The 144,179-nt window shown below is 42.9% G+C and overlaps 1 protein-coding gene and 2 pseudogenes across 1 annotated transcript; 1 reads left to right on the top strand and 2 right to left on the bottom strand.

The window, feature by feature from the left end:
* Positions 1-50,544: 50,544 nt before the first annotated feature.
* LOC124719623 lies at positions 50,545-111,126 on the bottom strand. Its single transcript, XM_047244840.1, has 7 exons — positions 111,035-111,126; positions 106,418-106,590; positions 93,233-93,360; positions 85,030-85,205; positions 66,027-66,235; positions 51,724-52,010; positions 50,545-50,781 (listed from the first exon to the last, which is right to left on the bottom strand). Exons 1-7 carry the CDS (start codon positions 111,070-111,072, stop codon positions 50,545-50,547), a joined length of 1,248 nt encoding a protein of 415 aa, XP_047100796.1. The 5' UTR covers positions 111,073-111,126.
* Positions 55,033-55,150, bottom strand: LOC124720566 (annotated as a pseudogene).
* Positions 111,127-117,444: 6,318 nt separating the features above from the next.
* On the top strand, positions 117,445-117,561 carry LOC124720669 (annotated as a pseudogene).
* Positions 117,562-144,179: the final 26,618 nt, after the last annotated feature.

Raw genomic sequence — 144,179 nt, 5'->3', positions numbered from 1 at the left:
AAATAGTGGGTGAAATATATTGAAAACATTATAATGAGCGGATTACATCACATTTCACGCAAAACCAAATATTTGAATAATTTTCAAACAATCTGTCAGTGAACAAGGTGCTAACAAAGTAATATCATCACACGAAGGAAGCAAGGAAAATTAAATGACTAACAACAGAAGTGAATAAATTACATACCAAACATCACACTTTTGTAAGACACGAATAACTGCACATAATCTAACCACATCATCATCAAAGCAGGTCTTTGTTGACGATTCACACCAATCTGGCACTGATACATGGAGAGCTGAAGTGGCTGCTTCTGTGCCATAGGACTGTTTTACAGCTTTAGACGGGTTGTCGAATCTTTGTGGCGGTTTCTCCTTCATCGTCAGTTGGCTGCTTATTGGGGATGTCAAACAGTGTGGGTACTGCATTCCACACGAGTTTATTATTGTCTGTGTTCATGAACTGGTTTTGTTGGAAATGTAGCGAACTAAACCTAATATTATTATACAGGCAAAATGGGTCTTTTTTCATAAGTTCTTCTCGTCTGCTATTAACTATACATTTTCTGCTCCTAAAACGAAACATTAATCATTAATACACATGTAGTTTGCAAGCGAGTCCTGACGATTCAGTTTAGTAACATGATGGTATAGATCTCTCAAAATCTTAGGAAACCTAAAAAAAGACTGCTGTGGTGTCTTCTTCCTGTTGTTGCTGCAATTTATTGTGCTACAGACTGTCTCGTTTGAAAAAACCATTAAATCACTGATTGCAAAAACAGCATTAGTCTATGCACGTTGATTTTGAGAAAAACGGAAAAATAAGTTTGTGGGCCTGAGTATTCTATTTTCTTTGACAGCTCTATTTTACTTTGCCCGGCACAGTTTCTGGTGATGTCCAGACACTATTTTCAATGATGTAATGATTAGATTATATAATGATTTAAATACGCAAGTTCGTGGACATGTGCTGTTTCTGAAATCAATTGGTTGCCAGAAATGTAAGCCTGTGTTATTCAGCAGTTTATTCGTAAATTTATTATGTTCAATACAAAAATTGTTATTATTAGGCTACATAACAGTTTCCGAAGATCAGCTATATTATTTCTTATTACCAAAATTCTTATTTTATGTGTACATAACAGATTCTGAACAAGTACTTTTAACTACAAATTACTATCAGGTAAATAGCAAGCTTAGTGAAACATTGCTTGTATCCATGTCTATTATTCACTGTCAGGCCCTCTGCTGTCTACTGAAGGCCAGTTGTAGAGAGCTCTGTAACAGGATAGGTGCTCTTCAGGGATATACGACTCTAATTTCTTGAGGTCAGCTATTTTCTTCTCACTTAGTGGTACACATTTTTCGTATGTTGCGGCCATCCGTAGAGTTACTATTGTTTTTAAATGAAGAAGTAAACGAAAAGTGTGCGTCAGCAGGCTTCCAATGTATGGTTCTGCAATGATGTTTCCACTGCACTCACTGGTGTATTCAAATTCCATGAATTCTGAAACGGTGAAGGATTGTTTCTCATTCCTTTTGAGCACTTTGCTGTCCATTGTTTCCGAAGACAAGGCATTGCGTTTGTAAAATTTAGGCCACCATTGTTTGAAAGCCAGTACAAACTCTGTTGAAACAACTTAAACCTGGTATTTGTTAAAGGTACTTGCACGAACAATAAGTTCTACAAACTGCATGATGCTATAAATCCTATCGAAAGCTCGAATTTTCCTCTTAATGACTGCAAAGTCCCAGTCACAGGGTAAGAATGAATGGCCTCTGACCGGGAAATAATGATAAATTCTGAGTCAACGCTGCGATGCTGCACCTGCTATGAGGAACCTGAGCGTAGTATTATTCTAATTCTGCCCTGGGCAGCCATCTGAAAATATATGCGGATATTTTATGTTTGGTGGCAACTCGTTTCGTATGTAATCCAGCAGAAACGTGCAGACTTCATCGGGACCCTTCTTTGCTACACCTTCGTGATAAATGTAGAATGTTGCATATCCTGTCTTCAGGTTCTGGATATTGAATACATTGAGTTGCTAAAGGTAGCAAACTTCCTGAACTGGAATGGTAGGAAGGGACAGATTTTGCATAAAATCTATGGCAATACCTGCAACATCCTCGTCTTTTTGACACAATACATGTACTTCATGAATACGAGCAGAAAACTTTGCAGCCCTGCGTTTATGAACCATCATTTCTGCAGCGGCAACCCACTCAGTCTTTTCATTCGGTGTTTTGTTTCTTAATATATTTTGAAGCGCTTCACACGTACCACATGTGTCAACTTGTGGTCGACCAAATGTAAGTGAAAAACATTCTTTGAATATTTTTAAATAAAATTGATACTTAATATTACTTGCTTGGGAATGTCGTAATCTCAACAGCTCATGCGTGATTTTGACATTAAGTTGACTATTTAAATAACGCTGTTCTCTTGTGCCATAGTGAGTAATTTTTAGCAGATAGGAATTGATGTGATCAATTATCAAACTTATTTCTGCACCACCGATTTGATTTTCCAATGCGTTTTTACACATCTGGTCACTAGGCGACTTTCCACAAGCAAGCAGATTGCTTATCCTCCTTACCCTTTGGTTTGTGGCACCATGGATACTTAATGAAGCTTTTCTGCATACCTCTGATCGTCCAGTGCTGGAATTAATAAAATACTGAATATTGTTGCATCTTGGTTTGCAGTTGCCTCCTTCTGGTACTCTTCTTCGTCTTCTGAAAATTTTACCTACAGTAATCAGGCCCAGGAGATAAGAATCTAGTGCGTCCTTTGATGTCATGTTGTAGAGAAGTGAAAATACTTCATTCCTTTCCTCTTCAGGAATTCTTCCAAAGCAGTTTCTACGACATCTACAAAATTACACAGATATTTCAGTCACGTAATAAATCATTAATTTACTATTTTACTGACGTATAACCTCCCGTATTAGAACATTACTTACTTACAGTCCACACCAATGCTTTTCTTTGAAACTAACTTTCTGCTGTAGGTTTTGTACTCTAAAGCTTTAATTCGCGACATTTTTATGATTACACGCTGATACTCATTATTCTTTACACATTTTTTCCTCTTTCTACTTTCACCACCATCATGTACATCCATATCTTCCCTGTTCAACATTGCTGTGCTTCACAAAGAAAAACCGTGCGAACACTGAGATGATATTACACAAGAGGCTAGCCCACGTTGGTTGCAGAAATAGCACTAGTCCTGGACAAGTGTTCTTTCTCCTCTCACTCATAAGATCAGGATCTTGTTTGTCCTATTAAGAATGATGGATAAATGTTTGTGCATTCTTTCGAAAGAGGTAGTGCCATAACATGGAAATCAGCTCTTAACTCAATTTAACCAAAAAGTGGACAAGTGTAGTTTCTGCAATCAGCGATTCCATTGTAGAAATCAAAATAAACAACCACTATTCGCTTTCACGATCGCGCGGAACTCACAGTTTAAGTTACTGGCCGCTTGGCGCGCTGCTGGCGCGGTACCCAACAAAATCGAGGGGAAGTGTCACGACTGTTATGTAAGACTGTGGTGAATCTTCCTGCATGCTTGCAGCATCATACGTGACATAATTATGATGTGTACATGCCGTATCGAAGACGACAGAGGTTATGTATCAACTTTTGTGATTGTTCGGGATGCAGTAGCCGTTTTTGCAGACGAATTAAAGGAGCAACACATTATATCCTCAATCGGTATATTCACTGCGATTTTGGATGCTATTGACGTGTTGATTTTCTTTCAAAATGTGCACCTACAAACTTTTGGATAAAATGGAGCTCAGAATAAGATTTGTAAATGGTAAATTTAGGAATGCATGTATCAACATTACACTGGCACACTTAATGATATGAAGCCAGTGCAGTGAAAGAAGCCCCATGCTCGGATCTACTGACGATCATTTTTTTAAATTAAATTAAATTTAATTTTTTTATGCCAAAAATTGCCACCAAGTAGCAACGTAGAACAGAGTCCACGTTAAACTCAATGCAAGTGGGGAATTGCCTTCAAAGATGACACAGTTGTTAAAATTAAAGACAGAATTCTCCATATTGCCGACCAGTTACATATATCATATGAGTGAAACGCAAAGTTTTGTTAACATTACTCATCACAGTCCTAAAAACTTAGGAGATGATCAGTGACAATGCGTTTAAGAAAAGCACTCTACTGTGACACACGAAACATAGATGCAGAAGGACATAACATGTTATAGATTATTTTTGCAGCTAGTTTAATATCTTCATCCCATTTTCCTAGAAAACAGAATTGTTCAATCCAGTATTCATAATCATTTGGTAACTATAATGAAAGTACTCCTGCACATTTTAAAACGAATTGAGTGTCATATGAGTAATGTCAACAAAACTAGGAATTATACTGATATAAGGAACCATTTGCAAGTATTGTCAGGCACTTCAAACTGGTATTTGAGAAAAAACCTTTTTGTACTGCTATTTTCAGCTATTTTTTGACAATACAGTAGCAAATGAGTATTCACTATTTCTATTCCCTTCAAGAATACTGCAACGATTGTCAACCAATGATTAATATCATTACAGAACAGCATTAGTGTGTCAGAAGTTGTTCTAGTAACATTAGTTTATTACTAAGAATTATTAAATTTGACCTCCAAACACACTTAGTTTATAGACAGAGCTCAATAATGCGACTGGGCGGTAGCTCTTTGGCTCGTTACTCTGCCTCCCTGGCTCTTGAAGAGCATCGATTTTTGATCATTTCATTTGCTGAGGGACTTGCCGTGTGTTATAATATGTGTAAAGAATTCTGCTAACCATCTTTTCGCATATTTTCCGCAGTTCAGAAGAAACTCCGGATGGACTCCATCAAATCCAGGTGCTTTTCCCGATTTTACGTCTTTGAGAGCACTCGTTATGTCTTCTGCCGAGAATGGACGGGAAAATTCCGTTTGGTCATCGCAGAGAGGTTTTAATGTCGTGAGCTCATGCTTTATCTGAGTAGTGTGAGCTCTATTTCGCGGAGTTTTAGAGGTAGACACTACAAGGGAGGCAATCTTGTTTGGATGTATCAGTGTTTCTTTGTGGATCCTCTTATTGCCGTCATTTAGTTTTCTTACAAGGGAACCTCCCCATCGCACCCCCCACAGATTTAGTTATAATTTGGCACAGTGGATAGGCCTTGAAAAACTGAACACAGATCTATCGAGAAAACAAGAAGAAGTTGTGTGGAACTATGAAAAAATAAGCAAAATATACAAACTGAGTAGTCCGTGGGCAACATACGCAACATCAAGTGTTATCTGGGCACAGGAGCGCCGTGGTCCCGTGGTTAGCGCGAGATGATGTGGAGCGAGAGGTCCTTGGTTCAAGTCTACCCTCAAGCAAAGAGTTTACTTTCTTTATTTTTGCAAGTTATGATCTGTTCGTTCGTTCATTGACGTCTCTGTTCACTGTAATAAGTTAAGTGTCTGTGTTTTGCGACCGCACCGCAAACCCGTGCGATTAGTAGACGAAAGGACGTGCCTCTCCAATGGCAACCGAAAACATGTGATCCAGGAAAACACGTCTGATATACACTCCTGAAAATGGAAAAAAGAACACATTGACACCGGTGTGTCAGACCCACCATACTTGCTCCGGACACTGCGAGAGGCAATGATCACACGCACGGCACAGCGGACTCACCAGGAACCGCGGTGTTGGCCGTCGAATGGCGCTAGCTGCGCAGCATTTGTGCACCGCCGCCGTCAGTGTCAGCCAGTTTGCCGTGGCATACGGAGCTCCATCGCAGTCTTTAACACTGGTAGCATGGCGCGACAGCGTGGGCGTGAACCGTATGTGCAGTTGACGGACTTTGAGCGAGGGTGTATAGTGGGCATGCGGGAGGCCGGGTGGACGTACCGCCGAATTGCTCAACACGTGGGGCGTGAGGTCTCCACAGTACATCGATGTTGACGCCAGTGGTCGGCGGAAGGTGCACGTGCCCGTCGACCAGGGAACGGACCGCAGCGACGCACGGATGCACGCCAAGACTGTAGGATCCTACGCAGTGCCGTAGGGGACCGCACCGCCACTTCCCAGCAAATTAGGGACACTGTTGCTCCTGGGGTATCGGCGAGGACCATTCTCAACCGTCTCCATGAAGCTGGGCTACGGTCCCGCACACCGTTAGGCCGTCTTCCGCTCACGCCCCAACATCGTGCAGCCCGCCTCCAGTGGTGTCGCGACAGGCGTGAATGGAGGGACGAATGGAGACGTGTCGTCTTCAGCGATGAGAGTCGCTTCTGCCTTGGTGCCGATGATGGTCGTATGCGTGTTTGGCGCCGTGCAGGTGAGCGCCACAATCAGGACTGCATACGACCGAGGCACACAGGGCCAACACCCGGCATCATGGTGTGGGGAGCGATCTCCTACACTGGCCGTACACCACTGGTGATCGTCGAGGGGACACTGAATAGTGCACGGTACATCCAAATCGTCATCGAACCCATCGTTCTACCATTCCTAGACCGGCAAGGGAACTTGCTGTTCCAACAGGACAATGCACGTCCGCATGTATCCCGTGCCACCCAACGTGCTCTAGAAGGTGTACGTCAACTACCCTGGCCAGCAAGATCTCCGGATCTGTCCCCCATTGAGTATGTTTGGGACTGGATGAAGCGTCGTCTCACGCGGTCTGCACGTCCAGCACGAACGCTGGTCCAACTGAGGCGCCAGGTGGAAATGGCATGGCAAGCCGTTCCACAGGACTACATCCAGCATCTCTACGATCGTCTCCATGGGAGAATAGCAGCCTGCATTGCTGCGAAAGGTGGATATACACTGTACTAGTGCCGACATTGTGCATGCTCTGTTGCCTGTGTCTATGTGCCTGTGGTTCTGTCAGTGTGAACATGTGATGTATCTGACCCCAGGAATGTGTCAATAAAGTTTCCCCTTCCTGGGACAATGAATTCACGGTGTTCGTATTTCAATTTCCAGGAGTGTATTCTATACGACACTGGTGATGGCATGTGCGTCACATGACAGGAATATGTTGTCGACCCACCTAACTTGCACACTTGGCGAATGGGTAAAAAGATTCTTCTACTTTGTCCGATTTAGGTTTTCTTGTGGATGTGATAATCCTCCCAAAAAAGTGATGAAAACATAAGTGTGCGTCACATAAACTGCAACAAATGAATGCAACAGTTTCACAGTCGCACAGTTTTCTCTGTGCTCTGTCAAAACATATGTTTTTAACGTTTTCAAATTTTTCCATGTGTAGACCGTCAAATCCTGTATACGTCCAAGCAAATCTGAACATGTCCTGGAATTTTGAAGAGCGAAATTGATTATGTGTGAGTGCCTGAACTCTGATAATTGTCTGAAAATAAAAATTTAAATTTTTTACTGGAGAGAAGACTTGAACCAAGGACCTCTTGCTCCGCAGCTGCTCACGCTAACCACGGGACCACGGCGTTCCTGTGTTTATATTACCCTTGATGTTGCTTATGTTGCCCACGGACTACTCAGTTTGTATATTTTGCTTATTTTTTCATAGTTCCGTACAACTTCTTTCTGTTTTCTGGATTGATCTGTGTTCAGTTTTTCAAGGCCTATCCACTGTGCTAAATTATAACTAAATCTGAGGGGGGCGCGATGGGGAGGTTCCCTTGTTAGAAGGGACCGTGCTTTTCTGCTAGACGTTTTGAAGTTTAGTTCTTGAACGGTTTCTATCCACCGTCCTCGTCGAGCCGCGTCAAGCTTGTGCAGTAGGTCGTCAAGAATTTCCTGGTCGTTGTTGTTGAGGAATGCCTGGTATTGATTTTCACATTCTTTGTTCCATCCGGGTGTATGTTGTTTACGATACCCTCTAGGTATTGCCTTTCTTGCGGAGCTTATGACCGCTGCAATAAACCTCTTATAGTTCTTTAGTTTAGCAGGTATCGATCCCAGGCACTTATCCACGTTGTTAGAAAAAATTTCCCAGTTTGCTTTCTGGAAATTCCACCACAGGCGAGGAAAGGAAGTAACTAGGGGAATAGTTATTCCTTATATCGTCGTCTCCATGCTGCCAAATAGAAGGACTCTCTATACTTTGCTTCAGATACGAGCTACATATTGTTTTCATCCGCCCAGTTTGCAAGTGCTTCACCATTGTCATTGTTCTCATTGTATTTCCATTGGGTGTGATGATTGTTGTAGTCGACTACATAGACAGGTGGATGTTGCAGTAGTGGCAGGACTTGTGGCGGACATGAGACTGCAGGTCTGTATGTATTACTTTTGGTGTACTCTCCGATTTGAATAACCACTTCATATATGTTTTTGTTGGTAGATGTTGAATGCAACTGAACATTTTCGATATTGGATCTCACATGCGTAAATTATATTTCTTAATCTGTCTAAAGCCTTAAGGTTGTGACTAGAGCAACACAAAATAATATACTCTTCCATGGGAAAAAGTTACCAACAACCAAAGGATGAAACTGAAATGAGGTTGTGATACAAAACATCTCTAACATACAGTAAACATTTGTGAATTATCGTTTCAGCAAGCTCTTTCGACAATATAATGAAAATAAAAGGGAAACTTAAGAATAGGTAACAAGATAATGGAAGGCAAACTAACTTGAAACCCAAGTTCAAGACACATAGAAGGTTCCTTAACGTCATATGAAACATGTACCACGATCAATAAATTTTGTCCTGGTGAACTGAACTATTTCAAAGTTCAGGGTTTGTGTCTGCCTAACTGAGGCATCAAGTAGTACTATTAAACACAGCTTCAGTTTTGTGGGCATTTTTAGTGATCTCCTGAAACACCTCATTTCCAATAAAATTGTAATACCTTACATACACATAACTGTAATAAAATGACAATACGTTATATACCCACAACCCAATCACCACACTGCAGGATTATAGTATAGAAACAAAAATGATGAAAAAAAATAAATTGATTTTTATAGGGCATTTACATATGGTTACACATTACAACAAACTTACAAATTCTATATGAAAATTAAATATATACTACTTAAACTGTGCCATGTGTATTGAAGATTAAGACAAAATGAGTAATTCACATTTAATTGTAATAATTTGACATACTATATTATTAAAAAAATTGAAATTGAAGACCAGAATGTAAAAACACCCTGAGTCCACATTTGGTCAATTTTCACTTTTAATATGAAACTGAATCTGCATGCATAGAACTACACCCCTTCTGAGCAGAACATTCCAAGTCCAGCTTTTTCCCCTTAAAAGGGCACAATACATTTTCAAATGAATGAAATGACATACCATGTCCATGGACTTGGGCAGTTTTTCCATTCAGTAAAATCTTAGAAGTCCATTCAGTTTTCAGTACCTCATGGCAGCTGCAACAATCAACAAAAAATATTTTTTCTCAGCAATAGATTACCTTACTACATACTAAATTTTTGATATTTTATATATTTTACTATGCACTCAGTTTCCATGAAGTCTGTGTAGCGAATGCATGATTTGTGAAAGTTGATATTTTCTTCATTCTAATATAGAGGTGGTTTCAAGTAATGACGGATTCAGAAGTTTGTGGTAAAAAAAGTAAAATGTCTGAAAAGTGGAAAAAAAGTGGTGAAACAAAAACGTGATGTGGGAGAAGAATATACCACATGCACAGAAGAAATACATCTGGCCCACAAACAGGCCCTAACTGCAAGTGCAAAAGAAAACGTGTGATTTGTTCACTGAAGAAGAAAAGTCAGTTATTTTACATAAGTTTAATGGTTCAGCTGTGAAAAATACCTGAAATGTTCATCTCTGTGGGCTGATGTCTCCTATGGTTGTTTATCTTCGAAGACCATGCACAGACAAAAATTTTCCCAGAAAACCTTTTCAATGAAATGTAAGTTAAGTAAAGTGCTACCGATTTTTTAAAAATATTTAGTTCCATTATCAAACATGGTTCTCTGCTTCTGAACTCTTATGTAAAATACTCATAATAATTTCTCGATCCCCCTCTTTTTGCCTCTCTGTGTTGCCTCTCTCCCCTGCGTCTCTCTGGTATTCTTAGTCAGATTTTTTTCTGTAAAATTAATCATTATTAGGCAAATAATACTATATAATGTTGTAGGTAACCTTGCAACAACTAGTCATTTTGTATGCCGCATGGCATTTTGCAGTCTTGATGGCACTGGAGAAGGGAGAGTGAAATGCCTGGAAACAATAACTGCAATTGGGGAATCTCCTAGTTATAAAAGGGGAGTACATACAACTAGACACCACAGAAAGCCTTCAGAAACCACAAGTAAGGTAACATGCCTTATTAATTTTCATGATTTCATCATATAGTTAGTGCAGCTCTGCATGTAGCAATTTTTTTCGTTTATGGAATGTAAGGGGTTGATGAACACATATGATATTTTCCTTATAAAGTGAGCCACTATGGGAGGAATAAAAATAAGAAACAATATTTCTTATCGGATCTGAGTGTTATGAAAATGTACACTATCTGGAGAAACATGAGCCAGAAAATTACTTAAAAATCAAAAGTGGTGCTTCACTCAAAAAAGTAAATGCAGAAGTGAAGTGCTGGTGATTTCATAAATACTATGCAGACAATTGTGATTATGGGTTTGCCTGTCATGCTAGAGATGTATGTAATTCACATGCCAAGAAGAGAACGAGGTGAAATTTTGTACAAATGATGGATGAAAGAGGCAGATGACTCTAGAATTAGTAATGCACAAACAAAAAACTTCTATCTTCTAGACAAAAAGAAAAAGTTCACAAATTTTGCCAGGGAAAAGGATAATGTTTATATTCTCTGTTTTGACTTCCAACAGAATCTGAGATGCCCTTTACTCCCCGCAAATAAAATGAATTCAACTTTTGTATTCACAGTAGAAAAACAACAAATCTGCCAGCAAGTTTCATATCAGCACACACTCCGCTGCAGAGTGAAAATCTCATTCTGGAAACATCCCCCAGGCTGTGGCTAAGCTATCTCTCCACAATATCCTTTCTTCCAGGAGTGCTAGTTCTGCATGGTTCGCAGAAGAGCCTCTGTGAAGTTTGGAAGGTAGAAGACGAGGTACTGGGAGAATTGAAGCTGTGAGGACGGGTCATGATTCATGCTTGGGTAGCTCAGATGGTAGAGCACTTGCCTGCGAAAGGCAAAGGTCTCGAGTTCTAGTCTCGGTCCGGTACACAGTTTTAATCTGTCAGGAAGTTTCGAAAAGTACAATGTTGATGTGGGACGAAATACAGGGTCACAAGGGTGTTAATGAAGTTATTTTATGCCTAAACAGCTATATTGCAAGTAGATTATCACCTCACGTTGGCACACTTTACATGTTTTCCAAGGTTGCATTGCCTAGAACAAAAGTATGGCAATGGCTCATTACATAACAACTTTAATTGCTTCTGGAAGATTCAGGTACATCAGTCGTTAGTTTCCCATGAAAGGCCATAGCTTTCTTCTGGGTGACACCAACTTTGCAAAAATAGAAAAAATTACGAGAAAGAAACATAAGATAGAAACTCCTATAGATTGGGAATTTATTGTCAAGAATGAGACAAATTTCAGTGTGGCATGGATGACAAGTGATGATTTCCAGGAATACAAACGACTTCCTTTCGTGGTTGCTGGGACACATATGTCCCACTAATTTTGGGTCTTATTTAAAACACTGGGAAGCGAGTTGCATATTTCTGCTCAGTCCTGCCATCTGTTGGCACCTCTTCTGAACTCGGAAAAAATCGAGGCACTGAAATTCTCAGTCTATAGAAGGCTGTGACTGTTGCAGTGCGTTGTCGCACGAGTTTCCGCACCATAACTTCAATTTCTTGTGTCTCGAGAGAGTTTTTGGCGTATTCTGACTAATAAAAATCTCCGAGTAAGTATTTTTGCTATTTTCAATTTCTTAGATATTTACAAATGACTACACTTTCGAAAACGTATTTTACTTCTAAAATATGTTTTTAGCGCAGTTACAATTAGTGGGACACATGTGTCCCAGTAACCATTGTGTGACCCTAGAGTTCCTTTATGTTAGGATGTTGTAGGAGCTATATTTCAGAGAAACAGCTTTTTTCTGTAACATTTTGTGCTAGTAAAAGTACGGTATGTGGTTTAGAAGTAAGACATATTAATGGTACTTTATGCAGAAGCTGCGAGACAGCGACATCCTGGATTTTTTATTTTCACTGCCAGATAATCCAGAAGAATTGGACATTGAAGCTGATGATGATGATGATGTAGAGGAGGTTTTTTTCATCTCATGATCATTTGTCTACTTGAAGCACACCATTAGAAACACAGACACACAATTATATGGAACAGATTGTCAACAACGATGTGCAACTAGATTCGTTGATAGATGAAAACATGTGTTGCGTTTGAAAGTGGAGTGAATTTTGAGCAATATGATGAAACTGGTGAATTTACAGATTCTCACTAGGATGATGATGTAACTCACTTTGAAGAACTAAATTTACCCTCAGTGTTCGACCCAAAACCAACAGTAAACTTTGCTTTAGCAGACAATGAACTTGTGTATTTTGAAAAATTATTTGACAATTCGATGATGCAACAGATCTGCTTTCAAACAAATTTGTACGCCAAATAGAAGAATAGTGCACAGTGGAGGGAGCTCACAGTTCAGGAACTAAAAGCTTTTCTGGGTATGATCATAGTAATGGGTATTCATCAGTTACCTGAAGCAGCCTGTTACTGGAACTCAGACCCATATCTAAATGTAAATGCAGTATCGAATGTTATGACACTTGCTCGTTATAAGAAAATAATAGAGAACCTTCACTGAAATGATAATTTGTTTCAGCCAGCAACAAACGATCCTGGTTATGACAAGTTGTACAAAATCAGACCACTTATCGCAGCCCTAAACAAAAACTGTTTGAAAGTATATCACCCTTCTACTTCTCTTGCAGTTGATGAGTCAATTGTTGCATTCAAAGGGAGAACAAGCCTGAAACAGTACATGCCCATGAAACCTGTAAAAAGAGATTACAAAATCTGGTGCCTTGCTGATGCAAACACCGGTTTTATTTCAAATTTTGATGTCTACACAGGTAAATCTGCTGCCATTAGAGGGGAATTCAAAGATTGCCAAATGTGTGAAAGAGTAGTGTCGGAACTCTGTGTACCATTTTTTAATTCCAATAGAATTGTGTTTTCTGATAATTTCTTTTCAGCATTTAGACTAATGAAGGAACTGAGAAAAAGGGGGTTTGTAGCTGTGGTACCATCAGAGGAAACAGAAAAGGCCTACCTCCATTTTTCGCGAGTAAATTACCAAGTCTGAACCATGAAGAGTTTACATTTGCCGTCAAATCTGATGTTGCTGCTGTTAAGTGGCAGTCTGTCTGCTTTCCACTGCACATAATCCTAAAGATGTTTTATTCACCAAAAGAAAATTGAAAGATGGATCCACAATCAGCATTTCATGTCCTGAAGTAGTACATGTTTATAATAGTACTATGGGTGGAGTAGATTGTTTTGACCAGCTACGAGAAAGGTATATAGTTGGCAGGCAATCAGTAAAATGGTGGCACCAACTATTTTATTTTTTTGTTGACTTAGCCATCGTCAACTCTTATGTACTATTTCGACTGTCAAGACGAAATGCAAAACAGCTGTCATTTCGAATGAGACTAGCAAGGCAGTTGATAAATGGATTTTCATCAAGAATGAAGAACGGCCCATCACCTGCTTTCTGTTCTAGCAAAAGAGGTGTCACTGCAGTGCCACAGGAAGTAAGGCTTATGAATGTCAGGTCTCATATTCCCAAGGAGCAAAAGACCAGGAGGCGGTGTAGGTTTTGCAGCACAAAAGACAGTGAAAAACGAACAAAATATGTTTGTTCATCCTGTAATGTGCCACTTTGTATTTCACATTGCTTTCCAAAATTTCACGCAATGTAAATAATATTCAACACGTAGCAAAATGTATTTTTTGTTGGAAATAATAAAGTATGCCACATGTTTATATATTGGCAAAAATGAGTTACATTTAATTTCCAATACATTAATGTTAAATACTGGTGCAAATAAGCCTTGTTCATAAATTTTACACTAATTTGTAATAACTTCATTGTGAGGAAAATCGGTTCCAGAAATGATCAGTGGGACGTATGCGTCCCACGTTTTTTTGAGAAAAAGGTCCAAGTTAAAAATTATTCAAAGGCATATTTGTAATTCTGACCCAAATAAGACTCTGTAACAGCTGAGGTACCTTAATAAATTTTAAAAAATGAGTAAAGACCACGAAAAGGTTAAGCCAGTATTGCAGAGTGTCAGTATGAAGCAGAGGTCAGAAATGTTCTAAGTATAAAATATTTAAATACACAAACAAATATCTAAAAAAGTTGCAGTTGCAGAAACAATGGGAGGAACAGACTACAAAATATATTCCTTGATGAAGATCCTTCCCAGTAGATCACTTTCACACTTTGTCACTGTACATATACTCATTGCCCATAAAAGCTGGAAGATCTGAAACATCCGGTAAGGAACTTATCACTAGAGGATGCAGCCTTTTATTCATCACTCACTTGATAGTCTCAACCCGAGGTAACAGCAATGGATTCAGGAGAAGAAGAGACAACACAGAGAAAGAAAAAGTGAGTTCTTTTACATTATAGAAAACAAAACTGTATGAATTACATTTTTTTACTTACAAAGATTCTGATGTTTTATTCATGTATTCAATCCCATAAACCATGTAAGGAGTGAAAAAATAATAAAAAATAATTTTTCTTTTGTCAATGTCTACTTTTTTACCATGCATTTAGAAACATCCAAATCCCGTGACTATATTTTCTCTTAAAGTATGCACTCCAAGAAGTGTCTGACATTTGCAGGGAATATAAAAGTGAGCAATTCAAAAGTGATGACTAAAAATTACGTTGATACAGGAAAACCATATCCAATTATAACATTTTTTGCCTCTTCTCAAATATTTTGTTCAATGGACTTAGGATGTTTTTCCATTCAGGTCTGCAATTGTATCAAGAGTCTGCATTGAAGAACTATACGTCTTTTCGTAAGTGTTGATCCATGATCAGCAATCCAGTGTACTGGGTTCCTGATTTCTCAATGTAAGGGCAGAAAACGATACTCCAACTGTAGTTGCATTGATATGGCTCAAACTGGAGAGAAATCTAAGCTTTACCAGCTGATAGGCTCAATACTGCATCTATAGCAACAATGCACAATAATCAGCTGAAGAAGTATTTACAGTATGTACAGAAAAATTGAAAGCACATCATGGTTTCATAGAAATTCAGGACACTTCCATTTCTAAAGCAGTCCCTTTTAGAATCTCAAAAGTTGCTGAAAATATCATCAGTTTGCTTCTCCAGAAAATCAGCATGGACATACACACACATTTTAATGAAAAATTGTAAGGGAAATATAAATTGTGGTCCATTACAGAACGACACCACTTAGTCATGAAGTCAGCTCTAGATAGGTTTGTAGATCGCTTTTTCTCTGGGACGTACAAACCGAGTCAAATAAACACAAAATTTTACCCCACAGATAAAGAAATTTATCGTCACATGTATTGGGCCCCATATGTTACAAAGAAAACATTATTTGATGAGAGTAGACTTAGGATGATGTGTGGCATAAATAATCAATCATATGACACATTACAGATATTGTACAGATAACAATGGAGAAGTCAAACCATTACTTTTCTGCTGTCAAAGCAGTGGACAAGGAGATCTTTCAAAGAGGCATGGGGATAGCTGTTTGCAAGATGCAACATACAAACAACAACATATGATGAGCCAGAATGAGATTTTCATTCTGCAGCAGAGTGTGTGCTGATGTGAAACTTCCTAGCAGTTTAAAACTGTGTGCCAGACCGAGACTCTAACTCGAGACCTTTGCCTCTGGCGGGCAAGTCCTCTACCATCTGAGCTACCTAAGCACGACTTACGACCCGCTCTCACAGCTTATTTCCACCAGTACCTCGTCTCCTACATTCCAAACTTTACAGAAGCTCTTCTGCAAACCTTCCAGAACTAGCACTCCTGAAAGAAACGATATTGCGGAGACATGGCTTAGCCACAGCCTAGGGGATGTTTCCAGAATGAGATTTTCACTCTGCAGCGGAGTGTGCGCTGATATGAAACTTCCTGACAGATTAAAACTGTGTGCCCGACCGAGACTCGATCTTGGGACCTTTGCCTTTCACAGGCACATGCTCTACCAAGTGAGCTACCCAAGCACGACTCACGCTCCGTGCTCACAGTTCTACTTCTGCCAGTACCTCGTCTCCTACCGTAGTTCAGATGGTAGAGCACTTGCCCGCAAAAGGCAAAGGTCCCGAGTTCGAGTCTCGGTCCACCACACAGTTTAATCTGCCAGGAAGTTTCAACAAAATATGATATTCCCTTATTTTTTATAGATGTGGCTAATGTGGGCTATTTTGTTATTGGTTTCTTTTTCATTCAGGTAGCAAATGCAAGATCCATTCATGAAGCACTAGAAATTTCCTAGGGCTAGAATAACGAGTGGAATACCACCTGGTGGGTAACTGATTTTTCAGAGTCTGAGATAAAAGTAATTGAACAATCATTCCCTCATTCAAAAGCTTATTAATGTCAGTTCCATCGGAAACAGGCATGGGGAAGGTGGCTAAAAAAAGGGGGATAATCTGTTTGTACCACAAGATATGAAAACATTTGAGTGCATATGGCAATGCACTTCAGAATCACCAACTAAGAGAGAATTTAGAATTCGTATAGAAGAGTTACAAACACATAAAGTTTCCAGGAGAAACAAAAAGGAATGTCAGTTCTTTGAACAGCGGTGGCTATTGGTATGTAAAAGATGGGTGAAAGGCTTTGAGGACAAATGCAGTTTTGACTCATTAACTCTACAAATGGTGTTGACGCCATGAACAACGCGCCGAAACAATTTTTTTTCTTCATGCGCAGTACAGACAGAACATTAACAGGGGTTACTAAGGTATTAATAAAGTATCTTCTTCCAAGGCTTTATAAAGTGTACTGTCTCCAAATTCTTCCATTAACTTTTATAACAAAGATATTCCACTATTTTTGCACAAAAGAGCAAAGGTGTTTGTGACATATCAAGCAACGATTTGAAACAACAAAAACTGAGTTAACTGCAACACCAGTTGCTGACGGTTGGCTTTGTGGGGAGAGTGCAGAGATTAAAGACTGTAATTATGTTGTAGACCTCGATACACCAAATTGCACATGTGAAGGTTTCCAAAGGCATGAATACCCATGCAAGCATATCTTTGCAAACTTTTTTTACGTAGAATTTGATTTTGATAAATTGCCAGACAGTTATAGGAATCGACATACGGGGTTGTCTCTAGTAAATTAACATAAATTGACACTGCAATAAATTATACAAAGCAGAGTAAAGGGAGCTGTAGAGGGAAAAAGAATTTAGCTCGCTGAAGCATCATACATTTATTTGCTGCAATTCGCAACAAGGGAGTTACGAAAACAGTTTTCCAATATCAAGTACAAAAGCAGCAACAATGGAACATGACAAAAATATATGTATGCTTAGAAATGATTCCAAGAATTGCAGTCAGCAAACCCTGAAGTTGATGGTCCCTCCTTAATTGAACCATCAACATCTAAACAACAGAGAGAAGAAAAATGCCAAAAACCATGCAGGGTCTGGCATGAAGGGCTCATAACATTGCATTTGGAGGGTCAAATTGGTGCAAACGGCTCTGAGCACTACGGGACTTAACTTCTGAGGTCATCAGTCCCCTAGGACTTAGAACTACTTAAACCTAACTAACCTAAGGACATCACACACATCCATGCCCGAGGCAGGATTCGAACCTGCGACCCTAGCGGTCGCGCGGTTCCAGACTGGAGGGTCAGAAATGACAGAGATCTATCTGCAAGACAAATGAAAGCGGTGTTTATGCTTGCCTCTGTATTTAAATTTTGTTGCACTTTTGAATTTTACAGTAGCAGAAGACAAAAAATTTTCTGTAGTTCATCAATAAAGCAATTGTTGAGAACCTGATTTGTATTTCCTTCACCCATGTATGACTGCATACTTATTGTAATGAGAAGTTCTTGGATTTCTGATAAACTGCAGGGAACAGGCAAAATAGTGTGAACAGCTCCTGTACCTACTTGAAAGTGGTTCATTATTAATGGCTTGGACCCCCATTGCCTGTAATACAGCAACAGTTCTTCTTGAAATACTGACATATAATGATTGTTTAGTCTCCATGGAATGTTATGCTACTATTTGAAAATAACCTCTTCTGACCCCTGAGTGATGAGGGAGGCAGAAATCTACTCCAGAGTCTATGCTCCTGTAATACCCACAAGGGTTCGATAATGTTCAAGTCCATGGACTGTGCTGGCCAAGGAAGATGCTGCAGTTCAGTTGCATGCTCGTCGTACCAAGATTTTACTGCCCTGGCTGTGTGAATAGGGGCATTATCGTCCTGAAATATGGCATCATTGTTGGGGAGCAACATTTGATTCATGGTGTGCACCAGATCACCTAAAATGTTCACATAATTGTTGCCTGTAACACGGCCTTTGATAGTAATGATGAGACCAGCAGAATACTGTGATATGGTTGCCCATACTATCACACGTCCACCTCCATGCTTAACTGTTGGACTGAAGTAATCAGGATTGTAGGATTCTTTTCGCGTTCTCCCGACGTAAACCCGACCTGATGTTGGAAATAATGAAAATGTTGACTCGTCGAACCATATGACGTGTTTCCACTGATCAGCCATCCAGGATTTATGTTCTGACACTATGTTTTACGCTCCTTTTTGTTGGTTGTTGTCACTAATGGTTTCGGTATAGCAGCTCGCCCATGAATAATTGCTTTATGGAGTTCTCAGCGGACAGTGTCGATAGATACAGGGCCTCGAACATGACTATCAAGCTGTGCACTCACTTTAGCCACCATAGTTCTCTGTTGTTTTGACATAATTGGTATTAACAAATTACAATCTCTGTCAGTCACTTCTGGTTTGGGACCACAATTACATTTACATGATGATGTATTTCCATGTTTTGTGTAGGCTGTCGTGACTGTTGAAACAGTTTCTGTTGAAACATTCAATAAGTTGGCTGTCTTTGTTACTGATACTTCAGGTAATCAGCCCCCCCACAATCTGCCCTGTTTGGAACTCTGTTAGGTTTTTCATTGCACATCAACTTCAGCCCCTGAAGCAAATACGAAGTGTACATTACTCGCAAACACTTAATATTTAGAAGTTTAATTGGTTCACCAGTATAGTTTCCTCTACATGCCACAGAAAATTATGTTTTATGTATAGCTGATTTAAGATTTAACACAAGTTTTCTCAACAGTCCACAGTAATGCTGATTTAAGATTCACAAACACAGTGGTTAAAATTTAATTACAGTGTTGGCAGTTTCTGCACGACGTGTAGTAACGGCACAACGAATGCCGGGAAGCAAAGATGGCCAATCAAGATTCAACTAGCATTAGTCAGTGAGAACATTTTCGTTTTATAAATGAAATTTGTACATATTTTAATTTTTGTCATAATGACATTCGAGTCATGCATGTATGAAAATTTTGTCAATATTCAGTATTTTATGAATGTGAAATCACAAAAACTGGATTTTGTGATACAATTCTCTGGTTTCGAAGAATGTGTCCTGATTTTACAGAAAGTGTTTGGGCAGAAACCTGATAGTACAGCTCTAATTGCTGCTAATAAAAATAGCAACAGTATAGCAAAAGGAGCACCAATACGCAGATTTCTTGACAAAGTGAAATATACGAAGAACATTCTCATTGCCTGCCTGAATGTAGCTCCCAAAAGGCCGTCCTCACTTCCCATCACTCAGTGTGCCATTACAAACGTCTACACATCATACAGACATGGAAGTAAAGTTTAAAAACAGAGCCTACCATAAAGACTTCATAGCATTCCATTTGAATAAATCAAAATGACAAACAGCTAGTTTTCATTTTTCATTGACAAAGCTATGTAAAACATAAATAAGCACTTTGTCATTTCTGACTCTTGAAATAGAATGCTATGTAGTCTTTAGGCCAGATCCCATATGGTTCATGACAACTTCCTTCACTCTGTCGATTAGATGTTGATAGTGCAGCTACTGGGAGACCATCAACTTGAGGGTTTGCTGACTGCAATTTTTGGACATAGTTTATGAAAAATCCAAATATTTTTTGTAATAATTCGCTGTTGTTACAGTTTAACATAATATTGGAAATAGGTCTGGACAACTCCCTTGTTCTGAATTGCAGCAAAAGAATGTCTGACGTCTCAATGTGCTCTACTGGTCACTCTGTGGCTCCTTCAACTGGCCCATCTATGGCTCCCTCTACTCTACTGACAGTGTGCGAAATGACTGCAGAGTTAATTCTGCTGGAGCCAACCCCATGTGTCCCATCAAGACACATTAATGGCTGATTCCCTCAATTCTACTGACTGTATGTAAAATTACTGCAGAGTTGATTCTGCTAGATTCAGCCCCATGTGTCTCATCAAGACGCATGAATGGCTGGCTCCTATAACTTCCTGGCAATTTATCTAAACCTCACTCTGTTTAAAAAATAAGATTGCACAGATATGCTTACATGAGTATTTAAGTCTGAAAATTTCACATTTGCAATTTGGCATATCAATTTGGAAGTATTACAGTATTTCGTCTCTGCACTCTCCACACAAAACCAACCATCAGATATCATATTTACTGATGTTGCTGTTAAATCAACTTTTGTTGTTTCAAATCACTGCATGATGTAACACAAACACCTTTGCTTTTTTGTACAAAAATATTGGAATACATTTGTTATAATATTTGATGGAAGGTTCTGCAGACGGTACATTTTATAAAGACTTGGTAGAAGATAATTTATTGATACCATAGTAACCCCTGTTAATGTCCTTTCTGTATTCTATATGAGGAAAAAAATGTTTCAACATCTAGTTCATGGCTTCAACAGCATTTGTAGTGTTGATGGTGTCAAAACTGCACTTGTCCTCCAAGGCTTTCACCCATATTTTTCATACCAGTAGGTACTGCTGTTTGAAGAACCGACATGCCTTTTTGTTTCTCCTAGAAAACTCATATGTTTGTAACTCTTCTATACGAATTCTAAATTCTCTATCAGTTGGTGATTCTTAAGTGTGTTGCCACATATCCTCAAATATTTTGTGGTGCAAATAGATTATCCCCTTTTTTAGCCACCTTCCCTGTGCCTGTTTCAGATGAAACTGGCGCATATAAACTTTCGACTGAGGGAATGCTTGTTCAATTGCTTTTACCTCAGACTCCGAAAAATCAGTTACCCAGCAGGTTGTATTCCAATCCTTGTTCTAGCCCTAGGAAATTTCTAGTGCTTCTTGAATTGATGTTCCATTTTCTACCTGAATGAAAAAGAAACCTGCAACAAAATATCCCACAATAGCCTTTACAGCTATAAAAAATTAGGGAATATGTCGTTGTTTGTATGTTGCATCTTGTAAACAACTATCCCCATGCGTCTTTGAAATATCTCTTTGGCTACTGCTTTAATAGCAGAAAAGTAATGGTTTCACTTCTCTATTGCCATCTGTACAATGTCTGTAATGTATCATATGATTCATTGATACCTTATCCCACTCATCAACCACAGTGTTCAGTCTACTGTCATCAACCAATATTGTCTTTGTATGATATAGGGCTCGATACATGTGAGAATAAATTGCTTTATCCATGGGGTGAAATTTTGTGTTCATTGAATTCGGTTTGTACGTCCCTGTGAAAAGTCATCTAAATACCTATCTAGACCAAACTTAACAGCGTTCTGTAATGTTGTTCCATTCTACACTAACTCCTGGATTTCCGTTATCAACAAAGATCAAACAATGGAAAATCCAGGATGGAATGTAAAAATCTTATGAGTGTGGCAGCTGCCACCAGAGATCGAAGTCACGTGTGTGTGAATTGCGTTTGTGTGTGTGTGTGTGTGTGTGTGTGTGTGTGATCTATTTTTGACACAGGTCTTGTTGGCTCAAAGCTTCCTTTGTGACATTCTTTTTGTTATGCCTATCTGTGACTCAGCATCTCCACTATATAGTCTTAGGAACTTTCTTTACAAACAAAGGATGTATGATCCCATTTGCTTCTAATCTCTCAGTGGTATGTGCGTGCCGGTTTGCTGCAGAAGCTATTAAATAAAATCATAGGAAACTGTGTGGCTGCTGTGACTCCAAATCTTGCCCGAGCCTTGCATGAACCTGTTAGACAAAAGAAATGTCTAAATTATTTTTATTTATGGATTCTTCCATTACTTCATTGATGGAGCAATTCCATATTTAAGGTTGAGTTTGTTCTACTGATTTTCGTTTATTTCGAACTAGTTTCTGGTCTATTAGGCCATCTCCAGGAAACAACTGACTACTCTCTAGGTCTACAGTCTGGAAGGGACACTGCTTCTTAGATAACTAAGCATTATAAGCGAAGATACACTTGCACAGAGTGTTGCATATCACACTTGTCTCTCAATGTTGAATTACACTTCACACTATTGTCAATGTTAAGTACAATAAAATAGTTAAACTTCCCAATATTACAGGTTAAATGATTTTTTGTACTGAGGTACTGTTAAAGTGTGTACTCTTCATTTATGTTGTGGACTGAATACATATAATTAAAAAAAATACTGTAAACTTAACTAAAGGCAATGTACAGTGTTATACACAACAATTAGAATTTATAATCTTACATTATTATACACACATAAAAAAAAGTTTTCTATCACCCCATTTTCAAGAACTCCTGAAGATTGACGTTGATGTGGATATTGTATCACAGACACAGTTCCTTTGACTGTTCAGAGATGTCACTAAACCCACCCAAAGGCGTAAACAACCATACATGAGCAGCGCCTATTAGATGGGGGGGGGGGGGGGGGACTGACAGCCGATCATTTCCAGTCATTCCACCAACAAGGAGGTACACAGTTCTGTTATCTGTAGTTCAACCACGGTCAATACCGCGATTCGATCGTGTCCGCATTCTTACTTTGTACAAGGAAGGGCGCTGAAGAAGGGAAGTGTTCAGGTGTCTTGGAGTGTACCAAAGCGATGTTGTGCGGACATGAAGGAGATACAGAGGAGACAGGAACTGCCGATGACATGCCTCACTCAGGCCGCCCAAGGGTTACTACTGCAGTGGATGACTGCTACCTTCGGATTATGGCTCGGAGGGACCCTGAAAGCAACCACAGGATGCTGTGTTACGACTCAAACTGTGTGCAATAGGCTGAGTGTTGCGCAACTTCAATCCTGACGTCCATGGTGAGGTCCACTTTTGCAACCACGACACCATGCAGCTTGGTACAGATGGGCTCAACAACATGCCGAATGGACTGCTCAGTGTTGGCATCATGTTCTCTTCACCAATGAGTGTCGGATATACCTTCAACCAATCGTCAGAGACATGTTTGGAGGCAACCCGGTCAGGCTGAAAACCTTAGACACACTGTCCAGCGAGTGCAGCAAGGTGGAGGTTCCCTGGGGTGGCATTTCGTGGGGTCGACATACGCCACTGGTGGTCATGGAGGGCACTGTGACACCTGTATGTTATCTGAATGTCATCCTCCGACTGATAGTGCTACCATATTGGCAGCATATCGTGGAGGCATTCGTTTTCATGGACGACAATTTGTGCCCCCATTGTACACCTATTGTGAATGACTTCCTTCATACCAACGACATCATTCGAATATAGTGGTCAGGATGTACTCCAGACACGAACCCTATCGACATTCCTGGGATAGAAAGAGATTTTCACTCTGCAGCGGAGTGTGCGCTGATATGAGACTTCCTGGCAGATTAAAACTGTGTACCGGGCCGACACTGGAACTCGGGACCTTTGCCTTTCACGGGCAAGTGCTCTACCAACTGAGCTACCCAAGAACGATTCACGACCCGCCCTCACAGCCTTAATTCCGCCAGTACCTCGTCTCCTATCTTCCAAACTTGACAGAAGCTCTTCTGCGAACCTTGCACACTCCACTGTAGAGTGAAAATCTCACTCTGGAAACATTCCCCAGACTGTGGCTAAACCATGTCTCCGCAATATCCTTTCTTCCAGGAGTGCTAGTTCTGCAAGGGATCTATGTCGAATTACCGTTCAGCAGTGTGACAATCTGGACCAACAGTGCCTTGATGAACTTGTGGATAGTATGCCACAACGAATATAGGCATGCATCATTGCATGAGGACTTGGTACTGGGTATGAGAGGTACTAGTGTGTGGAGTAATCTGGACCACCACCACTAAAGGTCTCGCTGTATGGTGGTACAGAATGCAGTGTGTGGGTTTCATGAGCAATAAAAAGGGCAGAAATGACGTTTATGTTGAGCTCTATTCCAATTTTCTGTACAGGTTCTGGAACTCTCAGAACCGAGGTGATGCAACGCCTTTTTTGATGGGCGTAGAAAGTACAATGATGTTTAGGTCCATTAACACCACACAGCAGCTTTCAGTACTCTCTTCTTTCAAATAATTACAATTGTTTCTTATCTTTTCTTACTTCATGCTTCTATCAGAAAGAATAAGAATACTGTTTACTACTTCAAAATTTTTTAATTTATTAAAAATTTTTTTATTGTCATATGTAAGCTGATGTTCATTGAGGCAAACAACTTTTATATGTTTAAATTCAGAGAGAATAATTTGTGATTCATGAACTTTATGACTCTTATTTGAAAAGTGCATTGGGTAGAGACAATCGTTCTTGTTTATGTTTTTAAAGCATGCGGTTTCTTACGTAGCATTTTGGTCCTGCTACTTTTGCTACCAAATGCTTTTTATTATGCCCATCCTTCCTTATAAGTTGCCTCCATTCTTTAGAATTTTACAGGTATCAGTAAACATATCAATAAGAATTTTGCATCCTAACCCATAATTATATAGGTTAAGAAGCTGTAACAACAAAATAAATCTCTAACAAGTATTTTGATACCTATGTTCATAAATGGAATATCAACTACGTAATACAGTGGGTGGAGGGGGCTGGGGGTAGGGGGTGGGGAGGCACTATGCAAGTTTTACGAGTTTGGGAAAGAACTGGGAAAAATTCATCCTCCATGTTGGAAGTCACCATTGCAGACTTAGTGCTTTTTTTTCATTTTAAAATAAGACACATGGCATGGTACTCAGTCAACAAAAAGATAATACCTGCTGAAGTTGCCCATCAGCTGTTTCAGATCGTTTATTTGATTTTCAGTATTTTTCATATATTTGGGTTCATCACAGTGTATAGGTTTTATACAATAATCAGTCACAGGTAGAAAATAAATTGTATTAAATATTTTGCTTTATATGTCTGGCACCACTAGCTCAAGGGTAGTACCGACTATTCCTCTTGTGGCCCCGTTGCCAATATCTATGAGGAAGAGTTGGTTTCTGTGTGTTGTGTCCTCAGAAGCTCTTTGCTTGCTGATATATATACGGGTTTGCCGGCCCGAGAGAGGAGTCACGAGATTTGGGAATTGGTGAAAGTGTTGCGACAAGACGTGGTCAGGAGGACAGAGAAGCCGAAGCCACGAGCTGCGCAAGGAGGGCCCGTGCAGAGCGAAGACACCGGAGTACTTCACTGGGGTCAGTGTCGACTACAAGCAGCAGGCCACCATTCCATCGGTTGGTTGGCAACATTCGTGTCAGACAACCGCTCGTGGCCTGGCTGCCCTCTTCTACCTGGCTGTCATCAGCACCACTCAGTAACCACTGCGACGCACTGTGGATCCATGCAACGCCTTGCTGATAAAGGGAAGTAGTATTCTGTAATCCTCGTGGTGATTTGTGGCATTGTTTACCTTACCTCCTTATTAGTTCCTCATTTGTGCGCAACCCTCAGGGTTTTACTTGGTCGGCTCTTTGATCGTAAATATAGGCCATAGTGCTGTACTAGACACCTGTTGTCGTTTGAAAATTTGTTCTGATTCTTGTTTATACCCGATCATTAATGTTTTAATGAATCAGCTCCTGGTCGGAAATACAGTCGGAACAATTCTACCAAGGCACAGGTTGCTGTTGACCAAACAGGGGTCTTGTAATTAGGTTTAGATGCTAACCGGTTCAATTCCTTGACTATAATTGCATTTGAGATAATCTGAACTACCTGTTGTACTAAGCTGTGTGTTCCTGTCTCTGAAAGACCCGTTCATTATTGGTGCACTTTTAACTGGGTCTTGTAGTTCTGCCGAGTGAGTTCTCTTGTTATAAGTGCTCATACTTAATTTTTTAAAACATTCCTTGAGAGCGGCCTTCATAACTGGCAAGCAGTTAACTTTCGACATATTAACAGTCAGAATGAGATTGTCAAAAGGGATAGGTTGGAATCCAGTCGCACCTTGGTTGCTGATTGAAATGATAAGGTTGCTAGCTTTGAAGCAAGCCTTACCATTGTCATAATTGTTTCCTGATTTGTTTAACCTTTAAGCATAGGTGCGCATCTTAACCCCTAACCTTTCGACATACAGTTTCCAAATTTAAAAAACTTTTTTATGTCATGTGTTTGAGTAATTAAAACACTATTGTCATCAATGTTATATGTTTTCCTGTGTTGCAGAAGGGCATTTAATAAGAGAAACTGTCGGCCGCAGTAGCAGACACCACTTTTCCACCTGATAATGGGTGGGCTGCAGGTCCGGTGCCTCGTAATTATTGTCACGTTATTCTTGTTTTGATTTCTGTTGTAAAGGGTTATTCATTTCAGAAATTTGTTAACTTGTAAAGAAAACAAATTTATGGTTATATGTTGTTAAATAAACGAGTTGTGTGAAAAGGAAGTTATATTGGTGGGTCCTCCCACCCACGTTTTCCTTAATACCAGTAAATACCACATCTCAAATAGTATGACCTGTTCATCATACCTGCAAATATGTTGCATAATATATGTTTCCCACTGCTGCTATTGCAATAAAAGACAAATATACATTGTACATAGTTTTGTTTATTAACGCTTTTTATGTACAGAAAATAAAAAATATGTTGTTGACATATTTCTTATTGTTCATTCTGCCTTACATTCCTACAGTATTGTTTAAATGGCTTTTTTTGTACCCTATAAATTATGATTGTATTGTGTTCAAACCAACACGATGAACGATATATTTAGGTTCTCCATCTGTAAACCAAGTTTTACAGATTTAATATTTATAGGAGTTATAGTAGCAGACTTCAGTACTGCAAGCATACATACATTTATGCTTTGTTCTAAATTGTCTTGTATGGTACATTTCATGTATATAACTTACAGCATCGTTAAATAACGCTTTCACATACACAACCGCTCATTAATTTCAATATAAGCAATGAATGACATCTAGTTCTCTGAAGATAAGGTCTAATACCGTGGGTACGGTCGAGGAAGTAAAGAAATAGTACAACATTTGTACACATGTCATGAGTTTTATTTGTGGTCAGTGAGATACAATAGTATCCAACAAACAATGTTGTGTACATAAACATTATGTGCCTACCTGATATGTTTGTTTACCTATCTGGCGACGGACGCCACATTTGGTGCACCTGTGTTGTCCGCTGTAGTTATGTGATGCCCGCAGCGAACGGCAAGCGTCGCTACGATACGTAATATGTGGTTCCTGCAGGTCAGTTCCTTCATGACATTGAAGTGTGCGCATCGCTAGTGTGGCTCCACGAGTGGAGATATCCATAGAAAAACTTGCTGCAGTTGTAGCACTTAGCCAAGCAGGTTTATCTATTCGCCAAATTACGAAACAGTGTAGTGTGTCTACAGAGGGAGTGCACTACGCCCTTCATCGCCCGAAAACAACAGATTTTTTTTTTGCCAATAAGGACATACCACGACCAGAACGACCTCGTAAAACAACTAAACGTGACGATAGATATCTCACAATTACTAGTAAGATAGATTCAAAACAGCGTCCCAAATTCATGCAGAATTGGTAGAAATGAACTTGGCAACAATATCTGTTGCAACAGTAGAAAGGAGACTGACTGAAGCCGGCTTGAAAAGAAGTGTCACAGAAAGAAAACCCTTTCTAAGGCCCATAAATAAACAGAAGAAACTTGAATGGGATAGAAAACATCGTGATTGGACATCGGACGAGTGGACGAAGATGTTATTTATCGATGAATCAAAGTTCGAGATTTTTGGAACCAGAAGGAGAATATTTGTTCGCCGATAGATAGGGGAAAGGGTAGCCCAGCCGTGTGATCTACCTACAGTTAAACACAGTGGAGCTTCTACTACGGTTTGGATATGATTTACCGAAGCTAGAGTTGGCGACATTGTGAAAATAGATGGACGTATGGATCAGAAGCGGCACCGTTGCATACTTCGGTATAATGCGATACGAAGTGGATTGTGCTCAATAGGGTCAAATGGCTCTGAGCACTATGGGACTTAACTTCTGAGGTCATGAGTCCCCTAGAACTTAGAACTAGTTAAACCTAACTAACCTAAAGACATCACACACATCCATGCCCGAGGCAGTATTCGAACCTGGTTCCAGACTGTAGTGCCTCAAACCGCTCGGCCACCTCGGCCTGCTGCTTGATAGGGGAAGGGTTCATTCACAACAGGGTAATGACCCAAAAACATCGATCTGCATACTGTATGAACTACAATGTATCGAAGGAAAAACAGAAAGTACTGAATGATATGGTATCGCTGTTCCACAGCCCCGATTGTAATCCCATTGAAATGGCCTATAATGAAGTGGACAGACGCATAAGGGAAGTTAATATATCCAGCAAGGAATGTCTCTGGAATATTGTTAAGGATGTGTGGAATCATATAGATTCACGATATCTATAAAAACTGTTTGACCGCATGCCTGGAGTTTGTGAGGCAGTCATTAAATCGAAGGGAGGATACTTTGATGAAAATAAAATATAATGATTGCGATCGTATTATATATATGGAAGTTAATTATATTATATTTTATGAGAAATAACGTTTGATTTGTGTCGTAAATTTGAAATAGCAGGATGTATTGAAATTAATAAGCAATAGTGTATGGTTGCCACTGACTTTCTCTGTCACAATCAGTTTTGCACTTTATAGCCAATACAACTTCATAACACTTCAGAGTTTTAAATAACCACATTGTGAAGAGCCCTGTGGTGATGGTGATGAGAACTTTAATGTAGCAGTTTTATACAGGTCGATGATGGCTGCCTTACTGCTGCAGATCTTCACATCAGAAGGAAGTTGAGACGGGTCATAGTGTGTTGTCATTCAACCTCCCAGTGAGATTCATCAGCCTACATTGCCCTGCCTACTCCATCTCTGTAAATTGTGTTCTAGCATTATGGCAAACATTCTCAGTTTCTACTATAACCTCACATTCACAAAGATATACTAAGCTTACAGTTGCATGTTTGGAACCACATCCTGCTGACATGTGTGCACTGGTAAAGAGTAGCATTCTGAAATGAACTGACAATATGACATGGCTGTATAGTGTATATATCTCTCTGCAGTATAGATGCCCTTGGAATCCTAAGACTTAATGCAGTAACGTAAAAATTATACAGTAAAATTGCAGGGCAATTGCACACATTTTGAGCAGTGAAGACATTACGAAAATGACACTGTACAGCGATTCTCATCAGTAAGTAAGTGGTGTGCGTACTGTAAGACCTACGGTACACACACCATCAGATTATTTGACTTGTCCCTCTAACGAAGTAGGCCAGTGTCAGCAATATGTCTCGTGGTCTTATCGTGGCGTGTTCATCTTCTGCTGTTAGGTCAGACGATAGAAATGCCACTTGCACGCTTAGAGTACCAGATTGACGGTGACCAACTTTAAACAGAACTTGATTAATTTTCACACACATTTATTAAAATAATAAAAATCATAGATATAACGTAACTTGATTCTGGATGCTGTTTACAATTGACAATCTGAAGTTCCTTTGGTCTTGGTATGTTAATCTTATTCTCACATATCTCCGATACTTGACAAAGTGTCTATACATTTCTCTTCATGGCTATGTACAGGAATATGATAATCTTATTAGGCGCAGATTGAAACTTGACTACAGACTAAGGCAGACTGACTAATCAGAGGTCTGTACACTCGTTATAATACCTCGAGCGTTCAGGTATCACTGTGCGAGTGTGATCCGCGAGGAGAAAAGGTTCTACGTAGCAGCAATCTCACTGGCTGCGTTACATATCAATACGCGGATCGGCAGAAGCAGAATTTGGTCCGTCTCTAAGGCAGCGCCATCTCGTAGTGCGGAGACGGACGAGCGCTGCGCCTGTTGTTGTGTTTAGCGGGGCGCGTTCTAGTGGGAAAGTTGTGTACGCGCTGACTATGCGGAAGTATGTACATAACAAAGTACTAGTTCAATATCCACGGCCCAGTGCACCTCTGGATCCAGGGACCAAGACTAGGGGAGCAGCATAATTGAAAAAGTCATGCGTAATTATCTGTTGAAATTATGACATACACCTCAGGATCCAGGAGACAGGCCCAGAATAATTACATTCTTGATGATTAAACATGGAGATATTCGAATCCGCACGTTTGAGGATAAAGAGATCTCTGGATTAGCAGAACTGGATCATCATGTGACGTCATGACAGGGTGCGGGGCATGCAACCGCCTCAGCGGGTGTTGCAACATGTGACCCTGGTGTTGTTACGATAATATTGAGGCTAGAGCAAATTGAATACTTAGAAAGTGACACTGAATTGTCTGTAAAAGAACACTGAGCCCCCTACTTTAGATAAGCACGTCTGCATTGTCCAGTGTTAATCTAGTTCATGATCCTCTACTGACATCTGGGGGGATTGAATCCTTCTCTCTGCATGAAAGGGTCTTTGACTAGATGTTTGTTGACTAATGATGACAACGTTTAATGAATTTCCCATGAATGATTGACATTGAAAGAGGACACCACAAGGTTTTTTGCTGTGCACCATGAGGTTTTCCTTGATTTCAAGCGTTGGTATTCTGACTATGCAATATCTCTATGAATCGGTAGCTGAGAATTCTTCTGGATCTTCCTCCAGACATTTAGGAGAGCTGATCTTCTCACAGCTGGAGGTGGGATGATGCTGAGAATAGGAAGCCTTAGAGTGTTTTTACTCTGAATACATCTCGTAATGTCTGATTGAGTGACACTATTGATCCTGGTAGAGCAATAATATTCAGTAACAGAGCATCTATGATAGGGTTAAAGCTATGGCTCTTAAAACAGGGGCATTAGCTCCCCATAAGGTACCAACAAATTTTTGAAGACTGTTGTATCTCGTTGTATGACTTTAGCTGCCACAACTTGTAAGTTAACAGTTCTATACAGCACCAGGTATTACGGTATAATGCAATACAGCAAGACTTGGCCTCTGAATCTGACGTCTGGTATGTAATCTGACTGTCTTGTACATAGATATAATGTAGATACAATTGTTTTCTGAGGATTTAGATGGAGCCACAATTTCTTGAAGTATACATTCAAGACTTCCCTATGTGTGGATAAAGAGGTTTCAGCATCAGAAACGTTGTGGCTCTGGGCCACCAAGTAAATGTCATCAGCATAAATCAATATGCTTGAAGACATTCCGGTAAGCCATGCGTGTTCAGACCAAAAAGGTATTACCCCAGCGCAGATGCTTGAAGTAAACCATCATTCCGTTTAAGTACCCTACGTCTGTCTTTGTCAGACTAGATATGAAATTATCTATTGCTTAACATGTTATAAAAAGTCCTTAAATTTACGATATAAGATAACAATCGTGAATTCCTAAAGAGGTCCTTCTCACCAAGCAGAAGCGTGTGTACGTACCTCGGTACCTATTTCCGATCTGTTGGTTTCGTTTTTGGAGAATAATGGAGAATAAAAGAAGAAAACCGAATTTCTCGAAGTATGAGATAGATGTACTTCTTGAACTGGTGGGTGCAAATGCATCCGTTCTTGAAAATAAGAAAACCGACGGCTGCAGCTTAAAAGAAAAACAGGCAATGTGGTCCCATGTGGAGGCGCAATTTATTTCCACTCCTGGTAAGTTTACTCATAAATGAATAACTTTTCTAGGTTCATCGCAAGCATAGGATATGGCACACACTGGCTTTTAGTTTGAAATTTGAAACTGTTATTGGCGTACCACTGAAATACGTGATAGGACTATGTACATTTACGGTTGGTATTGTTTTGTTAGTTTTAAATTTAAAAATCCAATGCCGTGCTACTGTTAACTAAATATTATGTGACTAATGGAAGCTTTTATGTTGAAAATTTTGAACATGCGTTTCTCACTTAGCCCTATTCTTCATTTATGCCTATACCACTTTCTTTTTAATGAACTGAAATGTAAGCAAAAGCCATATACCGATCTTAGATTTTTATTGCAGTTATAAGTTAAGAGCCTCAGAATGCCAAATGAACTTATGAATGAAAATAATATAATAATTAATTTATGGTACTACAAACTACAACATCTATTTAATTTCAGGTGTGAAAAAAAGATCCTGTGACAGGCTGAAAAGCTGTTATGAAAACATGAAAAGAAGACTTCGAAAAGACCTTGCAGAAGAAAAGGTGTAAGTGTATAAAACGGGTGGGGGGGGGGAAGCCTATCCAAAAAAACAAGATCCATGATCGGGCTAAACTATTAGAAATTGTTGGTTCCTCAACGAAACTATTAACAAATGCATACGATTCCGATGCACAGTTTAGCATGATTGTGGATGTTTTCAATATGGAGTGCAGTGCAGTGCAGTGCAGTGAGAACATGTCACCTGCTTCAGTTGTCGAGTTAGCAGAGTGCACACAACCTAGCACTTCCCACACACATGTCGTAATACAAAGTAAAGAGACACCAGATAATGTTCTGGTGGATGTCACCCAGCTGCAGTCTGTTTCACGGTCTCCTGATCAACTCAATGAAAACATTTGCACTCCGAAAAATACATGGCATCATCGCAGGATGCCTGCAAAACCAAGGCCATCAGGTTCGGGAACAGTAATCGAAAATGTGTGCAAGAAGAGAGTGGAACTACTGGAGGCCCAATTACACATGATGAAGGCAGAGCACCAAAAGGAGCTGAGGATTAAAAATTTAAAGATTCTGGCCCTGAAAGAAAAACTAAAATACTGGAAGAAGAAAAATGCCAGTGACACGTGACTTTTTTTTCCTGTGACAGTGAATTTTTGTAATTTTTTGTGTTGTGTTGTATTCTATTTAATGTATTAAAGTTGTCTCACAGTTCAAATAGTTTCTCTGCGTTTGTCCTGTTAGTGATACTGCTGCTATCCTAGTTGGTGTCTGTCTAATATCTGCTTACAGCTTATTTGGTCTGGACTAAGTTTCATCCAATTACTTAAAATTAGGATTACTTCATATATAAAAACAGATTAGCAACACTACACTTTACACAAGTAAGCTACATCTCAGTTGCAGGTCTGCAGCCATAACGTCAGGTGCCAATTTCTACTTAAATGACTTAACAATGAGGTAGACTGTTAATGAAACAAAATAATAGTAATAAAGCATCCTTGTTACTCTATCTTTGGAATGAACATGTGTGCTGTAACAGTTATATACATAAGGCCCAATGTTATCATGTTTTGCATTATTTATACCAGAAATATCCTATCATATTAAATTATGAGGGTAAGTGCTCCTAATCATAATTTTGTGTGTGCCATTTTCCGTGCAATACTCTGCACCTGGTAATTTTTATAATGGGAACCTATATCTTTTATGACAATACAATTTGAAGTGAGACATTTTGAGAAATACATTGCTGTGGTGGGTTCTCTTTTCTGCAAAAGCAAGCATAGCATATGTTGCTTTCCTAGCCACACCACTTGGTAATGTGTATGGTGGAAACCTGTAACATTTATCATAACAGTATTTGCAGAGAGGCGTTATTGAATAATACATTGCTAATATGGACAGTAGTGAGATTAACATTGTGTGGCTTTTCTAGCAATATTCTCCACCTGTTAATGTTTATAATGTCAGCCCATAACTTTTATCACAACAAAATTTGTAACAAGATATTTTCAGAAATGCATTCGTGTGATGGGTCACTGTTTTCTGCTAAAGTAATCATAGCATGTGTGGCTTTCTTAGCAATACTCTGCACCTACTAATGGTTATGATGGCAACCCATAACTTCTGCCACAACTGTATTTGTAGTGAGGCATATTTCTGTTGCACTATGCAATGACAAGAAATTCCCTTCTGTACAGGTGAGCATTAAATATGTGAAAAAACTGCATCAATATCAGTGACAGAGTGAGGGAGGGAGTTTTCCTCAGCAATAACATAAAGTCTGACACTTCGTACAGTCAACCCACGGCATTACGGTTCTGTTTTCACATCTTCCGAAGTAGCACACTCCTTAACTAATTATTGCTCTTGCACTGATCCCCAAAGTATTAGACATTGCTGACAAAATTCCATTGCCTTTTGTAGCAATGAGAACTTGTTTTTTGTGGCAATTTCTAAACACAAATTTGTCTTCAATTTCATGTATTTTTTTAATACCATACAGTTGTGCATATTATTGTGTAAAGTGCTGCTACACGCATGACTGACTAGAATTAACAACGTAATTCAATTCTTTGCACAACCTTATAGCCACACAGAATTATGTTTGAAGAAAATCATATTGTAAAGAAAGAGTAGTGATTAATATGGAAGCAATTTAACAAATAAACAATCCCAAGCTGACATTTTATGTTATTACACAAATGATTATTTATTTTGCGCCTATGTGTTTACTGCATATTCACAAGTTTAAGCTAATCTAGGTGACTAGACTGCATTAACACTGAGCAGAAGTGCAGTAAAATAATCTTTAAACTGAAAGGTTCTAACAATGAAGACTGTGCTCCTTTAATATTGGAAAACTGTTGGACATTCACATATTTGTTGTTACAGTAGAAAATTTAAGAGATGTTTAGGATCTATAGTGAACATAATACAGAAATATCCTTTATATTTTATTCTACTCGCTTTTACTCTCACACTCTGTAAATGTAATGGAGTCTATTGTTCTCAAATTTAAGTACATACCCAGAAACTGAACATGTATATAAATAATGTGATGCAAGAAATATGTCTTTAATAATGAATTATCAACAGTTCCACACTAAAAAAATATCTCAGAAAAGCAGCAGCTGCGTAATTGTCTGTAGGCAGCACATCCAGTCCCTGGCAAGCCAAAACCTCAAATTTCGCATCACACACCCAGTTCAGTGAGTACTTTCATGTTCGCTAGACAGCAGAAACAAAATAGATTACATGCTGAAATCATCTGAAAAATTGAAAATACGGCGAAATCCCATAACTATAATCATAATTTTTCATTACGAACAATGTCTGAATTTATGTTAGATTATCGAAAATGTTCACTAATTATAGCATGGCGAACTGCTCTTCCAGGTAATGTATCATCACGATACATCTGCTGTCCAGATAGCACTGGTTCGTTGTCTTCAATGTTGGGGCCTCTCTCATCACGTAACTGACTTGAAAGTCGAGAAATTTCAGTATCTTCTGGTGGTTCTTCACCGCTTGTACTCCTCGGAATATTATGCAAGACAGCCGTATCCACAATTATTGACATTGCTTCCTGTGGATTACATCTTATTCCTACAGATAATATGGGAAATCTTGTCTTCCACATACCATATTTTCTCTCAACAGTGTTTCTAGTTTTAATATGAGACCTGTTATATCGATGCTCTGCTTCATTTTGCGGATTTAAAAGTGGAGTTAACAAGTAGGATATACATGCATAACCACTATCTCCCACTAAGTGACCTTGTGGTATTTCTCCATTTTCAAATTGAGCTCTGCGAGCGCAGTTGAGAAATATGGTACTGTCGTGCACAGAGCCCGGCCATCGAGCGACAATATCTCTTATTAACAAATTGTGATCACTAATGGTTTGGCAGTTAAAGGAAAAATATGATTTCCTATTGCGGAAAAGTTCAGCATTATGTCCTCCAGGGGACTGAATTCTTATATGGGTACAATCCAAGGTACCAAGAATGCCGGGAAATCGGTCCAATTGACTAAAACCATACATCACAGAGCACACTTCTTCTCTTGTAGGAAATTTTATAAAGCGAGGAGACAGTGATTCTATGATGTCTGATACATCATTGATGATTCGTCGTACTGTTGTACGATGTACATTACTGTTGTCCCCAATATGAATGTTGAACGCACCTGTTGCATATGCCCTTAAAGTAATCAAAAGTCTGTTTATCGGAGAAACAGGGTTATTCCGATCAGTAGGAAATTCTAACCTATCATTAATTTGATTTAATAACCACCACACTGTTTCTTTTGACAGACGAAATCTCTCTTCAAACTTCCTGTCACCATAATCTTCAAAAGGGTTTCCCCTTTCCACAATCACTCCAACACGATTTTGGTCACGATTTAAATGCTCAAGGTATAACAAATCTTCCTCAATGCCATCCATAACATCAAAACGCGCCGGAATCTTAATAGCGTATGCTTCTAAAACCGCGGTTATGTCGAGAAAACCGGGAAAGAGCCCCAGTTAAATATAACCGCGGTCGATTCCCTCGTTTAACTTAGATCGATGTTGGTGCACCGGAATACTGCGCTCAACAGGTTTATATATCGACTTAACCGCGGTTAACTGGTAATCGAGATTGGTGCACTCGGCCATAAGTGGTCAATACAGTAAGCAGATTCCGAAGGATGTAGGGTGCAGTAGTTACTTGGAGAGGAAGAGGCTTTCACAGGATAGAGTGGAATGGAGAGCTGTGTTTAAAAGCAGTCTTCAGAGTGAAGGCCAAACAACATCTTTCTGTTATATGTGGTGTGAACTGAAGAACATCCAGCAGAAGCCTGTTTAGGGAACTAGGGATACTAACTACTGCTTCCCAATATATTTATTCCTTAATGAAATTTGTCATTAAAAATATATCACTTTTTCAAACCAACAGCTCAATTCATGGAATCAGAACTAGAAATAAGAATAATCTTCACAAGGATTTAAAGCCACTTACTCTTGCACAAAAAGGTGTGCATTATTCAGGAACACACATTTCCAGTCTACTGACTGGTTTGATGCGGCCCGCCACGAATTCCTTTCCTGTGCTAACCTCTTCATCTCAGAGTAGCACTTGCAACCTACGTCCTCGATTATTTGCTTCACGTATTCCAATCTCTGTCTTCCTCTACAGTTTTTGCCCTCTACAGCTCCCTCTAGTACCATGGAAGTCATTCCCTCATGTCTTAGCAGATGTCCTATCATTATGTCCCTTCTCCTTATCAGTGTTTCCCACATATTCCTTTCCTCTCCGATTCTGCGTAGAACCTCCTCATTCCTTACCTTATCAGTCCACCTAATTGTCAACATTCGTCTATAGCACCACATTTCAAATGCTTCGATTCTCTTCTGTTCCGGTTTTCCCACAGTCCATGTTTCGCTACCATACAATGCTGTACTCCAGACTTACATCCTCAGAAATTTCTTCCTCAAATTAAGGCCGGTATTTGATATTAGTAGACTTCTCTTGGCCAGAAATGCCTTTTTTGCCATAGTGAGACTGCTTTTCATGTCCTCCTTGCTCCGTCCGTCATTGGTTGTTTTACTGCCTAGGTAGCAGAATACCTTAACTTCATTGACTTCGTGACCATCAATCCTGATGTTAAGTTTCTCGCTGTTCTCATTTCTACTACTTCTCATTACCTTCGTCTTTCTCCGATTTACTCTCAAACCATACTGTGTACTCATTAGACTGTTAATTCCGTTCAGCAGATCATTTAATTCTTCTTCACTTTCACTCAGGATAGCAATGTCATCAGCGAATCGTATCATTGATATCCTTTCACCTTGCATTTTAATTCCACTCCTGAACCTTTCTTTTATTTCCACCATTGCTTCCTCGATCTACAGATTGAAGAGTAGGGGCGAAAGGCTTCAGCCTTGTCTTACACCCTTCTTAATATTCTCAATTTTCTTTTCCATTCTTCTGTATATTATTCTTGTAAGCAGCTTCGATGCATGAGCTGTTAAGCTGATTGTGCGATAATTCTCGCACTTGTCAGCTCTTGCCGTCTTCGGAATTGTGTGGATGATGCTTTTCCGAAAGTCAGATGGTATATCGCCAGACTCATATATTCTACACACCAACGTGAGTAGTCGTTTTGTTGCCACTTCCCCCAATGATTTTAGAAATTCTGATGGAATGTTATCAATCCCTTCTGCCTTATTTGACCGTAAGTCCTCCAAAGCTCTTTTAAATTCCGATTCTAATACTGGATCCCCTATCTCTTCTAAATCGACTCCTGTTTCTTCTTCTATCACATCAGACAAATCTTCACCCTCATAGAGGCTTTCAATGTATTGTTTCCACCTATCTGCTCTCTCCTCTGCATTTAACAGTGGAATTCCCGTTGCACTCTTAATGTTACCACCGTTGCTTTTAATGTCACCAAAGGTTGTTTTGACTTTCCTGTATGCTGAGTCTGTCCTTCCGACAATCATATCTTTTTCGATGTCTTCACATTTTTCCTGCAGCCACTTCGTCTTAGCTTCCCTGCACTTCCTATTTATTTCATTCCTCAACGACTTGTATTTCTGTATTCCTGATTTTCCCGGAACATGTTTGTACTTCCTCCTTTCATCAATCAACTGAAGTATTTCTTCTGTTACCCATGGTTTCTTCGCAGCTACCTTCTTTGTACCTATGTTTTCCTTCCCAACTTCTGTGATGGCCCTTTTCAGAGATGTCCATTCCTCTTCAACTGTATTGCCTACTGCGCTATTCCTTGTTGCTGTATCTATAGGATTTATTGGTGGCCAACTCCTTCTACTCAATTGATGAATTTCTCAGTAGAACCAACTGATATATATAACTTCTGCACAATTTCAGTGCTTGCAGTGATGTGTCCATTGTAAATAAGTGTGTGTGTTTGTTTGTGTGTGTGTGTGTGTGTGTGTGTGTGTGTTTGTGTGTGTGTGTGTAAGTACAATCTAACTTCTGCACCATTTCAGTGAAGTAATGTGTTCATTGTAAATAAGTATTATAGTAGTTCTATTACATGTTTATTACCTTATAAATAAAAAACCTTTTTTTATTTTAAATTCATTGCATTAGTGTTTGTAAAATGATTCTTTCATATAGTGTTCATTAAAAAAATGACGATCATCCCACTCGGGACCTATGGGAGGTACATTAACTTATTTGTTTCAGTTGTACGTAAATATTTGCCATGTATTGTTGTTTTTCTTACATGTTCCACATCCTGGAGGACCTCCTCACTACAGGTCAATTGGAATAAAAGTGAATCTAATCTAATATAATATAATCTGTGTTACAACATCTTACTTTCCAGTGTATTTCTTCATTGTTTATAACTGACTGGCAGAATATGTCTGATGTAACTTCAAAGATAATGTGTTGGGGAATACATAGATATTTAAAGTATGGGTAGTTGATGGTCCCTGGTTGGTGCTGAAGGATAGATTTCATGGACCCAATGTAGCGTCTTTCCCTTTTTATGTATTGAGTGTGTCGTTAGAGAGGCATTAGGAAAGTCATATGCTAGGTTTCAGTTACTCATAGGATCCTCTTGTTGTTAGATATGATCTTCTTAGTTTGATTGCCAGCCACTGTGACCGATTGGTTTTAGGCGCTTCAGTCTGGAACCGCACGACCGCTACGGTCGCAGGTTCGAATCCTGCTTCGGGCATGGATGTGTGTGATGCCGTTAGGTTAGTTGGGCTTAAGTAGTTCTAAGTTCTAGGGGACTGATGACCTCAGATGTTAAGTCCCATAGTGCTCAGAGCCATTTGAACCATTTTCTTAGTTTGATTGCTTGACATTAGCGATGTCTGCATTGCCATGTTCAAGTTCTGTGTGAATGAATATTTGATGTGTGAACAATGGCGCTGGTTGATTATTGTGTGTTTCACTAGTCGTAATAGCATGTGTGTATTCTGTGCTATTTTTGTCTGTTTTGTTTTTCACCCAGTTTAATAGCTCGTCTAAGTGAGTGAAAAGAGTTTTAAATGTGCTTGTAGGGTGATCTGGGATGGAGAGTACAATATTTAGCTTCTTTGGTCCCCATGCTTGCAGATTAGTAAGGTGTCGGTGCTAGAACAGTGTTTACTGACTTTTTGCGGGGTTGGTTCTTGAACTCGACTTGGTTAGCGAAGATTGCTGCTTGTTTGGGAAGGGACCGACATGCTCATTAATTCTGCCGCATGTTGGGCGGTGACACCAGTACGCAGTGTCATCTGTGTGCGGGGCTGTTCTTTCATTCCTCGGCCGAGGTTTGGCGACGTCAGCTGCGTTGCTTGTGTGCAGTAGTGGAGACGTGGCTGTTCCAGGTGGCGTCTCTGAGGCTGGCGTAGAACTTGTCGAACGTCGATCACCGAGTAGGCCTCGTACTTACCTGTTCCCCACAACGTTTCACGTGGCAAGTTGAAATGTAACGTTTCAAAGAGTAGCGCAGAGTGCCAGAATTTTAACGGAACGCGCGTTCGCTGTCCACTGGGAAGCGTGCTGCCGTTGCATCTGCCGTGTTGCGTTGAGCCTGTGTCACTTTCCTGCTCAGTCCTAGAACCGGCTTACCTGTGCTATGGTTGCCGCTGAATCCGACTTGTTCTTGTGCGATTATGTTGCTTTATTCCTTGAATTCTTTTTAGTTTCTCTCGAAAGGCGCGAGTTACACAGGCAGTTGGCAGCAGATCTGTCTGAGTGACACGTGTGCTGTGGAACAACGAAGTACATGCAACAACTGCTGAAGAAATATCGGCTGCGAGAATGGTTGTCATCACAATTATCAGAGGAAATGCCTCAATACATGTATTGGGGTCAATGGAAGCGTCTGATTCCACCCGTCTGCTTTGACCCGTGTCGTCATTACGGCATGGGTTTTATGAGTTGGTTGTGTTTGTAGATATCGTCTCGTTGTGTTTCATGGTGCCGTCTGGTGTTGTGTGTGTGTGTGTGTGTGTGTGTGTGTGTGTGTGTGTGTGTGTGTGTGTGCTGAGTGTAATGTGTTGTATTGGGTTCCCTTGCGCCTTAGTTTTGGGTATGTGAAGTCGTTGGCAGTGTTAAACGTAAGGTTTCGAAGTTTTTCCAATGAGTTATCAATTTTTTTTGTAAATGTGTTTGGCGTTTTCATGAGGTGTTATTGGTTTGTTGTTGTTGGTGTTCAAAAATGGTTCAAAATGGCTCTGAGCACTATGGGACTTAACTGCTAAGGTAATCAGTCCCCTAGAACTTACAACTACTTAAACCTAACTAACCTAAGGACATCACACACATCCATGCCCGAGGCAGGATTCGAACCTGCGACCGTAGCAGTCGCGCGGCTCCACACTGTAGCGCCTAGAACTGCTCGGCCACTCTGGCTGGCCTGTTGTTGGGTTGGTGATAAGTGATCTTTTTTTATTTTTTTTTTTTATTTGCCCATTCTTCTCGAGTTGTGATGTTTTGTGTATTATTGAACGTTTTTTAACTTGTACAGAGATGTTTGATTTGTGGATTTTTGAGGTTGTGGTTTTTGTTTTATTTTTCGTAGTTGTAGGCGTTGGTGTTTTGGTATCATCACCTGTGGTTGACCTATGTAGGTCAAGGGAAGTGTCCGATTCCTGCAGATTTCTTTTTTTGTTGGTGTAGAGGAATATTGTAATTCTTTTTTGTTCGTCATTTTGTGTTTTGGTATCGTAGTGTGTTTTTTTTTACTATTATGTTTAGCTTGTCCTCACTCTAAAAACCGAGCGAGGTGGCGCAGTGGTTAGCACACTGGACTCGCATTCGGGAGGACGACGGTTCAATCCCGTCTCCGGCCATCCTGATTTAGTTTTCCGTGATTTGCCTAAATCGTTTCAGGCAAATGCCGGGATGGTTCCTTTGAAAGGGCACGGCCGATTTCCTTCCCAATCCTTCCCTAACCCGAGCTTGCGCTCCGTCTCTAATGACCTCGTTGTCGACGGGACGTTAAACACTAACCACCACCACCACTCTAAAACCGCGAGCCGCTGCGTCCGAGCGGTTGTAGGCGCTTCAGTCCGGAACCACACGACCGCTACGGTCGCAGGTTCGAATCCTGCCTCGGGCATGGATGTGTGTGATGTCCTTAGGTTAGTTAGCTTTAAGTAGTTCTAAGTCTAGGGGACTGATGACCTCACAATTTAAGTCCCATAGTGCTCAGAGCCATTTTAACCATTGTTGCTTCATTCCTTGAATTTAGTTTTAGTTTGTGTCCAAAGGTTTCCCTATCACTGAGAGCAGGTAACCTATGAGTGGGGATTGTTTTTTGGTCTATCAGCTTCGGAAATCACCTTCATTTTAGCTTGCTTCTATTTTACAGAGACTGTTTTCAGTTTCACGGCTGGGATGAAGCAACGTTCTAATGTGTTTGAGGCAGGTGTCTTCTGAAAGAAGTAATTTATGTTGTTATCTTCCGGTGTCTCTAATCTCTCGGCTGCTCTTCTTACATTTCAGGTTTCTTAATCTTATGAAGAAGTAGATGTTAAGCGGTTCGTGAGTTCTGTTGAATTTGCGGTAATATGGTTGATAGAGACTCTTTTTTTCTAGCATTTTGCTGAAGTTTCTTGAGGTCGTGAGTAATGGACGACGTTCTCATCTTCTATTAAGGCAGGCTGTTTGCAAATGATATACTATGGCTCATTTGAATTTTTTTTCCGAAAACAACTGGCATTGTGGGGCTTAATTATTGCTGTTCCCTCGCCCATCACTTGGCGGGTTTCACATTAGGTCATTGAGACTGTTCAGGCCAATTTTAGCACGTCCGTTTGGTTAGTGCTGTACTGTTTCCAGAATTTTCTTTCTGTTTAATTTTGTTTATTATGTACACAAGGAGCGTTTCTCTGTCTTCTGTTATTTTCTTCTTAGCTCCGTTTTGAGCTACAGCAGGTTGTATTGCTTGCACTGTTTGTTGGCTGCAGTAGGTTATAACAAATGGATTCAGTAGCTGATACGGTAGGTTTTGCGCTTAAACGTCTCAGTCTGATTTTTTCGGCGATCCTAATCCGTGAATCTATGTTGGTTTTAATTTTTTTCTGCTTTTTGTGGTTAATAACTGTAGTTCATATAGTACCGCAGGTACTCTTTAGTTATGCTGTCGCCAAATTCAGTCTCGCTTCAGTATCTGTGATCTAACATAAAAGTGTCATAGTGATTGGTTAAAATTGGTGAGTCATTTCTAAGTCTCAAAATGGCGGCAACAAGTTCACCACTTTTCTTGTTCGATTTTTTTCAGAAAATATATAGACCTAGCTCTGAGTCTTCTGAGACTTTAGCTGGGCCGAGTGAGGGTATGAAAAATAATGAGATTAGCTAGGAGGTCCTCAGCAGGAGGTACATGTATCGTTGTGTTTCTTATACCGTGCTCTAATTTTTAACAAGATTGTGTAGTGAATGTTTAGATTTTACTACTGGTTGAATCGTGCTGCAGCTAGGTGTTTTATATGAAAGATTGCCACGCACGTATATCAGCTTCTACACTCATGCTCATAAATTAAGGATAATGCTGATACATGGTGAAACAACGCTCAGGTGGGCGGTTTGCGGGTTTAAATCACCTCGGGGTCTGACCGTGCGGTGCATTTGACCTGCGGTCGTCGCACGGTGGCGCTGGCAGCAGTCCACATACGCAGAGGTGTGTTGGTGCTGTCAGAGTACGGTGCAGCGAGTAAGTGTGCAGACATTCTCAGGCGTGCTAATGATGACTGCATGTTGAAAATGGCTCAAACAACACATATTGATGACGTTATGGGTAGAATACTAGGGCGACTGGAGGCTGGTCAAACACAGCAGGTCGTACCACGGGCCCTCCGTGTGCCACAAAGTGTGATTATGGCAACGATTCCAGCAGACAGGAAACGTGTCCGGGCGCTACAGTACGGGACGTCCACAGTGTACAACACCACAAGAAGACCGATATCTCACCATCAGTGCCCGCAGACGGCCACGGAGTACTGCAGGTAGCCTCGCTCGGGACCTTACCGCAGCCACTGGAACAGTTGTCTCCAGACACACAGTCTACAGACGACAGAACGGACACGGTTTATTCGCCCGGAAGCCTGCAAGGTGCATTCCACTGACCCCTGGTCACAGGAGAGCCTGTAGAGCCTGGTGTCAAGAACACAGTACATGGTCATTGGAACAGTGGTCCCAGGCTATGTTCACAGACGGGTCCAGGTATAGTCTGAACAGTCATTCTCGCCGGGTTTTCGTCTGGCTTGAACCAGGAAGCAGATACCAACCCCTTAATGTCCTTGAAAGGGACCTGTATGAGGATCGCGGTTTGATGGTATGGGGTGGGACTATGATTGGTGGACGTACACCCCTGCGTGTATTTGACAGAGGATATGTAACAGGTCAGGTGTATTGGGACATCATTTTGCACCAGTATCTCCGCCTTTTCAGTGGTACAGTGGGCCCCATCTTCCTCCTGATGGATGATAACGCACAGCCCCACAGAGCTGCCATCATGCAGGAGTACCTTGAAACAGAAGATATCAGGTGAATGGAGTGACCTGCCTGTTCTCCAGACCCAAACCCCATCGAGCACGTCTGGGATGCTCTCGGTCGACGTATCGCTGCAAGTCTTCAAACCCCCAGGAAACTTCGGGAGCTCCGACAGGCACTGGTGCAAGAATGGGACACTATACCCCAGCAGCTGCCCGACCACCTGATCCAGAGTATGCCAACCCGTTGTGCGGCCTGTGTACGTGTGCACGGTGATCATACCCCATATAGACGTCGAGGTACATGCGCAGGAAACAGTGGCGTTTTGTAGTACATTTGTTTCGGGACGGTTTTCTCAATTTATCACCAGTACCCGGACTTACAGATCTGTGTCGTGTGTGTTCCCTATGTGCCTATGCTATTAGCGCTAGTTTTGTGTAGTGCCAAGCTGTGTGGCACCACTTTCTGCAATTATCCTTAATTTATGAGCATGAGTGTACTATGGCCTGGTTTGGGTTGGTCAAATCGGTGACGGATGTGGTTGTGTAGATTGATTTCTCTGCCTGGGCATCAGGTGTTTGCTATGACAATAATACTACTTTTTCTGTTACTACGTCTTCAAGAAATTTCTTCCTCGGGCAGAAACCCAATGCGTTGATGAAGCAGACAGCGGCAAAATCTTTCTCAGGCTTGTTCGTGGTGTCTCATGCTAGGTTAAGTTTAAGCCTTTTTGTCGATCGGCTTGGCGATATACATGTGGATCCGTGTTCGCCAAAGAGCGTCGTAGAAATTTTTTAGAAACTGTTGTTGTTTCCCTCCTTACAAATATAATGTTGAGACGGGCAGTAGTGAAGGCTCAGAGAGTGTTTTCCGTTTGATTGATTTCGTTCTGGGTCAAAGACCGCGATAGTTTCATCAGTGCACTTAATGTTTTCAGTTTTGTTGGCTGAGATAGCCTTTTTTGGTCTTTCTTTGCGACTCTCATCACTATTAAAGCTATCAGTGTTGCAGCTGCTGCATCTTGGTGCTTCTTTTTTCGGGTCTCGCAATTAAAAATTCGGTGTGGTCGGCTCCGTTTTCCACATTTCGGTCTATTACAGCAGTTTTTGATGGCATGTTGGAAAGTGTTGCAACTTGAATGTTGCTGTTATTGATGAGGTAGTGTTTTAGATTGGTTCAAATGGCGCTGAGAACTATGGGACTTAAGATCTGAGGTCATCAGTCCCCTAGAACGTAGAACTACTTAAACCTAACTAACCTAAGGACATCACACACAGCCATGCCCGAGGTATGGTCGCGCGGTTGCAGACTGAATGCTTTGGATAGTTCATCCTTATGAGGTACGCAGTGCAGTCTGAAATGGCGAGCAAGTTCCTTCTCTGTTGGTTGTTTGCGACTATAGATGACCGGAAGTTTTTAATAGGTCCTGGAATGATGTGTGAAATGATGAGCACGGAATTTTGATTTAATTTCCCGGTACTTCCAGGTCCTCTTCAGTTTTTTCGATTGTCATATCATGGTCAAAATTGGTTATCCCAAAGGTGAGCTTGAGTGCATGCGGTTTCTCTTTTGCTTACTGTCTGGCGTGCGGTGTGATTGCGGTTACTGTTGCTTCAGATCGGTAACTAACTCAAACTGTTTTCTTGGGTTTCGAAATCTGGTGGGCGTGCTGTGATGTTGGCAAAGTTTTTCGGAATTTTTGGTGAACGACTTGGTGGCCCAGGCAACTGTTTTAGTGCGAGTTACAGCGATTTGGCGGTTTCTTTGCCAGTTTCTGCCTTTATACAGGGTGTTACAGAAAGGTATGGCCAAACTTTCAGGAAACATTCCTCACACACAAAGAAAGAAAATATGTTATGTGGACATGTGTCCGGAAACCCTTACTTTCCATGTTAGAGCTCATTTTATTACTTCTCTTCAGATCACATTAATCATGGAATGGAAACACACAGCAACAGAATGTACCAGCGTGACCTCAAACACTTTGTTACAGGAAATGTTCAAAACGTGCTCTGTTAGTGAGGATACGTGCATCCACCCTCCGTCGCACGGAATCCCTGATGCGCTGATGCAGCCCTGGAGAATGGCGTATTGTATCACAGCCGTCCACAATACGAGCACGAAGAGTCTCTACATTTGGTACCGGGGTTGCGTAGACGAGAGCTTTCAAATGCCCCCATAAATGAAAGTCAACAGGGTTGAGGTCAGGAGAGCGTGGAGGCCACGGAATTGGCCCGCCTCTACCAATCCATTGGTCACCGAATCTGTTGTTGAGAAGCGTACGAACACTTGGACTGAAATGTGCAGGAGCTCCATCGTGCACGAACCACATGTTGTTTCGTACTTGCAAAGGCACATGTTCTAGCAGCGCAGGTAGAGAACCCCGTATGAAATCATGGCGGTGAATCGAGGAAGTACAGTACATACTGACTAAACTAAGATGAGCTCTAACATAGATATCAAGCGTTTCCTGACACATGTCCACATAACATCTTTCCTTTATTTGTGTGTGAGGAATGTTTGCTGAAAGTTTGGCCGTACCTTTTTGTAACACCCTGTATATGAAGATGGTATCTGTTCTTTTGGAGCATGTCCGAAAAAACAGATACCATGGTTGATCTTGCAGCTCTCGAAGAATGAAGTTAGAATGAAATCCATACCTTTAGCTGCTTACAGGTGTTGATAAATATCAATGGGGAGAGTTGAAAATGTGTGGCCCTACTGGGACTCAAACGTATGCTCGTGGGAGTGGAAGCTGTCATCAAAGCTAAGGGTGGGCCAACACCATACTGAATTCCAGCATTACCGATGGAGGTCGCCACGAAGTTGTAAGTCATTTGCAACCAGGTGTCTGGATACTTTTGATTACATAGTGTAGGTAGCATTAGGATATTAATTACTGCCGGCCGATGTGGCCGTGTGGTTCTAGGCGCTACAGTCTGGAACCGCGCGACCGCCACGGTCGCAGTTTCGAATCCTGCCTCGGGCATGGATGTGTGTGATGTCCCTAGGTTGGTTAGGTTTAAGTAGTTCTAAGTTCTAGGGGACTGATGACCACAGATGTTAAGTCCCTTAGTGCTCAGAGCCATTTGAACCATTTATTAATTACTGAGTCTTGGCTGATGAGGTTCAGTCCTGTCTCACGGGTCAAGTCTCGTCTGGCGACCCTCTTATCGGACTGACTTTATGTGTGTATCTGTGCGGGACACATATCTGGTTCCGCCAGTAAGTGTCTCTAGGGCGCCACCTGACGGATCTGGAACACCGGAGCCAGGAATGGTGCGGAGTTTGGCCTGAAAGTGGGTGTGAGCTGGCGTGACGCTGAAGGAAAGGAGGGGGGGGGGGGGGCTGTGGCAGCGGGGCCAGGCCTGGCCCACACCTGCTGTGAGCGCCCCCCTGTGGTCAAGGCAAGGCAGCGTGCAGGCGGGCTGCACCCGGCACCTGCCTCGTGACGAACCACGGTGGGCAGTCACGCTGCAGTCTCTGGTTTCGCCACTTCCAGTACGGCAACTCTTGCTTCACGAAAATCGCTGTCAGCATTGTGGATGCCTGCTAAATGAGTGATGATCCCTTTCCGAAAATCAGTCCACGTAGTATTATTTACCGCAGGAGTTTCAGTTGGGCTGGATATTAAATTGACACAGACACTCGTTTACTTTTCTCACTCAGGTTTTATTTGAACACGAATCACAATAAATTTGGCTTACTGTCTCATTCTAGTTAAGCTACTATGGCACATGTCTTCCAGGACTCACACTACTGGCACATGTTTATTCTTCCACAGTTCTGTTTCAATAAATGCCTCTTTAAGTAATGTTCTTCCTTGTTTAAGAGTAGCGCAGGGAACACTAATTTTTAACACCTGCTGCAGTACCCTGACGAACCTGTAGCTCAAGAAATCACCATCTTGTCTCACAAACGCAATAACTCTAATCTGGTATAACACTGTCCTTCCACACTCTGCCTTCACTTCAAGCCACATTTCACACAGACAGTTATTTATTACTTTTTTTTACTCTGCCTGTTTGAGCTACTTTATGGAATCGATCCACTAATAAGCTCAACACACCCATTTACACGTTCGTCCACACACTACTTCAGCCATTGCCCTGCTCTTTAGACTTTGTAAAGATTTGAATGTCTCTGCCATGGTACTTAAATTACAAATCATATAGAAGTACAACTTTCACACACATACATAAAACTTCCTTATTTCAGACAACATATGTTAATTAACGCTATATACTGGGTGATCAAAAAGTTAGTATAAATTTGAAAACTTAATAAACCACAGAACAATGTAAGGTAAAAATTGACACACATGCTTGGAATGACATGGGGTTTTATTTGAACAAAAAAAAAGTTCACAAAATGTCCGACACATGGTGCTGGACAGCAAAAAGTCAGTGACTGCACATCACAATCATGTATAAGAGGAGCTGTAATGAGAGAGAGAATCAGATGTGCCAGCAGTCGCAGCATGTTGACATTACCTGAAGAGGCACTTTTAATGAAGCTGTATTATCAGAATAGGGAATGTGCTAGTTCAGCGTTACGATCCTATCGCCATAGGAAGGGGATTCGAAAGGGTAAAGGTCCGTTGACAAATGCAGCTGTGGCGAGTATGATTTCGAAGTTCGAAGCCACGGGTTGTTTAGACGATAGACCCCGTATGGCCGACCGAGCACAAGACGTAATGCTGCTGAGACAGTTCAGGAAGAACTGGAGACTGTAGCGGCTTCGTCTATGCACGGGGAAGTCAGCGCTCGTGCAGCCGCACGTCGCACCGGCATTCCGTACACTACTGTTTGGTTGGCACTGAGGCGTACCCTCCGGTGCTATCCGTACAAAATCCATCGGCATCGTGAACTGTTACCTGGCGATTTAGTGAAGCGGAGGGCATTTGCGGTGTGGGCGTTTCAAAAGATGGCGGAAAATGACGATTGGTTGAGTCACGTGTTGTGGACCGACGAAGCTCATTTCACGCTCCGAGAGTCTGTCAACGACCACAACTGCAGAATTTGGGCTACCTAAAATCCTAGAACTGTCGTGGTCACTCCATTGCACGACGAGAAAGTCACAGTATGGATTGGATTCACCACATCTACCGTTATCGGGCCTTTTTTCTTCGAGGAAATGCCTGATTCTGGTTTTGTAACTGCTACCGTGACGTGTGAGAGGTACGCCGATATGTTACAGAATCGCATCATCCCCAGCCTGGCTGATAAACACCTGCTGGGGACGTACGATGTTTATGCAGCATGGCGCTCCACCCCATATTGCTAGACGCGTGAAAGATCTCTTGCGCGCGTCGTTTGGTGATGATCGTGTGCTCAGCCGCCACTTTCGTCACGCTTGTCCTCCCAGGTCTCCAGACCTCAGTCCGTGAGATTATTGGCTTTGGGGTTACCTGAAGCCTCAAGTGTATCGTGATCGACCGACATCTCTAGGGATGCTGAAAGACAACATCCGACGCCAATGCCTCACCGTAACTCCGGATGTGCTTTACAGTGCTGTTCACAACATTATTCCTCGACTACAGCTATTGTTGAGTTAAGATGGTGCACATATTGAGCATTTCCTGTAAAGACCGTCATCTTTGCTTTGTCTTACTTTGTTATGCTAATTATTGCTATTCTGATCAGATGAAGCGCCATCTGTCGGACATTTTTTGAAATTTTGTATTTTTTTGGTTCTAATATAACTTCATGTCATTCCAAGCATGCGTGTCAATTTGTACCTCTCTATCTACATTGTTCCGTGATTTATTCAGTTTTCATATTTATACTGACTTTTTGATCAACTGGTATGTATGTGTGTGTGTGTGTGTGTGTGTGTGTGTGTGTGTGTGTGTGTGTGTGTGTGTTAGGGTACACAATGCGTTTTAGTAAGTGCCCTCAGAGCATTAGAATATGTAGACAGAGGCTACCATTTACAAGCAAGCCCACAGTTATAAATGAAGTAGACAGTAGGAAAGAGAAATACTGGCTGTACAATATCACATTTAATGTCGTCATATCAGGTAGATTCCATTTTCACTGCTGGCCTTAGTGCTACAGCGAGGATTCTGTAACCACGGGCTGTTCATTGTTCCTCCTGGCCAGGTTCCTCTCAGCTGCGGAGCACAGCTCCTGCCCTGCAGGGACGCTGGTCGGGCTCCACCACGCGAGTATCCTGTCCTTCAGCACGGGGAGCGTCGTTCCGTTGCAGATGAAGCAGACGAACAGCACCGGTCCCTGCACCATCGTACCCAGGTGTACGTAGTACACAAACTGCGCCACCCCCTGAGCCTGGTGGAACCCGATCCTAATTATAATGCCTAGTCCGCTTAAGATAACGGCCTTAACTGACATAAAAAGACATTGCTTCTTTGAGGCAAATTTATTGTTACCAACAATTTTGAGTCGCCGCATGAAATACCGAGTACGTAGGTACATGTATCCGACCAGTCCGAGGCAAACCAAGTTGAAAGTGACTGACATTGAAATCCCCACGAGGACTACTATACGACTGTGGATCAGGTAGTATCTACTGGTCTTTTCCAAAGCAACAGCTGCCACACATACTGTACTCCACGGTATTAACGCCAACAGCACTTGACGGCAGAATAACTGGCTTAGTTCGGCAGGTAGTATGTCGTTAGGAAGCCTGAGATGACGAACACAGGCGTACATCTCGTAGCAGAATATGTTCAGCCAGATACAGCTGAGAAGTGTGAGGGCGCCGTCTATCAGCACTGCTGTAGGTAAGTCAGGGACGCCTGCCATACGGTACACGACCTCAGAACACAGGACCTGGATTATGCCAGTGATCTGAAACGACAAGAATATCTTTCCAGGCAGGTTACGTAACTGGGGAAGGTACATGTACACTCCGGCAGTCGAAAAGCGGAAAATGATGTTTATCACTATAAGTGAGATTTCTAAATACTTTAAACTGTCAATTTTAAAATCCTTGTATCTCAAGGTGGCGTTGTTCAAAGTGGCTTTGTAGGCCAGTGATTGTTCTGTTAGCATAGAATACGTCAATGGGACGTCTCTAAATAGATAAAAAAGGACGCGACAACTATTGGAAGGCTTAAAGAAGAAAAAGTCGTGACACTTCAGCAACAGAACAGCTCTGGAAACAGAGCAGATGGCATCTGTAGCGTTCGACTGCAGACACGATTGATCGTCAGGACTATCGAAATAGCAGCGAGCATCGTGCACTGATTGCATGATACTAAACGGGACGTCCTGACAAATGCCAAACGAGTTGACAGCCATCCAGGCCAGCAGACAGAGGTTGACGTTTACCCTCTGCGTGTAGGCCAGGTAGCTGGTGACGGGTATGTGGGGCGACCGCTGCACCATGTCGTCCCACAGCTGCGCACGGCACTGCAAGCGCTGGCTAACGGCTTCCACTGGCAGGTCATCCAGTGGACACGTGGGGTTGTCCAGGGCGTTCATCAACAGCTGCACGCAGTCAGTGTCCACGGAGAGGGTAGTGTTGCTTCTGTCTTCCAACTGCCACTCCTCGTCTGCAAAAAAATGACAACAAGTAGGTGGTGTCCATACACTGCAGGCAGCTCAACCCAAACTCCCCTCTGGGTGATAAGATTCAGCTTCGTTTACCTTGTAAGTGATGTGCACTTAAGTGGCGTTTGTGAAATGAGTGGAGCCCTGAGCTATATCCTGATGGATAAAACATCCTCACGCAAATGGAAATGCTATCTGACATTAAAATCAAAGTAAAATATTGGGTCGCCACCAACTCTAGCCACACGGCAAACGAGAACTTCGACTGAATTAGAAAATTAATTAATTTAGTCATAACAAAAACTCATAAAAGAACATTTGTTGTAAAGTCATGCATAAAGAATGGGATGTTTAGATTAGATTAATTATTCATTCCATAGACCCACAAAAGAGGGGATCCTCCTGGGTGTGGAACATGTCAGATAAACACATTACAAAGATGAAATTAGAAAAACTTGAGTTTCATTAATTTTAATAATCCTCAGTCAATAAATAGTAAAATTATATACATGAATTAGAATTAAACTTCTAATATTTACAGGTTTAGTACTTACTTCTGCTTCCATTAAATCCATCATTCACACAGTAGCTAGTTACTTGGCTATTACAACCAAGTATTGTCAAAAATTAAAGTAAATTATTCGTTTCAATGATCCTCAGTTAAGAACAGTCAAATTACGTACAAGATTTAAAATTAAACTTCCACTATTTACAGACTAAAGACTATTATCTGCTTTTCATACATCCATCATTCACACAATAGATAGCTACTTGGCTATTACAATCAAGTGTTGTCAAAAATTAAAGTAAACTATTCATTTGAATGATCCTCAGTTAAGAACAGTCAAATTATGTACAAGATTTAAAATTAAACTTCCACTTTTTACAGACTTAAGACTCATATCTGCTTTTCATCATCATCATTCACACAGTAGGTAGTTACAACCAAGTATTGTCAAAAATTAAAGTATAACAAATTTTCATGAAAATGGTCTACTACACTTGTTGAGAGATTCAAGGATGGAATAGAAGGATTTGGCCACCAAATATTCTTTGAAATTATGTTTAAATTGTGCCTTGTCTGAAACCAAACTCTTAATGGTTGCTGGTATCTTACTGAAAATATGCGTTGCTGAATACTGGACTCCTTTCTGGGCAAGAGTGAGTGATTTTAAATCTTTATGTATATTGTTCTTATTCCTAGTAGTGATACTGTGTACTTTGCAGTTAGTTGGAAAAAGGGACATATTATTTACAACAAATTTCATTAGGGAATAAATATAGTGAGAAGCTGTGGTTAGTATGCCCATTTCTTTGAATAGGTTTCGACATGATGTTCTCGGATTTACACTACACATTACTGTTACTATTCGCTTCTGAACTCTAAAAATTATTTCTCGGTTTGAGTAATTAATAATATGATACAGGGATTGGTCAGATGAATCAGATATTAAAATAAAGTAAAAAGTGTGTGAACACTGTGAATAAGAGCAGCTTGCAGCAACATTCCTGAGAGCAAGATCTATTCTAAAGAATTTCTCTTAAATAAAAAGGGAGCACTAATTATGGGACCTCTTTGCATTGAAACTCTATGGATGGGCTAACAAGGAAACTACAGGTAAATGGCTTAGGTAAAGGAGACATGGCTTCGGTACACAGGATAAGACTTGAAACAAAATTATTTATTTCTTAAGTTATTTATATAAGACATCTACATAACTGCTGTTGCCTGGTAACTACAAAAGATTGCTTGTGATACGCTATACGATTCACAACAGAATCTCTTAATTTAGAATCGCGGTCGTAATTAGAGGGAGACGGGAAAGGTTTAATACTCGCATTCAGACCCAGATTCACTCAAAGAACAGCAAGGACGGCCCCAACACCAACATGCAACGAAGCTAGGAGGTTTGTTCCGCTGTATTGAGAAATGATTAAATAAAAGAGTAAATCTGAATATCACGGTTGCATTTAAAGTTGAACCTCAGTTTGGAGAAACAGCCTCAACAAAGGCTACACATAGATGCTTACGCACTTAACACGAAATCACAAACCACAAATACAACTGAATAATCCAGACAGGGTATACTGGGTGATCAAAAAGTCAGTATAAATTTGAAAACTTAATAAACCACGGAATAACCTAGATAGAGAGGTAAAAATTGACACACATCGTTGGAATGACATGGGGTTTTATTAGAACAAAAAAAAAAAAAAAACAAAGTATTGCTAGACGCGTGAAAGATCTCTTGTGCGCGCGTCGTTTGTTGATGATCGTGTGCTCAGCCGCCACTTTCGTCAGTCTTGGTCTCCGAGGTCCCCAGACCTCAGTCCGTGTGATTATTGGCTTTGGGGTTACCTGAAGTCGCAAGTGTATCGTGATCGACCGACATCTCTAGGTATGCTGAAAGACGACACCCGACGCCAATGCCTCACCATAACTCAGGACACGCTTTACAGTGCTGTTCACAACATTATTCCTCGACTACAGCTATTGTTGAGGAAATATGGTGGACATATTGAGCATTTCCTGTAAAGAACATCATCTTTGCTTTGTCTTACTTTGTTATGCTAATTATTGCTATTCTGATCAGATGAAGCGCTATCTCTCGGACATTTTTTGAACTTTTGTATTTTTTTGGTTCTAATAAAACCCCATGTCGTTACAAGCATGTGTTAATTTGTACCCCTCTATCTACATTATTCCGTGATTTATTCAGTTTTCAAATTTATACTGACTTTTTGATCACCCGGTATTTAATATTCCAAAATATGAGCAATACGTAAACTCTAGGTGAGAGACAGGGGTCACAGGAGAGTTAGCACTCCGTCTGAAGACCAAAAGTGGCCCACCGGGACCACCCGACCGCCGTGTCATCCTCAGGTGAGGATGTGGTTAGGAGGGGCGCGTGGTCAGCACACCGCTCTCCTAGTCGTTATGATGGTTTTCTTCGACCGCAGCCGCTACTATTCGGTCGAGTAGCTCCTGAATTGGCATCACGAGGCTGAGTGCACCCCTAAAAATGGCAACAGCGCATGGCGGCCCGGATGGTCACCCATCCTAGTGCCGACCACGCCCGACAGCGCTTAACTTCGGTGATCTGACGGGAACCGGTGTATCCACTGCGGTAAGGCCGTTCCCGGACGAGAGAGTTAGGCTCACAGTTAACTCGTGTGGCCACGTGCTTCATGGAGAGAGAATTTATACGTATGATGGCCAAATTTTAGCAACATTAAACCACGCGAACGCGAGCAATTAACACTTTACGGAGGACACATTTGAATAGACGAAGGGTAATGGCAGAGGCCCTACAAACTCTAATAGTAACCCACGTGGACGGTTTCCGACGGACATATAGTAATGAAACAAGGAAAATTCACAAAGACGCAAAAATTATCAAGACTCGGGAAAGATTAGAATGTATGCGCACGCTGTCGCGGGCACACAAAACATTCACAATGAACGGAGGCGCAATTCCTACGTGAGATCGCTTCAACATATGCAACACCTTTGTGTTACGTTCTTCTTACGAACCAAAGTCTGCATTAGGAATCAAACTGAAAGTCTGTAAAAATCTTGCATTCCTTGCTGCGACCCAGCAAAACAATAAGACAAAGCGCGAGGCCAAAAGCTAAAAGCTCCCCTCTCGCTATGAGACAACACGCCACGCGGTTAGTTCGACTCACGCTTCTTCGAAGAGACCTCGGCTGCAGGCCCTCGGAGATCTCGAACCAACTGCCCATCTCACACCAAAACTTCTCCCACACGACTCCGTGACCAGGAAAGCCCAGAGATGAGGCTCCGCCACCAACCTAACACCGGTAACTTTCACACAAAGCGAACAAGCCTCATTGCCTACCTGTAAACTACAAGGGTTGGTCATTCTGTAAGACTACCGCTGATTCTCTGCAGCAAACTAAACCACCGTACAGCAAAATGAAACACACCCACATTCATTCACTCACGCATGCCAGAGAGTTTTGGAAGAGGAGAACAAGGGATAAACATTGTGTGGAATCATACTCGTGAGTTGGGTTACATACAAAAAAAATATGGAAGACCTGTGGCTAGACTGAATCGTAGCTCAGTCTTCCCTGGTTCGAAATTTAGCAACGAAAACACCCGAATTGTAATGTACACTACTGGCCATTAAAATTGCTACACCACAAAGATGACGTGCTACAGACGCGAAATTTAACCGACAGGAAGAAAGAAGAGGCTGTGATATGCAAATGATTAGCTTTTCGGAGCATTCACACAAGGTTGCGCCGGTGGCGACACCTACAACGTGCTGACATGAGGAAAGTTTCCAACCGATTTCTCCTCATACACAAACAGCAGTTGACCAGCGTTGCCTGGTGAAACGTTGTTGTGATGCCTCATGTAAGGAGAAACGCGTACCACCACGTTTCCCACTTTGATAAAGGTCGTACTGTAGCCTATCGCGATTGCGGTTTATCGTATCGCGACATTGCTGCTCGTGTTGGTCGAGATCCAATGACTGTTAGCAGAATATGGGATCGGTGGGTTCAGGAGGGTAATACGGAACGCCGTGCTGGATCCCAACGGCCTCGTATCACTAGCAGTCGAGATGTCAGGCATCTTATCCGCACGGCTGTAACGGATCGTGCAGCCACGTCTCGATCCCTGAGTCAACAGATGGGGACGTTTGCAAGACGACAACCATCTGCACGAATAGTTCGACGACGTTTTCAGCAGCACGGACTATCAGCTCGGAGACCGTGGCTGCGGTTACCCTTGACGCTGCATCACAGACAGGAGCGCCTGCGATGTTGACGAAGAACCTGGGTGCACGAATGGCAAAATCTCGTTTTTTCGGATGAATCCAGGTTCTGTTTACAGCATCATGATGGTCGCATCCGTGTTGGACGACATCGGGTGTACCGGCGGGATGGTATGGGGTGCCACTGGTTACACGTCTCGGTCACCTCTTGTTCGCATTGACGGCACTTTGAACAGTGGACGTTATATTTCAGATGTGTCACGACCCGTCTTTCTACCCTTCATTCGATCCCTGTCAAACCCTACATTTCAGCGGGATAATACACGACTGCATGTTGCAGCTCCTGTACCGGCCTTTCTGGATACAGAAAATGTTCGACTGCTGCCCTGGCCAGCACATTCTCCAGATCTCTCACCAATTGAAAACGTCTGGTCAATGGTGGCCGAGCAACTGGCTCGCCACAATACGCCTGTCACTACTCTTGATGAACTGTGGTGTCGTTTTGAAGCTGCATGGGCAGCTGTACCTGTACACGCCATCCAAGCTGTGTTTCACTCAATGTCCAGGCGTATCAAGGCCGTTATTACGGCCAGAGGTGGTTGTTCTGGGTACTGATTTCTCAGGATCTATGCACTCAAATTTCGTGAAAATGTAATCACATATCAGTTCTAGTATAGTATATTTGTCCAATAAATATCCGTTTATCATCTGCATTTCTTCTTGGTGTTGCAGTTTTAATGGCCAGTAGTGTGGGGTGAAAGTAGTGATTTCTCAGGATCTATGCACTCAAATTGCGTGAAAATGTAATCACATATCAGTTCTAGTATAGTATATTTGTCCAATAAATATCCGTTTATCATCTGCATTTCTTCTTGGTGTTGCAGTTTTAATGGCCAGTAGTGTGGGGTGAAAGTGCACTGGAAAGCAAATAAAATGATAATGAAAGGGGACTATAGGACCGTTTCAACCTTCATTATCCAGGTTCAGTTACCCAGAACTATGTAAACAGATGTCATTTTTACTATGCTAGTCTATTCCATCTACAAGGTGTCGAAGAGATCCGTGTATCGTTATTGACTTAATAAAAATGAGGAAATATATAGGTTTTATTGTTGATGGTGAGGAGGCCCCACACTCCTAGGAGCGCAGGGGACGATGCGGGAGACCAACAACGCCGTACTAGGCGAGGTCCTAGCGGATGTGGTTTGCCATTGCCTTCCTCCGTCCGTAATGGGGATGATTGATGATGATGAAGACGACACAACAACACCCAGTCCTCTCGAGGCAGGGAAAATCCCTGACCCCGGCGGGAATCGAACCCGGGACCCCGTGCGCGGGATGCGAGATCGCTACCACAAGACCACGAGCTGCAGACAGGTTTTATTGTTATTCCTTCTTTGAAGCTGGCAAAAAAGAATGTTATCAGTATTGTATTTTTGTTTCAGCACTGCAGTCTTTGAGTTCCGACCCCATGGAGCAACAGTTATATTGTAAATGAGAGATTAGTGGCGGATTTGTGGGTGCATGAACTTCCACAGATAGGAAAAACTATAAAAGTTCTGATGAGACCATTTGCCACAGTTCACGTCATAAAGTAGCCCTGCCTGATTGAGATAAATGTCCTGTTTTTTCAGGCTGTCTGAAAGACAAGCAACGTATTGGAAGCAATAAAGCGTAAGAGGAAAGGTGTGTTACCGTCTCTTAATCAGATGAGCAGTCTCTAAAGAAATCCATTCGCAAAAGAGCAGTTGGACTTCCAAGCATCTTGGTCAACAATGCACGACCACAGTGAAAAAGAAAATTGAATACGAAAGGATTTAGGCCGATGTTTGTTGCAGAATTATCTGACAATGAATGGAGCAACGATTTGTGACCTACCGTACTTCTTTGTGACAACTTCTGTCGTGCCTCACTCAAGAGCCTTGTTTACTGACAAATGTGCCATATATAGCAGTTTTCACGGGATAAATATTGTTTTCTTGCCTAAGGGAAATGCCCATTGTCAGCAAGAGTTGTAAAGGAATCCACGTCACGTTACATGAGCCAGGGTGTGATCACAATACCAGTTTTGAGCACATTCTTTTGAAGGTTACATGACTGGGAACCTTCATTTGACTGTACAACAGAGGTGACCAGTACGTCAGCTCGCTGGCAAGGCAGCCACGGATCGTGTGTGGTTATAGCAGGACAGAGCTAGAGTCACGTTTTGTTGTTCAGGGGTGTGGGTTCCTTAATGAACAATTTGGCCTCGGATTGTGTGCGGTTCTGCAACATTAGAAGCAACATTAAACTGGTGACTACGAAATCCCAACATTACCACCTCAACAACCCTTGGAAATGGCCATGACAAATTTCGGATCTCATCACGCCAGTAACTCAATACGAAGATTAATTAAGTTCCATCTGGCTCAACGGTTAAAGATCAATATAAAATTGACGGCCGGCCGAAGTGGCCGCTACGGTCGCAGGTTCGAATCCTGCCTCGGGCATGGATGTGTGTGATGTCCTTAGGTTAGTTAGGTTTAACTAGTTCTAAGTTCTAGGGGACTAATGACCTTAGAAGTTGAGTCGCATAGTGCTCAGAGCCATTTGAACCATTTGAAAATTGACGCAAGAGTACAGGAAGCCTTTCTAAGCAGAATTACAAGGCCGATAAGCAAAAATGCTAGGGGGACATGGAGACACATAGACCTCTGTGTATCCGCAGGACACTTACTTTTCATATCTAAGTAGCCCAACAAAGTACCCCAACATAGAACATACTTTTTTGACGTAACTCTATGGGGACATCCGGGCACGATGTACAATGAAAGAGGATGCAGGCTGAATTCTCGTCTTTCTGATACTTCACTTTTGTCCCCTAACCTAGTGACCCCCATGACGCAGATTTAAGACAAGTGACGGAGCAGATTTGTCACCAGTTTATTTCGTTAGTGCGAGAATGTCGAGGAAAATCATAACAAACTACAATAGCTGAAGATTTAGGAAATACCTTTACCACGATGAACGGTTTACTTTTAATATTCTGTTAGAATAAATTCAAAAACACCCACAGAAATGTGAAAGTACTACATCACCTCACACGCACCTTTTGTGACGATAGTAAAGCAGCAGTAAATGCAATTGGGGCACATGTGGCTCAGTTGCTCAGTGGATGAATGTGGGATTAGAACTCCAGAGATGTAGGGTTCACGGATTGCTCCCGAAATTCCTTCTGTCACTTACCACGTCTTTTACCTCTGACACTGATTTACCGAACTCGACAATGTTGGAACTGCAGAATGGTTCAGAGGCCCAATAATTAGCTGTGCCCCACAATAAGTAACTGGCTAATTTAGTTCAAAGGTAGGAAGATGGCCAGTGACCACAACCTGCAGTAGGACCATGGCTGGCGAAGCACTGCAGTGACCAAACCAAGCTTCAGCTTGAGGACAGCTTTAGCTTTTGCCTTCTGAGAAGTCCTGATAGTCGTTTTTCTCGAGCACGACTCACTTCCACAGCATAAATCAAAGAAGAATGATACTGAAACGCTATACATCGTCCAATGTACATAATTCATTGGCGTGTTGAGCGCAAGTGTAGACACAGTACGACGAATAAGTTCCAAAAGATTCCTACACACAGATTCTGTGAAAGGCCGAATACACGACTTTGTCGTAGACACTTCATTTTCTTTGTTATTCATTTCACTCCCACCACATGATGGGGTGGTGGGCAAGCTGCAGACACGTTGCTGCTCTTCAGCCTATCGAGGTTAAAAATGCCTGTATAGTTTTTTATTGTTTGAATGAATAATATGATAGGTTTCAAAAAAACAAAAGGCATATCGTCTCTAAACAAACACACAGATGTTGAAGTTGATGATGGTGCTATGGTGAAGATAAAGCTAGTGCTTCTGGCAAGTCGTTGGGAGTCAGGTCCCAATAAATGCTATGAGGGTAATACAGTATGATGCAGGTTCAGGCCAGAAAGGGTGTATGCATTACGAGGTGTTGGAGTGGGCTGGGAAGTAAGATTGATAAGTTGATGTGGGAAGAGGGAGGTGTGAGGGAGGGATTATGGTGGTCAGGAGGCTGGAAGCGGGAACCTCTATATATTGAAGGGATATAGACGCTAGGATTGTAGCTGGCTGGATGAGTAAGTGTCAACATACTATTCTGGAACAGGAAGAAACATCCAGCTGAAGTTTCGCTGGAATAGGATACGCAAGGAGCGGAGATGGCGGGTGGGTATAAGATGTTAGTAGAGGCGCAGAAGGTATGCATGGGATTGGGGAGAAAAATCTGCTTTTGATCCCCAAGTTTGTGGAACGTATACACTTTGTGACAAAGTTAGAGGAACTTCAGAAGAGGAGGCAATCTAATTAGTTGGCAGAGGTTGCGTGTGGGAGGGGGAAGACGATACAGAGTGCATCGTGTTTTAAGACTGTAAGGAATGGTAAAATTTTGAGAGTGCAGAGATCCAGGCTATATTGGTGGAAGCAAGACATTAGCAGGATTTTGGAAAGACGAAGGAAGAAACAAGATTAGGGGCTAACGTCCTGTTGATGACAGTGCCGTTAGAGACTGAGCATAAGCTAGAATTGGGAAATATGGGGAAGCAAGACAGCTGCATCTATCCAAAGGAACCATCGTATCATTCACCTTAAGCTGTTTAGGGACATCACAGAGAAACGAAATTTTGATCGAAAATCGAGTTTGGAACCACCAGCTTACCACAGGGGGTTTTCCAAGTACAGAGGATGGTTGAATGATGGAATACCCACATATGTCCAGTTTGCTGCTTTCTTAATTTGAGTCTGTTGTACGCTGGGAGTGTGTGGTTAGTCCAAGATACGAGAAAGAAATTGAGAGCCCTCTGCCCATGTAAGCAATCCTCTTCATGGACGACAATTCGCGCCCCCATCGTGGACGTCTTGCGAATGACTTCCTTCAGGATAACATCGCTCGACTATAGTGGCCAGCATGTTCTCCAGACATGAACCCTATCTAACAACCCTGGGATAGATTTAAAAGGGGTATTTATGGAGGACGTGACCCACCAAGCAATCGGAGGGAATCGCCGTTGAGGAGTGGGATAATCTGGAGCAACAGTACCTTGATGAACTTGTGGATGCTACTGGGTATTAGAGGTACCGGTGTGTACAGCAATCTGGACCACCACCCCTGAAGGTCTCGGTGTATGGTGCTACAATATGCAATGTGTAGTGTTCATGAGCAATAAAAAGGGCGGACACGATGTTTATAATTATCTCTATTCCAGTTTTCTGTACAGGTCCGGAACTCTCGGAACCGAGGTGATGCAAAACTTTTTTTGATTGTATATTCCCCCTTATAGGAAAAACAGAGAGTAAAGTGACAGTCGGGGCCAGATTCCTTAAATACCGGAGAACAACGTTCCTGAATCTGATTTTTGATACGACCATCGCGTGATAACATGATTTTTTTCCGAGTAGTGGAAGCCATTAGAATCCACTGAAAATGTGAAAGGCATCTAATTTTCAATGAGGTGCCCTGATGCAGAAAATGTCATTCCTTGCGCCACTTGCCACCCAGGCAGGACGAAAAACCTCTGAGGAATGAAGGCATTATCAGCTTTCTGTGTACCAGCAGGTACATGGTGGCCGCTGCCATTGGCAGCAGTTGAAATTAGTCCTAATTTTTGACGTCATAGGGTTTGTGGGGTCGGTCACTCGGATGTGGTAAAAGGTTTCCGAATTTGGCTCAGGGACTTGCCGCCTACTCTCGTTACGATTCTGCTGGACAGTGATGCGTAAAGCAGCCGGCAGTAAAGAGCCACGGTTTTAAAGCGGCGACGGCAACCTGCTGGATGCCGCAATCCAACATTGCCACGTGCTCAGAAGAGATTCCCCCCCCCCCCCCCCCCCCTTCTTTTGTTATCTCGACCGAACTGCCACGATCTCTCCGATCTCTATGGATTATCACGACAGCTTTGCCCTGAAGATGTCTTCAATGTCGGCCTTGAAGTTAGCTGCCAGATAAACTGCCAGTTGTCCAAACCTCTGTGAGGTCTCGTCGGTACTCACTCTATATCTTGTCGCTACTCGCTAACATTCCAGGGAATTGAAACATTAACTTCAGCTCACACGTTTATCCTCTGCGTCCATTACAGTTTCAGTCGTAATCATACACACGCTGCAGAGAGCTGCACAGTCTAGCAACAAATGGGGTAAGTGTGCCTCATTTCCCAACACGTCTTCTTGTTTAGTAACTTGCTAACAATGAGTATTTCCGTTTATGCGCCATTATTATGCTCATGAGTGTGAGCTGTAAATTACTGGCGACAGCCGTAATTTTTTAAAGGCCGGTCTTTGCAGTGTTAGAGTTCCTGGTTCTAATATAAGCATATTCTTATGATAACTTACTTCTTTATCTGTTGTAACACTTGCCGATCACGTTTCTTAATTAATCACTTTACTACCAATCCGATTGTCTGAAGCGGTCAAGAGCGACACCGGCAGGCATCATTAATTTTCCCGTGGAGAGAGCACAAACTCGCTGTCCCTCCCCCCCTCCCCCCTCCCCCACCCCCATCATTTCATTTAAATGGAGTTGCTCCATACCGAGCAAGAACCTATCAGGCAGTTACAAAGAGCGAAATGAACTTATTTCAAATCTGGTGCACGACAGGCAGATGGAACGATCGAGTAAGAGATAAAGTCTAGCAACAAGAATAAAACAATAAATTAAAACAAAAATAGTCATTCGAACAAATAGAGTTATTTATCAGACAGGTGCCATTGCTGAAAGTACAGAGTTTCCTCAGTCCTACTACAGTCCATAGTAAAAACTATTTGTAAGAATAATGTTAACAGTTTATCCTGTTCAGTTAACTGTTCAGTTACAAATCGAAGTACACTATGTGACCAAAAGTATCCGGACACCTGGCTGAAAATGACTTAAAAGTTCGGGAAGCCCAACATCGGTAATACTGGAATTCAGTATGTTGTTGGCCCACCCTTAGCCTAGATGACAGCTTCCACTCTTGCAGGCATACGCTCAATCAGGTGCTGGAAGCTTTATTGGGGAATGATAGCCCATTCTTCTTGGACTGCTGTACTAAGGAGCCGTATCAATGTCGGTCGGTGAGGGCTGGCACGAAGTCGGCGTTCCAAAACATCCCAAAGATTCAGGTCAGGACTCAGTGCAGGCCAGTCCATTACAGGGATGTTATTGTTGTGTAACCACTCTGCCACAGGCACAGGTGCTCGATAACGTTGAAAGATGTGATCGCCATCTCTTAATTGCTCGTCAACAGCGCGAAGCAAAATGATGCTTAAAACAACAATGTAGGCCTGTGCTGTGATAGTGCCACGCAAAACAACAAGGGGTGCAAGCCCCCTCCATGAAAAACACGACCACACCATAACACCACCGCCTACGAATTTTACTGTTGGCACTACACACGCTGGCAGATGACGTTCACCGGGCATTCGCCATGCCCACACCCTGCCATCTGATCGCCACATTGTGTACCGTGATTCGTCACTCCACACAACGTTTTTCCACTGCTCACTCGTCCAATGTTTACGCTCCTTACACCAAGCGAGGCGTCGTTTGGCATTTACCAGCGTGATGTGTGGCTTATGAGTAGCCGCTCGAACATGAAATCCAAGTTTTCTCACCTCCCGCCTTACTCTCATAGTACTTGCAGTGGATCCTAATGCAGTCTGGAATTCCTGTGTGACGGTCTGGATAGATGTCTGCCTATTACACATTACGACCCTCTACAAATGTCGGAAGTCTCTGTCAGCCAACAGACGAGGTCGGCCTGTATGCTTTTGCGCTGTACGCGTCCCTTCACGTTTCCACTATCACATCGGAAACAGTGGACCTAGGGATGTTTAGGGAGTGTGGAACTCTCGCGTACAGACGTATGACACAAGTGACACCCAATCACCTGACCACGTTCGAAGTCCGTGAGTTCTGCGGAGCGCCCCATTCTGCTCTCTCACGATGTCTAATGACTACTGAGGTCGCTGATATGGAGTAGCTGGCAGTAGGTGGCAGCACAGTGCACCTAATGTGAGAAACGTTTGTTTTGGGGCTGTCCGGGTACTTTTTATCGCAAGTGTATTATTCGTCAAATAAAATTAGTAAATATGAACAATTTCATACTAGAGAGAAATTTAGAACACTACACCAGTTACAGTATTAATAAAAAAATTAGTTTGTCAGTAGAGGTTATTTTACATAAACCAACAGCTGTTTTCAAAGCAAGCCTTATACTGGCTCTGAAAAAAGCTACATGTTAGAGTGTAGAGAAGATAAAAAGGAACACTTTTTTATGTGACTCAAATGTTGCACCTCCACTGATGGTGTTCAATCTGCTGTGGGATGAATACTCTTTTAGAGATGTTGCGGGCCTCCTACGGGAGGGAGACGAGTCGTTCGGTGTACCAGGCACTGGCAGACACTCCAGGTGAGCTAGTTGCCTGCTAGGCTGAGGCTGCAAGCACTATTTGTGAAACACCCACTTGTTTCGAGTGTGTTATACTATCATTAGCACCCAGCTCGCACTTGTTGTTGTTGTATCCGAATCCCGCACCAGCTACCGCCAGGTCTGGGTTGTTACTATGTTAGCTTCAGACGGTGGCTGTCACCACGCTGTACCCCTTGGGACGGAATTAGTGCATCCCAGCTGTCGACGTCTAGTGTAAACCGTGAAATAGTGCGAATGTGTTTCAGATTTCTGTGAGTCTTGTAACTGAGGTGGGAAGTGGGAACGAGCCCAGTATTCATCTAGTGGGATGTGGAAAACCGCCTAAAAGCACATCCAGGCTGGCGAGCACACCGGCTCTCGTCGTTAATCGATCCGGGGCCGGCGCGCCTACCCGAGTCCAGGAAGCAAGCAGCGCATTAGCGCTCTCAGCTAACCTGGCGGGTTTGCACTTGAGTAACATCTCTAAAACATCACACAGTCTCTGAACATCAGTAGCGTCGCAACCTTCACGGACCACGAGCGTGCAGAGGGTGCACCTGTGACATCTGTGTCGGATAAAAAATTTGCTCCTTTTATTCTTCTCTAAGCATTCCATAATTTATATGAAGTAGTTACCTTGTAACAGGCCCAGATGGACAGTTGCCAAGCAGTCGAAAAACTGACTCTGGAAAGAGCATCTTGCGAGACATACAAAATCACGTAGGATCTAAAACTAGATATTCAGGAGGACATTTGAAGCTCATTCCTCGCATAATTGGGCAGTCGGCAGTGGATAAGTGTGAAGTGGAGCGGTCCCAGTATTAAACTTACCCACAGGCTTGAAACTAAATTCGTAGGACCTATCCATGAACACGGCTGCAGTGTACCAGTAGACACGGTAGGAGGCGTACAGTGTGGCAGCGAGGCTGAACATCTGCGACGCCTCCGGCTGCCGCTGCTCGCACAGCGCACTGAAGTCGTCGTGGAAGGAGACGTTCCACGGCTGATGGTGCAGTAGTTGTTCACTCAACAGCGGCCGCCTGTAACACACAAGCTGCGAGGTTAATAGTTAGAAACCAAGCGTGTACACTGTATGCAAGAATGTAAAAGTATCCACACTGGACGTCCACGCAACAATGGATTAGAAACGTTCCGGTACACCAAAACAGTGTGTGAGACTGGGACTGAATCCTTGAACTTGTTTAAAATGTTTAAATGTGTATGAAATCCTATGGGACTCAACTGCTAACGTCATCAGTCCCTAAGTTTACACACTACTTAACCTAAATTATCCTAAGGACAAACACACACACCCATTTCCCGAGGGAGGACTCGAACCTCCGTTGGGACCAGCCGCACGGTCCATGACTGCAGCGCTTATATTGTTTGAAGGAAGCACAGAAACACAGCAAACAATCGCAGACGCATTGGTTTTTCAGCATTTTAGCACATCGAGATATCAACTTCAGATTTCAGAGCATTTAAGTCAGATACAGATTTTTAACTATTTCTTGCAGGTCATTCACTCCGTTCTGCCCTGCTATATCTTTTGAGCTGGTTTTAGACACATTAAACAGCAGAAGTGCAGCAATAGCCGTAGAATATGTCTTTTCCTTCAAGAAGAAAATGGCTCTGAGCACTATGGGACTTAACATCTGTGGTCATTAGTCCCCTAGAACTTAGAACTACTTAAACCTAACTAACCTAAGGGCATCACACACATCCATGCCCGAGGCAGGATTCGAACCTGCGACCGTAGCGGTCGCGCGGTTCCGGACTGAGCGCCTAGAACCCCTAGACCACCGCGGCCGGCCTTAAAGAAGAATTGCGCATGCATTGCAAGAGAGTGAACATGTGATATTTGTGTTAAGGATGTGAATGACTTGTTAAAATTTCTTATAGATGAAGGTAAGTTGTCCACATTTGTGTTGACTAAACTGTACGCGTAATAAAACTGAGAGGTGGAATACAATACACACTGTTCCATTAAGTTTCGGGTGTGCAGCCGCAAGAATTCTCCTTCTTCTAATATTTCGGCTGTATAACGTTCAGCCATCTTCAGAGTGAGCCTCAAGACTGCCGCTCCAGTGCTCGCTTCGTCCCTTTATACTCGTGTACCGCGCGACTGCGCATGCGGCCACAGATGCAAATGCGCCAGAGATGTTGGTCGGCGGCAGAGACGTGCACAATGCGCGAGTTACATCTGTGACTCCGCAGTCGATCTGTGTTGGCATGTCGATATATCCTTGTGAGCTGCACTGTGACGACGTCTTTGTGAGTTTATTACAGCAAGTGCCTGATTCCATGATTTGTCAAGGTCGAAAGAGGGCACAAAGAAAGCAGAAGAAGACGAAGAAACCTTTAAATCGATGGCCTTCGTGCCATATGTGGGTAGCCCCTGATCAAAAATAGGACGGATCCTCAGCAGACACCAAGTAAAAGTGATTTTTCGTCCTCCACCCAAGACAGCAGCACTCGTGGGCTCAGTCAAAGATGATTTGCTGCTCCGAAAGTCTGGAGTTTACAAAATTCCATGTGAATGTGGCCTTTCTGACATTGGAAAAACAACTCGTACTGTCCATGAAAGATGTACAGAACACTGCAGGTACACGCGACTTTTACAACCTAACAAGTCGGCAGTTGCAGAGCGCTGTATTGACACTGGTCAGCCGGCCAGAGTGGCCGAGCGGTTCTAGGCGCTACAGTCTGGAACCGCGCGACCGCTACGGTCGCAGGTTCGAATCCTGCCTCGGTCATGGATGTGTGTGATGTCCTTAGGTTAGTTAGGATAAAGTAGTTCTAAGTTCTAGGGGACTGATGACCACAGCTGTTAAGTTCCATAGTGCTCAGAGCCATTTGAACCATTTGACACTGGTCACAGTATGTTGTATGACAACGTCAAAATTTTGGCAACTACATCATCTTTATGGGACTCGATAGTGAAGGAGGCAATTGAGATTTGCTTGGCGACCAATTTAACCAACAAAGATAGTGATTTCAAACTTGACAAATCATGGAATCCGGATCTTGGCGTAATAAACTCACAAAGACGTCGTCACAGTGCAGCTCACAATGATATATCGACATGCCAACACAGATCGACTGCGGAGTCACAGATGTAAATCGCGCATTGTGCACGTCTCTGCCACCGACCAACATCTCTGTCTCATTTGCATCTGTGGTCGCATGCTTATTGGCGCGTTACACGAGTATAAAGGGATGAAGCGAGCACCTCCTGAACACAGCGGATATGCCCCAACCCCCTCCTCCAGTACACCTCTTGCAATATGCCGATAACACCGCATTCCTCGCCCTCGGTCCTACCCTCCAACGGTCCCAACGCCTTCTCCAGAATCACCTTGACCTTTTTGCCGCACGGTGTAACCGGTGGTTCCTGAAAATCAATCCTTCCCAGACCCAGGCAATCGTCGTAGGTCGTACCACTCGCTCCTTCCAGCTCCTGGATTTCTCCCTTACTGTCTGCGCCCGTCCTGTCCGCCTCACCCCCCACCCTCACCTACCTCGGCTTCACCATTGACCGTCACCTCACCTGGATCCCTCATGTCCGCTCCATCCAATCCAAAGCCCACAACCACCTCCGACTCCTCAAACTCCTCTCTGGCCGGACGTGGGGGTTGCACCCCTCTACCGTCCTCTATACCTACAAATCCTTAATCCGTCCCATCCTCTGTTATGCCAGTCCCACCTGGATATCTGCCCCCCCCCCCCAAATTTTATAAGTCCCTCCAGATCCTCGAGCGTCATTCACTCCACCTCGCCCTCCGTATATGCCTCCCGTCCCCCACACAGATCCTCTACGACCTCATTCCTTTACCCCATGTGCTCCTATTACTCAAACATATCTGCATACTCTACACCTCCCGCCACCTCAATCCCCCTCACCGCCTGGTTGCTCCTCTCCTCTCCTATCCCCGCCCCCTGCCACGTCTTCACTGTTGTGTTCCCCCTACCCTCCATCTCTACACCCTTCATCTCCTTTCCCAGGGTGGCTTCCATCAACTCCCCCTCCTGGATAATGCCCTCTCTCCCTCCATCTATCCCTCCTATCAACTCTGATCCCCACCCCCCTCTTTTCCTCTGTCCTTTCCCTGGGCTCCCTCTTCCCCCCCTTCCATCCTGTTTTCTCCCCAACTAACCTCTCCCTACCTCCCTTCTCCCCCCCCCCCCCCCGAGTCCTTCCGTATTCCTCTCCTCTGCCTTCCCCACTCCCTGTTGCATCTGCCCAGCACCCCCCACCCCTCTTATGGGTCCTGTTCCTCCATCGGCTCCTTTACTGCCTCCTCCCCTTCGCTTTTCCTCTCCGTCCCCCCTTTTTTATCTTCCCCTCATCTGTCTAGTTTCCCTCCATGTGCTCTCGGCTGTGGTATGTCATATTTTAGTGCAGTGTTCCAGTGCATGTTCAGTGTTGTTTCATCTTTTCCTGTGTTGCGAACAGAAACCATGCTGTCGCTGGGTGTGAATTTTATGTCCTTTGCGAACAGAAACCAGACTGTCGCCGTGTTTCTTTTAATTGTCTGTCTATTATTTTACCTGTCTGCTTCGTATGTATTTTTATTAACATCAGCCTCCCTTTGTTCTGTTTTAAGTTCCACGATTTTTTTCGCCATGTTACCCTTTAAGTCTTCACTTTTACCGCCTGTTTTTTAGTATTTATTATCTTCACCTTTTTAAAACAAAGTCTGTAGGCTGAAGAGCGGCATACTAAGCTGCTGCCAGCCCGACCCCCTTCGGGGGGGAATCGAAGTTCAATAAAGGAAAAAAAAAAAAAAAAAAACTGGAGCGGCAGTCTTGCGGTTCACTCTGAAGATGTCTGAACGTTATACAGCCGAAATATTAGAAGAAGAAGAAGGAGGAGAATTTTTGCGGTTGCACACCCGAAACTTAATGGAACAATCATTGCGCCACCAAATCTGAAGATTCACAACAATACGCACTGATTAACTTCTCACCGTTGTGGTTCACAGTCATGCACAATTTTTCGAAACTTTCATTTCACCATGTGCAGACGTTCGCACTTGTTTCATGTTACTGTATTTCTACAATGAAAACGCTTATTTTAGATGGTGACTTGTACACATATGGATCTTAAAGTCTGACATGAACTGAAGCTAAATCCTCCTCAATACCACTTAAAAATTGCCCAAAGGCCGAAACTGCAATTGCAAAACAAATAATTTTTACAGTCAATGGCGAATATGACGTCCTTAAAAAAATGCGCATCGAGCTAGCCAGTTGGGGGTGAGTGTGATCAGTTGGTCAGCCGGGTCAGTGTGGGGCAGTCAGTGTCTGTCTGTCGTCCGGAGTGCCAGTATGTGTTAGGCCGCCAGTGTGCTCGAGTTTGCTCAGGCAACGGCCATTGGCGGTTGGATCGGTCGGTTGGTCGGTCGCGCACTGAGACACGAGATGACTTGTCCGCCTCGAGCGTCGGCGCATGTGAGGTCGCCACGTGAGTCCAGTGGGCCGCGCCGTATAGCGAAGGGTAGTGGCTTCGCGGCCGACACGAGAGCAACAGGAGTCAACCCACGACTTCGGTCTGGCCGGTGCGAGCTGCGACGCCGTGAGACGGGAGATGGGCAGTCGTGTGAAGTTAGCACCCCTTTTTCGAGAAATATACATTTTTTTCAGAGTTCTTGATAGATATGGCATAGTTCTAGAGTTCTTTGTACAAAATTTCAATAGTTCTGCAGAATTTAGCGAAGAAAACAACAATATTCGAAAAAATTTTCGTATCGAAAACGTTCTTTGGCAATTTCCGCAAAATGTAAATAAGTACAAGAGTTCAGAACACAGTTCTGAATAGAGCTCCAAGAGTTCTTTCGAAAATCCTAGTAACATTTTTTTGTGCAGCTAATAGTTTACGAGATAATTGCATTTTAATGAGAAAATATTTTCACTTACTGTGAAGTTGGCACCCTTTTTTTCAGAAATATATATTTTTTTCAGAGTTCTTGATAGATATGGCATAGTTCTAGAGTTCTTTGTACAAAATTTCAATAGTTCTGCAGAATTTAGCGAAGAAAACAACAAAATTCGAAAAAAATTTCGTATCGAAAACATTTTTTGTCAATTTTCGTAAAAATTAAACTTGTATAACAGTTCTGAGGACAGTTCTGAACAGAACCCCAAGAGCTCTATCGAAAATCCCAACAACATTTTTCTATGGCGATAATGGTTTGAGATAAATTGATTTAATATGGGACACACTTTCTGTACGGAAAATATAAATATATTCGTACAACAGTTCTGATGACAGTTCTGGACACCACGTGAAGAGTTCTATCGAAAATCCTAGTGAAATTTTTTTGTGCAGGTAATAGTTTAAGAGGTAATTGCAACTTAATTAAGAATTCCATAAGAGCTCCTACTGTGAAGCTGGCACCCTTTTTTTCAGAAATGTATACTTTTTTCAGATTTCTTGATAGATATGCCATAGTTCTAGAGTTCTTTGTACAAAATTTCAATAGTTCTGCAGAATTTAGCGACGAAAACAATATTCGAAAAAATTTTCGTATCGAAAACATTCTTCGTCAATTTTCGCAAATTGTAAATAAGTACAACAGTTCTGAGCACAGTTCTGAACAGAACTCCAAGAGTTCTATCGAAAACCCAAGTAACATTTTTTTGTGCAGCTAATAGTTTACGAGATAATTGCAATTTAAGGAGAAAATCTTTTCACTTACTGTGAAGTTGGCACCCTTTTTTTCAGAAATGTATATTATTTTCAGAGTTCTTGATAGATATGGCATAGTTCTAGAGTTCTTTGTACAAAATTTCAATAGTTCTGCAGAATTTAACGAAGAAAACAACAATACTCGAAAAAAATTTCGTATAGCAAACATTCGTTATTAATTTTCGCAAAAAGTAAATTCGGACAACAGTTCTGAGGGCAGTTCTGAACAGAACCCCAATAGTTCTATAGAATATCCTAATTACAATTTTTTGTGCAGCTAACATGTTACGATATAATTGCAATTTAATTAGGGAACCTCTTCACTTACTATGAAGTTGGAATCCTTTTCTTCAGAAATATATATATATTTTCAGAGTTCTTGATAGAAATGTCATAGTTCTAGAGTTATTTGTACAAAATTTGAATAGTCCTGCATAATTTAGCGAAAAAAACAACAATACTCGAAAAATTTTTCGTATCGAATACATTCCTTGTCAATTTTCGCAAAAAGTAAATTCGTACAACAGTTCTGAACAGAACACCCAGAGCTCTATCGAAAATCCTAATAACATCTTTTTGTGGCGATGATAGTTTCTACGGTAACTGTTTTGATGTTAGACCCACTTTCTCCACAGAAAAAGTAAATTCGTTCAACAGTTTTGATGAACAGTTCTGGTTAACACGTCAAGACTTCTATCTATAATCATAATAACATTTTTGTGGTTGTAATAGTTTGTATGGTAATTGATTAATTGTGGGGCACTCTTACTCAAAAAAAAAAAATTATGTCTGTTCGTATGCTCTCATGCCAGCTCTGGATAGCATTGTAAGAGTTCTATCGAAAAAACTAGTAACATATTCTGTGCAGGTAATTGTTTACGTAGTAACTGCCATTATTAAGGAATGCTTATGAGCATTTCCCGTGAAGTTTGAACCCCTTTTACGATAAATATAAATTTTTTTCACAGTTCTTGATATATATGCAATAGTTCTAGATTTCCCTGCTCAAAACACGAATAGTTCTACAGAATTTCGGGAAGAAAACAATAACACGGCAAAATTTTGGTATGGTAAAAAATTATTTGTCAGTTTGGAAAAAATAAATTTGTATAACAGTTCTGTTGGCAGTTCTGGATAGCACCGGAAGAGTTGCAATGAAAATGATAAGAACATTTTTGTGGCGATAATAGTTTATACAATAATTGTTTTAATCTGATACTCACTTTATCTAATATAGCAAAATTCGTAGAATAGTTCTGATGACAGTTCTGAATATCACCTACAGAGTTCTACCAAAAACTATAATAACATTATTTGTGACGATGACATTATATGAGATAATTAATGTGGGACTCACTTTTGTCAGGTAAAAGTAATAAATTCGTACAAAAGATCTGACGGCATTTCTTAATACGACCCTAAGAGTTCTACCGACAACTGTAATAACATTTTTTGTGGGGATAACAGTTAATGAGATAATAGCATTTTCGAGAGACCCACTTGGTCTACATTATAATAAATTGGCACAACCCTTTTGCTGCCAGTTCTGGATAGCACCGAAAGAGTTCTTTTAAAAACCCTCATAACATTTTTATGGTGCCAGTAGATTATGAAATAGATTGTGTGTTCTCTCTGCAGTGGGTGTGCGCCGATGTGAAACTTACTGGCAGATAAAAACTGTGTGCCGGACCGGGTCTCTAACCCCAGGCTGTGACCAAAGAATATCGTCACAATATCCTTTCGTCCAGGAGTGCTTCTTCTGCAATTTTCGTAGGACAACTTCTACGAAATTGGGAACGCAGGAGATGAAGTACTGCTGGAAGTACAGCTATGAGTGCGATCGTAAATTCTCACTTTTATTTTGGAAAACCGAAAATCGAAACCCAGATGTATATTCTACTAAATACAAAAAGTCTAAATGTTCAGCACTATACAAATGCCAGTACGCCTTCTTAAGACTGACTGTAGTAACTGTAGGTGGAAGCGTGGGATGTGCACGCTTAGATGATTCAAGGAGAGAAGGCTCGTCAGTGCAAAACAAACAGATGGCTGAGAGAGCAGATACATTCACACGCGCCACTAACCAGATGGTGTCACACCTGTCGAGAATCGCGCCAGAGGTACAATGAGCTGTGGTGGAGTGCTGTTGGCGTGGTTACTATGGAACTTACTTGATGGGCATCAATACACCGTTATATTAATGTACAATACTTGAGAAACAATGTCATTCACACACTCCAAGTTCTTTATCACTCAGTACTAGACTAAATTACCGGCCTGGTGATAAGCAGCCTGTGTACCTCACCGACTACACATCTTCGTGTTATAAGAAAAAAAAAGAGAAAAATACCAAGGGACACAAAATATGAATCCGGATAAACCGGAAATCCGGATTATTGAGGACCAAATAAACGAGGTTCTTATTTACAAATTTCGAACTTCTTATTAACTTTAATACTGTATCCCCTCAACATTATAACACCTCTATCAGTCATGTATTGAATTAGGATTTAAACATACTACTTAGTTCGTTTGTACGATATATTCAGTAAATATACTTACATTTCTATACATCGTAAAGACTTTTAACTCTCGCTGTAGTGTAACTCATCAAACTTCCACACTTCCTTTCTAACTAGAACAAATGTTTGCAACAATATTAACGACATCAATTTCAAATTTATTCGTTACACACAGCACATGTTTTTATGTATCCTAGTGGCTGGTGATGTTGCAATATAACTTTCATCCATGAGGGTCCTGGGCATATTTTTAGCTGTTAGTGGGTCCTGGATGTCATGAGAGTCCAAAACAATTACTGTTTTACGTGATAAAATTCATCTGGTTCTTCCTGAATCTAAAAATATACACTTCATGTGTGCCTTTCATTGTTGTATGTATGATTCAGTATCGACGCTAATGCTCTCTTGATGAGATATGAGCCGATTGCTCGTTTTTATCCACTGTGCCCTTTCGTATTTCATTTCAGCGATTAGTTTACTTGTTTATCAACGTAGTAAGTAGTACAAAGCTAATCCAGAATGTAAACTGCACTTAAATTCTGTTTGAACTGTTTAATAGTAAGTGTCCGCTGTCTGAACGTCAAATATCAGATTAATACACTGCGCCTGGTTGCGTTATTTTATAGGAATTTTATTATTTTAAGTGGGAAGTACTAGATAATGTTGAAGAAATTCGAAGCATATTGTTCGAAGAGCATAATATTATTCGAAATTTACCTGTACCAATAGGTGCAGCCAAAGCAGCATTTGTGATGCTGTAATTACCTCATAGATAACGATTTTTGTCTATTGTAGTTTTGTATTCCAATCAGAATTTAGAGAGCATCAAAGCCTCATTTCAGCGTGAGAGAGGGGTAAAATCAATAGATAATATTGAATTGAAAGCCTTCATCAGTCTCTTGTTTTTAATTGTTGTTAACAAAAGTAACAGATAAAGCCTGGAAGATCTGTGTGGAACTGATGGTGATGGCATTGAAAAATTTCACCTCGCAAACGAACATAAAACGTTTCAAATTTATTCTGGAGAGCCTTAGATTTTACAGTCGCGCTATTCGTGATGAAAGGAGACAATTAGACAAGCTAACAGCTATTTGGGAAATATTTACTGTGTTTGTACGCAACTACCACAAATCTTAAACCTCGGAGAATATGTTACAGTAGGCAAGAAGCTGGAAGTATTCTGTGGAAGGTACAGTTTTCGCCAATATGTATCAATCAAAACAAACGAGTATGGATTCTTAAGTGTGGATTCTTAAGTATTTTACCTGTAAAATTTGGAAATATACGCTGTGTTGCAACCAGAAGGATTTACCAACTGAGCAATAAACAATTTGATGTTGTTCTGTGACTGTGTAAACCTATATATCAGTCAGGTCGAAATGTGAAAGCGGACAACTGGTTTACTAGTACTGGATGATAATAGAGCTATGAAGGGAGAGTTTTTCTTCTGTTGGCATGATGAAGAAAAACAAGTGTGGAGATTTCTCTAGAGTTTGCTATCAGTAAAAGAAGGGCTGCCCACATTTCCTTTTTTGACTTCCACAAGACTGAACTCTAGTTTCCTCCGTACCTAAAAGGGGAAGTGAGTGATCCAGGCATCACGTTTGCATGAAGATAATTCGATAGATGCTGACATTGTAGATAAACGGAAGCCATCCACCGTAAATTTTAAAATAGCGTTAAGTGTGGTATTTTCACAGCGGATAAGCCGAATGCTTTGTACAACGCTGCAAGAAATGTACGCCGCTGCTCAATGGTTGTATTTTTGTAATGATCAGTACAATTGGAATCTATGCACAAGTGATTTATTGTGACAACAGGAAGAATTGTATCAAAAGGAAAGGGTTCCTGAATCAGCTTTGTTATACAATGTTGTTGTCTTCGCTAAATTCTGCATAACTATTGAAATTTTGTACCGAGAACTCTATAACTATGACTTATCTATCAAGAACTCTGAAAAAAATATATATTTCTGAAAAAAAAAGGGTGCCAGCTTCACAGTAGGAGCTCTTATGGGGTTCTTAATTAAGTTGCGATTACCTCTTAAACTATTACCTGCACTAAACAATTCTGCTAGGAATTTCGATAGAACTCTTCACTTGGTGTCCAGAACTGTCATCAGAACTGTTGTACGAATATATTTATATTTTCTGTAGAGAAAGTGTGTCCCACATTAAATTAATTTATCACAAACTATTATCGCCATAGAAAAATGTTATTAGGATTTTCGATAGAGCTCTTGGGGTTCTGTTCAGAACTGTCCTCAGAACTGTTGTACCAGTTTAATTTTTGCGAAAATTGACAAAAAATGATTTCGATAGTAAATTTTTTTCGAGTATTGTTGTTTTCTTCCCTAAATTCTGCAGAACTATTGAAATTTTGTACAAAGAACTCTAGAACTATGGCATACCTGTCAAGAATTGTGAAAGAAATACACATTTCTGAAGAAAAGGGTGCCAACTTCACAGTAAATGAAAAGATTTTCACCTTAAATTGCAATTATTTCGTAAACTATTAGCTGCACAAAAAAAATGTTAATTGGGTTTTCGATAGAACTCTTGGAGTTCTGTTCAGAACTGTGCTCGGAACTGTTGTACTTATTTACAATTTGCGAAAATAGACGAAGAATGTTTTCGATACGAAAATTTTTTCGAATATTGTTTACGTCGCTAAATTTTGCAGAACTATTGAAATTTTGTACAAAGAAATCTAGAACTAAGGCATATCTATCAAGAAATCTGAAAAAAGTATACATTTCTGAAAAAAAGGGTGCCAACTTCACAGTAAGTGAAAAGATTTTCTCATTAAAATGCAATTATCTCGTAAACTATTAGCTGCACAAAAAAATGTCACTTGGATTTTCGAAAGAACTCTTGGAGCTCTGTTCAGAACTGTGTTCTGAACTCTTGTACTTATTTACATTTTGCGGAAATTGCCAAAGATTGTTTTCGGTACGAAAATTTTTTCGAGTATTGTTGTTTTCGTCGCTAAATTCTGCAGAACTATTGAAATTTTGTACAAAGAACTCTAGAACTATGCCATATCTATCAAGAACTCTGAAAAAAATGTATATTTCTCGAAAAAGGGGTGCTAACTTCACACGACTGAGATGGGCGCGCCTTCCTGCGTCCGTGGAAGCGGCTGGCAGCGGACGGTTCGGGAGAGCGATTTGGGGGTGCTGCGCCAGGTGTTCTCGAGAAATCGCGGTTTATTAGAAGTTGAATGATTGGTCATATCTTGGTTGATTTACTTGTTAAATTCTACTTGTTTTCTTGGTCAGTCTCTCGTCCGCATTTGTTAGGCAGTTAGTATCTGTCTGTCTGTCTGTCGGTCTGCCGTACGTTAGTAGCTGCCTCTGTCATGTTTGTCGGATTCGGTGTTAACGAATTTATTGCTTGAAGTGTAACGGGCGAATTTCTGAAATATGTTTTTATCTTGCCTATCATCTTGAGAGGCGGTATATGTGTAATGTAGAGCATCTTTGTACATTTTATGTAAATGGTCATTTTAGTATATAAAGTTGCCACCCTTCCACCGTAAGCGTTTCTTTTTTTTGTTTTTTTTTAATCAAGTTGCACTTTCGGTGGCAAGTTAACTTTTTTTTTAATGTTAGTGTTTTGTACCATTTCCATCCCTCCTACGGGGTGCATAGTTTATGTGCTTGTGTGAGTTTTTAAAATTTTTAGTTTAAAGTAATCTGGTGTGTTGCACCAGTGTAGTCTTTCAGAGGTTGTTGTGACTACGGCCGTGTCAAAAGGGAGCGGCAAGGTTCTCAGCCCGAAAGCTCATACTGTCAAAATTGGTTCTTTCTGCCTCTGAATAAATTGTAACTATGATATTTAGAGGGTGATTTCTGATTATAATTTTAAATCTGTTTTTTAAAAAAAGGGCTTTTAGGAATAAAATTTCCATTTGTTGAAAGAAATTTGTTTTCATCAGTTACCCACTGGCAACCATTTCCACGCTCACATAGTGTGATTAAATGTGTTAATGTTCTTGATGAATCGCTAGTAAATAAAGTAAATTCTTAAGAAAAGGTTTTGAAAGTAAATTCACGGTTCAGTTTGCTTTACCCGTTACTTGTGTAATCTGATCATTCCATTTGAGATCATTTCGAATAGTCACACCCATCATCAGCAAACAACCGCAGATCGCTGCCCACCCTGCCCGCCAGACCATTTACGTATACAGAGAACAACAGAGGTCCTACCACACTCCCCTGGGGCAATGCTGACGCTACCCTTGTCTCTGATGAACATTGACCGACGAAGAAAACATACTATTACGTGAGAAATCCTTGAGGCACTTACATATCTGTTAACTTATTCCATATGACCGTAACTTCGTCAACAGTCCGCGATGGGGCACAGTGTGAAATGCGTTTTGAAAATCTCGAAATATGAAATCTGCCTGTTGCCCTTCATCCGTAGCATTCATTATACCGTGTGAGAAAAGGAAAAGCCGAGTTTCGCACGAGCGATGCTTTCTAAACCGTGCTGAGTCGTGCACATATGCTCCTCAGTCTCTAAATATTTGATTATTTTCGAACTGAGAATATGTTCAAGGATTCTACGTCAAACAGAAGTTACGGATATTGGTCCGTAATTTTCTGGGTCCGTTCTTTAACTTTTCTTATACACTGGAGTCACCTGCACTTTTTGCCAGTCGCCTGGGACTTTGCGCTGCGCGAGAGACTTATGTTAAATGCAAGCTGGGTGAGGGAGCAGTGCCTTAGGGTGCTCTCGGTCAAATCGAACTGGCATTCCGTCCGGACCTGGCGACTTACTTGCTTTCAAGTCTTTCAGTTGTTTCTCTATGCCAGTTATGCTTATTACTGTCTGTCTGACGGTCAAACAAAAGGTACATTCATACGATTCACCTGTATGAATGATTTGCTGAATGTGAAATTTAAAACTTCGACTTTCGTTTTGCTATCTTCAGCTGTCCCACAAGATCCGTCAACAAGAGGCTGAATGAAAGCTTTAGACCCGCTTACCGATTATACGTATGACCAGAATTTTCTCGGGTTCTCTGCCAGAAGTTTTGGTATGGTGTGAGGATGGTAGCTTTTGTATGCTTCGCCCATCGATCTTTTTGCAGAGGCACGAATATCTGCTAACCTTCGCTTGTCCTCATTTATGTGTTCCCTTTTGAAAAGGAGTGCAACGGCCTCTGCTTCCTCAGAATCCGCCGAATTTCGTTTTTAGACCATGGTGGGTCTTATCCATCCTTTATCCACTTACTAAGCACATAACTCTCCAGACCACGATTTACAATGTACTTAAACATTGCCCATAATTCCTCTACATTCATCTTCCTGGAAGTATTATCAGTTCATTGTCTAAGTGAGAAGTTAATAACTACTAATCTGCTCCATCTAGCAGATTCACTCTCGTAGCTTTTTTGACTGATTTATTAGCTTTCGTAATCGTAGTTGCTGCAGTGACATGATGGTGGCTAAGCCCCGTTTCGACAGTAACACTGCGGTTAGGTCCGGTCTGTTTCTAGCTAGAAGGTCTAAGATATTTGCATTACGCATAGGCTGCTCACCTAGCTCCTCAAGACTGTTTTCAGAAAACTTGTTCAAAAGTATTTTGCATGACTGCCTGTCTCTGACAATCTGAGCAGTTCTCTTAGGTTGTTCGCAGATGATGCTGTAATTTACCGTCTAGTAAGGTCATCCGAAGACCAGTATCAGTTGCAAAGCGATTTAGAAAAGATTGCTGTATGGTGTGGCAGGTGGCAGTTGACGCTAAATAACGAAAAGTGTGAGTGATCCACACGAGTTCCAAAAGAAATCCGTTGGAATTCGATTGCTCGATAAATAGTACAATTCTCGAGGCTGTCAATTCAACTAAGTACCTGGGTGTTAAAATTACGAACAACTTCAGTTGCGAAGACCACATAGATAATATTGTGGGGAAGGCGAGCCAAAGGTCGCGTTTCATTGGCAGGACACTTGGAAGATGCAACAAGTCCACTAAAGAGACAGCTTACACTACACTCGTTCGTCCTCTGTTAGAATATTGCTGCGCGGTGTGGGATCCTTACCAGGTGGGATTGACGGAGGACATCGAAAGGGTGCAAAAAAGGGCAGCTCGTTTTGTATTATCACGTTATAGGGGAGAGAGTGTGGCAGATATGATAGGCGAGTTGGGATGGAAGTCATTAAAGCAAAGACGTTTTCCGTCGCGGCGAGATCTATTTACGAAATTTCAGTCAACAACTTTTTCTTCCGAATGCGAAAATATTTTGTTGAGTCCAACCTACATAGGTAGGAATGATCATCAAAATAAAAAAGAGAAATCAGAGCTCGAACAGAAAGGTTTAGGTGTTCGTTTTTCCCGCGCGCTGTTCGGGAGTGGAATGGTAGAGAGATAGTATGATTGTGGTTCGATGAACCCTCTACCAAGCACTTAAATATGAATTGCGGAGTAATCGTGTAGATGTAGATGTACCCCCTGCAGTGAATCTATAGCGTCCCACTCTATACTTGGTGGGTTAATGTCGCCACCGACTAGTGTCGCGTGATCTGGATATCTATGCACAGCTGACTATAAACCTTCTTTCGATGACTCTACATCTGTCTGAGCAGAGTCGACTGGGCGGCAGAAAACGCCAACAATAAACATGGTTCCACCTAGACTTGTTATGCGCGACCAGAAAACGTCACTGTCACACTCCAATTCAACCTCAGTAGACAGAATATTTGTTGTCGACTGCAGTGAACACTGCCCCTCCTACGGCGTCTAATGTGTCTTTCCGATGAACAGTCCAAGACTCGTTAAATATCTCCGAGTTTTTTAGTTCGGATACTAGACAGCTCTCAATTCCAAGAATAATTTGAGGCTGAGAACTTCTATGGACGGCGGTAAATTCGGGAAATTTGTTACCAATACTTCGAAAATTTACTGATAAAATTTTTACTCAGAAAGCGGTCTGATTTCCCTATATGTGTACCAGCTGGCAAGTGTTCATGAGAGTACCTCAAACTACTGCCTAACGTGAAACCGCCCATGTGCACTCCACAAGTAACCTGCCACCCGAGTTACAGCTTCCTTTGTGTAGTTCATCCCTGTCTTACAATCTACTCATCCCCACTTTTCAGGTCACCACGTAACAATTCCTTGTCCAGTCCCTGGCAGACTATTCGTACTTTTATCCCATCACACTATCTGCAGGTCTCCATCTACAGTGAATCGGTAACCCACTCACAGTGCCAAAGACAGAGGTGGAGTAGCGAACCAAAAATTCCCACACAATAACCAATGTGGAGTAACAATACTGTTCCTCAAAAACATCCGCAGTTGGCTACAAATCAAGTTCAATAACCTTGCGTAATACTTTATTCTGAGTGTGTATTTTACAACCCTAACAGTGATCTGTGCTGCTAACAGTCTCTGTCCGAGCCATCCTATACCACATACACACATCAAAAAAAGTTTTGCATCACCCCAGTTCCCAGAACTCCTGAAGGTAGACGTTGACTGTGTATATTGTATCACAGACAGAGTCCCTTTGTCTGTTCAGAGATGTCACTAAACACATCCAAAGATGTAAACAACCATGCACGAGCACTGTCTATTAGACGGAGGGGGTCCGACAGCCGATCAGTTCCAGTCATTCCACCAGGAAGGAGGTACACGGCTCGTGTTGTCTGAGGTTCAACCGTACCTAGACGGTCAATACTGCGGTTCGATCTCGTCCCCTTGGTACTTTATGCCAGGAAGGGCTCTCTACAAGGGAAGTGTCCAGGCGACTCGGAGTGAAGCAAAGCGATGTTATTTGGGCATGCAGGACATACAGAGAGAAAGGAACTGTCCATGACAAACCTCGTTCACGCCGCCAAAGGGCTACTAATGCAGTGGATGACCGCTACCTACGGATTATGGCTCGGAGGAACCCTGACAGCAACGCCGCCATGTTGAATAATGCTTTTTGTGCAGCCACAGGATGTTGTGTTACGACTCAAACTGTGTGCAATAGGCTGCATGTTGCACAACTTCGCTCTCCACGGCCATGTCAAGCTCCATCTTCACAACCACCTCACCATGCAGTGCGCTAACGATGGGCCCACACTGACCATTGCCTCTCCACCCGTGTACAGTGTGTTACAAAAAGGTGCGGCCAAACTTTCAGGAAACATTCATCACACACAAAGAAAGAAAATATGTGGACATGTGTCCGGAAACGCTTACTTTCCATGTTAGAGCTCATTTTAGTTTCGTCAGTATGTACTGTACTTCCTCGATTCACCGCCAGTTGGCCCAATTGAAGGAAGGTAATGTTGACTTCGGTGCTTGCGTTGATATGCGACTCATTGCTCTACAGTACTAGCATCAAGCACATCAGTACGTAGCATCAACAGGTTAGTGTTCATCACGAACGTGGTTTTGCAGTCAGTGCAATGTTTACAAATGCGGAATTGGCAGATGCCCATTTGATGTACGGATTAGCACGGGGCAATAGCCGTGGCGCGGTACGTTTGTATCGAGACAGATTTCCAGAACGAAGGTGTCCCGACAGGAAGACGTTCGAAGCAATTGATCGGCGTGTTAGGGAGCACGGAAGATTCCAGCCCATGACTCGCGACTGGGGAAGACCTAGAACGACGAGGACACCTGCAATGGACGAGGCAATTCTTCGTACAGTCGACGATAACCCTAATGTCAGTGTCAGAGAAGTTGCTGCTGTACAAGGTAACGTTGACCACGTCACTGTATGGGGAGTGCTACGGGAGAACCAGTTGTTTCCGTACCGTGTACAGCGTGTGCAGGCACTATCAACAGCTGATTGGCCTCCACGGGTACACTTCTGCGAATGGTTCATCCAACAATGTGTCAGTCCTCATTTCAGTGCAAATGTTCTCTTTACGGATGAGGCTTCATTCCAACATGATCAAATTGTAAATTTTCACAATCAACACGTGTGGGCTGACGAGAACCCGCACGCAATTGTGCAATCACGCGATCAACACAGATTTTCTGTGAACGTTTGGGCAGGCATTGTTGGTGATGTCTTGACTGGGTCCCTTGTTCTTCCACCTACGCTCAATGGAGCACGTTATCATGATTTCACGCGGGATACTCTACCTGTGCCACTAGAACATGTGCATTTACAAGTACGACACAACATGTGGTTCATGCACGATGGAGCTCCTGCACATTTCAGTCGAAGTGTTCGTACGCTTCTCAACAACAGATTCGATGACCGATGGATTGGTAGAGGCGGACCAATTCCGTGGCCTCCACGCTCTCCTGACCTCAACCCTCTTGACTTTCATTTATGGGGGCATTTGAAAGCTCTCGTCTACGCGACCCCGGTACCAAATGTAGAGACTCTTCGTGCTCGTATTGTGGACGGCTGTGATACAATACGCCATTCTCCAGGGCTGCATCAGCGCATCAGGGATTCCATGAGACGGAGGGTGGATGCATGTATCCTCACTAACGGAGGACATTTTGAACATTTCCTGAAACAAAGTGTTTGAACTCACGCTGGTACGTTCTGTTGCTGTGTGTTTCCATTCCATGATGAATGTGTTTTGAAGAGAAGTAATAAAATGAGCTCGCGTTTCCAGACACATGTTCACATAACATATTTTCTTTCTTTGTGTGTGAGGAATGTTTCCTGAAAGTTTGGCCGTACCTTTTTGTAACACCCTGTATATTCACATCAGTTCCTATGATGAACTTAACTGGGGATGTCAACTGATCATCTTCGTTTCAGAAGACCTTGTCCACTTCCCAGGCACATCCATGTCCAGACTCCCCTACCAACTTCTTCAGGTATAACTGATGAAGTCTTTCATTCAATTGACTGAGTCTAATTGTCCATCCTAATCCATGTTTTCTACCTACATAGCTGTTCCACTATATGCCACCTAAAATAATTCAACAACACCGCCACAAGACGTACCTACTGAGAGCTTACCCATTACCACATTGGAAGCCACCTTATCACCCTCCAAACTTCCAGCGTATCTCCTACACTACTCCTTTCCATGGCCCCCTATGTCAACCCTCTCTCTCACAACCTCCAGTATTTGCGCTCTATGCTACGGACTGATTTAAACACAACAACTACAGGAAAAAATATAAGAACCTCAACTCTGCTGCCATCTTCCCTCATCGCTGCTTGGATTTTTCCGTCGTCAATTGAGATGAACATGATTTGTGGCCTCATTTCCTCACCCATTGGAGGCCAGTATCTGGGCTAGAGTCGCTACTTCACTTCAATAGCGTAATTTCTCCCGCAGGTGACATTTTTTTTGTCCCAGATAAGATGAGGAGACGCTCATCATTGTTTCTACAAATTATGAAAATTTCGGAAGTATCTGCAACAATCAATATTTCCTCAACTCAAAGTAGTAACACCATTCGTTGTGTTCGTTTTCTCCGCTCGTCTGCTGCATTATACGTGGCACATTTTAAGACTAAATACGAACCAAGGCTAAACGGAATCAAAAAACTTTGTAAATGACTCTGTAACCATCTCCTTATCTGCTGTCTATCAATCGTTGTTCTTTACTCCATTCTGAATTAAATGATCCCAGTATTTACTCTAGCAGTAATTAATGCTTCCATGGAAAAAATGTGAAATAAACTGTAATAAATCGTACCTGAGTATCAAGCGGCCCGGCTTGTCCTTGTCTTCTTCCACTTCGAAATGCCCTATCTCTTTGCTGGCGTATTGCATGTCGTGTACCAGTCCGGTTAATTTCGTGTGCAGCATGTCCTTCACACGTTGCACGTCCTCAATCCACCCGTGGAGTTGCTGATCACTCGTGCGGTTACCCTGAGACACACAGAAAACAGTTCAGATTACTTGCATAGCATTCACAGGCAGCAGCCTGACTTAATTTACAGTAACATCTACCACTATTACATAAAACTGAAATTACTGCCAGCGCATGAGTGAAGTACATTCAGTTTCGCAGGCATTAAAACATTAATGCACAGCAGATGCCTACTGGGGTTTTACTAAATACACACATTTCTCAAACTATGACACCAGAGAAGAGTTGTTGTTGTGATCTTCAGTCCAGAGACTGGTTTGATGCAACTCTCCATGCTACTCTATCCTGTGCAAGCTTCTTCATCTCCCAGTACCTACTGCAGCCTACATCCTTCTGAATCTGCTTAGTGTATTCATCTCTTGGTCTCTTTCTACGATTTTTACCCTCCACGCTGCGCTCCAATACTAAATTGGTGATCCCTTGATGCCTCAGGACATGTCCTACAAACCAGTCCCTTCTTCTTGTCAAGTTGTGCCACAAACTCCTCTTCTCCCCAATTCTATTCAATACCTCCTCATTAGTTATGTGATCTACCCATCTAATCTTCAGCATTCTTCTGTAGCACCACATTTCGAAACCTTCTATTCTCTTCTTGTCTAAACTATTTATCGTCCACGTTTTACTTCCATACATGGTTACACGCCATACAAATACTTTCAGAAACGACTTCGTGACACTTAAATCTGTACACTATGTTAACAAATTTCTCTTCTTCAGAAACGCTTTCCTTGCCATTGACAATCTACATTTTATATCCTGTCGACTTCGACCATCTTCAGTTGTTTTGCTCCCCAAATAGCAAAACTCATTTACTACTTTAAGCGTCTCATTTCCTAATCTAATTCCCACAGCGTCACCCGACTTAATTCGACGACATTCCATTATCCTCGTTTTGCTTTTCTTGATGTTCATCTTATATCCTCGTTTCAAGACACTGTCCATTCAGTTCAGCTGCTCTTCCAGTTCCTTTGTTGTCTCTGACAGAATTACAATGTCATCGGCGACCCTCGAAGTTTTTATTTCTTCTCCATGGATTTTAATATCTACTCTCAATTTTTCTTTTGTTTCCTTTACTGCTTGCTCAATATACAGATTGAATAACATCGGGGATAGGCTACAACCCTGTCTCACTCCCTTCCCAACCAATGCTTCCCTTTCATGCCCCTCGACTCTTATAACTGCCATCTGGTTTCTGTACAAATTGTAAATGGCCTTTCGCTCCCTGTAATTTACCCCTGCCACCTTCAGAATTTGAAAGAGAGTATTCCAGTCAACATTGTCAAAAGCTTTCTCTGTGTCTACAAATGCTAGAAACGTAGGTTTGTCTTTTCTTAATCTATTTTCTAAGATAAGTCGTAAGGTCAGTATTGCCTCACGTGTTCCAACATTTTTACGGAATCCAAACTGATCTTGCCCGAGGTCGGCTTCTACCAGTTTTTTCCATTCGTCTGTAAAGAATTCGCGTAAGTATTTTGTAGTCGTGGCTTATTAAAATGATAGTTCGGTAATTTTCACATGTGTCAACACCTGCTTTCTTTGGGATTGGAATTATTATATTCTTCTTGAAGCCTGAGGGTATTTCACCTGTCTCACACATCTTGCCCACTAGATGGTAGAGTTTTGCTACGCCTGGCTCTCCCAAGGCTATCAGTAGTTCTAATGGAATGTTGTCTACTCCCTACTCCCGGAGAGCTGCAGATATTTCTTGGTAGTTGACATTAAAAACGTCTGGATGCATGGGTACATACCCTCGTGACGATATGCCCGACTCAGATGTTCTGGGGCTGCCAGCAACATCGAGTTCCTATGTGTAGAGCCACATGGCGTGGCTGGGACTCGAAGGAGATTCTATTCAAACTTTTGAACGATTTTCGAAAATAGAGGGGTCTACTCCGTCAAAATATTTCTCGTTACCAATGCTGTCAGAAACATGAAGACATGTCGCGACCGTTTGCAAACGCAATGATAGACATCAGCCTCTCCATATCAGAAAAATTATCTGAATTAATTGTGCACACATGAATTGTCAGCTCGATTCAAAATTTTGTATCGTTTTCCGTTGTCTGGCTGCTCGCTTTTGCCGAAAATTTCAGTTTGTTGCTTGTCATCTAACATGATGTCGTATATATCTGAATACGTCTCGAATATTGCAGATTTGAAGGAATGTAGCACGGTTTATTGACCTTGCGAGTTTCAGAGGGGAAAAAATGAGCCTGTCCCAGTCGTTCTAGCTGACCATGACAGAGAAACCAAATCGGAGAAGATGTTTCGAAATAACTCCAGTGGATGAAAAGAGAATTCTGTGGAACGATGAGGGTTCCATGTGTCAGTCTCAAAAATATAGAATCGCTTAGCAGCCCGTGTGTCTGTCCGATTGTTAAGAACCCTTTCTGCTAGGAACTGGTATACGTATCAGGTTCAAATTCCTGTCATATATTAAAGTCGGTGGTCCCAGTGAGGTATCAAAATTTTAAGCTTACAAGTCACTGCAATCAAAAGCTGCGGCCATTTATGTCAATATATTGATACTCGAAAACTCACTCGTGAAACCCTGAAACGTGCTTTCCGTTGATCTAGAATAGTGAAACTTGGCAAGATGCAAGGTTTCACAGTAAAAGGAAAACATTCCGAAAATTATTAATCTGGGATTATGAACACGAAAAAATGCTTCTTTGTCCTGTTTTTATCAATCTGTCTATTTGCCTGTCCGAGTGTTAAGGTCCTTTTTTCTGGACCAGTTTTGGGTACGAAGTTCAAATTTATGTCACATATTGAGGTCTATGGTCCCTTGGCGTTGTACAAATTGTAAGTTTATAAGCCAATGCAATCAAAAGATACGGCCATTTATGCTACATATTTTGATACTCGAAAACTCACTCATCGAAACCTATAGGGTGCTCCCCATTGACTTAGAATCATGAGATTTGGCAACAACTAAGTTTTCGAGTACAAGTAAAGGAAAAAATCTGCAACTTGTTACGTTGTAATTATCTCAGAAAAAAATATCTTTTGCCATTTGGAGATACAATGCAGTCATCATCTGTTAAAAGCATAACATATTAACGCAGAGTACCGGGCGTGAGTCGTGCTTGGGTAGCTCAGATGGTAGAGCACGTGCCCGCGAAAGGCAAAGGTCACGAGTTCGAGTCTCGGTCCGGCACACGATTTAATCTGCCAGGAAGTTTCATACCCTAGAATACATACATAGTACATGTGTTGCGAAACAACCCGAATCACCTAAGAAAGCAAGTCTTCCGGTCCAGACGGAATACCAGTCAGGTTCCTCTCAGAGTATGATGACACAATAGCGCCTTTCTTAGAAATCATATACAGCCGCTCACTTGACGAAGGGTCTGTCCTTAAAGACTGGAAAGTAGCACAGGTCACACCAATATTCAAGAAAGGAAATATGAGTAAACCATTGAATTATAGACCCATACCACTGACCTCAATTTGCAGTGCGATTTTGGAGCATATACTGTACTCGAACATTATAAATCATGACATCTTGGGTTGTCGGGTGTTCTGCCGGATATCAGCGTCGTACTTGCACAATATTTCGGTCACGTAGCTCGAGACCTTCATCAGGTGCGACCTGAGACTGCTCCTCGAGTGGACCTGGTCCAGTATTTATGCCTATGGACTTCCCCCTCCACCAACGGCTGCAGGCGCTTCCTCTGTGGTCCGCGCCCATTCCCTGTGACCTGCTGGAGCGTTGCTGCTCCGTTTTCCGTCCGCTGCGGTTCTAGGTGTTCCCTCTGCGGTCCGCGCCCACCAAACCCGCTGCTGGGGGTTTCATCTACGGTCTGGGGTACCAGGCGTTCCCCCTGCGGTCCGCGCCCGCTCACCACGACCTGTTGGAGCGTTGCCGCTCCGTTTTTCATCTGCTGCGGCTCTGGATGTTCCCTCTGCGGTCCGCGCCCACCAGTCCCACTTCTGGGTGTTCCATCTTCGGTCTGGTGCTCCTGGCAGTCCGTCATGGGCTCGTTTACCATCTCCATGTCTCTGGTTCTTCTGTTTGTGTAGTGTTGCAGCTGGCCCCGTTGCTCCTTTAACAATTCCAGAGCCGGATCCCAGGCTCTGCTTAGCTGGTACCCTGTGTCACGATTCATAAGATCGTCAGCCATTTTAATCTCAATCGATTCTCTTATGACACTGTCCCAAAATCTGGGTGTTTGTGCTAGAATCTTGGTATCCTCATACTTCATGGCATGATCTAGCTCTAGACAGTGTTCAGCAATGGCTGACTTAGTCACCTGTCTTAATCTAGTGTGCCTCTGATGTTCTTTGCACCTGATCTCCACAGTTCTTGTCGTCTGGCCAATGTAGGACATGCCACATTGACAAGGTATATTGTAAATCCCTGGTTTTCGTAACCCCAGGTCGTCTTTGACACTCCCCAGCAGTCCCCCGATCTTGTTGGATGGACAGAAAACACACTTGATATTGTGTTTACGCAGGATCCTACTGATTCTGGCAGAAATAGAGCCAGCATAGGGCAGATATGCCACCTTCCTTGCTTCATCTTGGCCTTCTTCAGGAACCTGTGGTATAGTGGCTGGTCGGAGTGCCCTCTCAATTTGTCTCTCCGTGTATCCATTCTTGGAGAAAACTGTTTTGAGACGTTCTATCTCTGTGGGTAGATTCTCTTGGTCTGATAGGGCACGTGCTCTGTGGACCAAAGTCTTCAGAACCCCATTCTTCTGTGCAGGGTGGTGACAACTGCTGGCCTGCAGATATAAATCAGTGTGTGTAGGTTTTCGGTACACACTGTGGCCAATTGATCCATCTGCTTTCCTCTGGACTAGTACATCCAGAAATGACAGCTGGCCATTCTTCTCCAGTCCCATGGTGAACTTGATATTAGGGTGGCATGAGTTAAGATGTTCAAGAAACTCATTGAGCCTGTCCATCCCATGTGGCCAGATCACGAAGGTGTCATCCACATACCTAAAGAAGCATGTGGGTTTAAATGTGGCTGTCTCCAATGCCCTCTCCTCAAAACTCTCCATAAACATCCAGAGCCGCAGCAGATGAAAAACGGAGCGGCAACGCTCCAACAGGTCGTGGTGAGCGGGCGCGGACCGCAGGGGGAACGCCTGGTACCCCAGACCGTAGATGAAACCCCCAGCAGCGGGTTTGGTGGGCGCGGACCGCAGAGGGAACACCTAGAACCGCAGCGGACGGAAAACGGAGCAGCAACGCTCCAGCAGGTCACAGGGAATGGGCGCGGACCACAGAGGAAGCGCCTGCAGCCGTTGGTGGAGGGGGAAGTCCATAGGCATAAATACTGGACCAGGTCCACTCGAGGAGCAGTCTCAGGTCGCACCTGATGAAGGTCTCGAGCTACGTGACCGAAATATTGTGCAAGTACGACGCTGATATCCGGCAGAACACCCGACAACCCAAGATGTCATTAGATCGCCGGGAAAGCCTGAAGAGTTACATTATAAATCATCTTGAAGAAAATGACTTATTTATACATAACCAACATGGATTCAGAAAATATCGTTCTTGCGCACGAAGTAATGAGTGCTGTCGACAAGGGATCTAAAATGGTTCAAATGGCTCTGAGCACTATGGGACAACTTCTGAGGCCATCAGTCCCCTAGAACTTAGAACTACTGAAACCTAACTAACCTAAGGACATCACTCACATCCATGCCCGAGGCAGGATTCGAACATGCGACGGGAGCGGTCGCGCGGTTCCAGACTGTAGCGCCTAGAACCGCTCGGCCACCAAGGGATCTCAGATCGATTTCATACTCCTAGATTTCCTCACAACTATTAATCAAATTGCGTGCGTGTGGAGTATCATGTCAGTTGTGTGACTGTATTTGTGATTTCCTCTCAGAGAGGTCACAGATCGCAGTGATAGACGGTAAATCATCGAATAGATCAGAAGTGACATCTGGCTTTCCGCAGGGTAGTGTCATAGGCCCTCTGCTGTTCCTGATTTACACAAATGATCTGGGTGATAATCTGAGCAGCCCCCTTGGAATGTTTGCAGATGACGCTGTAATTTGCCGTCTAGTTAAATCATCAGACGATCAATTTCAATTACAAAATGATCTCGAGAGAGTTTCTGTATGGTGCGAAAAGTGGCAATTAACACTAAACAAAGAAAAGTCAAAGTCATCCACATAGGGACTAAAAGAAATCCAATAAATTTTGGGTGTACGATAAAATGCACAAATCTAAGGGCTGTCAATTCGAGTAAATACCTCGGAATTACAATTACGAGCAACTTAAATCGGAAAAACCACGTAGATAATATTGTGGGGAAGGCGAAACAAAGACTGCGCTTTGTTGGCAGAACATTTAGAAGATGCAACAAAACGACTAAAGAGACAGCCTACATTACACTTGTCCGTCCTCTGCTGGAATATTGCTGCGTGGTGTGGGATCCTTACCAGGTAGGACTGACGGAGGACATCGAAAAAGTGAAAAGAAGGGCAGCTCGTTTCGTGTTATCGCGCAATAGGGGTGAGAGTGTCACTGATATGATACGCAAGTTGGGGTGGCAGTCACCGAAACAAAGGCGGTTCTCTTTGCGGCGAGACCTATTTACGAAATTTAGATCCCAACTTACTCTTCCGAGTGCGTTAATATTTTGTTGACACCCACCTACAGAGGGAGAAATGATCATCATAATAAAATAAGAGAAATGAGAACTCTAACGGAGAGATTTAGGTGTTCCTTTTTCCCACTCGCCATTAGAGTGTGGAATGGTAGAGAAGTAATATGAAAATGGTTCGACGAACCCTCTGCGAGGCACTTACGTGTGAACTGCAGAGTAACCACGTAGGTTTAGATGTAGACTACTTACAGATTATACTGAACCAACATCAGCGAACTTTGACTTCTCTGACATAAATGCGCTCTGAATTATGACTTGTATCAGTGTGCATGAGAAAGATATAGTTATGTTCTAGCTTTTGTAGACTAATTAACTAGTGTTCTTCAATTTCTGCTCGTGGTCTTCCTATAAAATCACTTCATCTGCTTATGCTATGATTTTCGTGGCACCTGCTGTTGAGCGTTGGCAAAGTACCCTTATGATATTTTCCATGACAACATCCATATCAGTGCGTGAAACTTTATCTGTTATCTTATTAGACACTGCAATTCCCTGCCTATACCTCTCCGACCCCTACCTTCCTCCTTACACTGTTGTTGTGGTCTTCAGTCTTGACACTGGTTTGATGCAGCTCTCCATGCTACTCTATCCTGTGCAAGCTTCTTCATCTCCCAGTACCGACTGCAACCTACATCCTTCATCTCTTGGTCTCCCTCTACGATTTTTACCCTCCACACTGCCCTCCAATACCAAACTGGTGATCTCTTGATGCCTCAGAACATGTCCTACCAACCGATCCCTTCTTCTAGTCAAGTTGTGCCACAAACTCCTCTTCTCCCCAATTCTATTCAATACCTCATCATTAGTTACGTGATCTACCCACCTTATCTTCAGCATTCTTCTGTAGCACCACAATTCAAAAGCTTCTATTCTCTTCTTGTCCAAACTGGTTATCGTCCATGTTTCACTTCCATACATGGCTACACTCCATACAAATATTTTCAGAGTCCTTCCATTAGGAGTACAGATTCCGAAGAAGCAAAGATGCATGTCCTGACATAAAATGCCAGACAATAGACTCTAGACCAGTCTCCACTAAATCTGTGACTAACAGGCTTAGGCTAGTAAACCAGGATCTGATGCAAAGTTTCCTAAATCTGTTAAAAAAGTAGCGGGAAAATACAAAAAAAGGAAAATACAGACGATTTGCTTCCCTATCCTTGACCATTCCGAGGTTTGCCTCCCTGTGCCAAAGCCGCACAAGGCCCACAAAGTAGAGGTCGGTTCAGAATTCTAGCAGAGGGTTAGCTTTAGAACTGGGCAACCAGAGACAGCTCCAGTGTGAACTGGGAAACAGGCTCCGTGAAATGACCAGGCGGTGTGTGTCATTTTCTCACACCTCGTACATATAACACAGTTTATAAGAGAGCAAAAATCACCACTTACCATATGTTCGAATGCGAGGGGAACGAACAGCTGTGAGAAGTGCGTCGCGCTGAGCGACAGCAGCTGCGACAGGTCCCGCCAGTAGTTGGAGAGGCGTTCCCGGTAGAGCGCCGCCTGGGCCTGCAGCCCTGCACAGGACGGGAGAAGACGTGCTGGTGAACAAGTCGGGGGCTCAAACCTCTGTGGGAGCGCAGCTGTCACTTCCTGCCCTCACAGAGTGTGCGCAAGCAGCATTCACCTTCTGAAACTACACTCATGCTCACAAATTAAGGATAATGCTGATACGTGGTGTAACAACGCTCTGGTGGGCGGTTTGCGGGTTTAAATCACCTCGGGGTTTTGTTTGACCTGCGGTCGTCGCACGGTGGCGCTGGCAGCAGTCCACATACGCAGAGGTGTGTTGGTGCATGTCAGAGTACGGTGCAGCGAGTAAGTGTGCAGACGTTTTCAGACGTGCTAATGGTGACTGTGTGTTCAAAATGGCTCAAAGAACACATATTGATGACGTTCTGAGGGGTAGAATACTAGGGCGACTGAAGGCTGGTCAAACACAACAGGTCGTAGCACGGGCCCTCCGTATGCCACAAAGTGTGATCTCGAGATTACGGCAACGATTCCAGCAGACTGGAAACGTGTCCAGGCGCTACAGTACGGGACGTCCACAGTGTACAACACCACAAGAAGACCGATATCTCACCATCGGTGCCCCCAGACGGCCACGGAGTACTGCAAAGTAGCCTCGCTCGGGACCTTACCGCAGCCACTGGAACAGTTGTCTCCAGACACACAGTCTACAGACGACTGAACAGACACGGTTTATTCTCCCAGAGACCTGGAAGGTGCATTCCACTGACCCCTGGTCACAGGGGAGCCCGTAGAGCCTGGTGTGAAGAACACAGTACATGGTCATTGGAACAGTGGTCCCAGGTTATATTCACAAACGAGTCCAGGAATAGTCTGAACAGTGACTCTCGCCTGGTTTTCATCTGGCGTGAACCAGGAACCAGATACCAACCCCTTGAAAGGGACCTGTATGCAGGTCGTGGTTTGATGGTGTGGGGTGGGATTATGATTGGTGCACGTACACCCCTGCATGTCTTTGACAGAGGAACTGTAACAGGTCAGGTGTATCGGGACGTCATTTTGCACCAGTACGTCCGCCTTTTCAGGGGTGCCGTGGGTCCCACCTTCCTCCTGGTGGATGATAACGCACGGCCCCACCGAGCTGCCATCGTGGAGGAGTACCTTGAAACAGAAGATATGAGGCGAATGGAGTGACCTGCCTGTTCTCCAGACCTAAACCCCAATCGAGCACGTCTGGGATGCTCTCGGTCGACGTATCGCTGCACGTCTTCAAACCCCTACGACACTACAGGAGCTCCGACAGGCACTGGTGCAAGAATGGCAGACTTTACCACAGCAGCTACTCGACCACCTGATCCAGAGTATGCCAACCCGTTGTGCGTCCTGTGCACGTGTGCACGGTGATCATATCCCATACTGATGTCGGGGGACATGCGCAGGAAACACTTTCGGAACGGTTTCTTCAACTTAACAATACCGTGGACTTGCAGACCTGTGTCGTGTGTGTTCCCTACGTGCCTATGCTATTAGCGCCAGTTTTGTGTAGTGCCACGTTGTGTGGCGCCACATTCTGCACACATCCTTAATTTACGAGCATAAGTGTAGATGAATATACACTGTCAGTAATCGTAAGAGTTACAGTATGGATTCCATGACCAGACTTTACGAAGCTCATATTCCAGCGACAAATTTAAAGAGCACATCAGGCAGAGCGAGAGGACTACCGCCACCTAACGTAGTTTTCACTCATAAAAATTCTTCATACATTGCCTAAGGGTAGAAGTATGAACCTATTTGAAGAAATGAAAACGTACAGCTACTTAAAAAACCAGCCACACGACTTGCTCAGCAATAATACAGATTTAAGAAATAAGAGGCTTGAGATAATTTCCAGTCAGTTTCATGTGCTAATAATAGAAGGTAACATAAATGAGGATGTGTAGTTTGCCTATTTGACTTTGACTAACTGACAAGCATAGGACGTGGAGATTTGCACAGAATCGTGTCTATGCCGGTTTTATAATGTGAGTAGTCCTTATTGTATGAAGTGTTTTGCAAGAGCAACAGAAATAGCCCGTCTCCCCCTAAAAGTCCTAAGCGCCATAGAAATCTATGACTACATTTGTACTGGTATGGTACCTTACATATTAATAGTACATTTTACAATTAGGTAGTGGTACACATAGTGTTCTGTAATTTGTGGGAAGTATCCCATCAGACATTTTTATCTCAGTTTATTGTATTTCTTCTTTTTTTATTTGTCCTGTGGATCAATTCATGTATGACGGTTGTTGTGAAAGCGATTTATGCCTTTATGATGTTAATCTGCTACATTGAATACACATCTAAAATTATATATATATATATATATATATATATATATATATATATATATATATATATATATATAGATTATAACTGCCATGTTTCTATGACCATCCAAGCTACTGTAAGCCTTTGAGAGTAGATACCGTATGTGTTGTTCCACCCTATCATAATAAACCAATTCCTCATCTTATTCCCTCACATCATATGACTGTATCGTAATACAGAATGTCACATTCTGTTATCGAATGTACACATGATATTAAGATACTCTGATATAAAACGTTTACTGTGGGATGTACAATCACTGATGACAGCAAAGAAAAAACGACTTGTGAATATATTCCCCCCACCAACTGCCTCACTTGCCATGTAAACAGTGTACCTGAACAGTGATTTGATGCATGTTATGTTACCATCGGTAACAATAAATCTACCTTATGGCATTTCTATGATCCTTACGCTGATGTACTCTCAACAAACAGATACAACGATTAGGTATATACATGTCAGAAGGTTCGTAAATTTTGACATCTGCTGAGGCACAATGTAAGTGATTTTTGGTTTCAGCATTTTTTGTAATGTAACTACCGTATGGATGGCTTAATAGTGCCATTCCGTACATGCCCTCTGTCCTTTATTTTTCAGCTTTTGCTGTATAACACTTGATAATGAGCATAAAACAGAAAATACAGTCATAAAAATAAACAATTTTTACAATTAATAGCAGCTATGTTGTCTTTTAAAAAACCATACTGTGTTGATTTTAGGCCTATGCGATGTTTTTCGACCTTAGTCCTTATGCGATCTTATTTTCAGAACAGAAAAGATGCACTATCCGATCAAAAGTAACCGAACACCTGGCTGAAAATGACTTACAAGTTCGTGGCGCCCTCCATCGGTAATGCTGGAATTTAGTATGCTGTTGGCTCACCCTAGGCCTTGATGACAGCTTCCACTCTTGCAGGCATACGTCCAAACAGGTACTGGAAGGTTTCTTGGGGAATGGCAGCTCAGTCTACACGGAGCGCTGCACTGAGGAGAGGTATCCATGTCGGTCGGTGAGGACTGCCACGAAGTCGGCGTTCCAAAACATCTCATATGTGTTCCGTATCATTCACGTCAGGACCTTGTGTCTTAAGAAAAAAAGGTACACTAGCACGAACTCAACCCTAGCAACCGAACCCCCGCTCCCTCTTACAAAATGGCCATAATTATGATAATATACATTTTAGACCTCTGGAATGTACAGCTTTTAAGCTTCTGCACATGCAAGGTTGCCTGTAACTGGCTTCGCCCTGCTGCAACTGCCTAATGCACAAGTGCAAAGTACTGTACATTGGGGTGACATCCAGAGCCCTAATACCGCTTCATGTTGAAAGCGCGGGAGTGGGTGTGTGGAACTGGTCACATCTGCCCCATGTGTTTCGAAACTTTGTTCTACAAGTAGAACACATGTTATTTAACATGAGAAACAGGTAAGCAATATCAGCAGATTGTATGTCCATGTCATGCACATATATGGTCAATATTGTTTAGCAATATTCTAATACTGATATTCTGCAGCGCTTATATACACACATCAGAAAAAGGTTTGCGTCACCTCGAATCAAAGAGTTCCGGAACCTGTACAGAAAATTAGAATAGAGATCAACATAAACATCATTTTCGCCCATTTTATTGCTCATGAAAACCTCACATTGCATGTTGTACCACCATACAGCGAGACCTTCAGAAGTGGTGGTCGAGACCGCTGTACACACCTCTAATACCCACTAGCACGTCCTCTTGCATTAATACATGCCTGTGTTTCTTGCGGCATACTATCCAAAAGTTCATCAAGGCAGGCACTGATGGTCTTTCGTCCCTTCAACCCACACAAACCAAACCATCATCAAGACACTATTGGTCCTGATTGCCCCACTCCTCAATGGCGATTCGGCGTAGATCCCTCAGAGTGCTTGGTGGGTCACTTCGTCTATAAACACCCCTTTTCAATCTATCCCAGGCATGTTCGGTATGTTTCATGTCTGGACAACATGCTGGCCACTGTAGTCGAGCAATGTCGTTATGCTAAAGGAAGTCATTCACAAGATGTGCACGATGAGGCGCGAATTGTCGTCCATTAAAGCGAATGCCTCGCCAATATGCTGCCGATACAGTTGCACTATCAGTCGGAGGATGGCATTGACGTAAGTACTGGGGCTAGGCTGGCACCACCCCAAAGTACCGTTATCCAAGATGGCGGCGATGACGTCAGCTAAGATGGAGGCAATGACGTGAATCAAGATGGCGGATTTTGGTGGGAAGTTTCAATTTTGGCAGGAAAGTGCGACGCCTCCCTCGCCCATAAAAATGGCATGAAGTTCAAATTCCAACATGATAATGCGTCACACCAATCTCTACTAAGCAAAGAAAATGGCGGGAAAAAGGACTATTATTTAACCAATTTCAAGCAGGTGTGTTCTCCACTGAGTCTGGACTCCAACTAGCTTAGTCATATCGTCGCCACCAGAGGACGCCACCGTGATGTGAGATCATGACGCAAGTACCATCATTCAACATGGCTGCACCCGGTGTATCCACCACGAGCTCCAGAGCCCAACCGGCTTAGTTCATGTCGTGCCCACCAGAGGGCGCTATCTTGAAGTCACTTGATGACAAAAGTTCGTCTGCTCTTCCCACACGGACTCTGTAACCGGACACTCGCCGCATCGTCGGCCCGTGAGCGACCGCTTACATCACAGCCTCAAGCCTGCACCTTTATGCTTGTGCCAGATGTAGTCTTCCGTAAATATGCTAACTAAAGTAACACTCACATTGTGCATCTAACCTATCCATTACCTAAGTACTTAATTCCATTTCAATTTTAATCATATTCAATAAGTCAATTTACAAGTTCAATTTTCAATGATCAAATGAGAAGTTCCACATTTTCCCACTATCAGCACGTTCATGACCTAGCACCCCCCCTACCCCTAGAATGCTGCATTCCTACTGGCTACTGCATTAGTCATGTGATACGACTTCATATAGGTGAGAACAGGGGTTCACTATACTTTCAACTACTTTTCAAGGTCCAGACCGCCACCTCTTCCTAGGAACCGGCGCCGAGTTTGAATTCTGGCAGTAAAGAAAGGTCACTTGGGATTTCGCTACCAACCTAAGAAAATTGTTGCAGACAAAGCTCACCACCAATAACCTAAGCCTCCAGGGCGCAACCTCTTCTTAGGGGTTGCTAGTAAAAGGACTCATCCGGCACTAGGCTGATGGAGAGAGGAAGGAGTTTACTTTATTTATTTGGGAGCAATTTATGTAGGGATGGAGAATATGTATCACAGAACACACGCTCTGACATGGCCCCATAGCATAGAGACCTGCAAACTACTCCTACATAACTCATTTATAAAGCTCTACACACACTCTTGCTAATTGGAAACCGACAAAAATAACGCACTGCACAGGCTACAGACATGCGAACCACTCATAAATTGTAAGAGGTCCGAGCAGATGTAATTTCGATGTATTGCTCATGCGGTGCCTGCAATAGGCAAGGTATAAGAGAATCTCTGACCAGAGAGCAGTGTTGATTGCAGTAGGAACTGTGTAGCTGTAGCAGTAAAGTTGTCGCTAGTCTGGAGTCTGCTCTGGTCTGGTCTGGTGTATCGTGTTGGCTGGCCCGGTCGTGGTGCAGCGATGTCGCAGTCTGAGTATTATTGTATAAGGTACAAAGCAGCCTCGCGCGTATTTAGTAATGTTATCTCAAGTCGCATGTAAATGTTTTAAAACTCTCGTAATAATAATCTTCCTCATAAAAAGTAACTTTTAACAACCATTCATTTCAATTTAAAGAATTTACTAATTTCTCCCATCCATGATCATCCCGATTATTGCAATAGAAAAATCAGTTGCTCCCTTTCATAAATGACAGATAGGTCGGCCAGCAATGCACAGAGCTGTGCCGGAAAAATTTATTGTAAGAGCAGATATATCCGGCGACTTCATTGAGGTAAGAATTTTTTCCTTTTTTTATTCAGAATGATCTTTCAGGGCCATGACGCAGCACTGCTGTCGTCCAAAATTTACCAGGTTAAATTCACAGTGAATTATTGAAAAGTCATAAGCGAGCGACAATTTAATTGAGAGGTTAATTACATTGTTTTATTACCAGGTTACTGAATTTATTTTTTTATTGGGACGTTACACTGAATGTGAACGACATAATTATAATTTTTACTGTTGAGAGATTTAGGAATTTTTCTGTTTTGAGGTTACGCTAAATGTGAATGAATTTTGAGCTTAGATTAAATCAGAAAGAATTTTGTGTGGAGGTTAATGTGAAAAGAATTTTGTAGGGAGGTTATAAATGTAAATGAATTTTGTGGGGAGGTTACACTGTGAGAGAATTTTGTTTTGAGGTTACACCAAATTAGAATCATTATTCATATTATTTATTTTATATATTTTGTGGGGAGGTTACAAAATAATACAATACCTTTACGTCCAGATAGGCAAACAACTCGCAAATTGTCAAAATGATAGTCCATCTAAAAGACTCTGCTTGTTTAATCATCGACTGTCGAAATCGTACACCGGTCTTTATTTAAACAATTAGAGGCAGCACCGCCACCAAGTGTGTATGCATGCCGATGGTAGCTCGGGTCTGCTACGTGTTCTGAGAGCGTCTGCGAGGGGTGCGTGTACACAGACGCGCAGAAAACAGAGCAAATGCTCCCCGAATGTGGGGGTGACTGGACACAGTCCAGTACAGTGCTGTATCAAGCCTCCTGATCAGTGCATCTGGGCTGGGCGGTGGCTGCTGTGTCACATTGACAGGCAACTTTAGAACCCAGAACGAGCAGTTACGTCGTGATCGCATGGACAGATCTGACATAAATTCGATGGAATTGCGAAAAATGTGTAGGGAATAGGTATAAATTAATCGAATATACACGGAAATGCGGGGAAATTGAGGAAGTACTTGTGTTATGTTCTGGTTCGCACCGAACAGTTTGTGCATGGTATCAGGCCAACAAGAGGAATGCGAGGAAACATTGGCATCGAAACGAGAGGGAATCAGGGAGGTAATCAATTGTCTATTGAGATATCAGTGATACATGGGAGTTGACTAGTGTATTTGGTGCTTTTGAGGAGTTCAGAGATCGTTTCACCTCTAAACTTACTTGCATCTGCGTTTTAGGATAACAGAGAGTGGAGGGGTTGATCGATTGAGAAACAGCTGTAGAGGTACGATTTAAACGTTGACTGGTTCATGCTAGAGAAGGAGAAGTTGGTGCAGGTAAATTTTTTTTTTTTTTTTTTTTTTTCCGTGTTCTATCCGGATGCATGAGTCTCGTGACATAGACTGCTTTCTACTCGTATACAGCTACGTGTTCCGTATGTGGTTTAAAGCAGAGTCTATTTGCGATCGTTAACAGTAAACCTCTCGGTCATCAGAGGACTTCCACCTCATGTGTAATGAAATTTAACACATTCCTCTAAAAGAATTTTGATTTTATGCGACCCCCTGTCGCATCTAGAGTGTAAAATCGAGACTTCAGGGTCATAAATAACTTACAAGGGAACCTCCCCATCGCACCCCCCTCAGATTTAGTTATAAGTTGGCACAGTGGACACAGGCCTTGAAAAACTGAACACAGATCAATTGAGAAAACAGGAAGAAGTTGTGTAGAACTGTGAAAAAATAAGCAAAATATACAAACTGAGTAGTTCAAGGGAAGATAAGCAACAATAAGGACTATAGGAACGCCGGAGCGCCGTGGTCTCGTGGTAACGTGAGCAGCTACGGAAAAAAAGGTCCTAGGTTCAAATCTTCCATCAAGAGTAAATTTTAATTTTTTTATTTTCAGTTTATGTGACAAACTCTTATGTTTTCATCACTTTTTTGGGAGTGATTATCACATCCACAAGAAAACCTAAATCGGGCAAGGTAGAAGAATCTTTTTACCCATTCGCCAGGTGTACAAGTTAGGTGGGTCGACAACATATTCCTGTCATGTGACGCACATGCCGTCACCAGTGTCGTATAGAATATATCAGACGTGTTTTCCTGTGGAGGAATCTGTTGACCTATGACCTTACGATCAAATGTTTTCTGTTCCCATTGGAGAGGCACGTCCTCTCGTCTACTAATCGCACGGTTTTGCGGTGCGGTCGCAAAACACAGACACTAAACTTATTACAGTGAACAGAGATGTCAATGAACGAACGGACAGATAGTAACTATGCAAAAATAAAGAAAGTAAAATTTTCAGTCGAGGGAAGACTTGAATCAAGGATCTCTCGTGCAGCAGCTGCTCACGCTACCACGGGACCACGGCGCTTCTAAACACACTTTTTCCATGATGTTGCTTATGTGGCACATGGACTACTCAGTTTGTATATTTTGCTTATTTTTTCACAGTTCCACACAACTTCTTCCTGTTTTCTCGAGTGATCTGTGTTCAAGTTTATCAAGGCCTATCCACTGTGCCAACTTATAACTAAATCTGAGGGGGGTGCGATGGGGAGGTTCCCTTGTTAGTGGTAAGAGCTTGTGATGCGGTGCAAACCCTGTGTACACATTTGCTCGACTGATGTGCTGTTTACAGGGTTAGCGACGGAATGACTTGTAATTTTCACATGTCGGACGCTGCTGCTACGCGTTTATCTGTTTCCTTCTAGGATGCATCCCCCGCTAAAATTTTATATATAGGCCTGATGCAGGCATCGTATAATTTCTGAACCGTGGTGGGATTTGGAGAGTGGACACTATACGTCTCCGCAAAGCTATTTTGTGCTCGTATCATGCAACTCAAATGTTTTACGTTTCGATAACATAGTTCAGCCTAGAGAAACCGGGAAGAAGCATGTGTGTCTGATAGGTCGGAAACGTATGCGCTCTAACATTATAGCCAGTTCTTAAGTGCAGACCGTTGTAGTCTTAGGAGTGCGTGTGTTCATGTTCTCTCTCTTAGGATTACCTTCCAGGTGCGGATCCTAGACTCTAGAACAATACTTGGCTGATTTTTGTAAAAATGCATCGAGTGCCATCCGTCTGGGGCTCCGTCGCGTATAAAATAAATCTTTTGTTGAGCTTCTTACTGTCTGGTGTTATATGGCCGCACTTTGGAATCTGTTACTATACATCGATAAGGGGTGCTAAGCTCCGCTACATGGTCGCGTCTCATGCACTTGGACGGGTTAGGACTCGGAAAGCTCAATTCATTTACGAGACGTGGAGAGTAGTGGTCTTCTTATGGACGGTTGCAGCCTAATTCGCTATCTGTAATGCAGGGCTGATTGGTCAGTGGCAGTGTGAGGATGGTCTTTTACCCTAAGATGGCGAGAATGCTCTGTGACTCCCATACGCGGAGAGATAGATCGTAAATTAAACACTATGCTCGAGGTGACAGAAATATGTAGAGCGCTGTCTTGTATACTTTGATGATTTATGTGTTCAAGAATTAATTGTTAATGGGCGTACTGCTAAGTCATCTATCCATGTTCACTATGACACTCGCAACGTGGAGAGGGCAAGGTGTAGGTAGCTATGATACTGAAATTGGGGAAACATGTTGTCACATCATTGGCTGGTGCTGCACTTAGTCTAAAATTCTTTGTGCTGTTGCTTAATATTACAGTACATGGGCGGTGTCTTTTCCATCACATCCATGCATTGGTTACCACATGATAGAGTGACATCGCTTGTTTCAGTTGGGAAAGGTCATAACTGCGTCTTGTCAAAATTATGGCCAAAACCTCCGCGTGAAGAAGGTATAAACTGCGTCCTGCCAGAATTATGGACCAAATCTCCGTGTTCAGAAGGTCATAACTACATATTGTCCACATTATAGCCCAAATCTGCATGTTCAGAAGATCATAACTGCGTATTGTCAGAATTTTGCCCCAAATCTCCGTGTTCAGAAGGTCATAACTGCGTACTGTCAGCATTATGGCCGAAACCTCTGTGTTCAGAAGATCATAACTGGGTATTGTCAGGATTATGGCCCAAATCTCCGTGTTCAGGATTTCATAACTGTGTATGGTAGGAATTATGGCCCAAATCTCCGTGTTCAGAAGGACATAAGTGCATATTGTCAGAATTATGGACAAAACCTCTGTGTTCAGAAGATCATAACTGTGTATGGTAAGATTTCTAGCCCAAATCTCCGTGTTCAGAAGGGCATAAGTGGGTATTGTCAGAATTACGGCCCAAATCTCTTTGTTCAGAAGGTCATTAATCCATAGTGTCAGAATTGTGGCCCAAATCTCTGTGTTCAGGATTTCATAACTGTGTATGGTAAGAATTATGGCCCAAATCTCGGTATTCAGAAGGTCGTAACTGTGTATTGTCAGAATTATTGCCCAAATCTGCGTGTTCAGAAGGTCATAACTGCGTAATGTCAGAATTATGTCACAAATCTCTGTGTTCAGAAAGTGATAACACTATGTATTGTCGGAATTATGGCAAAAATCACTGTGTTCAGATGGTCATAACTGCATAGTGTCTGAATTATGGCCCAAATATCCGCGTTCAGAAGGTCATAACTGCATAGTGTCAGAATTATGGTTCAAATCCCCATGTTCAGATGGTCATAACTGCGTATTGTCTGAATTATGGCCCAAATATCCGTGGTCAGAAGGTCATAACTGTGTAGTGTCAGAATTATGGCCCAAATCTCCGTGTTGGGAAGGTCATAACTGTGTAGTGTCAGAATTATGGCCCAAATCCCAGTGTTGAGATGGTCATAACTGCATAGTGTCTGAATTATGGCCCAAATATCCGTGGTCAGAAGGTCATAACTGCATAGTGTCAGAGTTATGGTTCAAATCCCCATGTTCAGAAGGCCATATCTGCATAGTGTCAGAACTATGGTTCAAATCCCCATGTTCAGATGGTCATAACTGCAAAGTGTCTGAATTATGGCCCAAATATCCGTGGTCAGAAGGTCATAATTGCATAGTGTCAGAATTATGGTTCAAATCCCCATGTCCAGATGGTCATAACTGCGTATTGTCTGAATTATGGCCCAAATGTCCGTGGTCAGAAGGTCATAATTGCATAGTGTTAGAATTATGGTTCAAATCCCCATGTTCAGAAGGTCATATCTGCATAGTGACAGAATTATGGTTCAAATCCCCATGTTCAGATGGTCATAACTGCGTGTTGTCTGAATTATGGCCCAAATCTCCGTGTTGGGAAGGTCATAACTGTGTAGTGTCAGAATTATGGCCCAAATCTCCGTGTTGGGAAGGTTATAACTGTGTAGTGTCAGAATTATGGCCCAAATCCCAGTGTTGAGATGGTCATAACTGCATAGTGTCTGAATTATGGCCCAAATATCCGTGGTCAGAAGGTCATAATTGCATAGTGTCAGAATTATGGTTCAAATCCCCATGTTCAGAAGGTCATATCTGCATAGTGTCAGAATTATGGTTCAAATCCCCCATGTTCAGATGGTCATAACTGCGTATTGTCTGAATTATGGCCCAAATATCCGTGGTCAGAAGGTCATAACTGTGTAGTGTCAGAATTATGGCCCAAATCTCCGTGTTGGGAAGGTCATAACTGTGTAGTGTCAGAATTATGGCCCAAATCCCAGTGTTGAGATGGTCATAACTGCATAGTGTCTGAATTATGGCCCAAATATCCGTGGTCAGAAGGTCGTAATTGCATAGTGTCAGAATTATGGTTCAAATCCCCATGTTCAGAAGGTCATATCTGCATAGTGTCAGAGTTATGGTTCAAATCCCCATGTTCAGATGGTCATAACTGCGTATTGTCTGAATTATGGCCCAAATATCCGTGGTCAGAAGGTCATAACTGTGTAGTGTCAGAATTATGGCCCAAATCTCCGTGTTGGGAAGGTCATAACTGTGTAGTGTCAGAATTATGGCCCAAATCTCCGTGTTGGGAAGGTCATAACTGTGTAGTGTCAGAATTATGGCCCAAATCCCAGTGTTGAGATGGTCATAACTGCATAGTGTCTGAATTATGGCCCAAATATCCGTGGTCAGAAGGTCATAACTGCATAGTGTCAGAACTATGGTTCAAATCCCCATGTTCAGAAGGTCATATCTGCATAGTGTCAGAATTATGGTTCAAATCCCAATGTTCAGATGGTCATAACTGCGTATTGTCTGAATTATGGCCCAAATATCCGTGGTCAGAAGGTCATAACTGCATAGTGTCAGAATTATGGCCCAAATCTCCGTGGTCAGAAGGTCATAACTGTGTAGTGTCAGAATTATGGCCCAAATCTCCGTGTTGAAAAGGTCATAACTGTGTAGTGTCAGAATTATGGCCCAAATCCCAGTGTTGAGATGGTCATAACTGCATAGTGTCTGAATTATGGCCCAAATAACCGTGGTCAGAAGGTCATAATTGCATAGTGTCAGAATTATGGTTCAAATCCCCATGTTCAGAAGGTCATATCTGCATAGTGTTAGAATTATGGTCCAAATCTCCGCGCAAGATCGACAGCTGGGACTGTCATATTGCAAGTGTGCTTTTTTTTATATGAAACCTTGTTGGTGATCTCCCCTTGTTAGATGCAATAGTTTGTTAGTTGACAACTATTTCTTCTCTCGAGTGTCGTTATTACTTAGTTGTAATGTTTTTCTTTTTATGTACTTTAATACGGACAGGGTTTTCAATCTGGTGGAACTCCATCTTGATTTGTTCGTTAATTTAGACGAAATTTTTTGTAGAATACCTTAATGAGCACATTGCGCGTTATTTAACAATAACGTACTTCCAGATGTGATACTCACCAGTTTTGTTCAAGTCCTTCCACTCGTAAGTAGGTCCGTAGTTGATCTCACAGCTTTTTCTGCCGACCATGGCTCTGGTGATGCGCCGAACGGCGTGCCACGTCTGGGACAGGGCGTGGTGCCTCAGGTCGTCTGCCTGCAGCGTCGTCGTGTTCCATGCCATGTTGTCCAACCTTTCAAAAATAAAATTCAGTCAGCTGATGCAATAGACGATATTCTGGAACTTAACCGTATTTTGTAGAATAGAATAGTGTAAGCTTAACCCAAGTTGCCCTTTGTTTAGCTTTTACGTTTCCCATTGACAGACGTTGCCAGCCCATTAGTGACGAATCAAGGTGCCAGTCGATTATCCTGGCGTAAATTATGACGGGTACGCGAGTCTGCTAACATATTCTGGCGAACTGATCGTTGCTGATGAAATACAAGAATTCACATACAAGGTGTCCAGAAAAGGGCTCCCTGATTTCAAAATTAAATATCTCGAAAACAAAGATCGATAGAGGAATGGAGTTAACGGTATGTTTATTGTGAAAGCTGTAAGAAGTTTATACAGCAGTTTGAAACAATAGTTACAAGAGCTGCTAACAGATGGCGCTGTACGCTGTACAGCTCATATCAGCATACATAAGTGAAATAATCGTATGAAAACAATCTTTCCAAACAATCACATCACAATGTTTTCAACATGTTCACCATTGGCACTACAGAGGTGGCGAAACGAATAATGAAATTCGCTATCACATTTCGTAGTGTCTCAACCGAAATGGATTCACATGCCACAGAGATCGCCGATTCAAGCTCGTCCAGCGTGGCGGGATCCTTCGGGTAGACCGTGTCTTTCTCTGTGCCCCACAAAAAAAAGTCACAGGGAGTCAAATCCGGCGAATATGGAGGCCAATCCATGCCCGCACCAGTAAATTTGGGATATTCCAAAGCAATGACTCGATTCCCGAAGTATTACTCAAGAAAGCGAAACACTTGTTCGGTCCGATGTGGTCGGGCTCCATCTTGTATAAACCATTCAGTACCTGGTCGATCTTCTAACGCTTGCTGTGTGGCGACAAATTGTTCCAAAATTGCAACGTAACGTGCACCAGTGACCGTTTCTCGAATGAAAAAAGAGCCAATAATGCCTCTGCTGCATACTGCAGCCCACACAGTAACTTGAGGAGAATACAGGGGTTTCCCTTCACACCAATATGGCTTTTCGGAGCCCCAAAATCGCCTGTTCTGCTTATTCACGTATCCATTCAGGTGGAAGTGTGCTTCATCTGTAAAGCAGATGCAGCCAACATCAAATCCTTCACTATCAATCATTGTGAGCATCTGATTAGCAAAGGCAACCCTTTGTTGCACAGTTCGTACGGCTATGGCCTGGTGCGTTTGAATTTTGAATGGAAACACGTGTAGGCTCTTTCTCAGTATTTTCTGCGTGCTGGAACGCTTCAAACGAGTCTCAGATCCAATTCTTCGGACGGATGACATTGGATTTCGCTGAATAATTCCAGAAACTGTGGCGATATTTTCAGGCGTAACTGCGGTTTGCTTGCGGCCAACATGCCCCACTAGATCATCAGTTACGCTGCCTGTTCGTTGAAATTTTGCGAAGAGCGTACGAATGGTTTTCGCATCGGGTCCTTTTGGAACGTTAAATCGTGCTTGAAAACTTCGCCTTGTTGCCGTAGGACTCTCTTCTAACCTGTGGTAGTCTAGCACCAGAAAAACGCGTTATTCAATGGAGTATACGGTTTTAATCTCTACGTTCGGTACGCTAACCTCCTTCCACGTTTCAATAGTGGAACGGATCGCTCTGAGCTTCGGATCACTATTTATACTAGGCATTGCGTATGGCGATTACAGCGCCATCTGTTAGCAGCTTTTGTAACTATTATTTCAAACTGCTGTATAAACTTCTTACAGCTTTTACAATAAACATACCGTTTACTGCATTCCTCTATCGATCTTTGTTTTGGAGATATTTAATTTTGAAATCAGGGAGTCCTTTTCTGGACACCCTGTACAACCATCAGCCAGAACTATGACTAGACCAGCACGGGAGACCACTTTCTAAAACGTGGAGTGGGCGCTCCCCTACAACATGTCCCATTGTCTACTCCTCGGCACCATAGTCACAGGCAGCGCTTCCACCAAAACCCACTTTTTCAAGACGCAGCCGTATCACCTTTGTGCCATTTGGGTGAGGTTGGATCTTGAGCTTTCGTGACAAGGAAGACCATACTGTGCAATGATACTCAGTTGCTCTAGTCTGTAACAAGCTATTTAGGACTCAATTCTTGTTGGACACTGTCTTAAGAAACTTCCTGGCAGATTAAAACTGTGTGCCCGACCGAGACTCGAACTCGGGACATTTGCCTTTCGCGGGCAAGTGCTCTACCAACTGAGCTACCCAAGCACGGCTCACGCCCGGTCTCACAGCTTTACTTCTGCCAGTACCTCGTCTCCTACCTTCCAAATTTTACAGAAGCTCTCCTGCGAACCTTACAGAAGTAGCACTCCTGAAAGAAAGGATACTGCGGAGACATGGCTTAGCCACAGCCTGGGTGTCTATATCAGCGCACACTCCGCTGCAGAGTGAAAATCTCATTCTGGAAACTGTCTTAAGAATTAGTACCTTGTCATCTCTGATTGCGAGATTACTAGGCACAAAACTGGATAGAACAGGCAACCACTGAGTGGGTGCTGTTGTGGCAATGCTATTAATAACATGGCCCCTTTTTAGGGTTTATAATAATTATGTATTATAATTATTTGTTATAAATGGTTGTGTATAGTAATTATGTGTTATTTATGGTTGTTCAAAGCAGGGATCCGGCAGAAAAATGCGTAAAAACTTATTACGGGTTAAGTGAACATTTTAGAGACTTTGATACGTTAAGGGGGTAGGACGTCAAAGGGGCCGACTTGGAGCAGAAGAGGCATGACAGGACATTCTAGTAACCAGTGTCTATACTTTTACAAATAAACTCATAAAACTTTGTCAGCATGACCAGGAAGGATTCAGGATTCACACTAATTGCAGAGGAAGTTCGAAAACATCATCATCATCATCATAATTTAAGGCATTATTCCTTTCAGCGTTCAGTCTGGGGCATAGCCCCCCTTACAAAATTCCTCCATGATCCCCTATTCAGTGCTAACATTGATGCCTCTTCTAATGTTAAGCCTATTACTTCAAAATCTTTCTTAACCGAATCCAGGTACCTTCTCCTTGGTCTGCCCCGACTCCTCCCACCCTCTACTGCTGAACCCATGAGTCTCTTGGGTAACCTTGCTTCTCCCATGCGTGTAACATGATCCCACCATCTAAGCCTGTTCGCCCTGACTGCTACATCTATAGAGTTCATTGCCAGTTCTTCTTTGATTTCCCTTTTGTGGACACCCTCCTGCCATTGTTCCCATCTACTAGTACCTGCAGTCATCCTAGCTACTTTCATATCCGTAACCTCAACCTTGTTGATAAGGTAACCCGAATCCACCCAGCTTTCGCTCCCATACAACAAAGTTGGTCGAAAGATTGAACGGTGCACAGATAACTTAGTCTTGGTACTGACTTCCTTCTCTTATTTTATTTTGATGATCATTCCTACCTATGTAGGTTGGCCTCAACAAAATATTTTCGGAAGAGAACGTTGGTGACTGAAATTTCGTAAATAGATCTCGCCGCGAAGAAAAGCGTCTTTGCTTTAATGACTTCCATCCCAACTCGCCTATCATATCTGCCACACTCTCTCCCCTATTACGTGATAATACAAAACGAGCTGCCCTTTTTTGCACCCTTTCGATGTCCTCCGTCAATCCCACCTGGTAAGGATCCCACACCGCGCAGCAATATTCCAACAGTGGACGAACGAGTGTAGTGTAAGCTGTCTCTTTAGTGGACTTGTTGCAGCTTCTAAGTGTCCTGCCAATGAAACGCAACCTTTAGCTCGCCTTCCCCACAATATTATCTATGTGGTCTTTCCAACTGAAGTTGTTCGTAATTTTAACACCCCGGTACTTAGTTGAATTGACAGCCTTGAGAATTGTACTATTTATCGAGTAATCGAATTCCGACGGATTTCTTTTGGAACTCGTGTGGATCACCTCACACTTTTCGTTATTTAGCGTCAACTGCCACCTGCCACACCGTACAGCAATCTTTTCCAAATCGCTTTGCAACTGATACTGGTCTTCGGATGACCTTACTAGACGGTAAATTACAGCATCATCTGCGAACAACCTAAGAGAACTGCTCAGATTGTCACTCAGGTCATTTATATAGATCAGGAACAGCAGAGGTCCCAGGACGCTTCCCTGGGGAACACCTGATATCACTTCAGTTTTACTGGACGATTTGCCGTCTATTACTACGAACTGACAGGAAATCTCGAATCCAGTCGCACAACTGAGACGATACCCCGTAGGCCCGCAGCTCGATTAGAAGTCGCTTGTGAGGAACGGTGACAAAAGCTTTCCGGAAATCTAGAAATACGGAATCAACTTGGCAGACTGGCGGAAAATAGGGAAAGAAAGTGACAGCGCTGAGAACAAAATCAAGGAGAGGAGAAGGAGACTAGCTGTACGGTTAGTAGCTACGACGCCGAGTGGCGTACGTACCTCGGTACAGAGCAGGAGTCGATGCAGTCGTCGGCCATGCGGCAGATGAGCTCCCCGACGAGTTGCAAGGACTCGTTGCGCGCGAGGCGGCGGAGCTCCGCCAGCGCGTCGGCGCACGCCTCCCCCTCCTCCCCCGCACCCGCAGGCGGCGCCAGTCCGTAGCCGCTGATGGCGTCTGCCGTGCGGACCACAGCCGACCACGCCGCGGGCTGCTGCTCCAGGGCGCCGCACGACACGAACTCCGGCAGCCGATCTGCAGGACACCCCGAGGTCTGCACTGTGACCACCCACTCGGGCTTCCATTGACTGCTCCTATCCAGGTAGCTAATGAGAAGTAGAAGAAATGAGAACAGCGAGAAACTTAACATCAGGATTGATGGTCACGAAGTCAATGAAGTTCAGGAATTCTGCTACCTAGGCAGTAAAACAACCAATGACGGACGGAGCAAGGAGGACATCAGAAGCAGACTCGCTATGGCAAAAAAGGCATTTCTGGCCGAGAGAAGTCTACTAATATCAAATACCGGCCTTAATTTGAGGAAGAAATTTCTGAGGATGTACGTCTGGAGTACAGCATTGTATGGTAGTGAAACATGGACTGTGGGAAAACCGGAACAGAAGAGAATCGAAGCATTTGAGATGTGGTGCTATAGACGAATGTTGAAAATTAGGTGGACTGATAAGGTAAGGAATGAGGAGGTTCTACGCAGAATCGGAGAGGAAACGAATATGTGGAAAACACTGATAAGGAGAAGGGACAGGATGATAGGACATCTGCTAAGACATGAGGGAATGACTTGCATGGTACTAGAGGGAGCTGTAGAGGGCAAAAACTGTAGAGGAAGACAGAGATTGGAATACGTCAAGCAAATAATTGAGGACGTAGGTTGCAAGTGCTACTCTGAGATGAAGAGGTTAGCACAGGAAAGGAATTCGTGGCGGGCTGCATCAAACCAGTCAGTAGACTCACGACCAAAAAAAAAAAAATAAAAAATAAAAAATTCACATCAAGAGGCGTTCGCTGTGTTATTCACTGGTTTGGTATTTAACTAATTTGTAAATGAAAATGACAATCTCATTTTATTACATTGAGTAATTACTAAATAATTTTTCTCCCGGCTAAAGATTTGGTCAACTTGCTAAAGAACTCCAAATTAACGCGGAGTTAAAGTGTTGTCTGTAAGTTGTGTAAGTGTCACTAAATCACAGTTCGTACAATAGATTCTATATAACTATTGATTACCGGAATGAGATTTTCACTCTGCAGCAGAGTGTACGCTGATATGAAACTTCCTGGCAGGTTAAAACTGTGCGCCCGACCGAGACTCGAACTCGGGACCTTTGCCTTTCGCGGGCAAGTGCTCTACCATCTGAGCTACCGAAGCACGACGCACGGCCGCTACTCACAGCTTTACTTCTGCCAGTATCTCGTCTCCTACCTTCGGTAGCTCAGATGGTAGAGCACTTGCCCGCGAAAGGCAAAGGTCGCGAGTTCGAGTCCCGGTCGGGCACACAGTTTCAACCTGCCAGGAAGTTTCATATCAGCGCACACTCCGCTGCAGAGTGAAAATCTCATTCTGGAAACATCCCCCAGGCTGTGGCTAAGCCATGTCTCCGCAGTATCCTTTCTTTCAGGAGTGCTACTTCTGTAATGTTCGCAGGAGAGCTTCTGTAAAATTTGGAAGGTAGGAGACGAGGTACTGGCAGAAGTAAAGCTGTGAGACCGGGCGTGAGTCGTGCTTGGGTAGCTGAGACGTTAAAGCACTTGCCCACGAAAGGCAAAGGTCCCGAGTTCGAGTCTCGGTCGGTGCACGCAGTTTTAATCTGCCAGGAAGTTTCATATCAGCACACACTCCACTGCAGAGTGAAAATCTCAATCTGGAATCCTTGTCTTTGTATGATACACATCGATATGTCCAATTACATCAGAGAATGTTATATAAATAACTAATATTTATCATCGTTTTCACAATTTTTTTTTATATGTCGAATGGATAATGTTTATAACTGTTAAACGCATAATTTCCTTTCGTCGCACTGTAGCTAAAATTTATCTCGTGGATGTTACAATCAGTACTATCAGCCACTGAAGGTGAAACACTAAGAGAGCTCAAAATGGTTCAAATGGCTCTGAGCACTACGGTACTTAACATCTGAGGTCACCAGTCCCCTAGACTTAGAATTAATTATACCTAACTAACCTAAGGACATGCCTATAACATTTTCCACAACGAAACCTGGCACAAAATCCAAAGAGATCCTGGTCGTATTTGAAGTATGTTAGCGGCAAGAAACAATCAATGCCTTCTCTGTCCTATAGCAATGGAGATACTGTGGTGTCACCGCCAGACACCACACTTGCTAGGTGATAGTTTTAAATCGGCCGCGGTCCATTAGTACATGTCGGACCCGCGTGTCGCCACTGTCAGTGATCGCAGACCGAGCGCCACCACAAGGCAGGTCTCGAGATAGGACTAGCACTCGCCCCACTTGTACGGACGACTTTGCTAGCGACTACACTGACGAAGCCTCGCTCCTTTGCCGACCAGATAGTTAGAATAGCCTTCAGCTAAGTCCATGGCTACGACCTAGCAAGGCGCCATTAGCCTTACATAGCAATTGATACTTATCGTATAAAGCATGTCTCATCAAGAACGATGTATACAACAAGGATGGATTAAAGTTAAGTATTCCAAAAGCTACGTACTTTTCTTTATAGCATTCATTACGTATCCTGTTTCAGACCTCACGCCATCCTTCGTGTGTTTATAGCGTGCATTGCGGTCCCCTCAAATCACACTGTGTCGGCACTTCTGTCGACGCATCAGATACTATCGAAGACATTGCTGCGAAAGCAGTTAATAAAAACAGCCTTTCGAATAAGACGGTGTAAATATTCCAGAATTCGAATCGAGAACACCTGCCAAGTAGAAGTAAATATCCTCAGAGTTGTGAAGCAACTTGTTGTTGTTGTTGTGGTCTTCAGTCCAGAGACTGGTTTGATGCAGCTCTCCATGCTACCCTATCCTGTGCAAATTTCTTCATCTCCCAGTATCTACTGCAACCTACATCCTTCTGAATCTGCTTAATGTATTCATCTCTTGGTCTCCCTCTACGATTTTTACTCTCCACGCTGCCCTCCAATGCTAAACTTGTGATCCCTTGATGCCTCAGAACATGTCCTACCAACCGATCCCTTCTTCTAGTCAAGTTCTGCCACAAACTCCTCTACCCCCAATTCTATTCAATACCTCATCATTAGTTATGTGATCTACCCATATAATCTTCAGCATTCTTCTGTAGCACCACATTTCGAAAGCTTCTATTCTTTTCTTGTCCAAACTATTTTTCGTCCATGTTGCACTTTTATGCATGGCTACACTCCATACAAATACTTTCACAAACGACTTCCTGACACTTAAATCTATACTCGATGTTAACAAATTTCTCTTCTTCAGAAACGCTTTCTTTGCAAGTGCCAGTCTACATTTTATATCCTCTCTACTTCAACTATCAGTTATTTTGCTCCCCAAATAGTAAAACTCCTTTACTACTTTGAGTGTCTCATTTCCTAATCTAATTCCCTCAGCATCACCCGACTAAATTCGACTACATTCCATTATCCTCGTTTTGCTTTTGTTGATGTTCATCTTATATCCTCCTATCAGGGCACTGTCAATTCTGTTCAACTGCTCTTCCAAGTCTTCTGCTGTCTCTGACAGAATTACCATGTCATCGGCGAACCTCAAAGTTTTTATTTCTTCTCCATGGGTTTTAATACCTACTCCAAACTTTTCTTTTGATTCCTTTATTGCTTGCTCAAAATACAGATTCAGTAACATCGGGGAGAGGCTACAACCCTGTCTCACTCCCTTCCCAACCACTGCTTCCCTTTCATATCCCTCGACTCTTATAACTGCCATCTGGTTTCTGTACAAATTGTAAATAGCCTTTCTCTCCCTGAATTTTACCCCTGCCACCTTTAGAATTTGAAAGAGAGTATTCCAGTCAACATTGTCGAAAGCTTTCGCTGAATCTAGAAATACTTGAATCGTAGGTTTGCATTTCCTTACTCTTTCTTCTAAGATAAGTCGTAAGGTCAGTATTGCCTCACGTGTTCCAACATTTCTACGGAATCCAAACTGATCTTCCTCGAGGTCGGCTTCTACCAGTTTTTCCGTTCGCCTGTAAAGAATTCGCGTAAGTATTTTGCAGCCGTGACTTATTAAACTGATAGTTCGGTAATTTTCACATCTGTCAACACCTGCTTTCTTTGGGATTGGAATTATTATATTCTTCTTGAAGTCTGAGGGTATTTCGCCTGTCTCATACATCTTGCTCACCAGATGGTAGAGTTTTGTCAGGACTGGCTCTCCCAAGGCCGTCGGTAGTTCTAATGGAATGTTGTCTACTCCCGTGGCCTTGTTTCGACTCATGTTTTTCAGTACTCTGTGAAACTCTTCACGCATCACACACATCCATGCCCGAGGCAGGATTCGAATATGCGACCGTAGCGGTAACGCGGTTGCAGACTGAAGCGCCTAGAACCGCTCTGCCAACACGAAATATATTGTTTCGATTTCAAGCGAAACAGTGGATGGTTGGATAACTTCAAACAGTGCTACAGAATTGGAAAACGAAAGGTAATGAAATTTCAAACGAAACTTCAGCTAGACTATGCACAGCAACCTACGGAATCGGGCGAAATTTTTTTAGAGGAGATAAACAAAACTATACCTTAGTTAAGTAAGTAATTTGTTTCCAACTGCAACCAATCGGAATTTGAAGAGGAAACGTATATGAAACGGACCCTGGAAAATTAGAGGTACCAAGAGGGTTCTATCAAAATCAATTCCTTAGCGCATTCGTATACGAGGGGCGTTTGAAAAGTCCGTGTAAAGTCCGAGAGATGGCACCACCGGCGCGTATCGACGTCATGTTTAGTTAGTAGCATCTTTGGAAACAACGCACACCAAGTTTCAGCCATATTGGTCTATTTCTTTGTGTTTGGCATTCGTGTGAATCAAGGAAGTCGAGTGATTGTCAAAAAATGGACGAAGAAGAGTTTCGTGTGGTGATTAAACATTACTTTATGAAAGGCAAAACGTGCCAGGAGACTAAAGAGAAGCTTGATAAACATTACGGTGACTCTGCACCTTCGATTAGAACAGTTTATAAGTGGTTTCAGAAGTTTTGGAGTGGTCAAATGGGCACAAGTGATGCTGAACGTTCTGGACGCCCTGTGGAGGTTACGACTCCAGAAATAATTTATAAAATCCGTCATATGGTGATGGATAACACAAGCGTTAAGGTGTGTGAGACTGCTAGTGCTGTGGGCATCTCGAATGAACGGGTATATATTATTTTACATAAATATTTGGACATGAGATAGCTATCCGCAAGATGGGTTCCGCGATTGCTCACAGTTGACCAAAGATGGAATCGTGTGAAATGTTGCAAGGATGGTTTGCAGTTGTTCAGGAAGAATCCGGAGGACTTTAAGCGTCGTTTCGTCACTGTGTATGAAAGATGGATACATTACTATACTCCTGAGACCAAACAACAATAGAAACAATGGGTTACCAAGGGAGAATCTGCACCAAAAAAGGCGAAGACCAGCCCTTCGGCCTGAAAGGTTCTGGCGACTGTCTTTTGGGATTCGCGAGGGATAATCCTCATCGACTATCTGGAAAAGGGTAAAACTATTACAGGTGCATATTATTCATCGTTATTGGACCGTTTGAAAACCGAGGTGCAAGAAGAAGCCGGTGATTGGACCGCAAAAATGTCCATTTCCGTTACGACAATGCACCAGCGCACATCTCAGCACTTGTGGTCGCAAAATTAACGGAAATAGGATTCCAACTCGTTTCAAATCCCCCTTGTTCTCCAGACTTGCCTCCCTCGGACTACTATTTGTTCCCCAATTTGAAGAAATGGCTGGCGGGACTAAGATTTTATTCAAACTATGAGGTGATTGCAGCAAATAATAGCTATTTTGCAGACTTGGAAATTCCTATTATTCGGAAGGGATCAACAAATTAGAACAGCGTTGGACGAAGTGTATAAGTCTAAAAGGCGGCTATGTCGAGAAATAAAAAAGGTTTACCCCAAACACGTAAGTAGTTTTTATTTTTGCACGGACTTCTCAAACGTCCCTCGTATAATTATGCCGACTGTTTAACCGGATCGTAAATTGGCTGGAACGCTATTTACTGCTCTGAGAGAACTAAGAGGAGCTCTGTGCTTTATGATTCTTTCTTGTATGTGTAGTCTTCGCAAGGGCGTCGGGGAAATTTACGTCACAGCAAGCAAGAGTGGGAGAACGGGCGTAACAGAACTACAGCTATGATATGAACACTGCTTTTGACCAATAGCTCGTCAGAATAAGTTGCTTTTCTTTAATTCCTGGCAACGGCCTAGTCACAGTGGATACACCGGTTCCCGTCAGATCACCGAAGTTAAGCGCTGTCGGGCGTGGCCGGCACTTGGATGGGTGACCATCCGGCCGCCATGCGCTGTTGCCACTTTTCGGGGTGCACTCAGCCTCGTGATGCCAATTGAGGAGCTTCTCGACCGAATAGTAGCGGCTCCGGTCAAAGGAAAGCATCGTAACGACCGGGAGAGCGGTGTGCTGACCACACGCCCCTCCTATCTGCATCCTTAGCTGAGGATGACACGGCGGTCGGATGGTCCCAATGGGCCACTTGTGGCCTGAAGACGGAGTGCTGCTCTCTTGTTTAATTCCTAGTATATGTATAAAAATCATACTCCTAAAGAACAAACTACTGGTCCTGGAAAGTGTGTGACATTGCAGTTCATATCCCCTGGAACCACCAGATGAATTCAATCTCCCGATGTTTGTGTTTTCCGTGCGTATAAAACATATCACCGCACTATTTGCAGCAACGCCTTGAAGGACAGCCAGTTCCACAATAAGAGCCAGGACAGGCTGCTTCGCATTCGGTTGCATGCCATCACATCCCACCAGTTCTCTTCAACCTGTTACACCAATGTGATTGTATATGCATTCTTTAAGAGTGGATACCTAGCTGAACGTCTTGCGCGGTTTGTAACTCCCAAGGAGCTCGCCTCTGATCTTGATGGTGCGAACCTTTGTGATGATTCACATGCCTGTCTACCCCGATAGCTGTATGGCGAGCGTAACGGACTGCCGTCCGTTGGGGCCCGGGTTCGATTCCAGGCCGGGTCTGGGATTTTCTCCGCTCAGGGACTGAGTGTTGTGTTGCCTTCATCATCATTTCATCCCCACCCGGCGCACAGGTCGCCCAATGTGGCGTCGAATGTAGTAAGAGCTGCACCAAGGCGGCCGGACCTGCCCCGTAAGGGGCCTCCCGGCCAATGAACTCAAACGCTCATTTCCATAGAGATGCGCAATTTTTTATTCGGTTTTCATGATCCAACTACCGACGGCCTTGGGAGAGCCAGTCCTGACAAAACTCTACCATCTGGTGACCAAGATGTATGAGACAGGCGAAATGCGAAATTCCCTCAGACTTCAAGACGAATATAATAATTCCAATCGCAAAGAAATCAGATGTTGACAGATGTGAAAATTACCGAACAATCAGTTTAATAAGCCATAGCTGCAAAATACTAACGCGAATTCTTCACAGACGAATGGAAAAACTAGTAGAAGCCAACCTCGGGGAAGAACAGTGTGGATTCCGTAGAAATGTTGGAACACGTGAGGCAATACCGACCTTACGACTTATCTTAGAAGAAAGAATAAGGAAAGGCAAACCTACGATTCAAGTATTTCTAGATTCAGCGAAAGCTTTCGACAATGTTGACTGGAATACTCTCTTTCAAATTCTAAAGGTGGCAGGGGTAAAATACAGAGAGCGAAAGGCTATTTACGATTTGTACAGAAACCAGATGGCAGTTATAAGAGTCGAGGGGCATGAAAGGGAAGCAGTGGTTGGGAAGGGAGTGAGACAAAGTTGTAGCCTCTCCCCGATGTTATTCAATCTGTATATTGAGCAAGCCGTAAAGGAAACAAAAGAAAAGTTCGGAGTAGGTATTAAAATCCATGGAGAAGAAAGAAAAACTGAGGTTCGCCGATGACATTGTAATTCTGTCAGAGACAGCAAAGGAACTGGAAGAGCAGTTGAACGGAATGGACAGTGTCTCGAAACGAGGATATAAGATGAACATAAACGAAAACAAATCGAGGATAATGGAATGTAGTCGAATTAAGTCTGGTTATGCTGAGGGAATTAGATTAGGAAATGAGACACTTAAAATAGTAAAGGAGTTTTGCTATTTGGTGAGAAAAATAACTGACGATGGTCGAAGTATAGAGGATATAAAATGTAGACTGGCAATGGCAAGGAAAGCGTTTCTGAGAAAGAGAAATTTGTTAACATCGAGTATAGTTTTAAGTGCCAGGGAATCGTTTGTGAAAGTATTTGTATGGAGTGTAGCCATGTATGGAAGTGAAACATGGACGATAAATAGTTTAGGCAAGAAGAGAATTGAAGCTTTCGAAATGTGGTGCTACAGAAGAATGCTGAAGATTAGATGGGTAGATCACATAACTAATGAGGAGGTGTTGAATAGAATTTGGGAGAAGAGGAGTTTGTGGCACAACTTGACTAGAAGAAGGGATCGGTTGGTAGGGCATGTTCTGAGACATCAAGGGATCACGAATTTAGTATTGGAGGGCACCATGGAGGGTAAAAATCGTAGAGGGAGACCAAGAGATGAATACACGAAACAGATTCAGAAGGATGTAGGCTGCAGTAAGTACTGGGAGATGAAGAAGCTTGCACAGGATAGAGTAGCATGGAGAGCTGCATCAAACCAGTCTCAGGACTGTAGACCACGACAACAACAACATAGTTCAGATTTCTGGCAAAATGCAGAAAGACAGAACGGTAACGTTAGGGAAAATCGCTATGTTCTTTCCAAGATAACTGGCTGCATTCTATAGTGAGTCTGAACTTGCGTTATGTGTACATGATGAAACAGTAGAATCTAACAATCCTAGAATACTCAGAGAGCGTGTAAATTTCACTTACGCTTTAGCAGCGGATGTGAATGCTGCTGTCTTTCAGGTGTTTCCAATGATATACAAAAGAATTTACTGGATTGTACGTTACATGTGTGTCAGGAAGAAAATACACTCCTGGAAATTGAAATAAGAACACCGTGAATTCATTGTCCCAGGAAGGGGAAACTTTATTGACACATTCCTGGGGTCAGATACATCACATGATCACACTGACAGAACCACAGGCACATAGACACAGGCAACAGAGCATGCACAATGTCGGCACTAGTACAGTGTATATCCACCTTTCGCAGCAATGCAGGCTGCTATTCTCCCATGGAGACGATCGTAGAGATGCTGGATGTAGTCCTGTGGAACGGCTTGCCATGCCATTTCCACCTGGCGCCTCAGTTGGACCAGCGTTCGTGCTGGACGTGCAGACCGCGTGAGACGACGCTTCATCCAGTCCCAAACATGCTCAATGGGGGACAGATCCGGAGATCTTGCTGGCCAGGGTAGTTGACTTACACCTTCTAGAGCACGTTGGGTGGCACGGGATACATGCGGACGTGCATTGTCCTGTTGGAACAGCAAGTTCCCTTGCCGGTCTAGGAATGGTAGAACGATGGGTTCGATGACGGTTTGGATGTACCGTGCACTATTCAGTGTCCCCTCGACGATCACCAGTGGTGTACGGCCAGTGTAGGAGATCGCTCCCCACACCATGATGCCGGGTGTTGGCCCTGTGTGCCTCGGTCGTATGCAGTCCTGATTGTGGCGCTCACCTGCACGGCGCCAAACACGCATACGACCATCATTGGCACCAAGGCAGAAGCGACTCTCATCGCTGAAGACGACACGTCTCCATTCGTCCCTCCATTCACGCCTGTCGCGACACCACTGGAGGCGGGCTGCACGATGTTGGGGCGTGAGCGGAAGACGGCCTAACGGTGTGCGGGACCGTAGCCCAGCTTTATGGAGACGGTTGCGAATGGTCCTCGCCGATACCCCAGGAGCAACAGTGTCCCTAATTTGCTGGGAAGTGGCGGTGCGGTCCCCTACGGCACTGCGTAGGATCCTACGGTCTTGGCGTGCATCCGTGCGTCGCTGCGGTCCGGTCCCAGGTCGACGGGCACGTGCACCTTCCGCCGACCACTGGCGACAACATCGATGTACTGTGGAGACCTCACGCCCCACGTGTTGAGCAATTCGGCGGTACGTCCACCCGGCCTCCCGCATGCCCACTATACGCCCTCGCTCAAAGTCCGTCAACTGCACATACGGTTCACGTCCACGCTGTCGCGGCATGCTACCAGTGTTAAAGACTGCGATGGAGCTCCGTATGCCACGGCAAACTGGCTGGCACTGACGGCGGCGGTGCACAAATGCTGCGCAGCTAGCGCCATTCGACGGCCAACACCGCGGTTCCTGGTGTGTCCGCTGTGCCGTGCGTGTGATCATTGCTTGTACAGCCCTCTCGCAGTGTCCGGAGCAAGTATGGTGGGTCTGACACACCGGTGTCAATGTGTTCTTTTTTCCATTTCCAGGAGTGTAGTTAAGAAACAGCTAAGACAGATTTTGTGGGCCCGCATCTCGTGGTCGTGCGGTAGCGTTCTCGCTTCCCACGCCCGGGTTCCCGGGTTCGATTCCCGGCAGGGTCAGAGATTTTCTCTGCCTCGTGATGGCTGGGTGTTGTGTGCTGTCCTTAGGTTAGTTAGGTTTAAGTAGTTCTAAGTTCTAGGGGACTTATGACCACAGCAGTTGAGTCCCATAGTGCTCAGAGCCATTTGAACCATTTTGAACAGATTTTGTGTCCTTGATAGCATATGAAACTTCTGATGTATCTTCTAAATTTGAGTTGTGTGTACTATTTCGTTTTCTGTTATCTACTGGAGAGACGGTCGAAAGATTTTGGACATTTTCACATCAATCACGTAACAATGCTTCCTCCTTGGCTGATTCAATTAAAGATGTACTCGCCGATGGTGTCCAAGAAACGAAAGAAAACGTAAAATCTGAAATTTATGATGGCACCTGATGCGTGACCATCATACACAAATCCAAACAACTGTAAGAGAAGAGCATAATTTGGTGTATTATGCGCTTTGTTATGAACACCAACTGAATTTAGTTCTTGCCCAAGCTACATGAAACAAATAAAACTGTTTTTCGTAACTACTGTACAGGTAGCAATATGTTTCTGTCATTCACCTCGAGAAGTGGCTGTTCCATATGCAACGAAGAATCCTTCATGGATCAACCATAAGACGGAACTCTAAAAAAGGCCTCAAAATTCACGAGCATAAAGAGGCCTTTCTAGGATGTTAAACACATTGAAGATACCATCAACCAGACCACAAATGTGGATCAAACATATTGTATAAGGTTAAAACTCGAACACCCAAAACTTTCGTTTCGGTTACAGATATTTTCTAAAATAGCTAGCTGTCAAACCAAGCAACGTGCAGGTATTCATTTGGCAACTTTCTATTAGAAATGAAAACAGAAATGAACTATGTTTTTCTGTAATATCGAGAAAATTTGATTTACATGTATTCGTGAAAATACTTTTGAAATTACGGAACAGTCGTACAAAAAAAATGCATAATTTCCAGATGTGTAAGCACAGCTTATTCTCGTATCTAGACCGCGATTTTGCAAACGTCTCTATAGGCTCTTCATAGCTCTATAGACGGCTATGGTTTCGCCTACAGCCGACTGCGTTTCGCAGCTGAAAGCTGTCAGAAGCTCTGCGAGGTATCAGGAATTTCTCTAAGTGAACTCGACTCTGTATGTGTCTTAGTACTAAAGAATAAATGTATTAAAAATTCATACATGATGCGGCATTTTTCCACACGTCTCGTTGTTCATGACTCCATGTCTCCTGCTCCTTGTGTCATGCAATGACATGACTTTGTACGTACATTCAGCGGCGTACGTCGGAACTGTGTGCAGAATGTGTTGCGAACTGAGGTACTAGGGAAGAAGCAATAAATTTAAGCGTCACGCACGATGAGGCAGTTTGCCATGCATCTCATTGTTTATGACGTCATATGTCCTGAACTGTGATAGGTAAGTAGTTCTAACCCCCACAGCAATTGTATGCTGACAGTAAGGGACGTGTGTTTGGTTGAAATCGGGTCAGAAGGGGATGTGGAACATCCACTCAGACACACTCGCACATAAATACATACATCCATTTTTATACACTACTGGCCATTAAAATTGCTACACCACGAAGATGACGTGCTACAGACGCGAAATTTAACCGACAGGAAGAAGATACTGTGATATGCAAATGATTAGCTTTTCAGAGCATTCACACAAGGTTGGCGCCGGTGGCGACACCTACAACGTACTGACATGAGGAAAGTTTCTAACCGATGTCTCATACACAAACAGCAGTTGACCGGCGTTGCGTGGTGAAACGTTGTTGTGGTGCCTCGTGTGAGGAGGAGAAATGCGTACCATCACGTTTCCGACTTTCATAAAGGTCGGATTGTAGCCTATCGCGATTGCGGTTTATCGTATCGCGACATTGCTGCTCGCGTTGGTCGAGATCCAATGACTGTTAGCAGAATACGGAATCGGTGGTTTCAGGAGGGTAATACGGAACGCCGTGCTGGATCCCAACGGCCTCGTATCACTAGCAGTCGAGATGACAGGCATCTTATCCGCACGTCTGTAACGGATCCCTGAGTCAACAGATGGGGACGTTTTCAAGACAACAACCATCTGCACGAACAGTTCGACGACGTTTGCAGCAGCATGGGCTATTCAGCTCGGAGACCGTGGCTGCGGTTACCCTTGACAGAGCAGTCAGAGGTTTGAATTCTGCAACCACTTGTTGGCACCTAATTTACTTCACCAGCACGTCTTCTTTTCACTGAACAATAAGTGTCCTGCAGAAATTCCTTATGCTGTCTTTTAGGCTGTCTGCCATTGCCATGCCTTCTATTGAAAGGGAAACGATTCACAACAAGGGCGTACCCAGGATCTGAACTGGGGGGGGGGGGGGGGCAGCAGGTCATACTAGTCTCAGGAAACAAGGACTCGAGACAACATACAGCACTTCTTATTAAATAAAACAGTAAACTAGTGAAAAACTGCGAATATTTTCTAAGGGGGGGGGGGGGGGGGAGCAGCTGCCCTCCCCCTGCCCCACTCTGGGTACTCCCATGATTCACAGGTCTCCAGATTTCAACGACATAGATCCGTCACGAAAACGGAAAGGAGGATGGACTTTCTTTGTACGTCTAAAGGCGATTCAGTCCTGCGAACGTCGTCAGGCTCATTGTAAGGTAATTTTAGAGCTACAGAAATATTTTAAATAATTTAGGAAATTAAATTATTTGGAAAGGTAAGTTGTACAGTGCAGTAAAGGCAGGTAACTTCAACGTGCTTGCGCAAATACCGAAATTTTGTACTCAGTTTGTATTGTATTCTCTTTCTTATCGACGTAGTGCTGTACGTTAAATAATTACGAGCCGCTTGACATCGCTGTATTCATTCTGAATTCTTTTTATTGTAATATCAATCTCCATCTACATCTACATCTACGTGATTACTTGGCTATTCACAATAAAGTGCCTGGCAGAGGGTTCAATGAACCACCTTCAAGCTGTCTCTCTACCGTTCCACTCTCGAACTGCGCGCGGGGAAAAACGAGCACTTAAATTTTTTTGTGCGAGCCCTGGTGTCTATTATTTTATTATGGTGGCTGCCAACAGAATGTTTTCGCAATCGGAGGAAAAAACTGGTGATTGAAATTTCATGAGAAGATCCCGTCGCAACGAAAAACGCTTTTGTTTTAATGATTGCCACTTCAATTCACGTATCATGTCTGTGACACTATCTCACCTATTTCGCGATAATACAAAACCAGCTGCCCTTCTTTGTACTTTTTCGATGTACTCCATCAGTCCTATCGGATAAGGATCCCACACCGCGAAGCATTACTCTAAAAGAGGACGGACAAGTGTAGTGTAGGCAGTCTCCTTAGTAGGTCTGTTACGTTTTCTAAGTGTTCTGCGAATAAAACGCAGTCTTTGGTTAGCCTTCCCCACGACATTTTCTATGTGTTCGTTCCGATTTAAGTTGTTCGTAATTGTAATACCTAGGTATTTAGCTGAATTTACGGCTTTTACATTAGACCGATTTATCGTGTAACCGAAGTTTAACGAGTTCCATTTAGCACTCATATGTATGACCTCATACTTTCCGTTATTTATGGTAAACTGCCACTTTTCGCACCATTCAGATATCTTTTCTAAATCGTATTGCAGTTCGTTTTGATCTTCTGGTTATTAGTAGATAAACGACAGCGTCATCTGCAAACAACCTAAGACGGCTGCTCAGATTGTCTGTAAAATCGTTTATATAAATAAGGAACAGCAAAAGGCCCATAACACTAGCTTGGGGAACGCCAGAATTCACTTCTGTTTTACTCGATGACTTTCCGTCAATTACTACGAACTGTGACCTCTCTGACAGGAAATCACGAATCCAGTCACATAACTAAGACGATATTCTATAAGCACACAATTTCACTACGAGCCGCTTGTGTGGTACAGTGTCAAAAGCCTTCCGGAAATCCAGAAATACGGAATCGATCTGAAATCCCTTGTCAACAGCACTCAACACTTCATGCTAATAAAGAGCCAGTTGTGTTTCACAAGAACGATGTTTCCCAAACCCATGTTGCCTGTGTGTCAATAAACTCTTTTCTTCGAGGTCATTCGTAATGTTCCAACACAGTATATGTTCTAGAATCCTTCTGCACATCGACGTTAATGATATGGGCCTGTAACTAAGTGGATTACTCCTACACCCTTGCTTGAATGTTGGTATGACCTGTGCAACTTTCCAGTCTTTGGGTACGGATCTTTCGTCGAGCGAACGGTTGTATATGATTGTTAAATATGGAGCTATGCATCAGCATACTCTGAAAGGAACCTAATTGGTATACAACCTGGACCAGAAGACTTGCCTTTATTAAGTGTTTTAAGTTGCTTCACTACTCTGAGGATATTTTCTTCTACGTTACTCATGTTGGCAGCTGTTCTCGATTCGAATCCTGGAATATTTACTTCGTCTTCTTTTGTAAAGGCATTTCGGAAGGCTGTGTTTAGTAACTCTGCTTTGGCAGCACTGTCTTCGATAGTATCTCCATTGCTATCGTGCAGAGAAGGCACTGATTGTTTCTTGCCGCTAACATACTTCACATACGACTAGAATCTCTTTGGATTTTCTGCCAGGTTTCGAGACAAAGTTTCGTTGTGGAAACTGTTATGAGCATCTCGCATTGAAGTCCACGCTAAATTTCGAGCTTCTATAAAAGATCGCCAATCTTGGGGATTTTGCGTCTGTTTAAATTTGGCATGTTTGTTTCGTTGTTTCTGCAACAGTGTTCTGATCCGTTTTGTGTACCAACGAGGATCAGCTCAGCTCCGTCGTTTGTTAATTTTTTTGGTATAAATCTCTCAATTGCTGCCGATACTATTTCTCTGAATTCAAGCTACATCCGGTCTGTACTTATATTATCCATTTCGAAGGAGTGGAGATTGTCTCTCACGAATACGTCAAGTGATTTGAAGGGCTTATTTCAATAGTGGAAAAAGTCAATTTTTGTTCATTCTTGGATACAGAGTCCTAAAGTTAAATCAGCGCTGAAAAATGTGCAGTTGAGATACCAGAAGTTTTCATATATATATATATATATATATATACTGTAGACTGGCAATGACAAGGAAAGCGATTCTGAAGAATACAAATTTGTTAACATCGAGTATTGATTTAAGTGTCAGGAATTCGTTTCCGAAAGTATTTGTATGGCGTGTAGCCATGTATGGAAGTGAAACATGGACGATAAATAGTTTAGACAAGAAGACAATAGAAGCTTTCGAAATGTGGTGCTGCAGAAGAATGCTGAAGATTAGATGGGTAGATCACATAACTAATGAGGAGGTACTGAATAAGATTGGGGAGGAGTTTGTGGCACAACTTGACTAGAAGAAGGGATCGGTAGGTAGGACATGTTCTGAGGCATCAAGGGATCACCAATTTAGTATTGGAGGGCAGAGTGGAGGGTAAAAATCGTAGAGGGAGACCAAGAGATGAATACACTAAGCAGATTCAGAAGGATGTGGGCTGCAGTACGTACTGGGAGGTGAAGAAGCTTGCACAGGATAGAGCAGCATGGAGAGCTGCATCAAACCAGTCTCAGGACTGAAGACCGGGTGTTACAAAAAGGTACGGCCAAACTTTCAGGAAACATTCCTCACACACAAAGAAAGAAAATATGTTATGGGGACATGTGTCCGGAAACGCTTACATTCCACGTTAGAGCTCATTTTATTACTTCTCTTCAAATCACATTAATCATGGAATGGAAAGACACAGCAACAGAACGTACCAGCGTGACTTCAAACACTTTGTTACAGGAAATGTTCAAAATGTCCCCCGTTAGCGAGGATACATGCATCCACCCTCCGTCGCACGGAATCCCTGATGCAGCCCAGGAGAATGGCGTATTGTATCACAGCCGTCCACAATACGAGCACGAAGAATCTCTACATTTGGTACCGGGGTTGCGTAGACGAGAGCTTTCGAATGCCCCCATAAATGAAAGTCAAGAGGGTTGAGGTCAGGAGAGCGTGGAGGCCACGGAATTGGTCCGCCTGTACCAATCCGTCGGTCACCGAATCTGTTGTTGAGAAGCGTACGAACACTTCGACTGAAATGTGCAGGAGCTCCATCGTTCATGAACCAGATGTTGTGACGTACTTGTAAAGGCACATGTTCTAGCAGGACAGGTAGAGTATCCCGCATGAAATCATGACAACGTGCTCCATTGAGCGTAGGTGGAAGAACGTGGGGCCGAATCAAAACATCACCAACAATGCCTGCCCAAACGTGCACAGAAAATCTGTGTTGATGACGTGATTGCACAATTGCGTGCGGATTCTCGTCAGCCCACACGTGTTGATGTGAAAATTTACAATTTGATCACGTGGAATGAAGCATCTGTAAAGAGAAGATTTGCACTGAAATCGGATTGACACATTGTCGGATGAGCCATTCGCAGAAGTGTACCCGTGGAGGCCAATTAGCTGCTGATAGTGCCTGCACACGCTGTACACGGTTCGGAAACAACTGGTTCTCCCGTAGCACTCTCCATACAGCGACTGCAAAACCACGTTCGTGATGAACACTAACCTGTTGATGCTACGTACTGATGTGCTTGATGCTAGTACTGTAGAGCAATGAGTCGCACGTCAACACAAGCACCGAAGTCAACATTACCTTCCTTCAATTGGGCCAACTGGCGGTGAATCGAGGAAGTACAGTACATACTGACGAAACTAAAATGAGCTCTAACATGGAAATTAAGCGTTTCCGGACACATGTCCACATAACATCTTTTCTTTATTTGTGTGTGAGGAATGTTTGCTGAAAGTTTGGCCGTACCTTTTTGTAACACCCTGTATATATATATATATATATATATATATATATATATATATATATATATATATATATATTTTCAGCAGTTGAGATACCAGAAATAAGAAAGATTCAAGTATATATAATTGAATATTCAATCTCGCTACGACAACCCTGTGTTCACTAATCCCTGTATCCGTTATTAACTCAGGCTTATTTGTTGCTAACAGGTTGGTTGGTTGGTTTGTTGGGGGAAGGAGACCAGATATCGATGTCATCGGTCTCATCAGATTAGGGAAGGACGGGGAAGGAAGTCGGCCGTGCCCTTTGAAAGGAACCATCCCGGCATTTGCCTGGAGCGATTTAGGGAAATCACGGAAAACGTAAATCAGGATGGCCGGACGCGGGATTGAACCGTCGTCCTCCCGAATGCGAGTCCAGTGTCTAACCACTGCGCCACCTCGCTCGGTTTGCTAACAGGTCAAGTGTGTTTGCACAGCTGTAGTCCTTCATTGTTAGGGAGAAAACGTACAACCAATGATAAGAGCACGTGTAAGCCAAGCTGCCTGTGGTGTGTGAAGACTGCCCCGTACATATCGTCTCGTCAGCCCGCACTGCACTTACCAGAACGCAGACAGTAGTCCCACCACGTCTCAATTTCACCGTCGCTGAGGTCCAGGATGCCGCCAGAGCGAGCGACGGCGGTGGTGCGGGAGCAGACGCAGTCGAGCACCGAGGTGCCGTTCCCTGCGAGCAAGGCCGCCAGGGCTGCAACGACGCCCGCCGCCTGCATGGTCTGCCGTCGATGCTGCTGGGGAGCGATGAGCGGCGGCGCGCGGGCTCGGCATATAACGGCGAGCGCAGCGGAAGTCTGCCGCGGGGCGGCCAAACCACAGGAAGCGGGCCGCCTCCCGTCCGGATCAGTCTGGTTCTCACGAGTGTCACCAATCCGGTAAAGCACGAAATCTCTGACTTCACTGCGGCCAGAAAAAGGTCCTGCAAGGACGGGACCAACGACGGCTGAAGAGAATCGTTCGGCGTGACAGAACTGCAACCCTTCCGCAAATTGCCGCAGGTTTAAACGCTGGGGCATTTGGAGGTGTCGGTTTTGGTGCGAAAAGTGGCAGTTCACTCTGAATAATGAGAAGTGTGACGTCATCCACATGAGAACTAGAAGGAATCCGTTAAATTTGTGTTACTCGATGAGTCACGCAATTCAAAAGGTTGCCAGTTCAGTTACGTGCGAGTTAGGGCCAACTTCAGGTGTAACCTCAAATGGTTCAAATGGCTCTGAGCACTATGGAACTTAACATCTGAGGTCATGAGTCCCCTAGAACTTAGAACTACTTAAACCTAACCAACCTAAGGTCATCACACACATCCATGCCCGAGGCAGGATTCGAACCTGCGACCGTAACGGTCACGTGGTTCCAGACTGAAGCGCCTAGAACCGCACGGCCACACCGGCCGGCTAAGGTGTAACTGGGTAACCTCTTTTGATGCTAGTCAATTGTCAGGATGAGCATTACTGCAAAGGGCATTTGATTCTAAAGCATTATGTTAGGGTCAAAGACACTAAATAAATTACTTTTTCTCTCTTAACAACATGTGGGCGGGGGTGGGTTCTTCCTTGGCTCGGGTATGAGGTAGAATGAAACAGCATTTTTACATAAGGTAACTTTTATTGAAAGTTTTGTACAATTGTTTGCTTACTGGATGTTCTGGCTCGGAGAGCAGCAGCTGTGTCGTTTGCGAAGCCTTCTGCTGCGGCAGCGGCGGCGCCTGATTACGCGTGGCAGTGCGTATCTCGTGTCACCGTCTCGTCCAGTTGACTGAAGACGCGCCTCGTGCGGTGGTGAGAACAAAGTCGTGAAAAGGGTGGTGACACCTTGGATGTGGCGTCCCAGTGTTTCTCTTCTCTAGGAGGCCGCGTGTGTTGTGCGTCGGCCAGCGGAGCAGCGCGGCGGGGGAAGGCCAGTGTCCCGGACTCGAACAACGGACTCCCGCTTGCCAGTCTTCGGCTGTCAGATCTTCATCCCAGCTCACAGGTGACTGCTGGTGTGAGGCCGTCTCCTTCCCCTCCTCACGAGTCACCCGGTTACGTAAAACTCAGTCTTCAAATACCTTCTAACTCCTGTCTTCTGGCGCCGAGGCTGCTGCTTGCTATTCCATTACAGCGGTGGACTTGGTGCTCCTGTGTACGATGTCGTCTCTTCCTGCATGACTGTCTTCAGCACCGACTGAACTGTACTGGAACTGAACTGAACTGAAAACTACTGTCGGGCCCACTGCGTCTCGTGTGTTTATTTACTTCAGTTCACTGGAGGTGAACGACTTCACGGTCATTGCCTCTTCTGTCACGTTGAAAAGCTTCTCAAAGACTCTTCTTAACGTCGGTCATTGGCTCTTGGAATGTAGGCGAGGGCCTTTGATCACATGTGACAATTGAGAAACAAAATGGTTCAAATAGCTCTGAGCACTATGGGACTCAACTGCTGAGGTCATTAGTCCCCTAGAACTTAGAACTAGTTAAACCTAACTAACCTAAGGACATCACAAACATCCATGCCCGAGGCAGGATTCGAACCTGCGACCGTAGCGGTCTTGCGGTTCCAGAATTGAGAAACACATTAGCCGGTCATTGCCTTTTCTGTCACATTGAAAAGCTTCTCGAAGAAAATTACTTAATGTCGGTCATTGCCTCTTGGAATATAGGCGAGGGCCTTTGATCACATTTGACAACTGAGAAACACGTGAGCCGGTCGGGCGATGCCCTGAAGGCTGAATCGACAGATTCCGCATATGTGGGGAGGGCGATGGCTTCTCCTGAATGTGCTGACTTGCAAGTGCCGGCCGTTGCCACTGCTGCTCTGCCTGCCAGTGTGTAACTCTTCTAAACTAAACTAAGTTTTTCATTTATTTCCTAATTTATACTTCACTTCACATTGATTTCACTAATTTATTTACCTATCTTAATTACCACTCAACAAAGTGGATCACACCGTCTTTCAGGTCGAAAAAAATCGATTTTCTGTTTTCATCATATTTCGATAGATTAAGGTTTTATTTAAGTACCCTGAAGAGGATTTAGCTGCAAAATTTTTTTTCGTGCATTTAAAGAGCATATTCCTACCGCATGTGTTTATGTGCCACGCCCACTTTTCTGCATATATTTTAGATCTTTATATCCCCTACATTGCACGTTAGGGATTTTTTTTTACTCCCGAGTGTGTTGGCTATCCTTGGAATGCAACCGTCGGTATTCTTTTGTTTGTACACAACAGGCTTTCAAACACACAGTCAGTTTTGTTCAAGTGTGATTGCGAGTAGTTGTTATAGAAAAATTGCAGGTATACTACGGGCAGGCAATTAGGAGAAAAAAAGAAAATCTGGAAGCAATGAAGAGAAGGGTTTGGCCATATTCTTCCATAAGTCTTCTACTGATGATAAGCCATGTCATCGATTGTGTCCATCAGGAGAAAATTGGTGGTGCAAATACAATAGGGCTCAGGCAACTGGAGAATCTTATTCTCACCACCATTCTCTTCCTGCTCCTGTTATTACAGCAATTAAACCTATTTTCAGAGACTTGGCTAATCCTGACCTTCTAAGGAAATGTCTGAGCCGACCGAAGTGGCCGAGCGGTTCTCGGCACTATAGTCAGGAACCGCGCGACTGCTACGGTCGCAGGTTCGAATCCTGCTTCGTCCATGGAGGTGTGTTATGTCCTTAGGTTAGTTAGGTTTAGGTAGTTCTAAGTTCTAGGGGACTCATGACCTCAGAAGTTAAGTCCCATAGTGCTCAGAGCCATTTGAACCATTTTGAAATGTCTGCCTGGGCAGACACAGAACCCAATTGAATGTTTGAACAGCATAATTTTGAACCGCCGCCATAAAACTGTATTTGTAGGCATGCATACAGTGAAACTAAGAGTTCATGATGCTGTTATTACATTCAGTTGTGGTAATATTGGTAAGTGTTGGGTACTGAAATACTAGGAATTAATCCTGGTGAAAATACGATCACTGGGCTGCAACATTGCGATAAAATGAGGATAGCCGATGCAGACAGGTCTGCATCTAATATGGCCAAGAAAGCAAGACAAACATCCAGGAAGGAGAAAAAGAAGCTGGAAGACCTGCTAGAGGCCAAAGAAGGGCCATCATATGCAGCAGGACAGTTTTAATTAACTGTAAGTAACAAATTTCAAAAGGTTTTTCTTTAAAGTCAATTTCCTGCAAACTAAATTTTTCAGTACATATGCCCCATTATATCAGAAACTATCACAGATAAATGAATCAAATTTTCAGAGACTCTGAATAACATCAAAAGTCACCTCTGGTGCTACATTCATTAATATTCGCCCGTTAGGAAGTTCACAAAAACTATTTTCTGAAGAAAAAACAATATTTTTTGTTAATAATTTAAAAAAAAGTATTTCTTAAAAACTATAAATGGATAAAGTAGATTTTAGTACAGTTGACTCTATTAGCATCAGGTAACATACAGTAAAAATATTAAGGTCCTGCATCAAATACCTTTTTCCAGAAATGGGTCAAATACTTGCCTAAATTAACATGGGTTAGAAAGGCAGGGTGTGGTCCCCTTAAATAGGAACGACCAAATAAAAAATCTTGTAGCGAAGACGAGACTAAGACTGTTTGTTTGCAGGACACCTAGAAGATGCAACAAGTCCACTAAAGAGACTGTCACTTAGTGATGCTAGAAGCACCTACCGCCACGCACCGCCAGGTGGCATGCTGACTATTGATGGTGCAGGCTCTTTGCTTTCCATATTTTCGGAAGTGGTAGTGTGAACCAAAACAAGAAGAAAATGTCCAGTAAACATGTGCCCTAAAATGGATACCTTAAAAGTTATGAGCACTTGTTCATTAGAAGAGTTGTATTTCAAAGAAGCGAAGATGAACAAGATCTCGTAGCTCTTAAAATATGCATTTTAGACCACGTGTTTGCTGGACATTTTCTTCTTGTTTTGGTGCATACTACCACTTTTCAAAATATGGAAAGCAAAGAGCTTGCAGTAGAAGAGATTTGTTTCAAAGTATCAAAGATCAAGACGTTCTCATAGCTCTTAGGGTATGCGTTTCAGAGCCAATGCTTACTTGGCCTTTTTGCTTAGAATGATCATTCCTGTCATATCCCTGAATATTGACCATCACTTGTGAAACTCCCTGTACATGCCGTAAGGCGCAATTCGGTGCATGGCGGAGGTTGCCTTGCACCACCACTAGTCATTTCCTTCCCTGTTACGCTCGTGCGAGTTAGAAACGACTTTCTATATGCCTCCACAGACACCCTGCTTTCTCTGTCTTAGTGCTGCTTACGCCAAATGGACATTGACGCCAGTGAAATCGTACTGCAGTCAGCTTCGAATGCCGGTTCTCTAAATTTCCTCACCAGCGTTACTAGAAAATACCATCGTCTTCCCTGCAGGGGTTCCTATTTGGGCTCACAAACCAGCTCCATAACACTACCATTGTTCCAACCTAGAGGTAACAAATCTGGCTGCACGGTTCTAAACTGCTTCGACGTCTTGCTTTAATATGACCTTGTGCGGGTCCAAAACACTTGGACAGTACTCAAGATGGTTCAAATGGCTCTGAGCACTATGGAACTTAATATCTGAGGTCAGCAGTCCCCTAGAACTTAGAACTACTTAAACCTAACCAACCCAAGGACGTCACACACATCCATGGCCGAGGAGGGTTTCGAACCTGCGACCGTAGCAGCAGCGCGGTTCCAGACTGTAGCGCGTAGAGCCGCTCGGCCACAGTGGCCGGGTAGTACTCACGAATGGGTTGTACTAGTGTCCTATACTATGTCTTCTACGTATTGGGGAGCAAAATAACTAATGATGGTCGAATTAGAGAGAATATAAAATGTAGACTGGCAATGGCGAGGAAAGCGTTTCTGAAGAAGAGAAATTTGTTAACATCGAGTATAGGTTTAAGTGTCAGGAAGTCGTTTCTGAAAGTATTTGTATGGAGTGTAGCCAAGTATGGATGTGAAACATGGACGATAAATAGTTTAGAAAAGAAGAGAATAGAAGCTTTAGAAATGTGGTGCTACAGAAGAATGCTGAAGATTAGAAGGTAGATCACATAACTAATGAGGAGGTATTGAATAGAATTGGGGAGAAGAGGAGTATGTGGCGCCGGCCGAAGTGGCCGTGCGGTTAAAGGCGCTGCAGTCTGGAACCGCAAGACCGCTACGGTCGCAGGTTCGAATCCTGCCTCGGGCATGGATGTTTGTGATGTCCTTAGGTTAGTTAGGTTTAACTAGTTCTAAGTTCTAGGGGACTAATGACCTCAGCAGTCGAGTCCCATAGTGCTCAGAGCCATTTTTGGAGTTTGTGGCAAAACCTGACTAGAAGAAGGGATCGATTGGTAGGACGTGTTCTGAGGCATCAAGGGATCACCAATTCAGTATTGGAGGGCAGCGTGGAGGGTAAAAATCGTAGAGGGAGGGAGACCAAGAGATGAATACACTAAGCAGATTGAGAAGGATGTAGGCTGCAGTAGGTACTGGGAGATGAAGAAGCTTGCACAGGATAGAGTAGCATGGAGAGCTGCATCAAACCAGTCTCAGGACTGAAGACCACAACAACAACAACAACAACATATGAACCGCACATTCCTAAAATTCCCCCAATCGAAGTCGTGCATTCACCTTCTCTGTTGCACCCTTAGATGCTAATTACATTTCATACAGCTGTGCAACGTTCAAATGGTTCAAATGGCTCTGAGCTCCATGGGACTTAACTGCTGTGGTCATCAGTCCCCTAGAACTTAGAACTACTTAAACCTAACTAACCTAAGGACATCACTCACATCCATGCCCGAGGCAGGATTCGAACCTGCGACCGTAGCGGTCGCTCGGTTCCAGACTGTAGCGCGTAGAACCGCTCGGCCACTCCGGCTGGCGTGCAACGTTGCACCTAGATACTTAATCTACTTGACTCTGTCAAGCAGCATACAGGTAGTGCCGCATTGCAATATTTCTGCAATTAGATCTAACTACCATTCATCTTACCACCTAGAAATTTTGTGTAACTCATCTTGTACTCTTAACAGTCACTCAACAATTACACTTCCCTGTACATCACCAGCTCATACTGTCTGTCAGATTATACTCTGGGGCACTCCTGGCGATACGTCTGCCTCTCTCGAACACTCGCTGTCGAGTAAAATGTAACGGGTTCTGTTATTGTGAAATTTTCCAGTCTCTCACATATCGAGAAACCTATTCTGTATGCTCCTTCATTCGTTAACAGACTGCAGTGAGGGACCGTAGCATGGGTTCACTGTGGCCCGTGAACACACTGCTGGCTCAGGGTCTGTCAGTCCTTTTCTTCTGGTGTCATATCACAGCAGACGCAACTGCTTCTGTCGCCCTCCTGCCCGCTCATCCTTCTCTCCCCACTCCAATCCCCCTCCATTTCAACCCACACACTACTCTCGCACAGTAAGAATCATTTCAGGACTGTATACATTATGTCACGAAATTCTGTCGGCAGGGATGGGCCAAAAATCATATACAGGGTGTGACAAAAAGGTACGGCCAAACTTTCAGGAAACATTCCTCACACACAAAGAAAGAAAAGATGTTATGTGGACATGTGTCCGGAAACGCTTAATTTCCAAGTTAGAGCTCGTTTTAGTTTCGTCAGTACGTACTGTACTTCCTCGATTCAGTACCAGTTGGCCCAATTAAAGGAAGGTAATGTTGACTTCGGTGCTTGTGTTGACATGCGACTCATTGCTCTACAGTACTAGCATCAAGCACATCAGTACGTAGCATCAACAGGTTAGTGTTCATCACGAACGTGGTTTTGCAGTCAGTGCAATGTTGGCAGATGCCCATTTGATGTACGGATTAGCACGGGGCAATAGCCGTGACGCGGTACGTTTGTATCGAGACAGATTTCCAGAACGAAGGTGTCCCGACGGGAAGACGTTCGAAGCAATTGATCGGCGTCTTAGGGAGCACGGAACATTCCAGCCTATGACTCGCGACTGGGGAAGACCTAGAACGACAAGGACACCTGCAATGGACGAGGCAATTCTTCGTGCAGTTGACGATAACCCTAATGTCGGCGTCACAGAAGTTGCTGCTGTACAAGGTAACGTTGACCACATCACTGTATGGAGAGTGCTACGGGAGAACCAGTTGTTTCCGTACCGTGTACAGCGTGTGCAGGCACTATCAGCAGCTGTTTGGCCTCCACTGGTACACTTCTGCGGATGGTTCATCCGACAATGTGTCAATCCTCATTTCAGTGCAAATGTTCTCTTTACGGATGAGGCTTCATTACGACGGGATCAAATTGTAAATTTTCACAATCAACATGTGCGGGCTGACGAGAATCCACAAGCAATTGTGCAATCACGTCATCAACACAGATTTTCTGTAAACGTTTGGGCAGGCATTGTTGGTGATGTCTCGATTGGGCCCCATGTTCTTCCACCTACGCTCAATGGAGGACGTTAACACGATTTCATACGGGATACTCTACCTGTGCTGCTAGAACATGTGCCTTTACAAGTACGATACAACGTGTGGTTCACGCACGATGGAGCTCCTGCACATTTCAGTCGAAGTGTTCGTACGCTTCTCAACAACAGATTCGGTGACCGACGGATTGGTAGAGGCGGACCAATTCCGTGGCCTCCACGCTCTCCTGACCTCAACCCTCTTGACTTTCATTTATGGGGGCATTTGAAAGCTCTTGTCTACGCAACCCCGGTACCAAATGTAGAGACTCTTCGTGCTCATATTGTGGACGGCTGTGATACAATACGCCATTCTCCAGGGCTGCACCAGCGCATCAGGGATTCCATGCGACGGAGGGTGGATGCACGTATCCTCGCTAACGGAGGACATTTTGAACATTTCCTGTAACAAAGGTTTGAAGTCACGCTGGTACGTTCTGTTGCTGTGTGTTTCCATTCCATGATTAATGTGATTTGAAGGGAAGTAATAAAATGAGCTCTAACATGGAATGTAAGCGTTTCCGGACGCATGTCCACATAACATATTTTCTTTCTATGTGTGTGAGGAATGTTTCCTGAAAGTTTGGCCGTACTTTTTTGTAATACCCTGTATACACTATGTGATGAAAAGTATCTGGACACTCCCAAAAACATACGTTTTTCACATTAGCTGCATTGTGCTGCCACCTACTGCCAGGCACTCCATATCAGCGACGTCAGTAGTCATCAGATATCGTGAGAGAGCAGAATGGGGCGCTTCGCTGAACTCAGACTTTGAACGTGGTCAGACGTATGACACAAGTCACACCCAATGACACATCTGTACGCGAGATTGTCAAGCTCCTAAACATCCCTATGTCCACTGTTTCTGATCTGATAGTAAAGTGGCAACGTGAAGGAACACCTACAGCCCAAGGGCGTACAGGCCGACCTCGTCTGTTGGCTGACAGAGACCGACGACAGTTGAAGAGGGTCGTAATGTGTTATAAGCAGACATCTATACAGACCATGAGACAGGAATTCGAAACCGCATTAGGACCCACTGCAAGTACTATGAGAGTTAGGCGGGAGGTGAGCGGCTACTCATAAGGCCGTGGGCACACGGACCGTGCATCCGAACGTTGAGCGTTGAGCGGGCGAGTTTCTGACGTTATAGCGTGGAACAGCACGTTCGGGAGTCTGGCATGTCAGATACTCTGAGCGTGCGTCTGAGCGTCGACCAATGAGATGTCACACCGCCACCTACGTCACAGGCACCCCGTCTCCCTTCAGTACAGAGTTGTGAGGCGCCATATTGGCGTTGATTTCAAGCCTATATGTGTATGTGCCGTTTCTGAGCACCAGCAAATTGAGGATCACTGGAAAACCCGTTGTTAACTGTGTGATCCGTTGCAATAAAACAATGAGAAACGTCATATTCGTGGCGAAAAAATTATTGTAACTTGCGTATTATGAGAGTAGGCTATTTGAAGGCAGCGACACACTGAAGATCCACCAAAACCGCATTGTTATTGGTACAATTTGTTATAATTAAATTTCAGTTAGTAAGATATCTACGATAAGTTTTTCTGCAAGGGGTAATATACTACGATTACTTGCTCTCTGTCTGTCATTGGTTTAGCGTAATGAGTAGCGTCATTGTCATGTATTGATTGCCCGCATCTCGTGGTCGTGCGGTAGCGTTCTCACATCCCACGCCCGGGTTCCCGGATTCGATTCCCGGCGGGGTCAGGGATTTTCTCTGCCTCGTGATGGCTGGTTGTTGCGTGCTGTTCTTAGGTTAGTTAGGTTTAAGTAGTTCTAAGTTCTAGGGGACTGATGACCATAGTGCTCAGAGCCATTTGAACCATTTCATGTATTGATGTCATGTAAATGTAAGTTCACCTTTTTTTGAGGGGTGACTTCATTCGATTGGCTTAATCTACAAGACAGCTTGCGCTACTTGTATAAAGATATTTTGCTCCTTTTTCTTTGACGTTTCGTAATTCACATGTTGCAGAGATTCTGCTACTGGGTAGGAACAGTGATGAAGTAAGACTGACCATGGGGTTGTACTAAAATGTGGGAATGATGAAATAATGTTTATCTTATGCGGAGAAGTATTCCAAATTTGTACCACACTGTATGTAATGGAACTTTCATAGCCCTGTGTCCTTATTGATTGGACATGGTACTTTTCTTTTCGTGGACGATGGAGGAAATGTGCGTTTTAATAGAGCTAACATGGGAATTTTACGCGCGCCCGTTGAGTAAACAGTGTGGTTTACGAACTAGAAACATCCCTCAAATTGCCGCTGGAGTGCGTTGTGATCGCGCATACCACGTTGGGGCCCACGTACCGTGTGCACGAGTAGCATTGTTCCTGAGCGTTCAGCAGCACGTTGAACTCGGCACGCTCAACGTTTACGTTCGACAGCTCGGTCCGTGTGCCGACGGCTTAAGCCACACATCACGACTTTGCACCAACATTGTAGCAATATTGCAGCGGAATTATAACGGCGGGATGTTCAATTGCACCACTTGAATATTAAAGATCAGCCATACATATATATGCGAAACAGATCCTTTGTAGATATTCTGGCTACGGCGGAGTGCTGGTATCCCCTGCTGCTATCAAAACTGGGATTACTATCTGATTAACAGCACCTGTCCTCACACATGTAGCACTATCAAAACTACATCCGCCCGAGTACACTCTGGTGTTTGTTTATTTGCTGCTACAGTATCCTGACGCACACCTCCAGCAGTTATCGTCTAGACTGGCTGCAGAATCCGGACTGCTACAACAATGGCAATAATCCTTCCCAACTCCCATGCTGCACATATCTAGAGCGAGAAAGAAATTATTAGTTGGATGTATAGTTTTTTCTCAATTCTCACTTAATGGCTGCCTTACATCAGAGGCAGTGTTGGGAGTAGGTTCATAGTAAATAGTAAAAGTTTGCTATTCATTCTATGGAGCCCACAGCCCTTATTGTGTTAAAGGTTGAAATTGGTTAAAAACAAGGTGTTTGAGTTAATTTGTTATCTTAATGTCTGGCAGGCATGTATCTCATTTTTTTTCTATTCAATTAATTTTTATGGCTGTGTTTTTGGTCCATCTAAAGAATTTTATGATAGTTCCATCACATTCATTAGTGGCATCACCAAAGAAGATTGCTGATTGTAACTTAGTGAAACTTATATCGCTGGTTGTACATCTCAGACTACATATCCATCAGTTTCATATTTTAGTTTCACTAACATACGACGATGGACTGCAAAAACAATGATTGTTTGTATATTCTATCCATTTACATTATAAAGTTATCGTTTTGAAGAAATATTGCACTAAGTTCAAACCCATGTCATAAGTTCATTGTGACGTGTGTGTGTGTGTCTTTATGTTTTAGCATTCAGATGTATTAGTACTTTGTGTAAGGCTGAACACATTCTGTGTTAACGTGGTACAACTATGAAATAGTACAGTGTCACCGCCAGAAGCTGATAGATGGCTCTCCTGTCGTACAATCTCTCTCTAGAATTTCTTTCAGCTCAGTTAGCTACTAATGCTGGCACACGGCTTTGTACTTCAAGTTGTATATTATAAACTGTAGCTGTAAGTGTTGTTACTGATTGGTGAGGTTGAAAATAAAAAAAAAGGAAAACAACTTATAGGGCACATCTATTTACACATACATATATAATCGATTTTCAACATATAGGTACAGTAATAGCCACTTATTGTCATGCTACATTCCTCCTGCTTGCTTGACAGTCCAAATAAAGTGACATTTCGTGATGCAGAAGGCTGTGGATGTGAATGTTGTTGCTGCTGCTGTGATGCATATGTACGTGTGTGGAACATCTCCATATACTGGTTCAGCATCAGAACAGAGTGTATCCATTGCATTCTGCACTGCTGCAACTGATGTGAAGGTTCAGTGTGTAGTAGGTCAGGGAATACCTCCAGGGACTCTGCTAACACTGTATTACAACGAACCCTTAGTGTATTGACATGTAAATACATAACAATAATAATAATAATTAGTGATGGATAAATACTTACTGACAGGTATTGCAAGTCATTGTCTTGGAGGCCCCTACCAGGTAATGCATCGGGATGTCATTAATGTCCAAAGGAACTCAGCCTTCATTAGAGAATACATGAACACATATTTAAAAAAATGTATTGTATCAGTTCGGTACAGAAAATTGGAATAGAGATCAACATAAACATCATTTCCGCCCTTTTTATTGCTCATGAAAACCCCACATTGCATGTTGTACCACCATACAGCGAGACCTTCAGAGGTCTTGGTGGTCCAGATTGCTGTACACACCGGTACCTCTAATACCTGGAAGCACGTCCTCTTGCATTGATGCGTGCCTGTATTCATTGTCCGGACGGTATACCAATTAGGTTCCTTTCGGAGTATGCTGATGCATTAGCTCCATACTCGACAATCATATACAACCGTTCGATCGACTAAAGATCCGTACCCAGGTACTGGAAAGTTGTACAGGTCACACCGATATTCAAGAAAGGTAGTAGGAGTAATCCTCTAAATTACAGGCCCATATCGTTAACGTCGATATGCAGTAAGATTTTAGAACATATATTGTGTACGAACATATGAATTACCTCGAAGAAAACGGGCTATTGACACACAGTCAACAGGGGTTTAGAAAACATCTTTCTTGTGAAACACAACTATCTCTTTATTCGCATGAGCTGTTGAGTGCTGTTGACAAGTGATTTCAGATCGATTCCGTATTTCTGGATTTCCGGAAGGCTTTTGACACTGTACCACACAAGCGGCTCGTATTGAAATTGCGTGCTTGTGGAATATCGTCTCAGTTATGTGACTGGATTTGTGACTTCCTGTCAGAGAGGTGACAGTTCGTAGTAATTGACGGAAAGTGATCGAGTAAAACGGAAGTGATTTGTGGCGTTCCCCAAGGTAGTGTTATGGGCCTTTTGCTGTTCCGTATTTATATAAACGATTTGGGAGACAATCTGAGCAGCCGTCTTTGTTTTTTTGCAGACGAAACTGTCGTTTATAGACTACTAAAGTCGTCAGAAGATCAAAACAAACTGCAAAACGATTTAGAAAGGATATCTGAATAGTGCGAAAATTGGTAGTTCACCCTAAATAACGAAAAGTGTGAGGTCATCCACATGAGTGCTAAAAGGAACCCGTTACACGATAAATCAGTCTAATCTAAAGGCCGTAAATTCAACTAAGTACCTAGGAATTACGATTACGAAGTACTTGAAATGGAAGGTTCAAAATATTCAAATGTGTGTGAACGCCTAAGGTAACAAATTGCTAGGGTCTTCGGTCCCTAGACTTACACACTACTTAAACTAACTTATGCCAACAACAACAGACACACCCATGTCTGGGGGAGGACTCGAAACTCCGGCGGGAGGAGCCGCGCAGTCCGTGGCATGGGGCTTTGAACCACGCGGCCACTCCGCGTAGCAAAGCGGAAGGAACACACTTAGAAAATGTGACAGACCTACTAAGGAGGCCGCCTACACTGCGCTTGTCCGTCCTGTTTTAGAATACTGCTGCGTGGTGTGGGATCCTTATCAGATAGGACTGATGGAGTACATCGAAAAAGTACAAAGAAGGGCAGCTCGTTTTGTATTATCGCGAAATATGGGAGAGAGTGTCACAGAAATGATACAGAATTTGGGCTGGAAATCATTAAAAGAAAGGCGTTTTTCGTTGCGACCGAACCTTCTCACGAAATTTCAGTCAGCAACTATCTCCTCCGAATGGGAATTTTGTTGACACCGACCTATAGAGGGAGAAACGATCACCACGATAAAATAAGGTAAATGAGAGCTGGTAACGGAAATATCTAGGTGTTTTTTCTTTCCGCGCGCTGTACGAGATTGGAATAATAGAGAATTGTGAAGGCGGTTTCATGAACCCTTTGCGAGGCACTTGCAGAGTATCCATGTAGATGTAGATGTAGATGTAGATCAAGTGGGCGAGAACAGCGTCAGCAGACTAGCTCATCACAGACATCCATCCAGTGTCGATGTACCGGGTGATCAAAAAGTCAGTATAAATTTGAAATTTGAATAAATCACGGAATAATGTAGATAGAGAGGTACAAATTGACACACATGCTTGGAATGACATGGAGTTTTATTAGAACCAAAAAAATACAAACGTTCAAAAAATGTCCGACAGATGGCGCTTCATCTGATCATAATAGAAATAATTAGCATAACAAAGTAAGACAAAGCAAAGATTATGCGCTTTACAGGAAATGCTCAATATGTCCACCATCATTCCTCAAGAATAGCTGTAGTCGAGGAATAATGTTGTGAACAGCACTGTAAAGCATGTCCGGAGTTACGGTGAGGCATTGGTGTCGGATGTTGTCTTTCAGCATCCCTAGAGATGTCGGTCGATCACGATACACTTGGGACTTCAGGTAACCCCAAAGCCAATAATCGCACGGACTGAGTTCTGGGGACCTGGGAGGCAAGCATGACGAAAGTGGCGGCTGAGCACACGATCATCACCAAACGACGCGCATCTGTCTGACATTTTGTGAACTTTGCTGTTTTTTTTTGTCCTAATAAAACCCCATGTCATACCAAGCAAATGTGTCAATTTTTACCTCCCTATCTACATTACTCCGTGGTTTATTAAGTTTTCAAATTTATACTGACTTTTTGAGCACCCGGTACTTGCCATTTAAGGACACGTTTAAGCTTTAGTGGGAAGATACTGTCAGAGGAACGTGTATTCGCGTAACGAGGTCGTTGCGGATGTGCGGCGGGATTACTTCACATGTTTACGTGTGTGCGTGGATTAAGAGCGGATAGGAGTGGTGGTATCATGTCCTCAGGGTGACCGCAGGCGGTTTGCGGCTTGTGGTCAGCTGATATCCTGTTTGCTCTACAAACTGCTTCCCGTTTGCGACAGCGCGGCTGTGGCCGAGGGAGGCCGGCAACACGGACTGAGTCCATAGAGTCTGGGGCCCACCGTAGACACCAACCCAAAACCACTATAGTGGCGACACGTGGCTACAGCTAACACTTACCAGAACATCTACATCTACATGGATACTCTGCAAATCACATGTAGGGGGGGTAGGACGTCAAACGGGCCGACTTGGCAGAAAATCGTAAGAAATTTTGGTCTTATGTCGAAGCGGTACG

Source organism: Schistocerca piceifrons, chromosome 11 (assembly GCF_021461385.2).
Source record: "Schistocerca piceifrons isolate TAMUIC-IGC-003096 chromosome 11, iqSchPice1.1, whole genome shotgun sequence".
In the NCBI taxonomy this organism is placed as follows: domain Eukaryota; kingdom Metazoa; phylum Arthropoda; class Insecta; order Orthoptera; family Acrididae; genus Schistocerca; species Schistocerca piceifrons.
Note: the sequence above shows the minus strand (reverse complement) of the source record. Positions and strands in the feature narration are given on the sequence as shown.

What these genes read in the sequence shown, in the direction of transcription:
- LOC124719623 (XM_047244840.1), bottom strand. Translation starts at nt 111,072, where the DNA reads ATGGCCGACGACTGCATCGACTCCTGCTCTGTACCGAG. An exon ending in GAAGGACTTGAACAAAACTG is followed by an intron (nt 93,361 to 106,417) that starts GTGAGTATCACA and finishes CGTCCTGTGCAG; the next exon opens with GGCTGCAGGCCCAGGCGGCG. An exon ending in CCCTCGCATTCGAACATATG is followed by an intron (nt 85,206 to 93,232) that starts GTAAGTGGTGAT and finishes TGTGTGTCTCAG; the next exon opens with GGTAACCGCACGAGTGATCA.